This window comes from Dermacentor andersoni, chromosome 3, assembly GCF_023375885.2.
Source record: "Dermacentor andersoni chromosome 3, qqDerAnde1_hic_scaffold, whole genome shotgun sequence".
Lineage (NCBI taxonomy): Eukaryota > Metazoa > Arthropoda > Arachnida > Ixodida > Ixodidae > Dermacentor > Dermacentor andersoni.
This window is the reverse complement of record NC_092816.1, coordinates 99,521,882-99,648,740: the sequence shown is the minus strand read 5'-3', so window position 1 is coordinate 99,648,740 and position 126,859 is coordinate 99,521,882. Positions and strand designations below refer to the sequence as shown.

The 126,859-nt window shown below is 45.4% G+C and overlaps 3 protein-coding genes across 3 annotated transcripts; all 3 read right to left on the bottom strand.

Moving 5' to 3' along the window:
- Positions 1–9,104: 9,104 nt before the first annotated feature.
- LOC129387033 (uncharacterized) lies at positions 9,105–105,406 on the bottom strand. Its single transcript, XM_072286866.1, has 11 exons — positions 105,290–105,406; positions 96,711–97,524; positions 77,919–78,623; positions 63,671–63,788; positions 62,670–62,709; positions 61,492–62,164; positions 43,963–44,745; positions 41,497–41,764; positions 10,792–10,894; positions 9,433–10,186; positions 9,105–9,223 (listed from the first exon to the last, which is right to left on the bottom strand). Coding segments are annotated over exons 1-11 (4,377 nt in total). The 3' UTR covers positions 9,105–9,221.
- Positions 20,542–22,818, bottom strand: LOC129387354 (uncharacterized). Its single transcript, XM_055076284.2, has 3 exons — positions 22,228–22,818; positions 20,870–21,632; positions 20,542–20,660 (listed from the first exon to the last, which is right to left on the bottom strand). Coding segments are annotated over exons 1-3 (768 nt in total). The 5' UTR covers positions 22,231–22,818; the 3' UTR covers positions 20,542–20,658.
- Positions 105,407–111,658: 6,252 nt separating the features above from the next.
- LOC129387035 (uncharacterized) lies at positions 111,659–123,435 on the bottom strand. The gene is made up of 7 exons (XM_072286865.1): positions 123,386–123,435; positions 122,068–122,830; positions 116,687–116,730; positions 115,893–116,108; positions 113,438–113,530; positions 112,066–112,828; positions 111,659–111,783 (listed from the first exon to the last, which is right to left on the bottom strand). Coding segments are annotated over exons 1-7 (1,884 nt in total). The 5' UTR covers positions 123,389–123,435; the 3' UTR covers positions 111,659–111,781.
- Between the last annotated feature and the right edge of the window lie 3,424 nt (positions 123,436–126,859).

Sequence of the window (126,859 nt, the reverse complement as noted above, 5' to 3'; positions counted from 1 at the left end):
AAGTGGTCAGCAGGACCTGAATCGTAGGCTCCATAAAGGCTTTCAGTTGCGTTAAACTTACATAAAATGTGATCAAGGCAAGTGGAGGTATGACTTGTGATTCGCGTGGGACCAGTGACAAGATTACTGAACCCATACGAAGACAGTAAGTTTGAATATTCAGTGTGTCTGCTACTAAGAGTGTCAATATTCATGTCACCCACTATAACAGCTTTCTTATTATTTTCTGTCAGATGGATGAGAGCACATTCTAGGTCATTCAAAAACATGCTACAATCAGTATGCGGGGGACGGTATACAACACCAATGATGACATTGTTCAAATCTACAAAAAACATCTCCGAGTGTCCGCTAGTAGGTCTATTCAAAGAAGAATAAAGCCTGTACCCGAGTGAGTTTCTAATATAGAATCCCACTCCTCCTCCCCTGTTTGCAGCAATTCTAGGACAAGAGAGGAAAACGTAATTTGGAATGTTATAACTTTCGCCAGGCTTCAGCCAAGTTTCCGTGACGGCTATGGCGTCATACATGTTATTGTGCTGTGCCAACAGCGTAAGAAGAGCATCAAAATTTTTTCCTAAGCTTCTCACATTGCATTGAAGCAGTGAGTGTGGTTTATGTAATCTATGAAAGTTATCAACGGAAGAGGTCGTCAGCATATTGGCGATATTATGCCACACGGTCTAGGTCAACCTCCGTGAAGATGCGGAGGACATCGGAGTTTTCTGATTTCCTCATTAATATTCGTCCTCTCGATACCCAAGCATATTTCCAGTTGTGTTGCTTCTTTGCGGCAATCGCTTTTGCCAGTAAAAGTTTGTACTCAGTGCATAAGTGCTCATTTATAAACACTGGTGTACGTTCTGTCAGGCCAAAATCGGCTGCAGTAAGACGGGCTTTTTTTGCACATTGAAGCAAGTTGTCACGGGCGGCGCAGGTCTTGAATTTGATAATGATGTTAGATTGATTTTTGTTTTTAGTTGGAACACGTTTTTAGTTGCAATAAGCCTTGCGTCGATCGTACTTACTCACCTCCAGGTGGCACGCAGTGTTGCGCCAGTTAAAAGCGAACAAGAACGCCTGAAGAACGCTCATTGTGGCCGTGGAACGATTTTTGTACGAATAGAGCAGTGTTGCGCAGTGTTTGTAGGTGTCAAACGTACGCTGAAACATGGCATGCATCTTGCGCAACAAGGTCCCGCGTGACCTTTACAGCCGCTGTTACGTCCTGCTGAGCAGGTCACGACATTTATTATCCCGGCAATGTCATACTTATCATGAAATTGTGCAGTTGCTTTATTGCCTTTCGCGTTTTTGCTCCTCGAAGACACCATTTTCTCTACTCTCCGCGAATTCTTGCGTGCCTGGTTTGCAGTTTACGTAGTTATAGTACCGAGTTTCCGTTTCTTTTTTTTGTGACGTAAAGACAGAATAAGAAGCTTACACTGAAATGGTGATTCCGGGCAGCCACTAAAACCACACTCCTGCCGCGGAATAAACTGACACGCCACAGTTAAAAAGTGCAAGCCTCGCTCCCGATGCGGCCATAGTTACCGGCACAAACCCTCCGTCTGTCCCCATTCTCGCACACTACAGAACCGCCGACAGTCGTCACAGTGTTCTAGTGGGGTGCACACACAGAACTAATTCCAAAGAATCATGGATCCATTGAGCGCCCGTTCTGGGCCTATAAGTTTGAACTGTTTCATGCCGAATGGGTAACCGCTTTTTTCTTCCATTTAGGTATGTATCGGGTTCAGATACGTTTCAACGGTGTAGGTTCGGAGTCCGATAGGGTATGGGGTTTTCATTACCGCTTTCGGCTCGCTTAAAGTGCCTGGGGCAGGGGATCTTCCTGTGTAATTGATCTGATGCATTCTTATCACGTAACAATACGCTTTAATAAAAAAATTTCTTTTGGCAATGCAGCAGTAAATGCGATGGAAATGCTCTAGCGTTATGTCGAACCACTTCCATGTTTCGCATCCATGATTTGAGCCGCCTTCACCACACTGCAAATTGTTGTTTAGGAGGCCAATCGACACACCGGGCTCTTCGAGTCGCGAAGTGCAACTTACGCTGACTTACAGGCTGCACCGGAGCAGCCCACCGTCATTTGCGCCTCATATATATATATACATATATATATATATATATATATATATATATATATATATCAGCAGCAGCAGCAGAGTGGTTACGCCCACTGCAGGGCAATGGCCTCTCCCATACTTCTCCAACAACCCCGGTCATGTACTCACTGTGGCATTGTTGTCCCTGCCAACTTCTTAATCTCATCCGCCCACATAACTTTCTGCCGCCCCCTGCTACGCTTCCCTTCCCTTGGAATCCAATCAGTAACCCTTAATGCCCATCGGTTATCTTCCCTCCTCATTACATGTCCTGCCCATGCCCATTTCTTTTTCTTGACTTCAACTAAGATGTCATTAACTCACGTTTGTTCCCTCACCCAATCTGCTCTTTTCTTATCTCTTAACGTTACACCCATCATTCTTCTTTCGATAGCTTGTTACGTCGTCCTCAATTTAAGTAGAACCCTTTTCGTAAGCCTCCAGGTTTCTGCCCCTTAGGTGAGTACTGGTAAGACACAGCTAATACACACTTTTCTCTTGAGGGATAATGGCAACCTGCTGTTCATGATCTGAGAATGCCTGCCAAACGCACCCCAGCCCATTCTTATTCTTCTGATTATTTCCATCTCATGATCCGGATCCGCCGTCACTAACTGCCCTAAGTAGATGTATTCCCTTACCACTTCCAGTGCCTCGCTACCTATTGTAAATTGCTGTTCTCTTCCGAGACTGTTAAACATTACTTTAGTTTTCTGCAGATTAATTTGTAGACCCATTCTTCTGCTTTGCCTCTCCAGGTCAGTGAGCATGCATTGCAATTGGTCCCCTGAGTTACTAAGCAAGGCAATATCATCAGTGAATCTCAAGTTACTAAGGTATTCTCCATTAACTTTTGTCCCCAAGTCTTACCAATCCAGGTCGCTGAATACCTCCTGTAAACACGCTGTGAATAGCATATATATATATATATATATATATATATATATATATATATATATATATATATATATATATATATATATATGTATATATATATATATATATATATATATATATATATATATATATATATATATATATATATATATATATATATATATATATATATATATATATATATATGCACATACATGCGTTATGCGGAAGCACCCAGGTGCTTAGATTCAGGTGCACTTAAAGACCACCATGTGGCCGACATTTCGGGAGACCTCCACTACGACATGCCTATTAATCAGACAGTGGCTTTGACGCGTAAAAACTCGTAATCTATATATATATATATATATATATATATATACTATAAGGGGGTTTATTGCAGCTCGTACGAGGGATCGCAAGTAGCTCTTGATCGCGAGTCCTAGCCGTTCGCATCAGCAGCCCGAGCTCGGGTCTCGCGCCGCAGCGGTGGCAGTCCGCACAGCGCCACATGCATGTTACCCACTACAATTGCCCCCGCCGCGAAGAGGAGCCATCCTGGCGACCTAAGGTGATGACACGATAAGGGGGTCGTGGTACGGCTTCAGACGACTGACGTGAACCGTCTCGCGGCCACGGCGGCGTTTGTCCGAAGATGGCGTCACCGGTTCCACCACATAATTCACCGGCGATGTACACGCGACGATCCGGTACGGACCCTGATATTTTGGAGCAAGCTTTGGGCTAAGGCCTGGAGATTGGAAGGGCAGCTGAAGCCAGACGTGAGAGTCCACGGCGAAGGACTGTGTGGGCTGCCCGTTGTCGCGGCGATCTTTGTGGATACCTTGGGTATCCGACGTGAACGAGCGAGCCAGTTGGCGGCACTCTTCAGCATGGCGAGCAACTTCGGAAAGAGGGGTGAATTCAGAGGCATCCGGATGATATGGTAGTATGGTGTCGAGGGTAGTGGATGGTTCACGTCCATAAAGAAGGAAAAATGGGGAGAAGCCTGTGGTAGCCTGAACGGCGGTGTTATACGCGTACGTCACAAAAGGGAGGACATTGTCCCAATTGGAATGATCAGACGCAACATACATGGTGAGCATGTCACCCAGAGTGCGGTTGAACCGTTCCGTGAGACCGTTAGTCTGTGGGTGATACGCCGTAGTGGTGCGGTGAATAGTGCGGCAAGCGGCGAGTAGCTCATTAATAACTTCGGACAAGAAGACACGGCCTCGGTCGCTGAGCAGTTCTCGCGGTGCGCCATGCCGTAAGATGAAATGCCGTAACATGAATGCGGCGACGTCGCGAGCAGCAGCCGAAGCAAGTGCAGCGGTTTCGGCATATCTTGTGAGGTGGTCTACTGCAACAATTATCCAACGATTTCCTTTAGCAGTGGATGGAAGAGGCCCATATAGGTCAATGCCAATCCGATCAAAAGGACGTGCAGGACACGGCAAAGGTTGCAGAGGGCCAGTCGTATGAGGAGATGTCTTGCGTCGCTGACAGGCTACACATGACCGAATGTATTTGCGGACATAAGAATACATGCCGCGCCAGTAGTAGCGCTGACGGAGCCGCTCGTAGGTTTTCAGGACGCCAGCATGAGCTTGTTGGGGGTCGGCGTGGAAATACGTGCATATGTCGGAGCGCAAATGGCGAGGGATGACTAGCAGCCATTTGCGACCGTCCGGCTGATAGTTTCGGCGGTACAAGATGGCGTCCCGTAGCACGAAATGGGTGGCTTGGCGACGAAGGGCTCGAGGGCATGTAGCCTTTGAAGAACTGTGAAGAATGTCAATGAGAGACACAATCCACGGGTCTTTCCTTTGTTCAGACGGCATGTCAGTAACAGCAAGTGTAGCAACCGGGCACTCTACGGGTGAGGGTGGCGTTTCGTCGGATCTCATGGGTGATCGGGAGAGTGCATCGGCATCAGAATGTTGGCGCCCGGATCGATAGATGACGCGAATGTCAAATTCTTGGAGCCGAAGAGCCCAACGTCCAAGACGGCCTGACGGGTCTTTCAGTGACGCAAGCCAGCAGAGCGCGTGGTGGTCTGTCACAACATCGAACGGATGGCCATACAAGTAAGGGCGAAATTTGTTTAACGCCCAAACTATAGCCAAACATTATTTTTCTGTGACAGAATAATTGGTTTCTGCCTTCGTAAGGGCACGACTCGCATATGCAACCACATATTCCGGAAAGCCAGGCTTGCGTTGCGCAAGGACGGCTCCAAGACCAACGCCACTGGCGTCCGTATGAACTTCGGTCGGTGCAGTCGGGTCATAGTGGCGTAGAACAGGTGGTGAGGTAAGCAGACGACGCAAAGTGGTGAAGGCTTGGTCACATGCCGGAGTCCAATCGCGAAGGTCACCTGGGCCAGCCAGGAGCTTCGTCAGAGGAGCGATGATGCAGGCAAAATTGCGTACAAAGCGTCGAAAATACGAGCAAAGGCCGATAAAACTTCGGAGCTCTTTCAGTGTAGTCGGCCGCGGAAATTCTGCGACAGCACGAAGTTTGTCAGGGTCGGGAAGGACGCCGTCTTTGGAAACGACATGGCCAAGTATGGTCAGCTGTCGGGCGCCGAAGCGGCACTTTTTCAAGTTAAGTTGAAGGCCGGCGGTGGCAAGACAAGTAAGGACTTCGCGTAGACGAGAGAGGTGAGTGGTGAAATCAGGGGAGAAAACTACCACGTCGTCTAAATAACACAGGCACGTCTTCCATTTGAGGCCTCGCAGAATATTGTCCATCATTCTTTCGAATGTCGCGGGCGCATTGCAGAGGCCGAATGGCATTACTGTAAACTCATACAGGCCATCAGGCGTAATGAAAGCTGTTTTCGGGCGGTCGGATTCATCCACTGGCACTTGCCAATAGCCCGATCGCAAGTCCAAAGAAGAAAAGAATTCAGCACCATGTAGACAATCCAGGGCGTCATCTATGCGCGGTAGAGGATAGACATCTTTTCGTGTAATCTTGTTGAGGCGACGATAGTCCACACAGAAACGAATCGAGCCATTTTTTTTCTTAACGAGTACTACGGGCGATGACCAAGGGCTGCACGATGGCTTGATAACACCACGGTCAAGCATGTCTTCAACTTGCTCGGTGATGACACGACGCTCGGTGGATGATACGCGGTACGGACGCTGGCGTAATGGTGCGTGATGTCCCGTATCAATGTGGTGAGAGACGGTACTTGTGCGGCCTAACGATGCTTGGTTCCAGTCAAAAGACGCGTGAAACTCATTTAAAAGAGTAATTAGCCGCGCACGTTGTGTCGGCTCGAGGTCATCGGCAATGGAGCGACAAAAAACATCCGGTGGAACTCGGTTAGATGGCACATGGGGCGTCAGTGCTGTTACGTTGGCAGTATCGACGTCGTCGGCCATGGGGAAACGCACAATAGCGTCAGCGTCCACAGACTCGATGGTACCAATAGTCTCGCCACAGTGCAAAGCCAAAGTGTACGAATTTGGGTTAGAAATCAGTATTTCTGCAGCACCATGGTGAACCGTGAGGAGGGCGAAAGGCAACAATATAGGCTGGCGGCGAATGAAGACGGCAGCGGGTGGAAACATGACCGTCGCTTCGGCAAGCGATGCACATGAAAGAGGGACAAATACAGCACTGTGAGGAGGAAGGTCAGTATCTGAAGCTACACAGATCCTGCTAAGATCGTGAACTAGAAAGTCGCGAGATGGCAAATCGCACAGAACGGAGAACTGAACCTCAGCACGTGCACAGTCGATGACGGCATGATGGCGCGACAGAAAATCCCAACCGAGAATGACATCGTGGGAGCAACAAGTTAACACAAAGAAATCAATGGAATACAAAATGTCTCGAATCAGCACTCTGGCAGTGCACATAGCGACTGGCTGTACTTGTTGCGCACTGGCTGTTCTAAGCAATGGAATCGAAGGCTTCATGGTCACTTTCCGCAATGCACGACAAAGCTTCTCGCTAATCACGGATACAGCAGCACCTGTATCGACGAGCGCAAGGGATTTGATGCCATCAACGCACACTTCAATAACGTTAGCGGGGGAAAAACGAGGACTTTGATGTTCCGACGATGACGCAGTTCGTGCCTCAGGAACTGCGGAAATCAGTTTTCCGCCTCAGCAGTACTGGCACTGGGTCTACGACGCATGGGTGAGAGTGAGCGCCGACGAGGGGAAGGCGAGCGACGAGTGCCGTAGAGCTGTGACTGTGCTGTGTCATCAGCAGCGTAGACTTCTGGTGGTGGTCGTGAAGGCATACGGAAAGGTCGGAAGTCGGAGCTGGGTCGTCGCGGGGTGCCCACGAAGGCCGGCAAGCGCCGGCGGCAGAAGCGCACTACATGACCCGGGGTACCGCAGGCATAGCATATTGGGCGGTTGTCAGCAGTGCGCCAAGGATTTGGACCCTGCTGCTGTGCACTGAAAAAGGGATCCGCCGGCTGGCGAGGCGAAGGCGGAGGAGAGAACACCGGCGGGCGAGGCGCTGAAGGCGGAGGAGAGAACCCCTGTAGACGAGGCGCCCGCGCAACGGCTTCAGCATACGTCAGAGGCGCGGCCACGGGAGCCGGCTGACACGGAGGTGGAAGAGCTTCGGTCACTTGCTCTTGAATTATCTGTCGGAGCGCTGGAGTCAAACATTGAGAAGGCTTCTCCGTGGTCGGCAAAATCGAGAGCTGTCGTGCGACCTCCTCGCGCACAAATTCTTTTATTTGCGTCAGCAAAGTTGTGTGGTTGTCGCCAATAATTAATGCTGCTAGCGAATCTTCCGTAGGCGGTGGGCGCCGAGCTAAGATGCGTTGTTTCCGTAGCTCGTCAAAACTTTGGCACAAATTGATAACTTCGGCCACGGTACGCGGATCCTTCGCTAACAACATCTGAAAGGCGTCCTCATCAATGCCTTTCATAATGTGTTTTATCTTGTCCTGTTCTGACATTGACGGATTCACGCGCTTACACAGGTCAATGACATCTTCGATGTAACTTGTGAAAGTTTCACCGTGATGTTGCGCACGCCCCCGTAAGCGTTGTTCTGCGCGAAGCTTGCGCACAGCGGGGCGCCCGAACACTTCAGTGAAACTTGTTTTGAATGTGCTCCATGTTGCGAAATCGTGCTCGTGGTTTCGGAACCAGAGGTTCGCGACGCCGGTTAAGTAAAACAACACGTTGTGCAACTTGGTGACGTCGTCCCACTTGTTATGTTGGCTCACCCGTTCGTAAGATGACAACCAATCCTCCACGTCATGATCATCGGTGCCGCTAAAGATGGCAGGATCACGCTGGCGCAACACACCGGAAACGATGACCGCCGGAGACTGTGGTGCATGTTCCTGGGTGGTTTCGTCAGGCATGGTCGCAGCAGTCGGTAGCGTCCGGCTTCGGAGTTCCAGTTTCCGAGGTCTACCCCGCAGCTCCACCAAATATAAGGGGGTTTATTGCAGCTCGTACGAGGGATCGCAAGTAGCTCTTGATCGCGAGTCCTAGCCGTTCGCATCAGCAGCCCGAGCTCGGGTCTCGCGCCGCAGCGGTGGCAGTCCGCACAGCGCCACATGCATGTTACCCACTACAATACATATATTTTTTCAACTCTCCCACGTGACCGACGTATCCCCCGCGCTTGCTTATGGGCTACAGTGTTGGGCTTCTAAGCACGAAATCGTGCGATCGAATCCCCGCGATGGCGCCCCCTATTCGAAGGGGCTGAGAACACCCGTGTACTTCCATTTAGGATTACATTAAAGAACACCGGATGCTTCAAATTATTCTGGAGTCCCCCACTATGGTGCGCCTTATAATCAACTTGTGGTTTTGGAACGTAACATCCCACAATTCTGTTTTAGCGCGCCCGGATTTTAACACTTCTCAGAAGCACACTTTTCTCCACTGTCAAGCTCCTAATGCTTGCACATTGAACATTCGATGCAAATTGCTATACGTTCTAGGCTGTTGCCCTTGTACAAGCAATCGAGAAATCGCAATGCAGCTTCAACATACCGAAGCGATGATCAGTCCCTAAAACTGCGCATTGGCACCTGACATGTGCGGCAGCAGATATAGCTAAACATGGAAGCAAAAATGGGAAGCGAGATTGTATTATTGTGAAGCACATCTTTATTATACAATTGTGTCCGTGGTCGAAGAGGGCACAATACTGATGCAGATGTGTCCATCTTCTTTTTCTTCAAGCAACTTAGAGATGAATGGTTTCTGTCAGAATAAAAAAAATAAAGATATTGTTACATAAGTTACTTTGAGAGGAACAGATAGCGCTATGGCCTATCAATAAATTAAGAACAGCGCCGCGAAAGCACCTATTTTTTTCTCGACAAGACGCTGATATCAGTAACACAATGGAATTATAATAAATGCATACTTAAGTTCAAGTATCATTCAAAATAAAAAAAAAGTATACTCACACTTCTTCTTGCGGAGAAGGGCACCGTAGTGGTAGGGAGAACCAAGGCCGTAGCCGTAGTTCAGGCCATAGCCGAGCAGACCGTGACCGTAACCGTAGTGGCCAACACCATAGCCAAGGGTGTCAACACCGTAGTTGTAGACTGGGGCAGCGTGGTAACCGGCAACAACTGGGGCGGCGTGCGCGACAGTGGCGACAGCTGGGGCATGGTGGACGGCAGTGACAGCTGGGGCGGCGGCGTAGGTGGCCACGGCTGGAGCAGCGGCGTAGGTCGCGACTGGAGCGTGAGCCACGGTGGCGACAGCTGGGGCGTGGTAGGTGGTGGCTACCTTGGTCACGGCTGGAGCAGCAGCGTAAGTGGCGACAGCTGGAGCAGCAGCATAAGTGGCAACAGCCGGGGCGGCGTGGTAGGCGGCAACCCTGGTCACGGCTGGAGCAGCAGCGTAGGTGGCGACAGCTGGAGCAGCAGCATAAGTTGCAACAGCCGGGACGGCATGGTAGGCGGCAACCCTGGTCACGGCTGGAGCAGCGGCATAGGTGGCGACTGGAGCGTGGGCAACGGTAGTGACAGCTGGAGCAGCGTGGGCGACGGTGTGCACAGCTGGAGCGTAGCTGGCGTAGCCCAGACCGTAGCCGTATCCAAGACCACCATACGCGTGGCCGAGACCATAGCCAAGACCGCCATAGCCCAAGCCGTAGCCGGTGTAGCCAGCGAAAGCGCTGGTGGCAAGAGCCAAGAGGACGCAGGCACGGATCTGCAGCGTTGCCGGTATACCTGATCAGACTGTGCTTTTTCGTGGGGTTGTTCTTATCGGTCTGAAGACACAGCAATATAGCTTGCACATTTTGACGTATTGAAATGAAGCTTACGACAAGCGCTCTTCCTTTCATGGTCATTGTTATTTTGGTGTCCTGTTTTAACAGATCACTGTCATCAATTTCTGAAGCTTTGAATGACGCAGATAATAGTGTCATCTATTCTTTCTTATTGATGATATTTCTCCTGATTGTTATCAAGTTACAACCGAGAACTTGCTACATGCATCCAACATTCCAGCCTGAACAAATTTAAAATTCTATCACCTATTTCCTCGAGGATCTTACAACCTCCTGTATGCTTCAAAATAAAAAAAAAAGAACTTTAAGTTTAATATATACTGAAAGGCTTTTGCATCACAATTGATTACAAAGTAATGTGGACTAGCCAGGGATAAATCTGCCGCTTTGCTTCTGCAAATGGCTTAATTAATTAGAATGTTTCGGAAAAGAAAAAACTTCATTGAGAGCCCTTTCTTTTTCCGACTCAATGATTTCGTTGTTCCTTCGGCTATGGAGGTACCGGGAAGACAGGCTTACTTACCATGGTGACTTTAGAGCTGCCGTTGGGCCAACTGCTGAAAGTACTGAATTCGCGTGCTCTTTTATACGAGAAATTCTTCCTTGACGGTAACCCCCAACGGCAAAGTCAACAATAAAATGTATCAAAATCAAATAAAAAGAAAACGAAGACTCTGGAGTCATTTTGTTATTCCGCACGTCTCTGTAGAGGAGTAATACCGGACGTGGCATTGGCAGTGTACGCTGGCCGAAGTGTAACGAAAGACCGCGCCTTAACCTTGACGAGGACGCTTGTGAGAGTATATAGCGAAGAGTTGAAAAAAAGAAAAACAGGGTGCGATACTTGGTTCAGCACGGCGTAGCGTTACATTTAAGAGTTAGAAGTCATCATACGTCGTAGTGCGCAGGAAAGGGTAAGCCGTCCTCAAGCGGCACGTAGTAAGATTTGAAATGGAATAAAAAGAAATCGTAAATGTTCAATCGCATATCTTGGAATCTATGGCATGTGAGGCGGTAAATAAATTCGCGGCCACTAAGTTCGATGCATACTGTCACCTTGTTTTTAATCCTTGACACGTGTACTGGACTTGCACATGCACTGAATGATTCATGCATTGGTAATTAACAGCTCATAATCAAGCATTATCCCAATCATGATTGGCATTGCCTTCACGGGCATGAAAAATCGGATGCGCATAGCGGTTGGCTGCAGCTGATAGACGTTCCGTGGTATTTTTATGCCGCTAAAATTTAGCTCGAGCACCTTAAACCGGTGGAAAGTCGAAGGACTTTCTTTGAAAAAAAAAACGTAAATATTCCGTAGTGAACCTAAACGCAAGATAATGTTTTCATTTCGTTGCGATTTTCACGGTGGAGATTCGGGGTTTATGCGATTGTCTAGCATTGGCATATAAGGGATGAAATGCTACTGCCATATCATTTTGGATATATGGCAGGCTTTTAACGCATTTAATATTCCCACCCAAGTGTAGGGTCTCCCAGATTTTTGGAGAAATTAGCAAGTGTTGCTACATGTGTAATGCGCTCCTAATCTTGCGATGTGTCTTGCTGACAGTGTCCTTTTAGTGAGCTTTTACAATATGCCCGTTTTGAGTGTCATATAAAGACAATAATTTAATCCTGCAATACTCAAGATATCATACATGCAACACAGTTTTAATACCTCAAAATTCTGATTTTAGCACGAGAATGGTAATGCATACATTCGTGGCAGAAAATGTTTTATACGCTATAGAGAGTTTTCAGTTGTGAATATTTCACCAAACCAACCGTAAATGATTTATCACCGCACTAAACAAGTTAGAACTCAAATAATATTTAAATGTTATCGCACAACTGCACTCCACCACCAAAAATTTAAATAACCAAACACTTCTAACTTACCTTCTCGTGCAACTTTGTTTAGGAACTAAAGAGTTCAACACTCCCTCCCTCCTCGGCAACGTGCGTTACGAAAAATAATTATCTCGAAATGCTAACTTAAAAACATGAGATCGGTATTTGATATGCTTCATAGAATTTGAGCTTGCCTCTGCATGCTCAAAGTTAAGTTTTGGCAGTTGTGCGAATGATGTAAACGTGTAATACAAATCGAATACTCTTATTCAGTTTGTATTCCACTCGTGGATTCACTATTTGAAGTCCTTTATTATTCACTTCTATTCAACTACAAATGATAGCAACCTTCACTGCAGTCTTGATGGACACATACCGATGCAAAACGAGTGGTCGCTGTGAAGGGCCTGTGCTGTCTGAGGGATCGCTCAAAGCAACAAACCTCGGATTGAAAATTCCCAGCCATTCAAAAAGAAAGCTTCGTTCTTTGCTTCTTCTCGAATTGACATCCCTCATTTGGAGAGCGCAAATCCTTACCTGCTCACCCTTAGCATCCTTCAATTCCTTGGCGGTGTTGTAGTATCACACTTATCTCATTCAAATAAAGCACGTTATTACGTGCCTCTAATGGCTGCTCTTCCCTTGTTTGATTACTGTCATTTCCAGGGTGTACTAGATGATTCAAAGCTGCTTTATTATGGTGATGCTTGTACAGCACCCCATTGTCTAGTGATGAATGGCATAATACACTGATGTACTATGTGTCATAAATGAGCGTTATGCTTCCAAATCGAATTGTGAGCAAATATTGGTTCACTTGGTTGAAAAATTAGAAATACTGGGCTTTTCATTTCTTATTCGAAGACCGCTTTTTCTGAAATACCGTACTTGATTCGGTTTGTTAATTCTATAACTTTACATACCTAATATTATTTCCCGTGTGCACAGTTTGCGTCATAATGTTTATTAGTCACTATGGTCACAATTTAAAACAAAAAAAAAAGGCATTCGACAAAATATGGCAACCAGTGCTTGTCGATTTTTGATGCCGTGTTGATGCTTAAAGGAGACATATCAAGGGGGAGTGCAGCGTTTGTACAAATTACGATGATATATTTCATCTTTATTTGTGTGTGCAAGAAGGCGTATTCTTCCATAGGCTATAATGACGCATGATAGAAAACATGATGTTTTTCCCGTGATGACTGGCATATAACGTCCTTCAGTGCGATTATACTCGCATTAACAGCTGCGCTGCGAAACGAAATTTCTAACTTGATGAAAGCCTGTTCACTGAATAGTGTACTATGGCAAGATAGTAAATTGGGGCGATGAGCACAGGCTGTTATGTCGCGGTACCCCTTCTATGGTTTACTATACGCTCATTTCTGCATGCGCAACCTTTACTTTTAAATATAATCCCTCTAAGGCAGATATTCTTACTACAGGTGGAAGCGACGAATGGACTCAAAGAACAATATGGAGCAAGAGATTACAAAACGGTCTTCTCGATGCATACAAAAATAGCGCCTAAAAATGAATTTCACAACTGTCGTGCAACGTCGCTGCGGATACATCAATCGCACCGCATACAACAAGAAAACTTCAAGTGAAAGCCCGCGTTATCACATTAAGTATTTGCTAATACTCGCCGGCATTCACTCAGTGGCGCTTGGAAGGAGCGGTAGAGGAAATGTCGCAAACAGGGATGTAGGCGGGCCTGGTTTTCCGTAACCCGGATCGCTGAGTTCCCATTAGTAGCGTGTTTGGAATTTAGAAGCACACTTTCAGAGTTCGGATGGTCGCACCAGCACACATGCTTAAGATTTATTTGAGATTGGAGGCGTTTGTCTACTTAGCCAGGTTATTGCGACGCCCCGGTATAGCATAGGCCAACTACCACGTTTAAGCCACTTTGGCCTTGTGTGGAAGTGACCCTACGTATGGCGCCCAATTTCGGCCCACGAACCCCAGGACGTGATCGAAACAACCTCAGGTTATCTGATATGTATAAACTCTTTTTTTAAATGCGCCTCTATTTACGTTTAACAAGATACGCCTGGATGAAGGCATATTTGTTTTTGTATAAAGTTCTGCAGCAATAGCGTCGTGCGTGGCAAAAACTCGAATAAAGTTATATTCGTCGCTTAGAATACATGGCACCAGTGCAATATAAATATTGTAGGCAATAGAGTAAAACGTATTTATACATAGCTATTAGAGTGTGACTCAGGCTATTCCTTCTATACAAAACTGCTTGAGTCCTCCGCAAATATTGCACATATACTTCACTATCGAAGAGAAAAAAAAGGCCAATCTAGCAGTACTTGAAGAGCTCAAAAAGAAAAAAAATCTTTTTTGACAAAGAAGCATTTTGAAGCGAAAATAGCAGCGCACACAAAGGCGGACAAAAACTTCTCGCAGACATCTTCGTTTATTTAACGACCGCTTTAGCCAACGCACTCCTTGGGACGCTTAGTAAACGGCAATGCAGGCTGATAAAGCATGCCATTGAAATGCCTCGGATGTTTTCGCTGATGATGTGTATTGCTTTAGAACGAATGCCCGCAAATCTGGACACCGGTAACAAACAGGGAGATTTGGGAAGTAGCTCGCAGCCAACGCTTTTTTTTTTTTTACAACGGATCAGTTGCAGTCTAGTTGGTAGGCATTTATAGTACCCGTGTCCGTTAGCAAAAATGTGGGCCGATCCCGTCGGTAGTGCAGGGCCAGGACCATTGGCTCGTACAGGCTGATAAAGCATGCCATTGAAATGCCTCGGATGTTATCGCTGATGATGTGTATTGCTGTAGAACAAATCCCCACAAATCTGGACACTAACAAACAGGGAGATTTGGGAAGTAGCTCGCTGCCATCGCTTTTTTTTTTTACAACGGAGCAGTTGCAGTCTAGTTGGTAGGCATTTATAGTACCCGTGTCCGTTAGCAAAAATGTGGGCCGATCCCGTCGGCAGTGCGGGCCAGGACCATTAGCTCGTACCCACGTCAGACAGAGGCTTCAAGCAGTCGGCAAAGGCAAGCGAAGAGTGCATACACTCTGTGGAATCACGCATACAACGTACAGAACAGCACGCATCTCAACGAAGAACAAGCACGAACTAAGCATCCGAAGCACGTTCTCGGCGATAAAGCGCTCCTGGTAACAATGCGAAGCACGTATCACTGCCAGCATACATTTCCCGGTGAAGAGAAGTGTTGCGCAAGCAAAGTGGTAGCAGGAGCGTTGCCTTTAGTATACAACCAAGCAAATAATGAGCGCTTTGTCTGTTCAATATATATAATGGCGGCGCCTCCTCAAACAGTACTTTACGATGGCTGAAAATAGCTTCTGCACAGGCAATATCCGAAGACGTATAAGATATCGTAAGAGCACCCAACAGCAGCTTCAGCAGTTATAACACGTGGCGGCGTTGGGCTGGCCGACGACAATTTTACCCATGAGCATATAGATATACATTCGCCATGAGATCAGTCACGCCTATTCTGCAAATCTGGTCACGAGGGATCTTTGGCCTGTGAGCTACTTCAGAAACTGCATTTTACCGTGCCCGCACTGGCTAATGCCAATGCTACTGTTAGGCCTTGTAGGAACATCGCCAACGATGGTCCAGATATCCATCTATGCCGATAATACCTGCAGCTGGACGTTGGGCGTGACACGTCCGCCGCTAGGAGCGTGGCTGCAGAAGGTGGTCACCCAAACGTCTTCTTACCTGCATATGAAAGGCCTAGCGCTATCATCAAAAAAGTGCTGATTGGTCCCATTTACACGCAGAACAATGAAACCATATATTATCTGCATTAGCGGATAATTAATTGCTTACGAAGTAAAGCACCGTTTGCTTGGAGCCCTCAAAGACCGCGATTTGTGTTGGCCGCCACATATTTCACACACCAAGAAGAGGTTGACTGCAATAGCCGTTGTATTCAAATTAGTAGGCGGGAAGTCTGTCGTTGCATCTGTGCAATAGATACCACATCTATACCATGCATTATTTATGACGTTCCTAAGACATAGCCTCTCCGTGCTGGGAATCACCAGTAAAACGAACCTTCGCGCACACAAGAGTGTACAAGCCCAGGTATTTCTGATGTGCCTCAGCCTCCCTAAGTGTGCATCCACAGCAGGCACAATCCCCATAGCGCGTGACCACCCTTATGAACCGACATTGCAGTCGACGCTTTAAGAGTGCACATTCGACCTATATGAAGCATACGCATTCACCATTTGGCTTGCCTGCCAAGAAATAGGCCGCATAACAGTTTTAGCCGCCTCTTGACTACTCACAGAGCATCGCTACCATTCAATTACGTCCCAGTAGCATGGCCTTCATTGGCACTGTGGTCTGCTCTAAGGCGTCCCGATATCGCCTCGAAATGTTATGAACTTCCCTGTGAGATACCATAAATTGATTCTTTCCTGATCTCGTTTTCCCTTCTTGAGTAGTTACTTATGACAGGTTTCTTTTCCATTGACGCAACCCATGAGATTATGTTAGCCTCTCTGACTTTACGCTTGACGTTCTTTGACGCACACAATTTTGAAAACCGCCCCATTCGGGAAGCCAGAATTCTTCTACGGCCCCGGTCCCAGCTTACGCTGGCACGAGCTGCTTTAAAAATGCTAGTGCTATTTTTAAAATTAACGGGACTCGTTGAGAAACTATGAAATGGGAGAACTGATGCGTTTCATTCCGTATATTATTTTTTATTCTTCTCTTGTTTTGTTAGCTTTTCTGCCCTTACCCCATCCCCCTGGCCGTAGGAGCCGATCGGACACTTGTTCTGCTTAACCTCTCTGCATTTTACCTCTTGTTTTCCTTCCTTCCTTCCTAGAGTCGTGGTCTCAGGGACAGCGCCAATTTATTTCTTATTTCTTTAATGACAACTCCATATTTCGAGCCTGCAGAAAACGAAGAACACAGCATTTGGCATTTCAGTCAGTTTGCTGCTTTTTATTAGAAGCAGGGGAGGACACTGATGCTTCTGAATAATGGGCGCTAACGATTTGCAATAAACCTTGCGTCGATCCTACTTACGCACCTCCAAGTGGCACGCAGTGTTGCGCCAGCTAAAAGCGAACAGGAAAGCCTTAAGAGCGCTCATTGTGGCCGTGGAATGATGTTTGATTTCGTTTCTGTCTTTGTGACGTAAAAAGAATAAGAAGCTTACACTGAAATGGTGATTCTAAGGAGCCACAATAGCAACACTTCGGCCGTGGAATAAACTAGCGTGCCACATTTATAAAGTGCAAGCCTCGCTCCTGATGTGGCCATAGTTACCCACACAAACCCTCCGTCTGTCCCTATTCTCGCACACAACAGAACCACCGACTTTCGTCACAATGTTCTAGTGGGGTGCACTGACACAACTAATTTTAAAGAATCGTGGATCTACTGAGCGCCCGTTCTTGGCGTATAAGTTTGAAGTGTTTCATGCCGAATGGACAACCGCTTTTTTCTTCAATTTAGGTATGTATCGGGTTCAGGTACGTTTCAACAGTGTAGGTTCGGAGTCCGATAGGGTATAAGGTTTTCATTACCGCTTTCGGCTCGCTTAGACTGCCTGAGGCAGGGGTTTCTCCTGTTAATTGTTCTTATGCAATGTTATCACATAACAATACGCTTTAATAAGAAAATTCTTTTGGCAATTCAGCAGTAAATGCGATGGAAACGCTCTAGCGTTACGTCGAACGACTTCCATGTTTCGCAGCCATGATTTAAGCCGCCTTCACCACATTGCAATGTGTTCAGGAGACCAATCGAGACATCGGGATATATAATATATATATATATATATATATATATATATATATAAATATATATATATATATATATATATATATTATTACGATATCATCGAGTGATGCTCAAAGGACGAATCGCCACGAGAACGACGATGAAGTGGGTCTGTGCCCTTGGCGCGGGCGAGTATCGGCCTGCGGTCTGGCTCCAGTGTAAATAGCCTGTTTATAGCCTCTTTAATCTGTGTCTTTCCACACGTAACATTCTGGTGGAGGTGCTGGGTAGCCGCGTGATGTGATGTGTGATACGGCGGCTCTTAGCTTCTTCAAGGCGGCGGCATTCTTTGATGATGGCGTCGATAGTCGAGACGTGGCCGAAAACAAGCAAATTGAAAGCATCGTCGGCGAAGCCTTTAGCACATGCAACACTTTATCTGCTTCAGACATCGTATCGTCAGCTTTGCGGCAGAGAGCCAAGACGTCGAGGATGTATGAAACGTACGGCTCTGTAGATGTCTGAACACGAGACGCAAGAACCTTTCTCGCGGCAGCGTTGCGCCCAATGGGGTCGCCGAACAGTTCCCTACGCTTTTAATTGAAACTGTCCCAACTGTTTATGTCGTCGTCATGCGTTTGGTGCCCCACGCGTGGGGTGCCGCCGAGATAAAAGATGACATTGGCGAGAATGAGCGTTGGATCCCACCTGTTATTAGCACTGGCGTGTTCATAGAGCTTGATCCATTCGTCAACGTCCTCTCCCTTCAGGCTAGAGAACACACGAGGGTCGCGATGTTGGGCAACCGTGATGATTGGAGCAGTCGGACAAGCCGAAGCCGTTGCAGAGGCGGTCTCGTCAAAGGGAGGCATGGTGACAAGCTCGATGTACCGACCGCTCCGGAGTTCCGTGGTGAGGACGAGTTCCTACTAGTCATACCTAAACACCTCCGCCCAACCGTTCTACAAGAGCTTCATGACGCACCAACGGCGGGACACCTCGGCGTATCTCGAACCTATGACCGTGTACGTCGCCGTGTTTTCTGGCTGGCCCTTGCCCGTTGCGTACGACGTTACGTGGCCGCTTGTGAACTTTGCCAACGACGCAAGAAGCCTTCCCAGCCCCCCGCTAGTTACCTGCAGCCGCTCGACATCCCTGCCGAGCCCTTCCATCGTGTCGGCTTAGACCTTCTTGGCCCATTTCCGGAACCTACATCAGGAAACAAGTGGGTTGCCATCGCGGCGGACTACGCGAGCCGCTACGCCGTAACCCGCGCTCTTCCGACCAGTTGCGCAATTGATGTTGCGGACTTCCTCCTGCATGATATCATTTTGATTCATGGTGCTCCGCGTCAATTGCTAACAGACCGTGGCCGTGCGTTCTTAGCCAAAGTCATTGACGACATCATGCGAGCCTGTTCAATACAGCATAAGTTTACCACCTCCTACCACTCTGAAACGAACGGCCTCACTGAGCGTTTGAACCAAACCCTTACAGACATGCTATCTAAATACGTTTCAGATGACCACCGTGACTAGGACCAGGCTCTACCTTACATTACATATGCGCATAACTCTTCTCGTCTCGAAACTGCTGGCTTTTCGCCTTTTTACTTCTTGTATGGCCGTGAAGCGACGCTACCACTGGACACTGGGCTTCCGTCCACCACAGATTCATCTAGCGCTCATGCCCGTGATGCTATCGTCCATGATGACCATGCTCGCCAACTTGCGCGCACTCGTCTGCAAGTCTGTCTAGGCAAACAAAAGCAACGCTACGAGCTCCGTCACCGTGATGTCCATTTTCTGCCCAGCACCCTCGTGTTGCTTTGGTCACCATCGCGTAAAGTTGGCCTTTTTGAAAAATTGCTTTCCTGCTACACAGGCCCATATCGCGTGCTTCGTCAAGTAACCGATGTCGCCTACAAAATCGCTCTAGTCACGCCCACTACGTCCTCCGCTGTGACAACCAGTGACATTGTCCACGTCGCCCGACTCAAACCCTACAACTCTCCATGCGCCTGGAATATTTAACAGCACCGTGACGGCGCTTTTGCCGATGGGGGGTAGTATTACGACATCATCGAGCGATGATCAAGGGACGAGCCACCGCGAGAACGACGAAGTGGGTCTGTGCCCTTGGCGCGGGCGAGTGTCGGCCTGACGGTCTGGCGCCAGTCTAAATACTCTGTATATAGCCTCTTTCATCTGTGTTTTCCCACACGAAACAATATATATATATATATATATATATATATATATTGTTACGTGTGGGAAAACAACTGTGTGCTTACATTTAGGGGCGCGTTAAAGAACACCGCATGATCCAAATTATTCTGGAGTCCCCACTACGGCGCGCCTTATAATCAAATTGCGGTTTTGGAACGTAAAATCCCACCATTCTATTTTAGCGCGCCCGGATTTTTACACTTCTCACAAGCACACTTTTTTCCACTTTCAAGCTCCTAATGCTTGCACATTGCACATTGGATGCAAATTTCTATACGTTCTAGGCGATTGCTCTTGTACAAGCAACCGAGAAATCGCAATGCAGGTTCAACATACCGAAGCGATGATCAGTCCCTAAAACTGCGCAATGGCACCTGACATGCGCGGCAGCAGATATAGCTAAACATGGAAGAAAAAATAGGAAGCGAGATTGTATTGTTGTGAAGCACAGCTTTATTATACAATTGTGTCCGTGGTCGAAGAGGGCACAAGTCTGATGCAGATGTGTCCATCTTCTTTTTCTTCAAACAACTTAGAGATGAATGGTTTCTGCCAGAATAAAAAAAGGAACATATTGTTAGGTAAATATAATTTTTAGGGGTACAGATAGCGCTAAGGGCTATCAATAAATTAAGAACAGCATCGCGAAAACACCTATTTTTCCTCGACAAGACACTGATATCAGTAACACAATGGAATTATAATCAATGCATTCTTAAGTTCAAGTACCATTCGAAATAAAAGAAATGTATACTCACACTTCTTCTTGCGGAGAAGGGCACCGTAGTGGACGGGAGAGCCAAGGCCGTAGCCGTAGTTCAGGCCGTAGCCGAGGAGACCGTGACCGTAGCCGTAGTGGCCAACACCGTAGCCGAGAGTGCCAACACCGTAGTTGTACACTGGGGCGGCGTGATAGCCGGCAACAACTGGGGCAGCATGAGCGACAGTGGCTACAGCTGGGGCGTGGTGAACAGCAGTGACAGCTGGGGCAGCGGCGTAGGTAGCCACGGCTGGAGCAGCAGCGTAAGTGGCGACTGGAGCGTGAGCCACGGTGGCGACAGCTGGGGCGTGGTAGGTGGTAGCAACCTTGGTCACCGCTGGAGCAGCAGCGTAGGTGGCGAAAGCTGGAGCAGCGGCATAAGTGGCAACAGCCGGGGCGGCGTGGTAGGCGGCGACCTTGGTCACGGCTGGAGCAGCAGCGTAGGTGGCGATAGCTGGAGCAGCGGCATAAGTGGCAACAGCAGGGGCGGCGTGGTAGGCGGCAACCCTGGTCACGGCGGGAGCAGCGGCATAGGTGGCGACTGGGGCGTGGGCAACGGTAGTGACAGCTGGAGCAGCGTGGGCAACGGTGTGCACAGCCGGAGCGTAGCTGGCGTAGCCGAGACCGTAGCCGGTGTATCCAAGACCACCGTAGGCGTGGCCGAGACCATAGCCGTATCCAAGACCGCCGTAGCCAAGACCGTAGCCGGTGTATCCAGCGAAAGCGCTGGTGGCAAGAGCCAAGAGGACGCAGGCACGGATCTGCAGCGTTGTTTGTTAATCTGATTAGGCTGCGCTCTTTTGTGGGAATTTTCCTATCATGTTCAAGACAAGCAATGCAACTTGCATTTTTTGACTCTCTTCAAGCAGTATATTCATACAGTTCTTCCTTTCATGTTCATTGCGATTTTCTGCTGTCGTTTAAGACAAGACTTTCTCCCATTTCTGGCATTCAAACGCGAGCAGATAAGATGTTAGTGTTTTATGAATTTTCTTTGAAGTTGTTTCTTGTGAAGGTTATCAAGGTACAACAAGAAACTCGCTAGATGTCACCAAATTGTCAAGAAATTGAAACCTTTACGGCATATTTCCCATAGCATACTACCACAACCTACTGTACGCTACAAAATAAAAGAAAGCCTTCAGATGAAAATAGGATCAGATGTTTTTACATCCTCATTATTTACCAGGTTGATGGTAAATATTGAAGGATAAGTCAGTGCCCTTACATGGGCACATGCATTCATAAATTAGAATATTCTGCGTAAAAGAAACTATACTGACAGCTCTTTTTCGCTGATTATATGATCACAAGGTTTCTTAGGCTACGGAGGGACATGGAGCACAGGCGACTTACCATGGTGACTTTGTAGCTGCTGTTGGGCCAACTGCTGAATGTGTGGGATGTGGTGCACCCTTTTATACCAAAAATTCTTCCTTGACTCTATGCCCTTAGGGGAAACTGAACAGCCAACTGTAGCAACCAAATAAAGAAATCAGAGGCTGAAGTAATTTTGTTATTCCGCATGTATCAGTAAGCGAGTAAAACCCGAAGAGGCATTGACGGTATACGCTAGCTGAACTTTAATGAAGGGCCGCGCAGTAACCTTGACGAGGACGCTAGTACGAGTATTCAGAGAAAAGCTGAAAAAAAAAGAAAAATATGATACCTGCTGCAGCGCTACCACCCCTATAGTGATGTGCCAAAAATAAGAAAAGGCAGTTGTGTGGGGAAGAGCAAGCCGGTATGGTGGGGCACGTAGTAAGTGTTGAAATGTAATAAAAATCGAGGGGGCAGAATCGCACATGTCGGAATCTATGACACGTGAAATGTTCGATAAATTCTCGACAACTAAATGCGACCCATACGATCATCTTCATTTTAGTCCTCGACACGTGCAATGTCACTCAATCTAATGTACACACAGCGTACTGTCCACGGAATGGTTCTTGAAAGCTCATAATTCAGGATTATCAGAATACTAGTTCGCAGTGCCGGCATAAAAGGTGGGCGAGTATCGTCGTTTCGTGGGATCTTTCTCTCCTGAAAATTATGCCTGAGCAGTTTGATTGTGTTGGAAAGTCGAAACACTTTCATTAAAAATGTTGATACTTCTTTGTAAACCTGACGCCAGATCATGCTCTCATTTCAAAGGAACGTGTGCAGTGCAACCGGCCACCGAGGGTCGCCAGGTTTTACAGAGAAATTCAGCAGTTATTCTGCCGGGCGTCATGCGCTCATAATTTGTTGAGGTGTCTTGTTGATTCTGGTATTTTAGTGTGTCCTAATAGCGCCTCTGTCCAGCTTGTCATTGACAGGTTATGAGACATCCCTGTAATATTCAACGAATAATATTTGCGAGACAGTCTTGATGCCAAGAAATTGTAATGTTGGCAGGTGAAACACAGCGCATAGCCTCTAGTAACGTTTTCGTTATATACTGTAGACAGTTATCAGTTGTGAATAACTCAACCACGCAAATTAAAAATATTTATTACCTCGCGGTCATCATTATAACTAAAATATTATTTATTTGCTTTTGTCCAACAAAAAGAGGTAAACAGATGGTTCTTATTTAACTTTCTGTAGGACCGGGATTAAGAAATACGGGGTTAACCACCAATGTTTGTTACGCAGTATAGTTCACTGTGAACGACAAGCGAAAGGCGTGATATCGGTATTCGCCATTTCACAGACAATGACGGCAGTATGCGAAATTTCTTCAGCGTGCGAATATCCAAAACTTGTAACAATATTCGAAATATACGCTCTTTGATTGGTATTGAATTCGAGGATTCAATGCCTGATTTTGCGTAATATTCAATTTTTCTACAGTCTTCTACGTAGCAAATTTGATGCCTGATTAATGCCTGATTTTGCGTAATATTCAATTTTTCTAGTCTTCTACGTAGCAAATTTGATGTAACTGTTTACTTGTAACCTACTACATTTTTATGCGCAAGCACTAAAGGCCCCATTGAGCGAGAATCCATCGTAGTCGGCGTGGCCGAAAGGTGGTACCAAAAATGGCCGACGGAGCACAGAGTAAAAGCACGTCAAAAGATGTTCGGATTGAGGTCATACTTCGGCTGCAGCTTCCTTCAGGTAACCTAAATAATGGCCTTTAAGAGAAATTTGGTCAATTTTCGATTTTTCCATTATCCATAAATTTCGAAAATTTGGTCATTTGCTCACTACAGTGATCTTAGTACGTGCATCATTGCACATGTCACTTTGCAGCCAGCTGGCAGACTAAAGGTGTGGTCTAGTGCACATCGTTGGGCACGTGCGGCGCAACCACTGAGGAGGAGCTGGCGTCACATGATGACTGTATAACATGAACACGTTCAAGGCGTTCTAAGGTCTACCAACGCTTTAATGCTTTCGCATTCCCACACGTAAGCAGTCTTATGTGTCGCTGCCAAATCTTTTTTTGTAGTCTTGTAGTATAAAAATTACATTATTTACTTAATAATACTCCATGTATTTCACTTACTTAATTAATAATGAACTGCACGAAATTAGTTACATTACTGATAAGACAAGCTGTAAGAGCTGATTCAATATTAGGAGCCTGACTTTGGTGGGAAGTATAGTAGAATGCCCGAGATCATGTCACCCTGCAGCCTCGCTGGTGCGCACGTTGAGCAAAGCAAACGTGGGAGCAAAATATTTTCTCCTCGTGTTAACCCCTCATCAGATATTGACCGGCGAACAGAGCCGGTACTGATGTGTTTCAATAGCGACGACCATGCACTCAGGCCGTTAATGCTGAAGGGTCGCATGCGTAAAATTCCCACAGCCTTTCGCTGGCTTAACCGGTAGCGCACTCAAGTACAAACAATGAAGCGCTATGATTCACAGAGGACGCAGAGGCTGAGTAAGGGAAATCTAGGGAACAAAATGTATTTACCCTACAGCACCACCCTATCCCCAAACGTGAACATCCAGTGAAGTTTCTTTCTTGCTGCTGATGTATCCACGACAAAAACGAGGGAACCTTACCAATCAAAGATTTGAAAAGCCATTGTTAGTACAGATAAGCAATGTAAGAAGGGCGGCATAAGACGCACTGATTGTGCCAGGCCAGCTCGTTCTGACTACGGTATCTGTGAAATGCTATAAGATGTTCTAACTAAAGTAAGGTAAAAGTATTTGACTGCCTTTCAATTGTTCCTCAAATATTTTTGTTGGGCAGTATTTGTATTTGCAATCAATTGTAGTTATGAATGACATAATTGAATTTGCGATAGGTTATTTTCTCTTCTCTAACGTGTGCAAATCTGAATACAAGAGATAACCTTCATTATAGCATTGATCGAGAGAGGAGGATGAAAGGGAAGCAGTCGTTGTGCAGGGGCGCTAGGGTCTGAAAGGTCGCCGAGAGCGTCTCAGTTCTGCTCAGCAATTTCCGGTTATGCAATGAGACTGGTTCGCTCTTAGTTTATTTACAAATTTGCTGCTTCGAGTTAGCCAAACTCAAGCATGCTACCCTCTGCATCTTTGCATTCCTTTCTGGTGCTGAAGTAGCACGCTTAACTCCTTCAAAAGAATGGAACTCTTCAGATGCATTTGATGACATGCTGCTCCCTTGTTTCATAACTGTCATTGTGAGGCTCTGAAGTGAAATTATTGAGTTTTACGTTCCAAAATCACGATGTGATTAACGTGCATCCCGTAGTGGGGAACTGCGGAATAACTTGGACATTCCGGCGGTCTTTAACCCGCACCCGGTGCACGGTACACGGGCTTTGTTGTATTTCGCCCCCATCGAAATGCGGCCGCCACGGCCACGATTTGCAACCGCGCCTTTGGGCTTAGCAGCGCCACGTCAAAACCAATACGACACCACGGCAGGTCGTTGTTAGGTTGTTCTAGATAATTCAAAGCTCTTGCTTCTCATTGTTAAGGACTTCGGTTTGCCCCGCATCTAGTGGCGAACGGCATTACATGCATGTATAGCGTCTTGTAACTAAGTTCTTTTTCTTTATAATGGAAGCTGTGCAAAAGTTGTATTTTACATTATTGAAAAGAAAGCTATAAATATTTGGTATGCGATTGCTTATTGAAAGGGCGTACCTTTCTTCAAGTATCGTGTTGAGTCGGTTTCTAAATTCCATTATTTCTACACCAATATTATTTTTTGCCGCTTGCAAACTTTGCCTCTTGATCGATATTTGTCGCTGTTTCTTTCAGTGATTGCAAGAACCAGTGAAAATGACAAAATATGAAGCTAAGTGCCTCTCAACTTGCGATGCTAGAATGATGCTTCAACGTAGCACATTTAGGGACGAGGGTGATGTGTTTTAGTATTCACGGTAATACATATAAAGCTTTTGTTTCGCAAGAATGACTACTGGGCTTTTACCTATAACCTAAATGAAGCAGGAGAATGAGCAGCATATGTTATTCCCGTTTCTGCAGCCATATCTTATGCAGGTTGTTCTAAGGTAAAGAGGCTTGTTGCCTGAGTTAAGGTAGGTCCACTTTTACTAACACACACACACACACACACACACACACACACACGCACACACACACACACGCACGCACGCACGCACGCACACACGCACACACGCGCACACGCACACGCACACACGCACACACACACGCACACACACGCACACACACACACAAACGCACACACACGCGCACACACGCACACACACGCGCACACACGCACACACACACGCACACGCACGCACGCACGCACGCACACACCCACGCACGCACGCACGCACGCACGCACAAGAACCATCCTTAGTAAGCCCGTGTTTTCCTGATTGCTAGACTGAATAGAACTTTCTCTGTCGCAAAACATACGTTGGAAATTTCCATGTGCTTTATTTGCGCGAAAAATTTAACGCCACGCTTAGTATTCCTTTAACCTGTCTTGGCGGTGTAATGGCTTAGGTGTTTCGCTCCAAAGTTCGGTTTGCACGGTATACTCTTTTCCGCATGACATTGGGATGCCATAAGCCACACCTCTGGAGTACTTAACGCAGCGTTTCTCATGCGTGGTAGGGCCACCCACTTTGTTTTCAAAATAAACTTGTGGACAAATCTTTGAAAGCATATTGGGGGCAGAAAAGCTAGCGACACACCATGACTTGTGACAAGGTGAAACATATAGTAAACCTTCCGCGCTATAAATATTTTTGAGTAACGCTTGTCATGGTGTGCATTGTCTTTCTGTTGCGGTAATTTGTCTCATCAGCAATGCAAGACCAACTGGCCCAACATTTAATTCTTCGTAAACCTAACCAACAAAACTATCACAGTGAAAGATACCAATGTGGCAAATGCGAGTTCGATGGAGACTACGCACGCCACGGAACGAAAGAGCAAACTACGAGGGCGGGTGACGAGGGAAAGTACGGGCTATTAGGAGACAAGGAGAAGGAGATGCTGGACGCGCAGGCAATATCGCTACATTTAGTTTTAAGGAGGAGTTTTTTAGCTGAGCCGACCCAGCTCTTCTCCGTCGCGAACCCAGGCACATTGCGATATCTGGCGGAAGACGCCGCAATTAAGTCAGACGGCACTCGACGGCACTCGACGGCACCAAGGCAATGGGCGACATCCATAAAGCATCCCTATCCGGCCCCATTGAGGCATTATACTCCTGTGTATTCATGTCCTTAGTTGCTGACTATTTCTACGTGTTCTCGACAAGGACAGCATTGATTCGATACCATTTTAATGTTAATCCATCTACATGTCACCTAACTGACTGTTTATTCATGGAAGTGGTTACGCGATACCAAGATTTCAGATGCGCCAACCGCGCGCCTGCTGTCGATGACAATGCCACCAATTCATTACAAGCCCACAACGCTGTTGCGAAAATAGTCGCGTATATACAAATTTCTTATTCTTTGTTTTTCGTTTTCTTTTCATTCCGAGGTAGGGGATTGACCTATATTCCTACTCGATCGGTATTCAGGTTTCTACAGTATCTTAAGCTTACTACGAAACAGGGTAGTATTTGGTTAAAAGCTGCGTCAGGGCCCCTAAGCAGGGCCCAGTTACACTTACATAAAAGCAGGCAGAAAGTGTGGAACAATCTTACAAATTAATCTCAGAAACGACACGAGCATGAAATTAAAGAACAAACACGAAGTCCTAGCAAGACATGACTTGCGAGCTATTTAACAACCGTAGCTACGTAAAGGCCATCACTGAAATCATTTCATACATGAAATGAAGATAAATTCACTGCAGGGGTTGTAGCTATGTTAATTCAGGATTTGTGGGAACTTCTGAGCAGTCTATGAATTAGGTTAGAATTCATCTTGCTTACTGATTAGATATAATTAGGCAAAACAAAACAATACCACACGCTTCCTGATGTGGCTCCTGAAACATAAGAGCTCGCTTTGGCCACTCATAAACTTACGGAGCTTCTCATTCTCTAAGGAATCGATACCACTATTTGTTGGAAGGCTTTGCTAGGATTCATAGAGTGCTCCTACACTCGAGGAGAACTTTTTGTGGCTATGAGGGAGAAGCTACGGGCGCGTGCCTGCTGTACATGTGTTAAAGCGCAAAGTAGTCCGGTAGCGTTTGACAGTTCTTTTGGTGGCTCGGAAGAGACGCGGAATCGACGCAGCTTCCACTTACGACGGTTTCGCGTTTCTCCAGAAGCGGAAAGGAAAAGCCGCAAAATAAGGGTCACCTTTACACTCAGTGGTGTGCTTTGTCTTATTTCACTGTTGCTGATAAAGTGCTTTATGTTTTGCTAATGTAGAGTAAAACGCGGGACACTTTTACGAAACGTTCTTACTTGTGCGCGCTTTGCCTCCGTAGGTTTTCCTTCTTATACCCCTGTAAAGCGGGCAAGTTAAGTGCACTTACGGGGAGTGCACTTCGGGACCTTGAGTCACACTTTAGGCAACGCGCTTCTTAACGGGAAAACAGAGTGCACTCGCAGTAAAAAAAAAAATGGCGACGGTCTAAGAGCGCGTTTTTTAAATATGTAAATTAACAAGAGAAAGCTGCTAAAAAGCGATTGTTTTAAGTAGAATTATAAATAAAACAAACTTCATCTATTTGTCTCAACAAAATACGACGATGTCTTTATTATAAGTGTGTTGCAAGTCAATGCTGGCCAAGACGAATGCCTAGCCAATCCAAAACAACATGGCGGCGTTCGGCGAGGCGGCAGTTGATCCTGCTAGAACAGAATATGAGCGAGTTCTAGGCTATTATCTGTGCGCGAGAGCCCGGCGTCAACGGCAAGAACAACAACTAGACGATGACTTTGAAGACGCAGAAGCAACTTTCAGGTACTTGGAGCATCAGCTCATGGCGAACAATTTCGCCATCCTGACTGTCCTGGCAGAGTATTATCCTTCCACCCATCGGGAACGGAAGCGCTATGTGAGGAGTGACACATGGTTTGAGGACACTTTACCCAACCTAAGCGAATTTCATTTCAGACAAGCGCTACGTGTGTCTCTCTCCACCTTTCGGTACATAGTGGAATCGTGCCGCCCGGTCCTTGAGCGGCAAACCACCAACATGATGACGCCGATCTCTGTGCAAAAACGTGTCGCAGTGGGGCTATACCCCTTGTGCTCTAGCGCCGAGGACAGAACGATTGCCCACCTCTTTGGAATAGGTCGCTCCACTGTGAATGTTCTACATCAAGAATTCTTTGTCGCCGTGGTGGACCTGCTTGAAGGGGAATGGTTACAAATGATACATCCCAACAAAATGAGTGCCCACATGCGTGAATTCTACGCCTTCACAGGCTTTCCGCAAGCCATCGGTGCCTTGGATGGCTGCCACTTTCCTGTCTCGCCGCCGAAAGAGCATGCCACGGACTATTATAACTACAAAGGCTGGTAGGTCCCTTCGCCTCTGGCAGACTAAATTTTGCAATTAGCGCGACATCATTATGACGTAGAAATGAATGGCAGTTTTCTTCACAGTTAAGGGTTCATGCGGGATTCTATAGGGGATGATATATACCTATCGGGCATTGTATATGTAAAGATGCAAAAGTTGCCTACTACCTAGCAGCATGCATGCTTAATAGTATGAACGTGTTTATGATGGAATATTAAGAGCCATGGCAGATGACGTGTGTGTAACTCAATACTGCACATGTATCTGCACCGTTTCTGACAGATATACAATTTGCATAATTTGTAACACTATGTGCCTCCTGTTGTATATGTGCATTTATATGTGCCAGTTTAAAATGTTCCCTGTTGAATGCTTTCAGTATAAATATTGCTCGCAGGAGTCATCCTAATAATATTCTGTTTTACTTTATGCAGCAAATTACAGTCAACACACTTGTCTGCAGTGCTGAAGCAGTGAGCTTCAGTTCAGAGAAATTTAACTGCTAGCTTGGCTACAGTACAATCACTGGAGTGCAAGTCACATGGCAGTTTGTATGCCTGTGCACCTTCAATGCTGATTGCCTGCTTAAAAATTGCAATTCCTGAAGGCAACAGGGAGTCATTTCAGTGCTCTAGACAACTGTGGTGAAGACTACTTCCATGCGTATCTTCATAGCAATTGCTGATGAACCCACATTTGCTTTCCCACACAGGTACAGCATCATACTCCTGGCAGTAGTGGATCACAAATACCATTTTCGGTATATAAACGTTGGAAGTCCCGGAAGGTGTCATGATGCCAGTGTTTATGGCCGATCGAAGCTGCATACGCTAATCGAGAATGGGACCTTCAGCTCTCCCATGGCAATGATAGAAGGCACCAGTGTTCCACCGATTCTTTTGTGTGATCAGGCATTTCCCTTGTCACCGAACCTGCAAAAGCCATTTCCAAATGCTCAGCCTGGAAGCCGTGAAGCAGTGTTCAACTACAATCTTTCAAAGACTTGGAGGATTGTCGAGAATGGTTTCGGGAGGCTAAAGGCACGCTTTCGCTTTGTGATGAAGAGGATGGATTGCCGGCTGAACAAGGCCAAACTGGCTATTCGAGCTGCTTGTGTACTTCACAAAATCTGTGAGGCAATGAAAGACAGTGTAGAGCCCCAGTGGGAAAGTGAGGCACGTGCATTGGACTTGTATGCACAGCCATCACGCAACACAGGAGAGTGCAGTGGGGGAGGGCAAGAGGTAAGGCACGCCCTAGCAAGTTATTTTTGGAAAGAGGCCCAGCACGCGCCATGACTGAGTGCAATAGGAACCAAGCTGAAGCGAAGCAGGCATTTGTGACTGTGTCACTATGTTTTTTTTAAAGACAACTACTACATCTTGCTGTTCGACTAATGTGGCAGTTTTGGTGTGACATGACTTGAAAAATAAAGCCCAACCCAAGGCACAGACAGAGGACAGTAAAAAAGGATACGAGGATGTCAACGAGAGCAGAGCTCCGTCTTTACCTGGAAAACGAACTGTAGCGCAACAGAATGGCAACTCGCAGTGAGAGCGCTCGTGCAGCGTGTCTGCATTCTATTGTCTTGTTCTCCGCTGGGCTAGTTTGCTTTTCAGACCATCAACCAACAAGCTTCAAAAGCCATGTTGCCATTATCTGGCTAAAAAATATTTAAAATGTACATTTGAGTTGTCACGCCAATAAAAAAAGGACTGCAAGGGCACACACCATGCTTGGCATCAATTATTTATTCATACATTTTTTGCATTATTTCTAGTAGCTTGTCTTCCCGAGCTTCGCTCCGCTTCAGGATCTCGAGCCGCCCCCTTTGTATTGCCACAGTCTCGGTTCTGTGGCGCTCTAGTGAGCAGCGCAGTTGACGCTGCTCCTCCAACAATTCTGAAAGCAGTCTTGTGGGAGGAGCCAGCCTTTTTTTCTTTGCAGCTGTTGCTGTAGGGGCCGCAGGTTCCTCTTCAGTGCCAGAATCCAGTGGTGAGGCTTCCACCTCGTGACACTCTGAGCTTCGCTCAGAAAGTGAGTCAGTAGGTGTGTCTGGGGGCTGGCCCACTCCACCGCGCACCATGCCATTGAACAGCTGAAGAAAAAATAAAAACATTGTTGTGTGCAAAAAAAAAATGCAAGCATAAACAAACATCTGCAAACAAAATATGTGCTCATGGAGTGATGGCTTCTGCTATTCTGCTGACAATAAATGTAGCATTTCTCATTTTACTCAGTGTTCCTAGTTCATCCATATTTATAATGTTTTCAAACATGCATAAGAGCATGAACCAACTTGCCAAACCCTGAATTTTGAGCCAACAAAATATATGTTGCACTGAATGTGAATGCGACAGCCAGTGCATCGTACTATACCAACTCGACTGGCTGACACCTGCACCAGTTACTACCGAACGATGTTACGGTGAATACCTCCTCTGGAGAGGTGCCATCAATGGCACTACATCCACTTTCCTCCATGAGGGTGGAATCATTGGCTGGCAGCGATCCAAGGAACCGGTGGATGTCCCAGTAAAACTTCCATTGGATTCCGCCAGACCCGGTCTTCGTTCCTGTCCTGGTCAGTAGCCTGAAATAGAATTTTTCAAAATGACGCCATAGTTTGCTGCAATGCACAAACGCAATACTTTCTTTGTAGTTAGGGGAAATGAAGCAGACCGAAAATGTTAATTCTGTGGCGTAACTGCTGCGACAACAAGCAATTTTTGACTCGCCGCTTTGGCTTTCGGCTGCTGAGCCACAATCGAATCCCGTCAGTTACTCCTGCTTTTATATGGCGAACTGCAAAAACGTGCGAGCGCTGTACAACGCCATTGAACGTTAGGGAACCCCAGGTGGTCAAAATTAATCCGGGAATGTTCACAATGCCTTCTTTAGTGGCCCACGTGCAGCTTTGGGACAAACACAAATGCCAACAAAAGAGTCCGACATAACAAGAGACGACGAATACATGAAATAATTCAGCTGCCTCAAGTAAAACAGATGTACAATGACGCTGTTAAGTAGAATATAAATCAGCTTTTACCTGTATTTGTTGCTCATGTTCTGGATCTCTTTCTTTACTTCCTTCGTGCTTTTCACGATTCCCACTGCACGGAGCAGTTCAGAGATGGCCATATACACCTTCAGATTTCTTTTGGCACCGCGCAGATCTGGCAACACATCTTCCCATATATTAATCAGCGCACGCGTCTCCTCGTCTGTCCAAGTCGTGCGCTCTTTGCTTTGGCAGCTCTCCTCATTTTGAGCTGCCATATTCGACGCAATTAACGCACAATTTCAAGGGACAGGCGACGGCGAGCTTCCATGAGCAGTCACGCAAAGCGGCGCAAAGACGGCGAGTTCGCTTTGTAGCTGCACAGCAAAATACCACGCACACGGCTCAAAGGACGACCGGCGTGGTCCGCACGCTTTCACACCTACATAAACACGAACTGAATGAACATGGCGGCGCCGCAGTGCCGCATCATTCGGGCGTCGTTAGTTGCGTACATGATAAATTCGTTGCTTTATTGTGCGGTTTCGTTTCTCGCTAAACACAAATTATATTGTTAAAAGCTGTTTAATAACTGAAATGAACATCTGTGTCCTTTTTCTATGCATTACATTTTGCGTCGTTGAAAGCGTTGGCGGCGAGGCTAGGCACTCCTTCAAACGGTTGGCGGCGAAGCTACGCACTCGGCCAGTAAAGTGCATTCCGTGAACGTAATCCGACTTGAGTGGACTCATCTGAGAGTACACTCCGCTGCGACGTTAAGATTTGGGAAAGTGCACTTAAAAACCGAGTGCACTCGCCGTAAGTGCACTTAACTTGCCCGCTTGACAGGGGTATTAGCCACAGAAAGCTGTTCGCGTGTATAGGAAGGAATGATCAAAAGTGTCTGTAAATGCGCATACTGAAAGACGCTACAAAAGCAATACTGAATTTCGAAGAGGAAATATCACCACACGCCCGTCTCCATCAGAGAGGACCGTATAACAAGCGCCGTGCATGAAACTGGCTGTCGCCCCTTTTTTCCCCTTTATCTTGCTATCCGATCAGATGACTCTGCCGAGAACGACAAACGTCGCGAAACTTCGAGCCGCTGGAGCTCTATGCGAACAATTTGCGGGTAACGTTTTCTGGGCACCGGAGGTGTTCCCTTTTGTTGTCTGAAATCTGCAATCATTTATGCTTCTCAAGTAAGCTAACTCGCTGTTCTTTTCAGCGCTTTCGATCAAGATACTGTGCCCTCACGAAATAAGGTGCGTCTTGGGACTGTTCCGACTGCAGTTGTTGAAGGATAGCGTGAGGCGTTACACTGCGTTCGCTTAAAAAGGAAAAAAAAGAACATCACAGAATAAATTTTGCCTCACTCACAAGTATACTACAAGCTTCAGCCATCTGGTAAAAAAAAACTTGAAAAGCACGAATGTGGCAAACAGTGAATAAAGAAATCAGAAAGTGGCAACTTTCCGAAACAGAAAGAACTGTGTTCCTTGTGTGTTCCTCTAGGAACAAGCAGCGAAAAAAAAAAACTAATTCAAATTTTATTGTTCCCACCTGCATCATCACGGGTTAGGGCTGAATGCCGCCGGATCCACAGCATAGTTTTTCACTATACATCTACTTTGTCAGTAATACTGCGTCTTGCTTATTTAATAAAATCAATAAAATTTACCAGGGGCTGAAACGCTTGTTTACGGACGTTGAAATAAGGCAATATTGTAGTTGTGAGCCTAAAGTACCGGCTATACTGTTGCAGGGCACTTTACGTGATTTAATATAAACGCGTGTTAATCGTTTAAAAAAACCTATTCCATGCGTCACACGTCTTTCCAAAACAGAGGCAGCAGCGATGGATAAGTTCAAAGAACAACGGTTGCAGAATAGTTTACAAAGCGGCCTCCTCTATGGATAAGGAGCGCATAAAGATAGATTTTGCATTTGACGTAAGAAGTTGGTATACTGATTCCCCCATGCACCGTCGCATATGCACTAAGAAACCTTCCCGTGAAAACCCACTTTTATTCAGATTAGCATTCTTTCAGAACACAACGTGCTCTTTCAAGGGTCCGGCCATCTATAGGCCGTATAACGTAAATCTATATCAGTCAGACTTCATTAAATCTCCTGTAGCCAAAGTTACCTAAGTATCTGGAGGTGACCCTGAGCGCCTTTTGAAAAGTCCTATCAACCACTCTCCTGGTTTACACGAGGACACTACAGTTTAATTTGAAATCAAATAGCATTTCCAACTTCGAAATGTTTTTCTAATGTAAGTTGCTGGCAAGAGGGCGAGATGTCACACAAGTGGGGAGGGCATTGCTGGGCTTGAGCTAACGCAGTGGAAATAGATAACCGGATTAGGAAGGAGGCGCCGGGTTCTGCGATTTGTTCACTTCACCGTGCTTAGCTTGGCGTTGCTGGTCGAAATTGCGGTGGCGTGCAATGTACTTATTTTGGTGTGTTAAGTTAGCTGAATTCTTGGTCAATGTCTTCTCAGACAAAGAATTATGAGAAAGCAGCTTTCGTGAGCGACCTTTCGTTAACAGACATGTAGCGGTTAGATATCGCAGTGTCTGGCTTCTTGGTTGCTAAAGCTGGTGACTATACGCGTGAACTTTTCGAAGGTAAGCAGCACAAAAGAAAAAAGAATAACGTTGCCATAGTAGGTAAAAATAAAAAAAAATATAGTCTGATGTATGAATTTATGATTAGATCCACGTTATTTACGAGACCCCTCTTCTTACGTGTCACTGGACGAAAATAAAAAAAAAAAACTTTCGGGTCTTGTGTGATAATGCCAAAATATATAAGGATGAGGCCTGCCATAGTTGGCGACTCAGGATTGTTTTTACCACCTGCTGCTCTTTGCGGTGCACCTAATGCACGTTACGTGATGGTATGTGCATTCTTCCCCCTTATGAGGAATGCGGCCGCCGCGGCCGGATTGAAACCGTGACCTCGACATGCGCAGTGCAACGCCATGACCACGAGGCTACCGCTGGGACCGCATAACTAGATATGCCATCAGCAAGGCACATCGGTGATTTATGAAATGTCTACAGGAACGGCACTGCACGCGACAGGCATTTCAAGAAAGTGAAATTCCTAACTATCGTTATACATCGTTATTGACATGGAATTGTTGCGGGAAAACAAATGACTCCTGCGTTTATCAAACGTAAATATTAGCCAGATATCTGCCTGGCTGGGCTCAACTGAATTAAAGAGAAGGAAAGCTCGAACAAAAATTTATCTTAGAATCGCCGACGTTAAGAAGCCCGTCCGGCTCCTTCTTCAGGGGTGAGATCGCGTTAGGCGTAACATGCTTAAACGCGTTTCTGGCGCTTTGACAGGCGCGCTGACACTTTTCCTATACCTAGAGTGTAAACGGTGGCAAGTGTTCGTTACGTATGATTGATGACATCAGGTGTCTTCTGTATGTGCCACAGTGCAGTGCTGTGGCAGAACACTGCCAGCTTTTTGATCAACGGTTTAGCCCCAACGGTGCTGTCGTCTTGGAGAGACAAAAACCGCCGGTGTCGGCTCCTTCTGAAATCCCGGCACATCCAGATGATGCCGGGTAATGCTATTTATACCGTTTACGATCAAGGTGTATGAAAAGTGTCTGCGTGCATATCAAAACGCAAAACAAAAAGAAAGTCGAAGTTTCGTCTGAAAGGCGAAGCGTGGATTGCGATAGCAAATTAGTAGACAGCTATACGAAGTAAGGATAGTAGTTTGATCGGTGGTATATACATGTAAACATTCGCCTACTAACTAAATTAACAAGCATGGTGTTACGCGCGTACAAGCAAACATGAACACATCTCACTCGATGACTAGGGCAATTCTTTGTCAGAACACTGTAGTGAGGAAGCGCGGCAGCAGCAGCGAGCGAATTGACCTTCGTGCTGCCTGTCGCGTCAGCGCGAACTGAGTAAGCGTCGATGACACAGGGCACACAAAGCCTTGAGCCCACAGCGCACCCACACTCTTAAAACAAATACAACCTTTGGTACTTATCTTGTCCCACAACAATAATCGTCATCTGTCTTGCCCGCGTTTCATTTCATTAACGCTGCGAGCCCGGTACTAAGCAGTCACGAACTGCTTGCGCGTTATCAGTGTGATACAGCATTCTCGACAGGAAAGTAGGGAGCGCCGAGTTAAAAAAAAATTGAAGTAAGGCAGATGACGATTATTGTTGTGGGAAAAATATACACCCCTAAGGGTGCAACCGTTCTAAGAGAGTATGCTGTATTTATCGCAGTTCACTTTCACGATAGGGCACACGTAGCCGCGCCATACGCAGTGGCCGCCGAAGTAGAACCTGGCCCCCCTCCTTCCACTCCGCCCTGGGGCCAAACGCGCGATGGAAGACGGCACGCTACCTACCCGCTTTCATCCCTTGCGCGCACTATATTGAACCACCATCATCGCGTCACTCTCGCACGCATAGCATACGGCGCGCATCGACGATCTTATTGCCATTGGACTATATACGGAGCATCACGGCGATGGCCACGGTATAAATCCACCTGGAGTGTCCACATAGTTGCTATCGTAATAAAACGCATAAGAGCACTGGTATGGCTCACGCCATCTCACCCCAGAAGAAAGAGCCGGTCGGTCTCAGGAGCGTCCAAATTTTAAAGTAAAATTTGGTTGAACTTTTCTTCCTCTTGAATTGACTTGGATTTATACAATAATATAGCGTTGAGACTCAGCCTGTTGCTACTCGGCATATATTATTGAGTTCATCAATATTGATTATTAGAAGGCCATATTAGCAAGTTGTCGATATGATTCACAAAAAGCTGGCGGAATGAAGACATGCATTGATAACAAGACCTCCTTATAGTAAATGACAAATCAGGCAAGTAATATTTGGCAAAAGAACTCACCTAAACTCGACGCTTTCTTAATAAACACTGACGTTTATGTCCACGTGGTATTGTAGTTATTAAGAACCTTGAGAATCCACTAGGAAAGTTCAGCAAAGCATACCTTACTGATGATCTATAAAATGTATGTTCGGCCCATATTAGAATTCGGCTGCGTGATATTTTCCAGTGGCCCCGCCTACAAAATTAAACCTCTCATACTTGTAGAAAGAGAAGCTCTACGGTCATGCCTTGGGCTACCTAGATTTGTTGCCAAAGCTGTTTTATATCAGGAAGCTCATATACCCACTCTAGATTGCAGATTCCGCATACTTACGGTTCAGACATATTTAAATATTTATGACTATTTAAAAAGATGAACACAATATGCTTTTATCACTGAACCTGCTGAGTTTTTCCAAGTATCGTGGTCGATATTCCACAGTCCTCAGATAGTATTCGTACAAACACAGTTACAAAAATTGGACGTTTCCATACGCCAAGTTTACCATTCAAATGATGCTTTCACAGACCTCAAAAGTGAGTTCGAGGACATATTTCCTAATCGTGCTAAACTATTACCAAGGCGAGATTTAATTAATATCTTACACGGCCACCTACACCAGCTAACCACTGACAGCGTAATACCTACTGACGCTTCTCTTTGCAAGGAGAAGGCAGGAATGGTGATCTTCTCTGAATCTCTTCAATGGTCCTACCGCCTTCGCCTTCCCGACTTCACACATATATTTCAGGCAGAATTATTGGCGATTATATTAGCATTACGAAAACTTCCCCAAAAAGACCCATTAGCTGTTATCGTGACCGACTCGCCATCTCTATGCACAGCACTGACTGCATCTTTGAATTCAGCAATTCAAAGAACATTTCGTTCGATGGTACCTCCGTACTTACGAAAAGTATGTTTGCTTTGGGTATCGGGACATCATGGGTTGCACTTGAATGAAATGGCCGATTCACTTGCACGAGCATCCATGAACGGCCCTATTATATCTGTTTTGCCGACATCAGCTTCTGTCACCGCGGCTACGTACAGAAATTTCGCTAGATCTCAAAATTCTGCAATATCCATGCTAACACCGTGTTCTGAATTCCACCATCTTGGCTTCCCATGGAATATTAATTGGTGTCCTTCAGGGCAATTGGAAGTATCTTTTACAAAATTGAGATGTCGTATACCTCCTCTAAATTTTTACTTACACCAGGTCTGGTTTCGCTATGTACCCTCTATCTTCATTTTGCAGTGCACCTGAAACTATCGAACATTACTTTCTCTCATGCTGCCGCTTTCTAAGACAAAGAAAAATATTAGAATACTCATTTACTAAACTTGGCCTATCGCTAACCTCGCCAAGCATTCTTTCTTTTGGGGCGACCTCACTGGGATCCAGCCACAGGGATGCTTTTCTTGCAGTTTACAATTTTATTAGAGAGACAAAAAGAGTACCTTGCTGATTTTCTACAATTATCCATAGTTTCTATTCTTTCATTTCTTTACGTCAAATTATTTTATCAAAATTCTTAATAATATTTTCATTGCAAGTCTAAATAACAGTTCTATCGTCCCACGCTCCACTTTTCAAATCTAGTTTTTCAATGCTTCTAACCTTACGGAAAACCGCCTGCTTCTTGGCCAATCCCCCATAGTGGGTACGTGCCACTGTCTGGGACTCAAGACAAGACAAGACACTTGGCGCAAGGTTCGGGCAGCCAGTCTCTTCATTATTCTACCGAGTGAGAGACCCACCACCAGGCCCCAGAACGGTGATGATGAGTATGTACAGGTGAGAATATGAAGCATATAAATGATGCTCACAAGATATATATATATATATGTGTATGTATATATATATATATATATATATATATATATATACGTGTGAAGGGGGGGTCTGCCGGAATCCGATAGTTAACAGGCACTTGTAGGTTGAGGACGCACATATAAAAAAACAGAACGATGCTTTATTTCCTACGATTCGGACACATGAAATGGTAAGGCCTTGTGCTTAATTGCGAACATGAAATAATGGGCCCCTTTACTCGCTTATGCACTACCAAGACACATTGCTACTGTAAGGAGCTTGCACTCGCGACAAATCAACAGTACACGTCAAAAAAAAAAAATTGCGTGACGGGATGGTTGTAACACGTTCGCAGGGCAACACTATGTACAGAAAGAAAGGGTTTACTGGAAAGACGGCACGTAGTAAAAGATATAAATAAAAGAAATGGAAAAAATTCACGAAGAGATGGTCGTAACAAATTCTTATGGCAACATTATATAGAATAAAAACATGGTTTTCAGAAAAGAGGAGATATGCTTGAAAAAAAAAGGAAGAAACAACCATGAAAGAAGAAAATTATTGCTGTTAGGTGACTGCGCCCGTCATGAATCATCGGTACACATCTGAAACGTGGTAAAAATACGGCATGGTTGTAACAGCAGGTGCGCACAACAAGAAATGTCGCAAAGGCAGGGTTTACGAAAGAGCACTGCAAAAAATGTTTATATACAAGTTTTGACAAAGGTGTGACAAAACTAATTCATGAGTATCACTAATCCTAGGTTAAATACAATGAAATGACACATCAGCTAGCTGAAATTTGTTCGGGGTGAATCGCGCGCGTGTGTGTCGGGTGTGCGAGCAGCTATTGTGGCGACGTGGCATAAACGATGGGATGACAAATGAGCTCTTTAGTCGGAAGGCAACCAGTGTGCGATTCTCTATTGTGACGGTGAAGAAAAAATGTTTTCCCCTTTTTCCAAACATGAATGAGTGGCATCGCCCGGCGGGAGAACCTGAACTAAACGCATGGTGGGGGCCATGTTACCTTCACCTTAATTCCAAAAGCTACGGCACCAAATTTATGGATTAGAAGTTATTCACGAACCTCCCTTTTGTGGTGCGATTTGAAACCAGATTCAAGCATGGTGGCGGTTAGCTTGTCAACAGAGTAGCGGTGAATAGTGGCAGGTTTGGATAGCGGAAGATTACGGCATGTGATCTATGATGTTAAAACTCAATCTAAAGACTGTTTACGTTTTTCCAGCGTACCGTAGCTTGCACACTGAGCATTCTAGCATACAGATAACAGTCGAAGTTGCTTTATACCTTAAGGCTAAAATTTGATGCGGTGATCATGACACTTGGCGAAGTCGTCATGTGAGCGTAAACATTGCACGGTGACTCGTTGAGGGATTACATCCTATGTAATAGGTCATCTTTTAGAAGACGTCAGTGTATCGCGTAAATATTTGGAATGTCGGTAAAGTGCATGTGCTGGCTCAGGAAACACGTCTCTGAGGCAATTACTCTGTATGAGTGTCTTATGACATTCTTTAAGGCTGTCATTACCGTTTAGAATTGGTGCATTGTGGGTTAAAACTAAATTATTATGCCTTCGTTGCTCAACCCGCTTATCCACTCTGACTAGCGTACTGCACCCTACTGGATCAGCTGGTTTAATCGCGTCATTTACAATTAGGAACAGGTACTTCTGCATTATCAGGGTATCGCGAAGTCTATCGCAGTAGTTTATAATACCGGAATGTTGTGAACAAGTGCCGTGATGAACAAGAACAAACGAAGTGCTTGACTACAGGGTATGCTGGTTTTGCAGTGCTTAACATGGCTTCTTTGAAATCGAAGGTACCGGTGAGCGTCAGTGAGTTTCCTATAATGCGTAGTAGTTAGTCTGTTACCACAGAGGGATACCGTGACGTTATGCAAACAGATAGATGAGCATGAGCATGAGTATGAGTGCCAGAGTGGGGTTCTTGTGCTGCTCTTCGGCCCTGAGCAGCCGCGGATACATGGCGGTTGGGCCCGTCTCCCAAGTATTGCCGTAGTATACATCGCCCAAGTTGTCTGCTGCTGACGCCGCTCCTGTCGACGCTGCTGCTGCGGCAGCTTCGTCCACTGTTTTCGAGGTCTTGGTGCGGACTCGCTATGGATGGCGATGTACGCCGAGAAGGAGCTCAAATCGGAGTCGAGTGACTGATGCCATTGAGGAATTGACTTTCTGCCGCCCTTGCTGAACCATTGGTTCTCGGCCGCGTTCTTCAACGACGACGAGCCGCAGCTCACGCTCGGGGATGTAGGGGCCGCACAGGCATAAGCAGCTGGCCGAAAGCAGCAATCAGAGCTGCACTCCATTAAGGCCAGGACAATTGCCTGGCGCCTTTGAAGTTGTCCCACGCCTTGGCGGCACCACAAAGTCGTTTCGCTACAACCAGCCATTTTTTTTGGTCTGGCCAAACACGACAATCTACCAAGGCATTGATATTGACAACTCCAAAGATGCCGTCATCTTGAACTCCGCGAAACGCCTATAGTTCCACGAAAGCCGGCTGCTGGAAGCCGCAACGCCTCATCTCCGCTAGACTACCAGTCATGCTGCTCGAGGACCTAGGGGCGGTGTCCACTGACAGTCCGGTCGTAGTAGTAGTCACGGTAGCAGGTTCTATCACACGAGGAGCATTGATGGGATACCTTACTGGCTTTGAGGTTGAAGTAATGCCTGTAAAGAGATCCTAGCCAAAGGAAGCGCGCCCGAGATACCCAGGCAGTACGCAACCGGGGAGAGATGCGAATGAGCTCGTCATAAACTACAGCTTTTGTGTCAACTTCACGACGGCTTCGACGAGATCACGGGTAGAGACCTGCCCTAGAATACCGAGGAGACGTGGATGCCGTCCCGGGACGGTGAGGTGGGTGCTTGCGACGATGGTTGGGAGGCCTGCTCCACAACCGAGGCAGCATGTACGGCGTTCGTGGACAGGAGGGACCCGGCACGTCGAAGAACCACGAGGACACATTTAAGGCTGGAACGCCTTAGGGAACGTTCGTTGGAGGCGGATATTTCTACACCGGATTAAGATCCGTTGACTTCGTGGTTGTATTGCAATGAAGAGAACAGAGATAGCATCCGTTCCTTGTGCAGGCCTGTCTATTGTCTGCCTCGTCGTCCTCTCCTTGCGCTCGCTTTTCGAGCGCCCTAGGACAAGTGCACTTCGTCTTCGCAGTATTTATATATATATATATTACATATTTACATACACATTTAATTTTTTTCACAACAGGTTTCAAATAACGTCTGTCTATCGCATCTCATTTTCCTCTAAAACCTCGTCAATCCGGCCCTGGCATTGTTGCACACACATTCAACACAGGTGTTGAAATGAATGGGATGCGAAGCTTTGCTTATTGCTCATGCCTATTTGATGTAATGAGAAAACTGGTTTGGTTTCGTTTCTATTAAAGACTTTTATGTAGGCACCGTTGAGGGGCATGTTGATTCTGGAGCATTCACCATAAACGAGCACACACACATAATTTCAAACGCCTTGTGTGTTTACTTTTATATCTTATATTGCGTGTTCGCTTTTCGCTTTTCTCTACCGACAAGCTTTTGTCGAGCCTTCAATTTCACCCACTGGCAAATAGTCAGTGGCTGCATCAAAGGAAATCAAGTAAAAAGTAGAATATTGTATCCGTTATTGCCATAACAATAACACATCGGTGTAGTTTAGAAAAGTGGTTGATCCGACATTATAGACAGAGGCTTTGTCTAGGAAATTATTTTTTCTGACCCAGAGCAGTCCAGGGAATGCTTGGTCAGCATACAACACTTATTAAAACCAATTTGCTTGTACTTTCAATGGGCACTTCGAAGCAATTATTGACGCCCGCCATATCAAGTTGGCAGTAAATAGCCAGATATTGACAAATTGCAACGGGGGGGGGGGGGGGGGGCATAACCGAAGAAGTTATCACTTTCAAAGAAATCGGCAACAAACGGGATACCTCTGAGACAGCTCCATCTCAACAAGAAAGCAATGGCGCCTAGTAAACGCTCAACATATTGACGTAAACGTCAGTCTCTAAACCACCACCTTGAAGGCTTATGTTTCAGTTCATATAGCGAAACATGCAATGACAGAATGGCAGGCTAAATGGTATCGTTGTGATGAACAACTTTATTTTTCCATCAAGGAGACGCTTCGAACTTGTCTTCTTCTTCAAGTATGTTACCGTTGAACAGTTTCTGTAAAAAAAAAAAGTAATGATATTGTCAGTCCAGAGTTATAACAACAATCACACCATCATAAAAAGCCTTTAGCGTCCTATTCTGCATATTTTCTTCAGTGAAACGAACACAATATAGCTGTGCCTAAAAATAAGAACAAGTACATTCCTTCTTTCAGCAGAGCCGATCCAGCTTTTTAGTCATTAAAAGAGGCTGTCATTACTAACACAATGAAATTGGTAAAGCGTTTTACACTAATCTACCAGTTGCGTAAGCGAAATGTATACTCACACTTCTTCTTGCGGAGAAGGGCACCGTAGTGGAAGGGAGAGCCAAGGCCGTAGCCGTAGTTGAGGCCGTATCCGAGGAGACCATGACCGTAACCGTAGTGGCCAGCCCCGTAGCCGAGAGTACCAACACCGTAGTTGTACACAGGGGCGGCGTGGTAGCCGGCAACAACTGGAGCGGCATGGGCGACAGTGGCCACTGCCGGGGCGTGGTGGACGGCAGTGACAGCTGGGGCAGCGGCGTAGGTAGCCACGGCTGGAGCAGCAGCGTAAGCGGCGACTGGAGCGTGAGCCACGGTGGTGACAGCTGGTGCGTGGTAGGTGGTAGCAACCTTGGTCACGGCTGGAGCAGCAGCGTAGGTGGCGACAGCTGGAGCAGTGGCATAAGTGGCAACAGCCGGGGCGGCGTGGTAGGCGGCAACTCTGGTAACGGCTGGAGCAGCGGCATAGGTGGCGACTGGAGCGTGGGCAACGGTAGTGACAGCTGGAGCAGCGTGGGCGACGGTGTGCACAGCTGGAGCATAGCCGGCGTAGCCCAGACCGTAGCCGTATCCAAGACCACCGTACGCGTGGCCGAGACCATAGCCGTATCCATGACCGCCGTATCCAAGACCAGCGTATCCGAGACCGGCGTAACCGAGACCGTAGCCGGTATATCCAGCGAAAGCGCTGGTGGCAAGAGCCAAGAGGACGCAGGCACGGATCTGCGGTGTTGCGGGTATATATCTGATCAAGCAGCGCTCCCTTGTGAGCTTTTTCTTATGACTCTGGAGATACGTAAATGCAGCTTAAGCTATTTTGGCGTTCTTCAGTGATTGTTACAAGAAGATGTATTTATACCATATCCAGTGATATTTCCTAATTATCCTTTCACAGACACTTTCATGAAGTGCTACTGCAGATAATATAGTGGTTATTGATCTATTACTACTGAAGTTACTATTACCGTGAAAATTATCTAGATGGCGTAATAGTTCTGCTGAAATTCGCACGGTGGAGAGTAGTAATTGATAAAGGGAAACTGAGACATCCGCCCAATGGGTAGCCCTTGCTGCAAAGGAAACCATAGTTCAAGTTTTTTGTCAACTGCGAGGCTTTTCTCTCGATGAACCCGTATGGATTTCTTGTGTGGCAATTGCTACGATTGGGTGGACGTCTCATTTTCCCTTTATTAATTACTTCTCTACACCGTGCGGGTTTCCGCAGAACTACTCACGTCTTTGCTTCGAGTTGTTTTTAAGTTCGGCTTCGCCCTACCATCTGGCAGCCGCCTGGTTAGCTGAGATGGTAGAGTGGCTACTCCGGAAAGGTGGTGGTCCCAATTACGAGTCCCGGGTAAGGACGAATTTTTCTTCAACTGCGAGGCTTTCTTCCCGAGAAACCCGTATGGGTTTCCTTTGTAGAAATTGCCGCGATTGAGTGAATGTCTCATTTTCCCTTCATTGCGTTCTTCTGAATGAACCACAAAAATTTCAGCTGGTGTGCCTCAAGAGAGTTTGAAGCAATTTAAATATATATAAAATAGTTCTTCGAACATCCTGCAACCTGCTGTACTGCACAATATAAGACAACTTGCCTCTTTAACTTGCAGATACGTTTTACGTCATAACTACTTGTCGAATGATGTTGACAATTCAAAAAATAAATAGCCATGTCGGGTGCTTGTGTAAAAGCGGTCATAAATTAGAATGTTCTGCAATTACTAATACGGCATTTTTAGCATGTTTTAATGACGCAATTATCGGAAGCTTTCTTTGCGTTTGAAGGAATAAGGAGGATAGGCTTGCTTACCATGGTGACTTTAGAGCTGCTGTTGAGCCAACTGCTGAATCTGTGCAGTTCGTGTGCCCTTTTATACAAAAAGTCTTCCTTCACGGTCTCCTTCAAGGTTAAAATAACGAACGAAATTGACCAAAAAATAGATTCTAAAACCGTTTTGTTATTCCGCGTGGCTCCGTAAAAGAAGCAAAACAGGAGTTACCTGTGACGGTGGGCATTGGCCAAACCGTAATAAAGCACTGCGCCTTAGCCTTGAGAGGACGCTTATGAGAGATCTCAAAAAAGATATGGGAAAAAAAAAATCCTGGTGAGCTGCTGAGCGCAGCGTAGCCCTGCAATGAGGTGTCACGTAGCATCGCTTGCTGTAATGCGAGAGGAGAGTAAGGCGTCATTGTGGAGCACGTATTACGAGTTCTAATCGGCGAAAACAGGATCGTGAACAGCCACTTGCCCATGACGGAATCCAATGTATGCGAAGCGGGTAAATCAATCCTCTACACCAAAGTTCAATGCGCAGCTTTGTCTGGATTTCTTATCTAATTACGCGTGTAATGTCACACAATTTTTATGAAATTGCAGTGCACTCTTAACTGGATTGGTTATAACAGCCAATTATTCAAAATTGCGATCAGTTATATGTAGCGTTGTGCTATTGCGCATTGGAATGGGGGAAGCGTGGGGGATGGTTACAAGTGACTAATGTTTCGTGCGATATTCCTGGCCCTAAAATTATGCGTGAGCACTTTTGAACGTCGAGATAGTTGACGCATTTTTAAAGATGTCAAAAGTCCTTAATGAACGCCAACGATAGATAATGATCTCGTCCCAAAACAAATTGCATGGTGGTGCTATGGGTGGCACGTCATGAAAGAGCAGTGTTGACATATGCGGGTGTGGTGGTTTTGTTAATCTTAACCATGTAACGTATGAAAAGCAGCAGCAATTTTATTCAGCAATCATGTCAAGTTTGCAAAGTACTTCACGCGTTCTCACGGCAGTCGATGCTCACCCGGCATTTTGGAGATTTTTCGCAATGACTTTGCTTGGTGTGATGCGGTGCTAGTTTGGTGGGGTGCGTTACTGGTGCTACATTTGTACTTAGTCCTGGCAGTGCTACCGTTGTGCACGTGAAGTAAACCTGTAATATTGAATCCGTCGTATATGAAGCGCTGTTATCGTACTCTGCAATTTTTACTTGGGCATAGTAAATCTAATGCCTATCCTATAAAAGCACTTGTTATACGCTGTAGAGTCCTCCCCCAGCTCTCCTTAATTAAAGTTAAATTAAATTACGGGGTTTTACGTGCCAAAACCACTTTCTGATTATGAGGCACGCCGTAGTTGAGGGCTCCGGAAATTTCGACCACAAGGGGTTGTTTAACGTGCACCTAAATCTAAGTACACGGGTGTTTTCGCATTTCGCCTCCATTGAAATGCGGCCGCCGTGTCCGGGATTCGATCCCGCGACCTCGTGCTGAGCAGCCCAACACCATAGCCACAGAGCAACCACGGCGGGTACTCCTTATTTAAAAAAATAAATAACGTGCTGCTTAAGGAATATCAGGAATAATGTTTGATTGCGCTTTGAACAGTTAGAACACGTTTCTGTTCTAACTGTTCCCGTTTGTGAACACGGAAATGTGTTTATAAATTCAGTGCCTGTCACAGGAAATATTTCACTGCGAGTTTTAGTGGAGATGCGTTAGACTGGTATAACACATGTCACAGCGATTGACTTCTGCGTGTGAACACATATCTTAATTTGGGTGTGCCAATAAGCGAATCTTCTGGTAACAATCGAACTCTATTTGCTAATTTATTTGCATTCACTTCGAGGATTCGCTATGGGAAGTCATTTATTCGCTTTCATTCGACTGCAATGGACAACAGCCTTCACTCGACCGACTAAGACAGACCAATGTAAGTGGAATGGTGGTTGTGCACCTGGTCTGTTGCCAGAGCGTTCGCCAAGGCAGCTCACTGCTGTTCCATAAATTCTAGTCGTTCAGAAAAATTACAACTTATAATACAAAAAAATTACAATTTACAATATACAACAAATTACAATTAAGTGCTGCAAAGCTTTTTCTTTTAAGCGGACAGTGGATTAATATTATATTTACTTTGTTTAGGAATGAAAAAAAAATTGATATTTCATTTCTTTTTCAAAAGCCATTTCGTTCTATTCTCGTATCTGGTTTGGTTAGCAAATTCTATTATTTGTACACCCTGTCATTGCTGGTTAGTACATGTTTCTTTGTGATATGTATTTCTCACTGATTTTTCACTCTAGACAAGAACCCATACGTTCGCAAAAATATCGCACCAAATGCACATCGACTTGTCCTGCTTAGATGATGTTCGAAAGTGACAAATGCATGGAAGCAAATCAGGGTTTGTAGCAATTAGGATAATATATGTAAACGTTTTTGCGCAGGAACGCGTACAGCGCTTTTCCCTTACAGACAAAATGACGCAAGACAGGAAGCAGCGTACAATGTTATCATTCTATACTCAGCTAAATCATCTTCAGGCTGTCCTACAAATAAATGACGTCCATTGCCTCAATTATATTGGCTCTTTTTCTAACAGAAGAAAATTGTCCTTCTTAGATGACTACCCGTAGCCATAGATTGCCATTATCGCCCCAAGAAGTCCTGATATAGTTGTCGGGGACTTAAAGCGCCCATTGGAAAGTTCAATAGTTTGCATTTGCCAAAAAGCTTGAAGGCGAAGCCTTCTATTCCTATGATGAGGTGCTTAGTTTCAGTAACATGAAGCCGTCATTCAAAAGTTGCATGAAAAATGAAGAGTGTGACAGGACACTGAAGTATAGCAACGCGTTTTCCTTAGCTTTCCCATTGTGGTCACAGCAAGGGTGGTCTTGTAATGAGTTAAAGCTTCCGACAGTCTCGCTCAACCGCAAACAATAAACTAAAGTACCGCCACAGTGACATCTTTGGTACAGTAAATGTAAATGCAGTCAGGTATAGAGGGATAATATTCCCTCATATTTCAAGATACCTGTTGATGTCTCTTCGAAGTGTAGGTGCTGTTGCGCTCTTTAGGAAGCGTGCTTTTCACAGTGTCCTGGTTTTATATGAGAAATAATTGAAGCTTTCATTGAAACTTTCTGCGAGTTTCGATGTAATACTGTAAGCTTTCAAGCGCGTTCTTCAATGTTCAAATACTTAATAACGGAATAATGAGACATCTGCCCAGTCGTAGCAATTGTTACAAAGGAAACCCATACGGTTTTATCTAAAGAAAAGACTTGCAGTTGTAGAAAAGTTCGTCCTGGCCCGGGACACGAACCCGGAACCCCCGCTTTTCCGGGGCAGCCACTCTACCATCTCAGCTAACTAGGCGGCTAGCAGATGGCGGGCGAAGTCGAATTTATGGACAATACGAAGCAATGGTAAGAGTTTCACGTAATAGTTCGGCGGAAACCCGCAAGGTGGACGGAAGTAATTAATAAAGCAGAAATGAGACATCCAGCCAATCTTAGAGATTCCTACAAAGGAGGCCTATAAGGGTTCCTCGAAAGGAAAGCCTCGCAGTGGAAGAAAAATTCGTTCCCTTCACCTTGCGGGTTTCTGCTGAGTTATTGCGTCTTACTTCAACGACAAATGTAATCAATCACAATCCTCAACTAATATAATTGGCTTTACATATGCACGCGAACAACACCTCAGGCATTTGCGAGCTATAGCGTTAGATTTCATAACATCATTACACATTATGCCATGAGTTCTCCTAAAATGTTCATTCAAAGGAGGTTAAAATCTAGAGTAACAGAAACAGCCTTATGTAAAAGAGAAAATTGCGACGCTTTCTTATAGGCACAATGCAGGACGCGCCTACAAGTAGGCACTCCTGAAGAAGAATAAAAGCAACAAGTTCTCTTATCAACATGATTATGGTTTTTTATCGCTTGTCTTAAAAGCACGTGACGTCACTTTTTATTCACATACCCAAACTATAACTTCAACTAACTCGATAGTTATTAGTACTACTTGCATAGTCATATAGATATGCATTTTCAATAAATGACGTTAAAAACGTAGCATATCATGACCCCCTTACATTACTAGAGGGTAAAAATAAAACGCATTGCTTTTACTTATTCTTCATGTGTGTATGCATTTAACGTTTTTTAGAAATATTGTATGACACGGAAGAGCTCAACCACTATTCACAGTCATTACGACATGAAGCTTGCCTGTTTTGGCGGTGGAGATATCATGGGTTGATGAAGCTTTGCTTCAAGTTTGCAGCATTCCTTATAAAGCAACTCGTATTTGATGTCCTCATCAAATATCTCAGTGCATTTGACCGCGCAAGTTCTCATATATGGTGCATATTGAGATAAATTGATACGTTAATTTAAGAAGCAGCTGCATTAAGATGGACAATGGCGTGAAAGGGATACCCATAGCTCATAAGGTTGATAATAGAATCTGCATGCCGTCATGCCGTCCTCATCCTGCCGTTTCCATAGGATCGCCTAGCCGGTACGGTGCTTTATTGCGACTTTGCACGTGCACGACCTGCGTGAGTTGCCCGCACGACAAATTTGCACCGTGTTTATTTTGCAAAAGTATCAGAAATATTCCGTAACTAGAAATTAAATTTATTCAGTTTGTCCAGAACTGATTTCGCGTCTGGTAGTACCGTCTCCTTGCTGCCTTAAGTCGCCTTCTTATTCTCCCTTCCTCCACCCTTGTACGGAAACTGCGAGCGAAGTGGCGAGGTCTGCTAATCATTCGTTTGGTGACTGCATCGGTGCTATGTATTCTCTGTCTCCTTGCCCTATTTCCTCTCAACCATTCTGTCTACCTCCATTCTGGAATGTTGCATGTTAGCACTGTAGTGAACATGAATACTCGGGACCAAAGGAACATCGACAGTTCTCCGGGGAGGCGTTAGCTCGAGATTTCCGGGACTGCTCTTCCCGAAATGCTGCCAGCGCCCTCCCTACGAAGCAAAGTGAGGGGACATGACCGCTGGTATGAGACGAGCAGTCTGCTGACGGCGGCATAAACTTCTAGAAGAACGAAAGGCAGCGGGGAACATTTGCGACGAAGGAAAATGGCAGATGGCCTAAAACGGGCGCTTGCATCAGCAACTATGTTGCATGACACCGGGGCAAGGGCAGAGGAGTGCGGTGGAATCGCAGTGTCTTCAGCAACAAATACATTATCATCAGCGGCATAAGAGTCAAAAAGCGGGGCATCGCAAAGCGTTTGAAATTACACTTCAGCCCGAGAACAATCGATAACGACTTGATTAGCGGAAATAAAGTACCAGCCCAAATAAGGATCGTTGGAACAAGAATACAGCACCGAAAATTCGATGACGTAGAGGAGGCCGTTAACCACAACGCGAGCACTGCACATAGCCACAGGCATGTGCAATTCGTGCTGCCACCACCTAGTCGGTGGTGGCAGTACGAATTGATACGCTTGAAAGTAGCATCGCAAGGGCAAAGCTTGACACTAATAAGTGAAATTGCCGCGCGAATGTCGACGACGGTGAATGCAGCGATGCCGTCCAGATATACGTCAATAACATCACTCGGAGACGGGAGAGGTGTTGGTGTTTTCGTGGGTGATGCAGTTCCTGCCTCTCGAATAGCGGCGATTAGTTTTCAGGTTCCGGTGTAGAGGGACGCGACGACGCATCGGCAAAAGCAAGCGGCCTCGAGGCGTTGGCGAACGGTGGTCGACAAGAGGGCGGTCGTCGAAGTATGAAGAGATCTGGCCGGGATTACGAGGTGTAGAGCACGACGGGCACGGGGGAGCATATGGATCAGGGTCGAAGCTACGGCTCTAAGGTGGTGCGCGTCGATGGCCAAATCGGGTGGCATGACCAGGTAGACCACAGGGGAAACATATTGGCACTTTCTTCCAGATTCCCTTGTGTGGCTTTGGGTTCCAACTAGCCCTGCCGGCGTTTCATGCAAGCTTGTCGACAAATGTCAAAGACCCTAACGTGTTGTAGCGCAAGACATCGCCTGTGAACTATATCGTGGAGCCTGTCACGCCACCTATGGACCAGTGCTGTCATGGTCGTCAAACCGTTCACGCGCAGCGCCTGAAGCCCTATTACGGCCCGCTGGTACTATGTTCACCATGAGTCGCCAGAATGGCTCCCTTTCCGGTGGGTGCTGATTGTATTGATGAGGAACGCTCGGCGCTGTAGCCCGATCGCCCGTTCTCAGGGACGGCGCATGCTCGAGATTGCTAGGACTACTCTGGCCTAAACACTGCCAAGGCTGCCAGTTGTTCTCGCGTTTTGTACCTTGCTCACTGTAGAGTGCAAAGCTAAGCGCTGATTTTTCTGCAATGCTTTTCCAGAATGGTCACGGATAATTACAGCCGTCAAATGGGTATTGTGGCGACGCCCAAGGAGCTCCAGAGAGCAGTATAGCAACGCGATGGAAAGGTTCAATCAAGTTTCTCGCGTCGAATGTTCTCTCTGCCATGCCCCTGCCAAGTATATGCACGCTCTGAACCATCTGCCGACTCGGCGTGAAAGGCAGCGGCAGCGGCAGCAGCGGCAGCAGCGGCAGCAGCAGTGGTAGAGTCCAAGAAAGAGGCAAAGGAAGCTTCGCCTTGAAAAGCTGTTGCCTGGATAAAATCCCACTACAGTACTTGAGCTGTGGGAGGATTTGTAACAGAGATATTCAGATAAACTTTGACCACCTGCAGATTCTTTAACAGCGGTAGCATACACCGAAATGTTAATTATTCGCTTTGGTGGTTTGATTCGTTAGATTTAACGTCGCATTGTAACACTGCGGCTATATGAGGCGCCTTACTGTTGAGCTACGAAATAATGTGGACTAGGTGTATTTCTTTTACATGCCACAACAAGTTCATGAGCGTTGTCTGATTTATTTCCCATGGAAATGTGGCCCCCATAGTAGAGAGTTCAATGTACGTCCTTGTGCTGAACAGCATAACGATATAACTGGTCCACTCTGCCGAGTGGTTCCACTCCTGAAACACCAATTACAAAATTTATTGAAGACGGCCTAACACTGGTCATCTAGCTCATTGGTGGTAACGGTCTTGCTGCTGCGGGCACAATCGAAAAACGCGAAGTACTCTCATTGGTCATTAAGTATGAGTATTTCCCACGGTAAAGTCGGGTTATGTTCCATTGCAAATTTCAGGCGCAATGAGAGAGCCTGATATAAGTGAACTGCAGTGAACTGTTTTTTCGAAATGTTATCTACTACGAGGAAGACTAAAATGTATGCAGCGTCGTTACAGTATGCTCTGTTGTTTTTTCAACAGGACTGTTTCAGCGCTGCAGGCACCGAATTTGTTATAGGATAGTGCTCGTATGCTGTAGCAAGCCGCATAAGCGCGACGTAGGCAGCCTTGTACAATATTACGTCACATTCATAAATTGCATCGTGGGGAATATTTTCCTGCGTTAGCATTCTTAATATACTTCACGAACTTTGCGGAGGCCAATCATCTTGTATGTATGTGTGTGTGTGTGTATGTATGTATGTATGTATGTATGTATGTATGTATGTATGTATGTATGTATGTATGTATGTATGTATGTATGTATGTATGTATGTATGTATGTATGAATCCCAATGTTTTCCCTCCTTTCTCAGTGACTGGGTGGTCTATCGTCTAATAGGCAGCGCATCACGCGGCTGTGCTGAGGGAACAGTGTTCGAAGCCAACCGTCGCAAGAACTTGTGCCACTGAGTATGTGGCGATGTGTATCTATGTTGCGCTCTTCAACGAACATCTTTCACGCCGCCATCGGTCCCTGTATATGTGCGAGTGAGTAGGCACCACTTTTTAATTGAACTTTTTAACGCCTGCTTGCAGCACGGGGTATGTGCCACTCCGTCTGTGCTTGTCACCAATGAACCCCTTTGATGCCAACTTGGGCCGCCGTCTAGATGCCAGCAGACTTGAATCACTCTTCAATGCGCCTCTTTGACTCGAAACTCGTGTAACTTACGACGCGCCACTTGCGCTGTGTCGCTCTAGATTGACAAATGAATATCCTTTAAATTTCTCCAGTGCTGGGCGGTACGGAACGGACGTCAAATGCCTTCCTTAAGGGCATCATCAGAAGCCAACAAACAAAGACACCAAGGACAACACAGTGGAAATTTCTTGTATTTACTAATTTAATTTATGAAATAATAAATTATTGGCAATGAAAGGGGATGAAAAAACAACTTGCCGCAGGTGGAGACGATCCCCCGTCTTCGCATTACACGTTCCTCCTCCTTAAGGATAGCAACGCGCAGCGTTCACAGGCTGTGCCACAATTGCACTGGGCATGAGCCGTTCTTCAATCAAATTGTCACCATCTTGTGTCACCGAGCATATGCCACTGGAATTGCGGCAACGGGAGGGGAACAATCCTTAGCGTTCCCACGCGCCACCACGCTATGCATTTAGGAGGCCATTGACAGGCTTCGTGGTGGCGCAGTTACATGATAGCAAGAGTTATTAGCAAAATAGAGCCTCGCTTCAGTACATGCCTCGTGCATAATTCGTTTCGACGGTGACAACACCTTAGGACTTTGTATTTATTCAATCCAAAACGCACTACCATCCACAGTCAGTGCGAGATAGGTCCTGCTAAATTTTTGTATATCAGATGCAAGATTGTGCAAGAGATAGCGCAAGAAAAATGAACTAAACGCATCAGTTACACTGTGCTCTAAGATGTAGTTCCGACGTATTACTCGCAAATCTTATTATGTCAGAGCTTGTTTGCTAATTATTGCTTATACTATAAAGAAGGACAAAAAAGTACTATAGGGTCTAGTAACGTCTGCTGCCGGGCTAGTTGGTACATGGCTTTCAGAAATGATTTTAAGCGCAAGAAGTAGGACAATCAATTGCGATTGTAGTATTTCTATAGCATTTCTGAAATAATATAGGATCGTAACATGGTTCGTAATGTAATAAAATTTGTTTCTTATGGTTCATGTCCCAATGCTTAGGACCTAATAGCGTCTGCGACATCGCTTTCTTCAAAAACTTGGTTTATGAGCAATGGAACACCGTAAATAGACTATGCACCTGCCGGATTTTATTTTCAGGCTGCACTGAAATTGACATACCAACTGAAAATGAGCGACTTAATTGGAGAAATGGGACCACGCGCCCGTTGCCTTATCCTGTGTAACGAAGAAGAGAAGTTCCGCAAAGTTCGCTATCGCGCATTAGTCTTTCTTTTGCCACGTGTATTTGGGGCCACTTCTCCTTTCCTTTGCAATTCAAAAGAAAGCAATGCACGTGGCGAAACTTCAGGTCACTTGAATTATGTATGGGCAATGTGCCCGTTCCTATTTCTACTTCGGCTGCGCCCTCCTCTTCTGGCTGAGCTCCAATGATCTATACTTTTCGAGTTCACTCATTCGGTATTTCGCGATGCCTCTGAGGTCTCGGGTCAGTTACTTCGCAAAGCAACGTGCCACTGGCACTGTTTCGGCTGTACCTGACGGAGGATACTTTAAAACTTTACAGTGTCTTTAGTGTAAGTGCTGGGAGATGTCAGAGTAGATTTTACCTTCATGAAGCGTCTACATCCAGCGCTAGTAGTGAAAGAAAAGCCTTTCAAACGGCGAACGCGCCAAAAAAAAAAAAAAAAAAAACTGAAAGAAAGAATGAAGTTTCAGTGGTATAAAGAAAACAAGAAGCCATAGCCTCATTAACGACTCTATTTGTCAGATATGAAGCCAAATGCAACTTGAAACTTTTCGTCCTCGTCATCGTGTATAAATGCTATAATGTCGCATTATGTACACAATAGCTTTCCGCATAAACATACCTTTCGAAGCATATGCAGTATGATAAGCAAAAAGGAATAAGGAAACAGAAATAAAACCCGCTCCTTGTTGAGCCTTGTGTCTTTAAGGCACACTATAGCAAGAAAGTAACTATATAGAGTAAGCAAATGCCAGTAAGTAAATACTTCTTGACAGATTTTAGTGTAGCAGTGCGCTTTTTCCTTTCATGTGTATGCGCCCTAGCATAGACAACGTTATGTTTTTTCTAAAGGTAATGCAAATGCTAACGGTATTTCCAGAACTGACACAAAAACAACGAAAAAGCTGAAGTAACAAAAGCGGATGAAAAAATACGAATTTGCTGTGCGTGGGTACCGGACAAAGAGGCAGTCAAAAATATATGTATATGATTGCTGGAGGTCATATTGAAGAATAGCAATAAGAGGAGGAGGCTTCACGTGCGAAGAGACAAAGACCAGGGAGAGAAGTTGAATCATAGGAATGGTGGAGAGGTAAGTTGTAGTAACTTCTAGGATAAAGGATTAGGGGCAGACAAAAAGAGAAAGAAGGGATATGAGCTGATGAAATAACACAGCGAGTTGCTAGCAATCACTTCAATGTGTGGTACACAAACCGAGGTCATGCTACATAGTAAGTTCAGTGTCGCTGACTTATGCAGTGGCCCTACCGGCACATTTACCGGAATGCCTTTGAGTCCTTCGTATCCGGAGATCGGATAATGAACACTTGAATTTGCTTCTCTTGTGCATAACATTTCAGTTGCGGAGGAGATTGAAAGTGGTCGAGGTCATCGCATTGCCGGAGCCACTGCCATAACGCGATGATTACGTCTATCATGGCATATGTTTGTCTCAAATTTGGTTAAATATACATCTGCGCCACGGGTTAGCCCTCAAGGAAGAGGGTCGCTCTGGATCAGGGATCGTCACAAGGATGTTATCTTGCGCGTAGGGAGATGTCAGGTTCACCGCGAATGGTCTTTAGTCAAGCCCATCAAGACACATATAGTAACGAAATTTCACGGGAAATTAAGCTTTCTATATTGCCTGAATCGTGAGATCACCGCATTTGATCAGTGGTGCTTGAGTGGAGCAATATACGTGGTTACGTAGCCATGATTCCCGCGTATCATATTGGGCACCAAAAAGATGGTAGACATGTCGTTGGAAAGTCTTCGGGAAAAGTTCACAAACACAGGGCCAGAATGTACACCAGAAGCGCAGTGCACTTGTGTTGTCTAATCTTGTGCCACCACTTCGCGCTTTTCTTAAGTTTTATCGTTAATGTGCGCCAACAAGCTACATTTTCAATCTCCTTATTTGAGGCGCTGTTGGAGGTGAGAGACACGCTTTCCAGGTTTGTACGGTGTGAGAAATGCAGGTCGACTGGGATGGTAGCGCCCGCCTGCAGGTTTACCTATAATTTAACATGGGGGCCGCCACCTCGGATAGCTCAAAGTAGATGTGCGGAGAAACAGTTTCGCAATTTTAGCACATTCTGAATGAGTAATTGGAAGGCTTCTCCGCCTGTAGGTCGTAGCCCTCCTTTCGGTGCTATATGCCTCTTTTGCGAGCAAGCCATAAAGTCATGGTGTTCATCTGACGATGTCGGTTCTGCCGGGCGTTCCTCTTTTCATTTTGCGCTTGAGTTTCGCCAAAGCTAAATCGTCAAGTAAGCAGGCACTAAGAATGTGGCTAAAATATCTTACCCAGGAACAGAGTTCTTTGAGACAGGAATTACTAAGACGTTCTTTTGGCTTTGTTTACTTGCCTTATCTTCCTTTATTTCTCTAAATTGTGAAGCAATCCTGCTGTCCTAAACTATTTTTGCGAGCAGGATTATGGAAATGGGGACAATAACTTGGTTATTATATACCATTGGAACACTAAGTCACAAAGCCGTCTTGACGCCAGAAAGACAATGTTTAGGCAAATCATTCTTCGAAGATTTATTCCTACGCTGCCTCACTCGCCATCGCTGCAGCTTCCACATAAACAACAGCTACAGTTTTCTCCAGTAATATTTGCTGGAAACTATATTATTGTAAGGTCTCCATGGACGGGGGGGGGGGGGGTGAAACCGGCGGTGCGTTTGAGTGCAAACATGAAGCGAAATGAACGCAACCCCGCGCTCCGCAAAATCAGTCGTTATAGTGGAGTCAGGCCTGCGTTATGCATCCTAGTGCTGCCGTGAGCGGTGTCTGTGGTCTGAGTGGAACGGACAGTGAATTTCAAGCTACAAACACTGATCGTCTAGCAACGGTCTCATCTAGTTCTCCATGGCGGTTCGATGCCTGCAATGCTCACGGCGGCGCTCCTCATCATGTCGGCCTTGGAAACGCCCTGCATCAAGGGAATGGCACCCGGTGACTTAAGTACGTGAACAGACTGTTTCAATTGCTACGACTTGAGCGGCAAAAAATCAATGCTGCCGCGTATGTCCCAGAGCTGTTTTCGCTGACAGTCTTCTCATGAGTCGAAGACTGCGCGATTTCCGCCGGCGTAAGCACAAGCTGATCCTCGCCCTCAATGTATTTCTTATTAGATCTTGTTAGATCTTTCTTGTTAGATCTTGCACCATCTTGTTAGCCTAAAAAAAGTGAAAACAGTTCGGATGATCAAACTTTGCTATTTATTTATTGTTACAATAAGCAGGCACCATTTGTCTTCTTTAGTAGCGTTCGACCATAAAAATTGTTAATTGCGGAATGAAGGAAACGCGTGCGAAGCATGTCATAAATACACGTCTGGAGAACAACTCTTATGTTGCGACATTTAGGGCCCTATAAAGCAAAACTACTCCAATTTCTTTTGATTACAAACTCCTGACGTCGGATGTGCATAACCAACAAAGGAAGCGTCACGCGATGACCGGCAGCGTTGTCTGAACAGCCCAATCAAACGTTCATCTCGTTTACATGAGGTCACTTTGACAAAGCCGCATCCACAAATTCCGTAGACGGCTTCATCTTGAAAGCCGCGAAACGCTGGTATTTCCATGAAAGCCGGCTGCTGGAATTCGCCTATGCCTCATATCCTCTAGTCTACTAGTCAATCTGCCCGAAGACCCAGGGGCGGTGTCCACCGACAGCAGTCGCTCACGGCAGCCGATTCAACCACCAAAGAAGCATTGATGGCATACCTTGTTGGATTGGAGGTTCAACTGATACCCATTAACTGATACCCATTACGTTATCAAATCAAGAAAATACCATTCACGCGTACTAACTACGGACGTCAGGATATAAACTATCAAATACCAAGGCTACTAAACATTGTTGAGCAAAAAATTGATTTCTGTGCGCCAAATTTTAAGCAATGTATAAAAAACCTACTCATACACTATCAAATTATTTACACATAAATTGCTCTCGCATTAAATTGTTTTTTATGCACTATATATGTATTCCTTCATCTGCGCGGTAATGTGATTGCACAAACAAAAATTGAAGCAGAAATGTCTATCACATAGTCATTGTATAATGTACACATTATCTTGTTTATTTGTATTTTCTACATCATACTTGCTTGTTTCTTGTTATATTTGCTTTTTAGTACATGGAATCATCATGTAAGCCGAACGCACTTAGGAGCAAGAGCCCCTGTCAGGCCAATTGGCCTTTAGCTCTTGCTTCCTCTTTCTGTAGTGAAGAAAGGAAATAAACTTCAAACTTCAAACTTCAAACTATAGTGCCTGTGAAGAGATCTTAGCCAAGGGAAGAGCGAATGGTGTTTCCAGGCAGGACGCAACCGCGGACGGATGCGAAGGCGCTCGTTATAACCTAGAGCTGTTGTGTAATCTTGACGATGTCTTGTACGAGATCACGGGTACAGACCTGCCGAGCCACCGAGGAGGCGTGGACACCGTCCCGGGATGGTGCGGTGGGTGCTTGCGATGGTGGTAGGCAGGGCGGCTCCATAACTGAGGAAGCGTGTACGGCGTTACTATGCAGGAGGGACCCACGCGCCGAAGAACTGCGAGGGCACAATTAAGCCTGGAACGCCTCAGGGCAGGTTCGCTGTAGATGGAGACGTCTACAACGGATTAAGATACACTGACTCCGTGGTTCTCGTCTGCGCCATTGTAATGAAGAGAACAGGGACAACATTCGTTCCTTGGGCAGGCTGTTCTATTCTCTTGCTCGTCGCCTTCTCTTCGCGCTCTTTGTCCGAGCGCCGTAAGCAAAGTGCGCTTCGCCTTCACAATACATATATTGCATATTTACATAACATCTGACTTTTTTGGAGCGAATCTGTATACCTCTATCCTCCACAGAAACTTTCGGGCCGCAAGCAAAAAACTCCCCATACGTGCGCCGATCCCGGAGACAGTGAAATGCCAGTCCGACACACGGTGGAGGTGAAGCAGGCATTAAGCACTCCCCATACGTGGGCCGATGGCAAATATAGTGCAATACAGGGCCGACCTGCGGCGGAAGTGAAGCTGGCGTTAAGCACTCCCCATACCTTGTCTGATCCCGAAGATAGCGCAATGCCGGGCCGACCCGCGGAGGAGGTGAAGCAGGCGTTAAGCACTCCCCATGCGTAGGCGGATCCCGAATATAGTGCAATGACGGCCGACCCGCGGCGGAGGTGCAGTTGGTCATTAAGGGGCCCACATACACAGCTTCGTTGGTCATCCTCTTCACGGAATGGAAGAGCCCTAAATTTTTTTCGCAACACTTTTCAAACAGTGCCTTTGTCTTCTTTATTTTTTTGTCGCATCTCATTTTTATCTGGGACCTCGTCAATCCAGCACCGTCTTTCATGCACACACACATTCAACGCACGTGTTCGAATGAATTGGAAGCGATGCTTTCCTTATTGCTGCTGCCTATTTGTCGCAATGCAAAAACTGGTTTGGTTTCGTTTTGATTGAAGAGTTTAATGTAGGCACCGATGTGGAACATGCTCATTCTGGATCATTGACCAAAAACTAGCGCGCACACACAACTTCAAACGTCTTGTGTGTTTTGTTTATTTTAGATTTCGTAGTTTGTGTTCGCTATTGTTTGCCGTGATGACTCTCGAGGAGGCAAGCTTTTGTCAACCCCTCGATTTAACGCACTGCCAAATACTCAATGGCTACCACCAAAGGAAATTAAGTAAATAAAGGAAAATTATATCTGTAATTGCTATTACAATAACAAATTGGTGTAGTGTAGAAATGCAGCTGATCCGACATTGCAGACAGCGGCTTTGTCTAGGAAGGTATGTTTTTTTGTTGCAGAACAGAACGGGGAATGCTTGGTCAGCGTACGAGAGTTATAAAAGCCAATTGGCTGGTACTTTCAATGGGTGCTTGGAAACACTTACTGACACCCGCTATATCAAGTTGGCAGTAAATAGACAAATATTGGTAAACCGTAACATCGGGACAAGAGCCAATGAATGTTACCGCTTGAAAAGAAATCGGTACCAAATGGGTAACTTCTAAGCCAGTTCCACCCTGACAAGAAAGAAACGGAGCCCAGTAAATGCTGAACATATTGACGTAAACGTGAGCCCCTAAAACAGTACATCGTTGGCTTGTGCTTTAGTTCATATAGCGAAACATGGAATAAAGGAATGGCAGGCGAATTGGTATCGTTGTGATAAACAACTTTATTTTTCCATCAAGAAGACGCCTTGAACTTGTCTTGTTTTTCAAATATGTTACAGTTCGATGGTTTCTGCAAAAATAGAAAAAAAAGAAAGATATTGTTAGTACACAGTAATAAGAAGAACACCCCATCATTAAAGCCGTTGGCATATTATGTTGCATATTTTCTTAGGTTAAACGAGTGCTATATACCCATCCCTCAAAATAAAAACAGGTGCGCCGCTTTTTTTGGTACTGCCAATGCAGCTTTTTAGTCTTTTAAAGAGGCTCGTATTACTAGCGCAATGAAATTGACTTACCGTTTTACACTTATCTACCAGCTGAGTAAGCAAAATGTATACTCACACTTCTTCTTGCGGAGAAGGGCACCGTAGTGGAAGGGAGAGCCAAGGCCGTAGCCGTAGTTGAGTCCGTAGCCGAGGAGGCCGTGACCGTAACCGTAGTGGCCAGCACCGTAGCCGAGAGTGCCAACACCGTAGTTGTACACTGGGGCGGCGTGGTAGCCGGCAACAACTGGTGCAGCATGAGCGACAGTGGCAACAGCTGGGGCGTGGTGAACAGCAGTGACAGCTGGGGCAGTGGCGTAGGTAGCCAAGGCTGGAGCAGCAGCGTAAGCGGCGACTGGAGCATGAGCCACGGTGGCGACAGCTGGGGCGTGGTAGGTGGTAGCAACCTTGGTTACGGCTGGAGCAGCAGCGTAGGTGGCGATAGCTGGAGCAGCAGCATAAGTGGCAACAGCAGGTGCGGCGTGGTAGGCGGCAACCCTGGTCACGGCTGGAGCAGTGGCATAGGTGGCGACTGGGGCGTGGGCAACGGTAGTGACAGCTGGAGCAGCGTGGGCGACGGTGTGCACAGCTGGAGCGTAGCTTGCGTAGCCGAGACCGTAGCCGGGGTATCCAAGACCACCGTAGGCGTGGCCGAGACCATAGCCGTATCCAAGACCACCGTAGCCGAGACCGTAGCCGGTATATCCAGCGAAAGCGCTGGTAGCAAGAGCCAAGAAGACGCAGGCACGGATCTGCGTAGTTACGGGTATATCTTACCAGGCTGCGCTCAATCCTGAGGGTGTTCTTATTACTCTGCATATTTCCAGCCTTTTGACGTTCTTGAGTGAGTGTTACAGGAAGATATAATTATTCCATATCCAGTGATATTTCCTAAGTCTCTATTTAAATATACTTTCATTAAGGTCTACTGCAGGTAATATAGTTGCTATTGATTTTTTTCCTACGTAAGATAATATTTCCCGGGCAAATTATGTAGATGACATGATAGATCTGCGGGAATCCGCATGGCGGAGAGTACTAATCAATAAACGGAAAATGAGGCATCCAACCAATCATAGCAGTTAATGCAAAGGAAACCCGTGCTTCAACTATTTTGTCAACTGCGAGGCTTTTCTTTGGAGAAGCTCATACGAGTTTTATTTGTGAACTAATACTGCATTGCTTGCATCTTTTGATGATGCAAATATCGGAAGGTTTCTTTGAGTTTAGAGGAATCAAAACGACAGGCTTGCTTACCATGGTGACTTTAGAGCTGCTGTTGAGCCAACTGCTGAATCTGTGCAGTCGATTTCCCCTTTTATACAAAAAGTCTTCCTTCATGGTCCCCTCCAAGGTGAAAATACAGAATAAACGTGAAGAAATAAATAGATTCTAAGGCCTTTTTGTTATTCTGCATGGCTCCGCAAAGGAGCAAAACCGGAGTTACGTCTGACGGTGGGCACGGGCCAAACTGTAATAAAGCACTGCGCCTCAACCTTGACGAGGAGGCTAATGAGAGACCTCAAAAAAGATATGGGAAAAAAACAAATCCTGGGGAGCTGCTGAGCGCGGCGTAGCCCTGCAATTAGGGATCACGTAGCATCGAATGCTGTAGTGCGAGAGGAGAGTAAGGTGTCATTGTGCAGCACGTATTACGAGTTCTAATCGACGAAAACAGAATCCTGAAGAGCCACCTGCGCATGATGGAATCCAATGTATGTGAAGCGGGTAAATCAATCCTCTACAGGAAAGTTCAATGCGAACCTTTCTCTTTATTTTTTCATCTGATGCCGCGTGTAATTTCACACATTATTTATGAAAATGCACTACACTGTTAACTGGATGGGTGATAACAGCTAATCATTCAAAATTGTAACCAATATATATTTCGTATTATGGTATTACGCATAGGAATTCGGAATGCGTGGGGTATGGTTGCAAGTGATTAACGTTTCGCGCGATATTGCTAGCCTTAAAATTATGCTTGAACACTTTTGAAATTCAGAAAGACGACGCATGTTTTTAAAGATGTCAATAGTCCCTATTTAAGCTCAATGATAGATAATGCTCTCATTCGAAAACTTATTGCACCCTGGTGCTATGGGCCTGGATTTCATGAAAGGGCTCTGCTGACACATGCGGGTGTTGTGATTTTGTCAAGCTTAAGCATGTAACGTATGAAAAGCAGCAGCATTCTAATTCAGCAGCCATGTCAAGTATGCAATGTATTTCACGTTCTCGCCGCAGTCGATGCTCACCCGACATTCTGGTGAGATTTCGCAAAGTGTGATGCGCTTCTAGTTTTGTGGGATGCCTTATTGGCGCTGTGTTTCTGCTTATCCTTCGCAGTGCTACTGTCTCGCATGTCATGTAGCCCTGTAATATAAAATCCATCGTATATGAAACGCTGTTATTATACTTTGAAATTCTTACATGGGCAAGGAAAACCTAATGCTTATCCTATAAAAGCTTTTGTTATACGTTTTAGAGAATCCTCTCCCGCCCTTCCTTCATGAAAAAGGAAATAACGTGCTGCTTAAGGAATACTGGAAATAATGTTTCATCCCGCTTTGAACAATTAGAAGACGTTGATATAACGCTGCTTTTTGTGGAAATGTGTTTATGAATTTAATGCCTGCTACAGGAAATATTTCACCGTGACTTTTAATGGAGAGGTGTTAGATGGGTGTAACACATGTCACAGAGATTGACTTCTGCGTGTGAACACATATGTATTGGTGCGTATGCCAATAAGCGAATATTCTAATACAAATAGAATATATTTGCTAATTTTTTTGCGTTCCCTTCGAGGATTCGTAATGAGAAGTCATTTATTATTAGCTTTTATTCTAGTACAATGGACACAATCATTCACTCGACAGACGAAGACAGACCGATGCAAGGGCCGTCGTGCAGCTGCTGTGTTGCCAAAGCGTTTGGCAAGGCCGCTAATGGTGCTACATAAATTACAGTCGCTCAATAAAAATGAAAATTTTCGCCCACGTAAACATTGGCTACCTCAATTTGCCACAAAGCAATGTATTACCTGGTCAGCCCATTAGCTTTGCATCGCTTGGCTGTGCTGTAGCATCACACTTATCTCTTTCAGGGCAAAAAATTTTTGACGTGCATCTAATGGCATGCTGTCTATTTGTTTCATGACTGATTTTCAGGGTGTTTTTTCTCGTCTCCAAGTTCGTCACTTGCTTGCTTGTCCATGGCAAACTGCATTATACGTACCTGTATAAAGTGCTGTAAAGCTGAATTTTAAGTGGACCCTAAGCAAATATTATATTTTAATTTGTTTAATAATAAAAAAAGAAGATTCGATGTTTCATTCCCTTTTCAAAGGCCACCCTTCTCTATTATCGTATCCTGTTTGGTTAGCAAATTCTATTATTCAAACACTGCGTCATTGCTTGTTAGCACATGTTTCTTCGTGATATGCATTTCTCACTGAATTTTCACTCTAGATAATAACCCAGGCGTTCTCCAAATTATCGCGCCAAATGCCTATAGACTCAGCCTGTTTAGATGATGCTCGAAAGTGACAAATGCATAGAAGGAAATCAGTGTTTGCACCGGTTAGGGTACTATATTTAAACGTTTTCGCGCAAGAATGCGTACAGCGTTTTCACCTTACAGGCAAAATGACGCAGAACAGGAAATAGCGTTCAATGTTATACTTCTCTACACGGATAAATGGTCTTCAGGTTGTTCTGCAAATAAATAACGTCCCTTGCCTCAACTATATTGGCTCTATTAGTAACAGAAGAAAATTGTCCTTCTGAGGTGACTATTCGTAGCCATAGATAGCCATTATGGTCCCAAAAGCTCCTGATATATTTGTCGGTGATTTAAAGCGCAAATTGGAAAGTTTGATAGTTTGCATTTGCCGAAAAGCTTGAAGGCAAAACCTTTTATTTCTTTGATTAGGTATTCAGTTTCGCAACCATAGAGCCGTCATTTAAAAGTTGAATTAAAAGAAAGAGTGTGACGGCACACTGAACTGTAACAACACTTTTCCTAAGCTCTCCCATTTTTGTCAGAGCAACTATGAGTATGGTCAGGGTGCGGCATTATTCGATTCGGCGAAGCACCCGTCAACGGGTGCCAAAAGGTCGTAAGAATAGGAACCGGCGAGCAAGACGGGTATTGCCAGCCACTCGGGCAAGCGGCCGAAAGAACTTGAAGGCCTGTTTAGAGATTATTGTCTTTTTGACGTTGGTGCGACCAGGAAACCCTGACGGCTTTTTGTAGGAACCCCTATGTATTACCTGCCCTCGCGCGTGCATTGAGAAGCTTGCTAAGAAGGCAAGGGTGCGAACACTCCCAAATATGTGGTGTTTGTGTGCAATCCTGCGTCCACGAATTGCTGACAGTGTTTCTGTGCCGACCGCGCCGTATGGCCGGCAGCCGTCGTTTCTCCTGTGTTTGTGAAGGAACAATAGATGCCGGCCATGGACTCTACGTTGTGCGTATGTGGTGCAAACACCCGTTCCCTCGCCCCTAATTAAATGGGGTGTGGCCAAGACCTTTGGAGGAGCCGGGATACAATTGGATGAACTGGATGGGACCGTCACCAATATGCGCGATTCTCCAACACAGGGAACTGGAAGAAGGAGAAGTAATAGAAACGCCATATTTAGACCAAGATAAGCAGTCTAGAAGCTGAGCCTACAACTACTGAGAAGCGTCAAGGAGCTAGCGCCATCCAGTATCGCCTGGGCCGCCTAGCCGCGTCTGAACTGCGAGTTACTAGTTGACGTAAGAAACGACAAAGGAACGCCTTCAACGAAGTTCACGGTAGTTCCCCTCAAGTTAGCTCAACCTGCTCGAAGGAAGACGTCAGACCTAGACTCCCGAAAAAACTCAGCCCAGCAATCGCATCCACCGCAACGAGATCGGCTTGCCAGCGTTCTTCGGGAAAGTTCTACCGTCGACACCACGCTCCATGGCCTTGCTACTGCTGCCCGGCCATGCGTGCGCGATTATATGTTTTCTTTTGAACTCTGTTTAGTTGACCTCAGTTAAGTGTGTTTTGTGTAGTGTAAATTTCTATGTCCACTGTTAACTGTTCGTTGTACTTCTTTTCTCTTCATCATTGATCTAGATTAAGTGTATGTGTGTTAGCGTCTTTGTTTTTTTGTGTGTTTTGTTTAAATTGTGTGTTGTTGTCAGTCAATAAATATTTTTTTTTGTTTCTTTCTTCCGAATTTCACACCTTCGCTGTGTTCGCTTGAGTGCAGAACGACCGAACGGCTTGTATACCCCGTCGACGACTTCGCGCCGACGGCGAACGGATGACAAGCCGTGACCGTCATGTAATGAGTTAATACTTTGAAAAGTCTCGTCTCAACCGCAAACAATAAACTAAAGTACCGCCACAGTGACAACTTTGGTACAGTCAATAGAAATGCAGTCCGGTATACAGTGGTACTATTCCCTCATACTTCAAGACACCTGTTGATCTCTCTTCGAGGGGTTCGTGCTCTTGCGCTCAGTAGCAAGCATGCTTTTGAAAGTGCCCTGGTTTTAGATAATTTAACCTTTCATTTAACTAATACATGAGTCCCCAAGATACATAATTCCTATTGCCTAATGCACATGACGAACGGTGTACTGCATCTGTGTTCTCTGTCGTACAGTTGACATTCTTGGTGCCATGGGATGAAATTGATGCACACAGGCTTCATGTCACGGGTGTGCGAAAAGAGTCTCCATGAAAACAGTGGCGAAATAAATACATGGAAAGCCTAAAAATACCTGTGCATACTAGGTTAATATATGCATAAGAAGTATTTAAATACTTTCTGCGACTTTCGATGTATTACTGTAACCTTTCGATGCATTCTTCGGTGTTTACTTCAAAGACAAATGTAATCAATGACAATCCTCAACTACTATAATTGACTTTACTTATGCATGTGAACTACACTTGAGGCATTTACGAGCTATACCGTTAGATTTCGTAACAGTAATACATATTATGCAATGAGTTCTCCTAAAATGTTCCTTCCAAGGAGGTTAAAGTCTAGAGTAACAGAAAGAGCCTTACCTAAAAGAGAAAATTTCGACGCTTTATTATAGGCGCAGCGCAGGACACGCCTAGAAGTAGGCCCCCCTAAAAAAGAAAAAAAGCAACAAAAACTCTTGTCATCATGATTATGGTTTTATGGTCGATTGTCTTACAAGCAAGTGCTGTCATTAAAAAGAAATCTTTTTTCACACACCTATAGGACAACTTCAACTAACTTGATAGTTATTAGCACTGCTTGCATAATCGTATGCCGATGTATGTTCAGTAAATTGGGTTAAAAACATAGAATGTCACGATCACCTTAGATTACTACATTGTGAAATTAAAAGGTATTTCTTTTTCCTTATTCTTCATGTTTGTATGCGTTTGACGATTTTTCATAAATCTTACATGACACGGAAGAGGTGAAACAATATTCATAGTCATTACACATGAAGCTTGTCTGTATTGACGGTGGAGATACCGTTGGTGGATGAAGCTATGCCTCTGGTTTGTAGCATTCATTATAAAGCAACTCGACTCCTATTTTACGTCCTCACTAAATATCTCAGTGCGTTTGACTGCCTAGATTCTCCCGTATGGTGCATACTGAGACGGACTGATGCGTGACGTTAGGAAGCAGCTGCATTAAGATGGCAAATGGCGTGAAAGGCATAGAGTGAATCGCTATAGTTGATAATACAAGCAGCATGCCGTTCTCATCCTGCCGTTTCCGCAGGATCGCCTTTTCCCTACGGTACTTTAATGTGGCTTTGCCCGTGCACACCCCGCGTGAGTTGCCCGCATCACACATTTGGGCGGTGTTCATTTTTCAGCAGTAGCAGAGACGTACCGTACGTGGAATTCAAATTTATTCAGTTTGTCCAGAACTGATGTCGCGTCTAGTAATACCGTCTGCTTGCCGTCTTACGCCACCTTTTTGATTCTCCCTTCCTCCGCTCTTGTACGGAATCAGCAAGCGAGGCGGCCTGGTCTGCTACTCACTCATTCGACCACTGCATCGGTGTTATGCATTCTCTGTCTCCTCGACCTAGTTCCTCTCTACATTTCCATCTACCTCCATTCTGGAATGTTGCACGTTAGTACCGTAGTGAAGAGGAATGCTCGGCGTGTTAGCGGCATCGCGAGTTCTCCGGGGAGGCGTCAGCTCTAGATTTCCGGGGCTGCTCTACCTGAAACCCTGTCAGCGCCCTCCCAACGAAGCAAAGTGAGCGAACATGATAGCTGGCATGAGACGAGCAGTCTGCTGACGCCGGCGTGAACTTCTAGAAGAGCGAAAGGCAGCGGCGCAAATTTGTTACGAACGAAAATGGCAGATGGCATAAAACGGGCGCTTGCATCTGCAACTATGTTGCATGACACCGGGGCAAGGACAGAGGAGTGCGGTGGAATCGCATTGTCTTCGGCAACAAATACTTTATGTTGAGCGGCACAAGGGACAAGAAGCGGGGTATTGCAAAGCGTCTGAAATTTCACTTCGGCACGAGAACAATCGATGACGGTTTTATTATCGGAAAGAATGTCCCACGCCCGAATAAGAGTGTGGGAACAGTAATAGAGCACGAAACTTTTGACGGCGTAGACGAGGCCGTTAATCCCAAGGCGAGCACTGCACATAGCCCACACGTGTGAGGCGCTGGGCACTGGCAACACGAATGCATACGTCCTACAGTAGCGTCGTAAGTATTCTGAGCAAAGCTTGACACCTGAAACTGCGGTACGATTGTCGATGAGACCGAGTGCAGCGATTCCGCCGAGATATACGTCAATAACACTAGTCAGAGACAGGAGAGGCTTTGGTGTTGTCGTGGGTGACGGAGTTACTGCCCCTGGAATTGCGGCGATTAGTTTGCCGATTCCGGTGTACAGGGACGCGACCAGGCATGGGCGAAAGCAAGCGGCGTCGAAGCGATATCGAACGGCGGTCAACAGGAGAGTGGTGGTCGGAGTATGAAGACATCTGGCGGGGGTTACGAGATGCAGAGGACGACGGGCGCGGGGAAGCATATGGATCAGGGTCGAAGCTACGACTGTAAGGTGATGTGCGGCGATGGCATAATCCCGCGACGTGACCCAGGCGAAACAAATTGGCACTTTCTTCCGGATTTCCTTGTGTGGCTTTCGGTTCCAGAAGCTCCTGCTGGCGTCTCATCCACGCTTTTCTTCAAATGTCACAGACCCTGCTGTGTTGTAGCGCAGACATCGCCTATGAACAACTATATCGTGGAGCCTGTGGTCTGTGCTTGTCGCCAATGAACCCTTTTGATGCCAACTTGGGTCACCACGTATGTGCCAGCAGGTGTGAAACGCTCTCCGATGAGTGTTTTTAACGACAAACTCGCGTAATGGCGTACGCAACACTGGAGCTGTTCCGCTCTAAACTTACAAATAAATACGCTTTAAATATCTCCAGTGCAGGGCGGAATGGACCGGACGTCACATGGCTTCCTTAAAAACAGCAACCCGAAGCGCTCACACGCTGCGCCACAATTGCACTCGGCATGAGCCGTTCTTCAATCAACTTGTCACCAACTTCGGTCACCGAGCTTGTGCCACAGGATGTGCGGCAAAGGGAGAGGAACAATTCTTAGCGTTCCCACGCTCTACCATGCCGTGGATTTCGGAGGCCATAGACAGGCTTCGTGGTGGCGCCACTACATGACAGCAAGTGTTTTTAGTCAAGCGCAAAAGAGTCTCGTTGCAGTAAGTGCAGCATGAATAATTCGTTTTGACGGTGACAATACCTTCGGTCTCTATATTTATTCAATGCGAAACGCACTACCGTCGACAGCCATAGTGAGATGGGCTGTGCTAAATTTTTGTATATCAGAAACAAAATTATGCAAGAGATAGCTAAAAAAAAGATGAACTAAACGCATCATTTCAACTGTGCTCTAAGATGTAGTTTTGACGTATTACTCGCAAATTTTATGTAAGCACTTGTTTGCTAATTATTGCTTATACTATAAAGAAGGACGGAAAAGTACTATAGGGTCTAGTAACGTCTGCTGCCGGGCTAGTTGGCACATGGGTTTTAGAAAAGGTTTTACGCACAAAAATGAGGACAATAAGTTGCGAGTGTATTGTTTCTATAGTATTTCTGAAATACTCTATGGCCCTAACAAGGTTCGTGAAGTATACGCGAATAACAATAATTAATTAAAATTATGTTTCTGATTGTTTATGTCCTAATCTTTAGGATCTAATTGCGTCCGCGGCTTCGCTTTCTTTAAAAACTTGGTTTATGTGAGATGGAAAACCCGACATACAATAGGCACCTGCCGGGTTTTATTTTCCGGCTGCAGCGAAATTGACAGAGCAAGGGAAAATGAGCGATTTATTTGGAGAAAAAGAACCACGCGCCAATTGCATTATTCTGAGTAACAGAGAAGAGAAGAGAAGCTCCACAAATTTCGCTATCCTGCGTTTGTTTTTCTGTTGCCATGTGAATTTGGCGCCACTTCTCATTTCTTTTTTTTTCTTAGCAATTTGGAGGAGAGCAACACGCGTTGCGAAACTTCGTGTCACTTGAATTATGTATGGGCAATGTGCCCATCCTTATTTTGTTTTCTACTTCAGGTGCGCCCTTCTCTTCTGGCCAAGCTCCATACTTTATGAGTTCACTCATTTGGTATTCCTTACGATGCCTCTGGGGTCTCAGGTAAGTGACTTCGCAAAGCGATGTGCCCCTGGCGCTCTTTTGGCTCTACCTGTGGGAGCAATTAACAGTATGTTTAGTGCAAATGCAGGGTGATTTTAATGTAGATTTCACTTACTCAAGCGTCTACATTCAGCGCTACCAGTGAAAGACGAGCCTTTTAAACGGTGGACACGGTAAAAAAGAAGTGAAAGAAAAATAAAGTTCTAACGGTATAAAGAAAACAAAAAAGTAATGGCTTCATCAACGACTCTATACGTGAAAGTAGAAACCAAACGTAACTTTTAACTTTTCATCCTCGTCATCGCGCCTAAATGCTGTAATGTCGCCTAATCGACACCATTGCTTTCTCCATAAACATAACATTGGAAACATACGCCGTGTGCTAAGCAAAAAGGAACAATAAAACAGAAACAGAACCTGCTTTTGTTGAGTCTTGTGTTTAAGAGGCACACTATAGCTGGAGAGTAACTGAGTAGAGCAAGCAAATACCAGTAAGTTAATATTTGTAGGCAGATTTTACTGTAGCAGTGCACTTTTACTGCTTGCATGTGTATCAGTCCTAGTTTAGCCATCGTTCTGTTCTTTAAAGGTAATGCAGAAACTAACGCTATTTCAAAAACTGACACAAGAACGACGAAAGGGCTCAAGTAGCAAATGCTGAAGAAAACATACATGTTTCTTCCGTCCTGTGTGTGGGTACAGGACAGAAAGGCAGACAAAATATTTTTCAATGATTGCTGGAGGTCTCATCGAGGAATAGCAATAAGACGAGGCGGCTTCACGTGTGAAGAGACAAAGACGAGGGAGAAAAGTTTAAGCATAGGAACGGTAGAAAGGTAAGCCACAGTAACTTCTGGGATAAGCAGTTAGGGGCACATAGAAGAGAGAAAGAACTGAGATGAGCTGATGAAATACAAAGTGAGTTGCTAGCAATCAATTCAATGTATGGTACACAAACGGGGGTCATGCTACATAGTAAATTCATTGTCGCGGACTTAGACAGTGGCCTGAGCAGCGCATTTGCGGAAATGGCTTTAAATCCTTTGCATTCTCAGAGCGGATAATGTACACTTGCCTTTAATTCTTTTGCTCATAGCGTTTCAGTTGCGGAGGATATGGAAATTGGTCTACGTCATTGCATTGCTGTCGTCACTGCCATAAGGCGATGACAACGTCTATAATGGCGTATACTCATCTTAAAGTGGGTAAATATACATCTGCGCCACGGGCTAACCCTCCGGAAAGAGGGTCGCTCGTGATCAGGGATCGCCACAACGATGTTATCACGCGGCTACGGAGATCTTGAATTCAACGTGAATCGTCGGTAGTGAAGCCCATCGACTCAGATATAGTAACGACATTTCACGGGAAATATAACTTTCTATATTGTCTCAATTGTCAGACAACCAAATTTGGCCAGTGGCACTTGAGTGGACTTATATGCGTGGTTACGTAGCCACGCTTCCCGCGTATCCTATTGGGCCCCAAAAAGCATGCTCGACATGCCGTTAGAGAGTTGTCGAGAAAGGTTCACAAACATAAGTCAAGAATATACATCAGAAGCGCAGTGGACTTGTGTTGTCTAATTTTGTACCGCCGCTTCACGCTCTTCTTAAGTGTTCTCGTTAACATGCACGAATACGCTAGACTAGAGGCGCTGCTCTAGGTGAGAGACGCATCTTTCGAGTTTGTACTGTATGAGCAAAGCACGTCGACCTTGGTGAAGGCGCCACCGTCCCGGTGGCGCCTTCCTGCAGTTTTACCTATCACTTACAATGGGGGCTGCCACCTCGTATAGCTCAAACTAGATGTGCAGAGAAGAGCTATTGTAACTTTTGCACATTCTCGATTAGTAATTAGATGGGTTGGTCCACCTGTAGGTAGTAGCATTCCTTTTGCTGCTATATGTCTCTTTTGCGAGCAAGGCATAATGTCATTGTATTCATCTGAAAATGTGGGTTCTGCCGGGCGTTCCGCTGTTCATTGGGTACTTGAGTTTCACCAAAGCTAAGTCGTTATGTAGGCAGCCATTAAGAATGTGGCTAAAACAATCTTACCCTCGAGCAGAGCTCTTTGAGACAGCGATTATAAAGACGTTCTTGTGGCTTTGTTTACTGCGCCTTTATTTTCCTTTATTTCTCTAAATTGTGAAGCAATACTTCTCCCCGAAACTGTTTATGGTAGTAGGAATACAGAAATATGCACAATAACTTGGTTATTATATATCATTGGCTCACTAAGTCAAAAAGCCGTCTTGAGGCCAAAGGGACCACGTTTAGGCAAATCATTGTCTGAACCGTTATTTCCTACGCTGGCTCACCCGCGGTCGCTGCAGCTTCCGCATAAACAACAGCTTGAGTTTTCTGCAGTAAATTTTGATGGACACTATATTATTCTAAGGTCTCCATAGACGGGGGTATGAGACGGGCTGTGCGTTTGACTGCTAGAATGACGAAGCGAAATGAACGTAACCCAGCGCTTCGCAGAATCAATCTTCACAGTTGAGTCAGGCCAGCGTTTTTCCTTCTAGTGCTGCCGTGAGCGGCGTCTGTTGTCTGAGGCGAACGGACAGTTCCCTTCAAACTACAAGCCTTGATGGCTTTCCATCAACCTCATCTAGTTCTCCAGAGCGGTACGGTGCCTGAAACGCCCACGGCGCCGCTCCTCATCATGTCAGCCTTGGAAACGCCCTGCATCATGGGAATGGAACCCGCTGGCTTTAGTACGTGAACAGACTGTTTCAATTCCTACGACATGAGCCGGGAAAAAATCGCTGCTGCCGTGAATGCCGCAGAGTGGTTTTCGCTCACAGTCTTCTCATGCGTCGAAGACCACGCTATCTTCGGCGGCTCAAGCACAAGACGATCCTCCGCCCTCATTGTATTCACGCACCTTATTGTTAGCATAAAGAAAAGTGAAAGCCGGTCACATGATTTGTTCACATGAATAAGTTTGTTATTTATTTATAGCTACCATAAGCCTCATAATTTTATGTTCTTTAGTAGCGTCGAACTGCAAATATTGCTAATTGCGGATTGGAGGAAACGCGGGCACCACACTTAATAAATAGACAATGGCAGAAAACTATTATTTTGCGCATTTAGCGCCCTATGAAGCAAAAGTATTCCAATTTTTTTTACTGCGATCTCCTGACGTCTAGTGCACATAGCCAACAACGCAAGGATCACGTGGTGACCCGCAGCGTTGTTTGAACAGCCCAATCAAACGTTCCCTCATTTAAACGAGCTCACTTAGAGAAATCTGCATCCACAAATTTGTCAAAAGCTGCATCACTATGAGCGTTCATGATTGATGAGGTGCCGTCGTCTTGGGGAATGTTAGAATAAAGAGAGGCAACATCTATTGTAACCAGAAACGAGCCATAGGGGATGTCAAGGTTAAAGATATCGGCTAAGACGTAGGAAGTTCCCTTTAGATAAGAAGGAAAAGTAGAAGCAATATCACCTTAATCAGGCTATTGACATAGCTCGAAAGCGGCTCGGTGGCAGATCCAGCGCCTGACAGAATAGAGCGACCGCGGTTATTAGTCGTGTATTTTTTCCGTTGTAAATAAAACCTTCCGGAGACTGGACTGAGAGCGGCTAACGAGTGCGTTGCTTGTCGGAGAGTTGACCATCTTTGATGCTGTTGGAGACAATTATAAAATGTTCAGTTGGATTTTAGCAAGCCGCTTGTAGAATGTGCCATCAGTTAATTGCCTGCAATTGCTTCGGACAAATTTGCTATATATATATATATATATATATATATATATATATATATATATATATATATATATATATATGCTCTCTGTGCGAGCACCCTGGGCCAAGTGAACTTCATCCGGACACTCGGCCACGCTGCATGTTTTCGCTGCTGCTTTCAGCCCCACAACATAGAATGCTGGCCGTTTGTCCAAGGATGGAAGTCGTCATTGGAAAGCCGCCCAGCACTCAACAAGCTGCTCTGGCAGGCGTCATTGGTTGTTGCTCATTGGTCGCAGATGTCGCCGCCGATTATCGCACCGTAATTTCGCACGCAATCCCGCTCAACAAGCAGCGGCTTTTCTGAGCCGTAGCGTGCTTCTTTGCATGTTGCTGCTGCTGCAACCTAGTGAGGTGTACAGGGCTCTGGGCCATTCGGGTCAAATCCTGGACCGGATATCGCTGCTTGATGTGGTAGTCGTACGCCGTCTGAAAGATGCGCTGCTGGCGGACCGTCTTGCCGGGAACGGTACACCCCCCCATCCCCCACCCCCAAACGGCAGTGGTGGCGTGAACCGGAGTGGGGTTCTTGAGCTGCTCTTCGGCCTTGAGCAGCCGCAGAGAAATGACGGCTGGGCCCACGTCTCAAAGGTCGCAGTACTCTACGTCACCCGCGTTGTCATCGCATGCCTCTACTGACAATGCCACTCCTGCCGACGCCGCTGCTGCCGCCGCTTCAGCCGCTGTTTTGCCGGCCTTGCTGCGGGGTTCCCTATTGTTGACGATGTACGCCGACACGAAGCTCAAAGGAGAGGGAGTGACTGATGCGGTTTAGAGCTCGACTTGCTGCCGACTTGTTGCTGAACCATTGGTTCTCGGCCGCGTTCTTCGACGACAGCGAGCCGCAGCTCATGCTTGGAAATGTAGGGCCGCGCAGGCATAAGGAGCTGGCCGGAAGCAGCAATCAGAGCGGCACTCCATTAGGCCACTGAACGCTGCTTGACGCCTTCGAAGTTGTCCGATGCCTTGGCGGCATCAGAATTTCGTTTTGCAGCAACCAGCCATCTTTTGTGGCCAGACCAAGCATAAAAATCTCCAAGGCATTGATATTGACAACCCAAAAGATGGCGTCATATTGAAAGCAGCGAAACGCCAGTATTTCCACGAAAGCTGGCTGTTGGAAGTCGCAGCGCCTCATCTACGCCAGGCTACCAGTCAAGCTGCCCGAGGACACAGGGGCGTTTTCCGCGACAGTGCGGTCGTTGTAGCAGTCACGGCAGCCGGTTTTATCACCAAAGAATCATTGCTGGCATACCTTGGTGATTTGGAGTTTGAAGTAGTGCCTGCGAAGAGATCTTAGACAAGGTAAGAGCGAATGGTCTTCCCAGGCAGGATGCAACCACGGACGGAGGCGAAGGCGCTCGTGATAACCTGGAGCTGTTATGTGAGGTGTGGATGCCGGCCGGGGATGGTGCGCTGGGTGCTTGCGACGGTGGTAGGGAGGCTGGCTCTATAACCGAGGGAGCGTGTATGTCGTTCCTGGGGAGGAGGGACCCAGCACGTCGTAGAACCGCGAGGACAAACTTCAGATCAGAACGCCTTTGGGCAGGTTCGCATTGGACGGGGATGGCTACACCGGATTGAGATCCAATGACTCCGTGGTTTTCGACTGCACCATGGTAATGAGAACAGAGACAGCATGCATTCCTTCGGGAGGCTTTTCTATTCTCTTCCTCGTTGTCTGCTGCTCGCGCTCGCTCTGCGAGTGCCCTAGGCCGAATGCACTTCGCCTTCAGAATATATGTATTGCATAGTTAAATACACATCTAATTTTTCTCACAACAGTTTTCATGTAATGTCTCCGTCGTTTTCTCCTTTTCTTTTCTTGCATCTAATTTTCTTCTGAGACCTCGTCAATACGGCCCCGTTGTTATTGCACACACATTCAATGCACGTGTTGAAATGAATTGGAAGCGATGCTTTGCTTATTGCTGATGCTATTGTATTGAATGGAAAAACAGGTTTTGTTTCGTTTCGATAGAAAGGTTTAATGTAGGCACCATTGTAGGTCATGTCCATTCTGGCGCATTGACCAAAACCGAGCACACGCACGAACTTGAAACTCCTTGTGTTTTTTTTAAATCCTAAATTGTGTGGTGGGTGTTCGCTTTTGTTTACCATGATGACTCTCGACGAGACCAGCTTTTGTGAAGCCCTCGATTTCAATCACTGGCAAATAATCAGTCGCTACATCAAAGGAAATGAAGTAAATATGAAAATACTTTATCTGTAATTGCCATTACAATAACATATTGGTGTAGTTTAGAAATGCGGTTGATCCGACATTATATACAGAGGCTTTGTCTAGGAAGTTGCGTTTTCTGACGCACAACAGAACGGGGAATGCTTGGTCAACATACGAGGGTTATAAAAGCCAATTTTCTGGTACTTTCAATGGGCGCTCGGAAACAGTTATTAACAACCGCCACATCAAGTTGGCAGTAAATGGACAGATATTCGCAAACCGTAACATGAGGGGATGAAGCAAAGAAAGTCATCAGTTTAAAAGAATTCGGTACCAAATGGAATACCTTTGAGCCAGTTCCACTTTACAAGAACACAATGGAGCCTAGTAAATGCTCAACATAGTGAAATAAACACCAACCCCTAAAACAGCACTTTGAAGGCTTGTGCTTCAGTTTGTAGAGCGAAACATGTAATGAAAGAGTGGCAGGCGAAATGTTAAGTTGGTGATGAAAAACTTTATTTTTCCATCAAGGAGAGGCCTTGAAGTTGTCTTGTTTTTCAAATAAGTTACAGTTGAATAGTTCCTGCAAAAAGTCAAAAAAATAAATTGTTAGCCCACAGTAACAACCAAATACCGCATCATTAAAAGCCTTTAGCATCATACCCTGCATATTTATTTCGGTGAAACGAACACAATATAGTTATCCTTGAAAATAAAAACAGGTGCACCCCTTCTTTCTGCCCAGCCAATGCAGCTCTTTAGTCTTTTAAAGAGGCTGTCATTACTAACCCAATGAAATTGATTTAACATTTTACACTTATCTACCAGCTGAGTAAGCAAAATGAATACTCACACTTCTTCTTGCGGAGAAGGGCACCGTAGTGGAAGGGAGAGCCAAGGCCGTAGCCGTAGTTGAGGCCGTAGCCGAGGAGACCGTGACCATAACCGTAGTGACCAGCACCGTAGCCGAGAGTGCCAACACCGTAGTTGTACACTGGGGAGGCGTGGTATCCGGAAACAACTGGAGCGGCATGAGCGACAGTCGCCACAGCCGGGGCGTGGTGAACGGCAGTGACAGCTGGGGCAGCCGCGTAGGTAGCCACGGCTGGAGCAGCAGCGTAAGCGGCGATTGGAGCGTGAGCCACGGTGGCGACAGCTGGGGCGTGGTAGGTGGTAGCAACCTTGGTCACGGCTGGAGCAGTAGCGTAGGTGGCGATAGCTGGAGCAGCGGCATAAGTGGCAACGGCAGGGGCGGTGTGGTAGGCGGCAACCCTGGTCACGGCTGGAGCAGTGGCATAGGTGGCGACTGGGGCGTGGGCAACGGTAGCGACAGCTGGGGCAGCATGGGCGACGGTGTGCACAGCTGGAGCATAGGCGGCGTAGCCGAGACCATAGCCATATCCAAGACCACCGTAGGCGTGACTGAGGCCATAGCCGTAACCAAGACCGCTGTGGCCGAGACCGCCGTAGCCGAGACCGTAGCCGGTGTATCCAGCGAAAGCGCTGGTGGCAAGAGCCAAGAGGACGCAGGCACGGATCTGCAGTTTTGGGGGTACAACTTATCAGGTTTCGCTCAATCGTGAAGTTTTTCTTATGACTTTGGAGATAGAGAAAAGCAGCTTCAGCTTTTTTGACATTTGAGTGAACGCTACAAGGTCTATTTCATCCATAGTGATATTTTTTAATTCTGTATAGACTTTGGTCAGTTGCTACTGCAGGTAATCTAGTTGTTATTGATTTTTTGCTACTCAAGTTATAATTTACCCTTGAAAGTTATTTAGATGACATAATAGTTATGTGGAAATGCGGAAGGTGGAGAGTAATAAAAAATAATAAGAAAATAAGAAATCCACCCAATCGTAGCAGTTACTACAAAGGAAACCAGTACTTGAACTTTTTCAACTGCGAAGCTGTTCTTTCGAGGAACCCGTACGGGTTTTCTTTTTAGCAATTGCCACGATTGGGTGTATGTATCATTTTAAATTTATCAATTACTTCTAAACACCTTGCGGGTTTCCGCTGAATCATTACGTCAAACTCTTGTTTTTGCTTCGAGATGTTTGTAAGTTCGACTTCGCCCTCCCATCTGGTAGCCGCCTGGCTAGTTGAGAAGGTAGAGCGACTGCTCCAGAAAGGCGATGGACTCTGGTTTAAGTCCAGGACCAAGACGAATTTTCCTTCACTTGCGAGACTTTGCTTGCGCGGAACCCGCATGGGTTTGCTTTGTAGCAATTTCCGCGATTGGGTGAATGTCTCATTTTCCCTTTAATATGTTGTTCTAGATTGAATCACTATAGTTGCAGCAAGTGTTCATCATACGAGTCTGACGCATTTTAAAACTGTGTCAAATAGTTTTTCGAGCATCCTGCAACATGCTGTACTGCAAAATGAAACCAAACTTGCCTGTTTACCAAGAGATGTTGACAATTCAAAAATTATTCAGCCCATCGTGTGTAAAAACGGTTATGAATGTGAATATTCTGCGTTATTAATACTGCATTTCTTGCATCTTTTAATGCCGGAATTATGAGAACCTTTCTTTGGCTTTAGAGGAATCAGAAGGAGAGGCTTGCTTACCATGGGGTCTTTAGAGTTACTGTTGAGCCAACTGCTGAATCTGTGCCGTTCGTGTGCCCTTTTATACAAAAAATACTTCCTTGACAATATCCTCCAAGGTGAAAATATAGAGCAAAATTGATCAAAAAATTTATTCTATAGCCGTTTTGCTATTCCGCATGGCTCCTTAAAGGAGCAGAACTGGAGTTACCTCTGACGGTGGGCACAGACCGAAGTGTAATAAACAGCGCGCCTTATCCTTGACGAGGACGCTAATGATACATTTCAGAGAAGGTAAAGAAAAACAAGAAATTCTAGACTGCTGCTGACAGCAGCACAGCCCTGCAATGAGGTGTCACGTAGCATCGCATGCTGTGATGCGAGAGGAGAGCAAGCCGTCATTGTGAAGCACGTATTACGAGTTCTAATCGACGAAAACAGAATCGTGAAGAGCCACTTGCACATGAAGGAATCCAATATATGCGTAGCAGGTAAAAAATACTCTACAACAAAATTCAACGCGCACCTTTGTCTTTATTTTTCATCTAGTGACGCGTGTAATGTGACACAATTTTTATGAAAATTCACTGCACTGTTAGCTGGGTTAGTTATAACCGCTAATTATTCAAAATTGTGATGAATTATACTTCGCATTGTGTTGTGCATTGGAATCAAGAAAGCGTGGGGGATTGTTGCGAGTGATGAATGTTTCGTTCGATAATTCTAGCCGTAGAACTATGCTTGACACTTTCAAACGTTCAGGAAGTCGACGCATGTTTTTTAAAGACGTCGATAGTCCTTAATGAACATCAATGATAGATAATGCTATCATTTCAACACCATTTGCACCGTGCTGCTATGGGTCTGCACTTCGTCAAAGAGCTATGTTTATGCATGCGGGCGTTGTGCTTTTGTCAAGCTTAAGCATGTAACGTATGAAAAGCAGCAGCATTCTAATTCAGCAGCCATGTCAGGCTTGCAAAGTTTCTCACGTTCTCACGGCACTCGATGCCCACACGGCATTCTGGAAAGCTTTCGAAATGACTTTGCTGGGTGTGATGTCCTGCTAGTTTTGCGGGGTGCGTTATTGGTGCTCCATGTTTACTTAGCCCTCACTGTGCTACCCACTCGCATGTCATGTAGACCTGTAATAGCGAATACATCGTACATGAAATGCTGTTATCATACCTTGAAATTTTTGTTGAGCAAAGAAAACCTAATGTATATATTATAAAATCCTTTGTTATACGCTTTAGGGAGTCATCCCCCCTCCTAAAAAAAATACCCTGCTGCTGAAGGCACACCGGAAATAATGTTTCATTGCGCTCTGAACGGTTCGAAGACGTTGATCTAACTCTGCTTCGTCTGGAAGTGTGTTTATAAATTCAGTGCCTGTTACAGGAAATATTTCACCGTGAGTTTTAATGAAGAGGCGTTATATTGGTATAACACATGTCACAGGGATTGACTTCTGCCTGTGAACACATTAATTTGTGGGTGTGCCAATAAGCGAATCTTCTAGTACAAATCGAATTCCTTTTTCTAATTCATTGGCCTTCGATTCGAGGATTCCCTATGGGAAGTGATTTATCATTCGCTTTTATTCGAGTACAATGGACAACAACCTTCAATCGACCGACGACGACAGACCGATGCAACTGGAACGGTGGTTGCGCATCTGCTCTGTTGTCAGAGCGTTCGGTAAGGCAGCTAAGTGGTGCTACATAAATTGTAGTCGTTCAACGAAAATGACAATTTTCGCCTACTTAACGATTACCTACCTCAATTTAGACATATCAATTTATTACCTGGTCAGCCCATTAGCTTTGTGTCGCTTGGCTTTGCTGTTGCGCCACACTTATCTCCTTTAGGCAAAGCAGTTTTTGACGAACTTTTAATTGCATGCTGCTTATTTCTTTCATCACTGTCATTTGAGGGTGCCCTAGATAATTCAATAGTGTTTCTCCTCTCGAAGCTGGTAACTTGCTCGGATGTCCACTTGCTCGGATGTCTATGGCAAACTGCATTATAAATACATGTATAAAGGGCTGGAAGGCTGTAATTCCTGTTTTTATAGTGACCCGGAGAAAATATTAAATTTTAGTTTCTTTAATGTTACTAAAAAGTTTTCGGTATTTCATTTCTTTTTCAACGGGAACCTTTTTATAGTACCGTATTCAATTTGGTTAGCAAATTAAATTATTTATATACCCCGTCATTGCTGGTTAGCACATGTTTCTTTGTGATATACATTTCTCAAGGATTTTCACTCTAGACATGAATCCAGACGTTCGCCAATATATCGCGCCATATGCCCAACCACTTGCCCAGTTTAGATGATGCCCGAAAGTGACAAATACATAGAAGAAAATTAGGGTTTGTACCAATTAGGGTAATGTCGTCAAATGTTTTTTTTTTTTTTGTGTGCAAGAACGCGTACAGCGTTTTTCTCTTATCAGGAAAATGACGGAAGACAGGAAGCAGTGTAGATTGTCATCATTCTGTACTCGGCTAAATCATCTTCAAGTTGTTCTACAAATAAATAACGTCCGTTGCCTTAATTATATTGGCTGTATTTCTAGCAGAAGAAAATTGTCCTTCTTAGGTGACTATTCGTAGCCATAGATTGCCACTATGGTCCCAGAAAGTCCTGGTATAGTTGTCGGTGATTTAAAGCTCAAACTGGGAAGTTCAATAGTTTCCATTTGCCGAAAAGCTTGAAGGCGAAGCTTTTTATTCGTAAGATTAGGTAATCAGTTTCACAACCATGAAGCCGTCATTCAAAAGTTGAAATAAAAGTAGAGTGTGACAAAGCGCTGAAATATGGCAACAAGTTTTCCTAAGCTCTCCCATTTTTGTCACAGCAAGGATGGTCATGTAATGAGTTAAAACATCGATAAGTCTCCTCTCAACCGCTAACAATAAACTAAAGTACGGCCGCAGTGACAGTTCTGATACAGCCAATAGAAATGCAGTCAGGCATACAGTGATAATATTCCCTGTTGATCTCTCTTTGAAGTGTTCGTGCTGTTCCTCTCTTTAGCAAGCATGCTTTTCAGAGTGCCCTGGTTTTAGATGAGCAATAATATGGCCCTACATTTAGCTAATAAACGAGACCGCAAGATACATGATTCCGCTGAAATAATGCACAAGGTGAAGGGTGTACTGTACGTGTGTTATCTGAGGTACAGCTCACATGTTTGGTGCCACGGGATAAAATTGATTGATACATGCTCCATGTGATGGGTGTGCGAAGAGAATCTCCATGGAAACAGTGGAGAAAAAAGTACATGGAAAGCCTAATCATAGCTGTGTGTACTAGGTTAATAATTGTACAGAAATATTTACATACTTTCAGCGACTATCGATGCAATACTGTAAGCTTTCAACTGCATTTTTCAATGTTTTCTTCAAAGACAAATGTAATCAATGACAATCCTCAACTAATATAATTGCCTTTGCTTATGCATGTGAACAGCACCTAAGCATTTATGACCTATACCCTTAGATTTCCTAACAGTATTAAGTATTATGCAATGAGTTCTCCTAAAAAGTTCATTTCAAGGAGCTTAACATCTAGAGCAACAGAAACAGCTTTATCCAACACAGAAAACTCCGATGCTTTTTATAAACACAATGCAGGACTCGCCTACAAGTAGGCAACCATGAAGGAGAAAAAAGTAACGAGTTTTCTTATCAGCATGAATATGGTTTTCTAATCGATTGTCTTAAGAGCACGTGATGCCATTTAAAATAAATATTTTTTCACACGCCCATACAACTTCAACTAACATGACAGTTATTAGCCCTGCTTGCATAATCCTATGCATACACATTTTCCATAAATTGCCTTAAAAACGTTGCATATCATGATAGCCTAACATTACTATATTGTAAAATTAAGAGGTATTTTTACTTATTTGTCATGCTTGTATGCGTTTAACGTTATTTATAAATGTTGTATGACGTGGAGGAGCTCAGCTGCTATTCACAGTTATTACGACATGAAGCGTGTCTGTGTTGTTGGTGGAGATATTATTGGTCGATAAACCTATGCCTCAAGTTTTAATCCATCATAGAGCAATTAGGTATTTATGTTCTCCTGAAATATTGCAGTGCATTTGGCTGCGAGAATTCTCATATATGGTGCACATTGAGACGGATTTATGCGTGAATTTAGGAAGCAGCTGGAATAAGATGGCGAATGGCGTGAAAGGGATAGACAGAACTGGCGGGCTTGATTGTACAATGAGCATGCCGTCCTCATCCTGTCGTTTCCGTCGGGTCTCCTAGACGCTACGGTGATTTATTGCCGCTTTGCGCGTGCTCGCCCTGCGTGAGTGGCGCGCATGACAAATTTCGACTGTGTTTATTTTTCAGAAGTAGCAGAAACGTACCGTATGTCGAACTTAAATTTATTCAGTTTGTCGAGAACTGATGTCGCTTCTAGTAGTACCGTCTCCCTGTCGTCTTACAAGGCCTTTTTTATTTTACCTTCCTCCAGCCTTGTACGGAATCTGCAAGCGAAGGGGCAAGCTAGGTCTGCTACTCACTCATTTGATGACTGCAGCAGTGCCGTGCATTCGCTGTCTCCTCGCCCTAATTCCTCTCTACCATTCTATCTACCTCCGCTCGGGATTGTTGCATGTTAGTACTGTAGTGAAGAGGAATGCCCGGTGCCGCATCCTCATCTGCTCGAGATTTCTGCTCGGGAGTTTCGGAAGTCGTGGAGTCCCGGCAATCCGAGAGTCCCGGAAATCTCGAGCAGACTGTCGAGCAGTCTCTTGAGATTTCCGCTCGAGAGTCTGCTCGAGATTTCTGGGGCTGCCCTGCCAGAAAATGTGCTAGCGCACTCCCCAAAGTGAGGTGACATGGCAATTGACTGGAGACGAGCAGTCTGCTGAAGCCGGCATGAGCTTCTAGAAAAATGAATGAAGCGGGTGACATTTGCGACGAACGAAAATGGCAGATGGCGTGAAAAGGCCGCTTGTATCAGCAACCATGTTGCATGACAACGGGGCAAGAACAGAGGAGTGCGGTGGAATTGCAATGAATTCGGCAACAAATAATTGATCTTCGGCGGCACGAGCTCCAAGAAGGAGGGCATCACAAAGCGTATGAAATCACACTTCAGCACGAGAACAATCCATAACGGCCTTATTAGTGGAAAGAAAGCCCCAGCCCAAATTAAGAGCGTGTGAACAAGAATACAGCACCAAAAATTTGAAGACGTAGAGGAGGCCATTAATAACAACGCGAGCACTGCACATAGCCACAAGCGTGACGCCGTCGGCGCTGGCAGCACAAAGAGATACGTTTGACAGTGGTGTCGTAACTGTTCTGAGCCAACGGCAAGGCTTGGCACTATTAAGTGAAACTGCGGTGCGAGTGTCGACAAGGCCAAATGCAGCGATGCCGTCCAAATATAGGTAAATAACATCTGTAGGAGGCGCAAGAGGCGTTGGTGTTTTCTTAGGTGACGCAGCTCCTGCATGTGGAACTGTGGCGATTAGTTTTCCTGTTGGTGTAGAGGAACGCGATGGCGCATCTGCGAAAGCAAGCAGCGTCGATGCGGTGGCGATCGGTGGTCAACAACAGGGCGGTGGTTGGAGTATAAAGACATCTGGCCGGGGCTACGAGATGTAGAGGACGACGGACACGAGGAAGCATATGGATAAGGTTCGAAGCTAAGGCGATAAGGTGGAGCTCGGACGGCAAAACCGCGCGACGTGACCAGGAAGACCACAGGCGAAACATATTGAAACTTTCTTCCAGATTCCATTGTGTGGCCTTGGGTTCCAGCTGTTCCTTCCGGCGTCTCGTGCAAGCTTGCCTACAAATGTCAAAGACCTTACCGGTACACCGGTTTATAGCGCAGACATCGCCTGTAAATTATATCGTGGAGCCTGTTACACCAGATATGGACCAATGCTGTCGCGGTCGTGAAACCGCCCACGCACAGCGCCGGAAGCCATATCACGATTCACTGGCACTATGTTCACCATGAGTCGCCAGGATGGCTCCTGTTACGATGGGGGGTGATTGTATTGACGATGAATGCTAGGTGCTGTAGCCCCATCGCCAATTCTCCGGGGCGGCGCCAGCTCGAGATTGCCAGGTCTACACTGGCTGGAACACGGCCAACGATGCAAGCTGTTCTTGTGTCCTGTACCTTGCTCGCTGTTGAGTGCAAAGGTAAGCGCTGCAATTTCTGCAATCCTTTTCCAGAATAGTCACGGATAATTACAGCCGTCAAACGGGTATTGTGGCGACGCCCAAGGAGCTCCAGAGAGCACTATAGACACACGATGGAAAGGCGCAATCAAGTTACTCGCGTCGAATTTCCTCTCTGTCATGCCCCTGCCAAGTATATGCACGCTCAGAACAATCTCCCGACTCGGCGTGAAAGACAGCGACAGCGGCAGCAGCGTCAGCAGCAGTGGTAGAGTTCAAGAAAGCTCTTCATATCATTGCTTTGAAGTGGTAGAGCTCAACAGCTCTTCAAAGCGATGCTTTGAAGAGCTGTTGCGTGCATATAAATCCCACTGCAGTACTTGAACTGTGGGAAGATCCGTAACAGAGATCTTCAGATAAACTTTGACCCCTTGGAGGTCCTTTAACAGCTGTAGCATACGTCGAAATGTTAATTATTTGCTTTGGTGAATTGATTCGTGGGTTTAGCGTCGCACTGGAACACTGCGGCAATATGAGGTGCCCTACTGTTGAGCTACGAAATAATTTGGACGATGTGTATTTCTTTTACATGCCATAAGAAGTTTACGAGCGTTGTCTGATCTATTTCCCATCGAAATATGGCCGTCATAGTATGTAGTTGAACCTACGTCCATGTGCTGCACAGTATAACGATATAACAACTAGTCCACTCCACAAGCACCAATTAAAAAAATTGAACGCAGAGGCCCTAACAGCGGGGAACTAGCTCATTGGTATTAACAATCTTGCTGATGCGTGCACAATCGAAAAACGTGAAGTACCACTCATTCGTCTTTAAGTGTGAGTATTTTCGACGGTAAAGGTGGGTTATGTTCCATTGCGACATCTCACGTGGAAGGAGAAGCCCTGAAATAAACAATGCTATTTGTAGTGAACTTTTTTCGAAATGTTATCTACTACTATGAAGACTAAAACATATGCAGCGTCGTTAAAATATGCTTTGTTGCATATTCGCCAGGACTGTTTTTTCGTTATTCATTCCTAATGTACTTAACGCACTTTGTGGAGGCCAAATGTATGTATGTATGTATGTATCTATGTATGTATGTATGTATGTATGTATGTATGTATGTATGTATGTATGTATGTATGTATGTATGTATGTATGTATGTATGTATGTATGCATGTATGTATGTATGTATGTATGTATGTATGTATGTATGCATGTATGTATGTATCTCATTGCTTTCCCGGCTTCCTCAGTGAGTCGGTCGTCCATGGTCTAATAGGCAGCGCCTCGCGCGACTGTGCTGAGGAAACAGTGTTCGAAACCAACCGTCGCAAGAACTGATGCTCCAGAGTATGTGGCAATGCGTATATATGTGCCACTCTTCAACGAACCGCTTTCACGCCGTCATCCGTTGCCGTATATGATGGTGTGGGTAGGCACCACTTTTTAACGAAACTTTTTAACGCCTGCTTGCAGCACTGGGTATGTTCCATTCGGCCTGTGTTGTCGCCAATGAACCCCTTTGATGCCAACATGGGTCGCCATGTATGTTTCAGCAGGCGTGAACCGCTCTTCAATGAGCATCTTTGACTCAAAACTCGTGTAACTTACGACGTGCCTCTGGAGCTGTGCCGTTCTAAATTGACAAATGAATATGCTTTAAATTTCGCCAGTGCTGGGCGGTATGGGACGGACGTCAAATGGCTTCACTTAAGGGCATCATGAGAAGCCAACAACCAAGGACAAGGACAACACAGTGGAAATTTCTTTCATTTACTAATTTAATTATTGAAATAATAAATTATAGGCAACGAAAGGGGAGGAAAAATAACACGCCGCAGGTGGAGATGATCCCACGTCTTCGCATTACGCGTTCCTCCTCCTTGAGGACAGCAACCCGAAGCGTTCACAGGCTGTGCCACAATTGCACTGGGCAGGAGCCGTTCTTCAATCAACTTGTCATCATCTTGTGTCACCGAGCATGTGCCACAGGAATTGCGGCAACGGGAGGGCAACAATTCTTAACATTCCCACGGACCGCCACGCCGTGCATTTTGGAGGTCACAGATAGGCTTACTGGTCGCGCCACTACATGATTGCGAGTGTCCTTAGGGAAGCGCAAAAGTGGCTCGTTGCAGTACATGCCTCATGCATAATTCGTTTCGACGATGACAGTACCTTCGGACTTTGTATTTATTCAATGAAAAGCGCACTACCGTCCACAGTTGTCGTTAGATGGGCTCTGCTAATTTTTTCGTCTATAAAAAACAAGATTATGCAAGAGATAGCGCAAGAAAAAGGAACTAAAAGCATCATTTACACTCTGCTCTAAGATGTAGCTCTGACGTAATACTGGCAAATGTTATTATATAAGAGCTTGTTTGCTAATGATTGCTTATACTATAAAGAAGGACAAAGAAATCCTTTAGGGTCTAGTAACGTCTGCTGCCGGGCTAGTTGGTACATGACATTTAGAAATGGTCTTAAGCGCGAAATAAATAACAATCAATTGCGAGTGTAGGATTTCAATAGTATTTCTGTAATGCTATAGGATCCAACATCAGGTTGTAACCTTTTGCACCTGATTGCGTCCGCCCCATTTCGCTTTCTTTAAAAACTCGGTCGTTGCAAAATGAAACACCCTACATAGACTATGCCTGATTTTATTTTTAGGCTGCATCGAAATTGACAGAACAACGGAAAAAGAGCGATTTAATTGGAGAAGAAGAACCACGCACCCGTCACATTATTCTTCGTAACAGAGAAGCGAGGAGAAGCTCCGCGAAAGTTCGCTATCGCGCATTAGTCTTTATTTTGCTATGCGTATTTTGCACCACAGCGTTTTTTTTTTTTTTTTTTTTTTTGCAATGGGGAAGAGAGCAATAGACGTTGCGAAACTTCGTGTCACTTGAATTATGTCTCGGCAATGTCCCCGTTGGTATTTATCTTCTACTTCAGGTGTGCGCTTCTCTTCTGGCTGAGCTCCAATCACTATACTTTTCGAGTTCACTCATTCGGTATTCTCTTCGATGCTTCTGGGGTCTCGGCTCAATGACTTCGCAAAGCAAACGTGCTCCAGGCGCTGTTTCGACTCTACCTGTAGGAGGATATCTTAACAATTTATAGGGTATTCAGTGCAAATGCAGGGCGATTTAAGCTTAAATTTTACCTTAATTAACCGTCTACATTCAGCTCTATACTACTGAAAGAAGAGCCTCATAAACGGCTAACGCGGCAAAAAACAAAGTGAAAGGAAAAATAAAGTTCTAGCGGTATAAAGAAAAGAAAAAGTAATAGCTTCATCAACAACTCTATTTATGAAAGACGAAAGCAAATGCAACTTTTAACTTTTCATCCTCGTCATCGCGCCTAAATTGGAAGCATTGATTTAGCCATAAACATTACTTTCGAAGCGTACGCAGTATGCTAAGCGAGCAAAAAAAAATGAAAGAGAACTAGAATCTGTTTCTTGTTGAGTCTTGTGTCTAAAAGGTGTACTAAAGCAAGATGGTAACAATAAATAGAGTGAGCGAAATGACAAAGCACCCATGTACTTAGATTTAGGCGAACGTTTAAGAACCCCAGGTGGTCCAAATTTCCGGAGTCCCCCACTACGGCGTGCCTCAATATCAGAAAGTGCTTTTGGCGCGTAAAACCCCATACTTTATTAAATAGAGTAAGCAAGTACCAGTAAGTAAATACTTGTAGACAGATTTTATTGTAGCAGTGAACTTTTACTGATTCCACGTGTATGCGGCCTAGTATAGCCAACGTTCTGTTTTTCTAAAGGTTATGCAAATGCTAACGGTATTTACAACACTGACGCAAAAGCAACGAAAGGGCTCAAGTAACAGAAGCGGATGAAAAAAATAAATGTTTTGTCCTTCCTGTGTGTGGGTACAGGACAGAGAGGCACACAAAAATGTATTTAAATGATTGCTAGAGGTCTCATTGAGGAATAGCAATAAGAGGAGGAGACTTCACGTGCGGAGAGGCAAACACCAGGGAGAAAAGTTTAATTATAAGAACGCTGGAGAGGTAAGGCGCAATAACTTCTGGGATAAAGAGTTATGGCCACATAGACAAGAGAAAGAAGGAAGATGAGTTGATGAAATAACACAGTGAGTTGGTAGCAATCAATTCAGTGTGTTGTGCACAAACCGAGGTCATGATACTTAGTAGGTCTAGGGTCGCTGACTTAGCCAGTGGCCTGACCGGTACATTTACCAGAATGCCTTTAAGTCCTTCGCATTCGCAGATCGGACAATGAAAACTTAGATTTGCTTCTCTTATGCATAGCATTTCAGTTGCGGAGGAGATTGAAAGCGGACGAGGTCAATTCATTGCCGTCGCCACTGCCATAACACGATGATAACGTCTATCCTGGCGTATGCTTGTCTTAAATTTCGTGAAATATACATCTGCGCCACGGGCTAGCCCTCTGGGTACAGGGTCGTTCTTGATCAGGGATCGCCACAAGGATGTTATCAGGCGCGTAGGGAGATGTCGGATTCACCAGGAATCGACAGTATTCAAGCCAATCGACACATAGAGTAACGAAATTTCACGGGAAATGAAACTTTCTATATTGCCTCAATTGTGAAAACCCCGCATTTGTTCAGTGGCACTTGAGTGGAGCGATATGCGTGATTACGTAGCCATGATTCGCGGGTATCCTACTGGGCCCCAGAAAAGATGCTCCACATGCCGTTAGAAAGTTTTTCAGTAAAGTTCACAAACACAGGGCAAAAATATACGTTACTATCAGCCAGTGCTCTTGTGTTTTCTATTTTTTTGCCGCCACTTCGCGCTGTACCTAAGTGTTCTCGTTAATATACACCAACAAGCTATACTTTCTATCTTGCCATTACAGGCGCTGTTCGAGGTGACAGACCCGCTTTTCGAGTTTGTAAGTTGTGAGGAATGCAGGTCCACCCGGATGGTAGTCCTTGCCTGCAGGTTTACCATTCATTTTTAATGGTGGCTGCCACCTCGGATTGCTCAAAGGAGAGGTGCAGAAAGGGCCTCTGCTATTTTTTTACATCTTCTTGATTTGCTATTGGAAGGTTCGGTGCGCCTGTAGATAATGGCAATCATTTCGCTGCTATATGTCTCTTTTGCGAGCAAGGCATACAGTCATGGTGTTTATTTGAAATTGTGGGCTCCGCCTGGAATTCCGTTGTTCGTGTTGTACTTGAGTTTCGCCAATGCTAAGGGATCATGTACACAGCCGCCACGAATGGGGCTAAAGAAATCGTACCCTGGAGCAGAGCTCTTTGAGACAGCGATTAAAAGATGTTATTGTGGCTTTGATTACTGTGCCTTTATCGCCCTTTGTTGCTCTAAATTTTGAAGAAATCCTGCTCTACTAAACGGTTTATGGGAGTAGAATTATGAAATTATCTAATATAACTTGGTTATTATATATTATTGGCTCACCAAGTCACAAAGCCGTCTTGATGCCCGAAGGACCATGCTTAGGCAAATCATTGTACAAACCTTTATTCCTACGTTGGCTCAACCGTCGTTGCTGCAGCTTCTTCATAAACTACAGCTAGCGATTTCTCCACTAATGTTTAGTGGAAACTATATTATTAAAAGGACTCCATAGACTTGTGACGAAGAGGAATGAACGCAACGCAGCGCTCCGAAGAATCAGTCTTTATATTGGAGTCAGGCCAGCGTTCTGCCTTCTAATGCTGCCATGAGTGGTGTCTGTGGTCTGAGGCAAACGGACAGTACACTTCTAGCTACAAATGTTGATGGTTTTCCAACCGTCTCATCTAGTTCTCCATAGCGGTCTCATGCCCTAGGTAGCGCTTCTCATCATCTCGGCCTTGGAAACGCCCTGCATCAAGGCAGTGAAAAGCCAGTGACTTTAGTACGTGAAGAGACTGTTTCAATTGCTACGACTTGAGCGAGAAAAAATCGCTCCGGCCGCGTGTGTCACAGAGCCGTTTTCGCTTACAGTCTTCTCATGCGTCGAAGACCGCACGATCTCCGCCGGCTCAAGCACAAGCCGATCCTCCGCCCTCAATGTATTCACGCACCCTATTGTTAGCATAAAAGAAAAGTGAAAATCGGTCACACGATCAACGGTCGTTATTCATTTAATGTTACAATAAGCAATATCATTTGTGGTTTTAGTAGCGTTCAACCGTAAATATTGCTAATTGCGGAATGAAAGAAATATGGGCGGAACTCGTCATAAAGAGATGTCGGCAGAAAAACTCTCATTTTGCGACACTTAAGGCCCTCTAAAATAAAACTATTCCAATTTCTTTTTATTGCAAACTCCACACGTCGAATGTACACAATCAACAACGCAAGCATCACGCGGTGGCCCGCAGCGTTGTCTGAACATCCCTATGAAACACTCACCTCGTTTATAGGAGGTCACTTTGACAAATCTGTATCGACAGATTTTATCAAGCGTTGAGTCATTGTCAGCGTTAATGACTGATGAGGTGCCGTCGTCGTTGGGAATGTTAGTTAAAAGGGAGAAGACATTCAGTGTACCCAGGAACGAGCCATAGGCGATGTTAAGTTTAATAATATCGGCTGGGAAGTGGGAAGTGCCCTTTAGACAAGAAGGAAAAGTAGAAAGAATATCCCTTAATCAAGCTTTTGACATAACTCGAGAGTGGCTCGGTGACAGATTCAACGCATGACACAACAGTGCGACAGGGGTTATTAGTCGTGTGTATTTTGGGTTGTAAGTAAAACCTTGCTACGACTGAACTGTGAGGCACTAATGAGTGCATTGCTTTTTCGGCGAGTTTACCATCTCTTTTGAATTCCCTGATGATGTTAGAGACGGTTCTTTTATAGTGACAGTAGGAGTTTATCAAGCCGCTTGTCAAGTTTATCAAGCCCAAGGAACTTCTGTTTTCAGTCCTCATTTCATTACATTATATATATATATATATATATATATATATATATATATATATATATATATATATATATATATATATATATATATATATATATATATATAGAATGTAATGAAAAGAGGACTGAAAACAGAAGTTCCTTGGGCAGGCTCTTCTTTTCTCGCCCCGTCGTCTTCTCGTCCTGTTCCCTGTGCGAGGGCCCTTGGTCAAGTTAGATTTGTTTTCCCACTGCATGTTTTCGGTGCTGCTTTCAGCCACACCAAGCATGCAGGCCGCATGTCCAGGGATTGTAGTCATCACATGAAAGCCGTCCAGCGCTCAAAAAGCTCCTATGGTGGGTGGCATTATCTCTAGCGCACTGGTCGCAGGTCTCGCCGAAGATTATCCCGCCGCAATTGGGCACGTGCGACAAGAGATACCGCCCAATAAGCAGTCGATTTGCTCAGCCGTAGCGTGCTTCTTGGTAGCGAGGGCGGAACTCCTGCCGGTAGCTGCGTGGGTGATTGCAGTGCTGGCCGAGATCTATGGTCGGAGACTTGCGGAGGCTTGTCCCCATTGCTGCCCTCAATCCTTCGCAAGTACGATAAGCATTCGTAGTCGCTTTCTGGTCTCGAATGCGAGCTAGGGCTTTGAGTATGTGTAAGCTGTGGTCTTGCAGCAGGATACCGCTTGTCGTTGTACGAGACCCGCCGCTCAGCATTGCCTTCCTGCTATTGCTCCCCTGGTGCTGTGGTGTCATCAGGCATCGGGCGTCCTGCAGAGAAGGTTGTCTTGTGGTGTCACCCTGGCTACATGTACTAACTGACACTCCCGATAACGACGAAGGTAGCGGGTAGAGGGAGCCTGCATGCGGCTGCTGCTGCAACCCAGCGAGGTGTACACGGCTCTGGGCCATTCGGGCCAAATCCTGGTCCAGATCTCGCAGCTTGACGCGCGCGTCGAAGGCCGTCTGATAGATACACCGCGGCCAGAATATCTCGCTGGTGGAGGGCGCACCGCCCTCTGCTTGCGGCAGTGTTGGTGTACATCGGAGTGGCATTCTTGTGCTGCTCTCCAGCCCTGAGCAGCCGCAGAGATATGGTGGCTGCGCCAGTTTCCCAAGGGTCGCAGTACTAAACATAGCCCGCATTGCCACCGCATGCCTCTTCTGCCGACGCTACTCCTGCCGACGCCGCTGTTGCAGCAGCTTCGTCTCCCGTTTCGGAGGCCTTGCTGCTGGGTCCGCTATGGGTGGCGATATACGCTGACGCTGAGCTCAAATCGGAGACCAATGACTAACGCAAATGAGCGCTCGATTTGCTGCCACTGGTGCTGAACCATTGCTTCTCGGCCGCGTTCTTCAACGACGACGAGTCGCAGCTCATGGTCGGGGATGTAGGGGCCGCGCAGGCATAAGGTGTGGTGGGAAGCGGCAATCAGAGCTGCACTCCATTTAGGCGAGGACCGCTGCTTGACGCCTTCGAAGTTGTCCCACGCCTTGGTGGCACCACAAAATGCTGGTGTTAACAGCGCAAAATGGAGATCAGACAAGAGACGAGAAGACGACACCACAAGCGGTATTTTTTTCAAACATCTTCCACCATGGCTATCAGAGGGTGCATGCCCTCCAAGGAGGGCAATCACTTGCGTCGGAAGAATCTTCACACGGGCGCAGAACGACATTGTTCTCTCTCGGCAGACAGCGTTGGCAATGAGGGCAATGAGGGCTGAGAAGTCGAGAGTGAAACATTGAAAAGGGCCCGAGGTACTAGAGAGGTATTGCGCTATAATACTAATGTATTTCGCTAGAACAGCGCTTGTGGTGTCGTCTTCTCGTCTCATGTCTCGTCTACGTTTTGCGCTGTTAACACCAGGGTGGAAAACCAACAAGCCCAAGCTGCGTTTCAAGCGACATACACCAAAAAGTCAAAAAGTAGTTTTGCTGCAACAAGCCATCTTTTGTGGTCTTGCCAAGCATGACATTCTCCCAGGGCATCGTTATTGACAACCGAAAAGATGGCGTTATCTTGAAAGCGGCGAAACGCCGATATTTTCACGAATACCGGCTGCTGGAAGTCGCAGCGCCTCATCTCCGTCAGACTACCAGTCAAGCTGCCCAAGGACCCATGGGTGGTGTCCATTGACAGCGCGGCCATTGTAATTGTCACAGCAGCCAGTTCTACCGCCAATGAAGCGTTGATGCATACCTTGGTGGCTCTAAGGTTGAAGTAGTGCCCGTGAAGAGATCCTAGCCTAGGGAAGCGCTCAGGGCGTCCTCAGACAGGACGCAACCACGGACGGATGCGAAGGCGCTCGTCCTAACCTAGAGATATTCTGTCAACATTACGATGGTTTGGACGAGAAACCTGCCCTAGAGCCGCCGAGGATGCGTGGATGCCGTCCCCAGACGAGGCACGGGGTGCTTGCGACGGTGGTAGGGAGGCCGGCTCCATAACTGAGGAAGTGCGCACGTGGTTTCTTAGCAGGAGGGACTCAGCACGTAGAAGAACCTCGAGGGCACATTTAAGGCTGGAACACCTTAAGGCAGATTCACTGTAGATGGAGACGTCTACACTGAATTAAGATCCGTTGAATCCATGGTTCTCGCCTACGCCATTGTAATGAAAACTACAGAGACTGCACCTGTTCCTTGGGCAGGCTCTTCTCTTCCTCGTCGTCTTCTGCTCGCGCTCGCTGTGCAAGTGCCCTAGGCAAAGTGCACTTCTTCGCAATATATATATATATATATTGCGTCTTCACATACACATCTTTTTTACATCAGTTGCCAAAAAAAGTATCTCTATTCTTTTCTTGCATCTGATCTTCCTCCGAGACTTCGACAATCCGGCCCCGTCGTTATTGCACATGCGTTCAATGGACGTGTTGCAATGGATGGGAAGCGAAGCTCTGTTTATTGCTGACGCCTATAGGATGCAATGGAAAATTGAGTTCCGTTTCGATTCGATTGAAGAGTTTAATGTAGGCGCCGTTGTGGGACAAGTCAATTCTGGATCATTGACCAAAAACGAGCACACACACACAACTTTAAACGTCCTGTGTGTTTTCTTTTAATACTTAAATTGCGTAGTCGGTTTGTTTACCATGATAACTCTCGAGGAGAGAATTTTTGTTAAGCCCTCAAATTCTACCAATGGCAAATACTCAGTGGTTACATCGAAGGAAACAAAGTAAATAAGAGAATACTTTATCTGTAATTACCACTGCAAGAACACATCGGTGTAGTTTACAAATGCGTTGGATCCGACATTGTAAACAGTGGCTTTCTCTAGGAAGTTGTTTTTTGTGACGCAGAGGGGAACGGAGCATGCTTGGTCACCATACAAAGGTTATAAAACCTAATTTGCTGCTACGTTGAAGGGGCGCTTAGAAGCACTTAAACACATCCGCTATATTAAGTTGGCAGTAAATGGCCGGATATTTGCAAACCGCTACGTGGTGGGAAGGGCCCAAGAAAGCTGTCACTTTAAAAGAAATCGGTACCAAATGGGCTTCCTCGGAGACAGTTCCTCCTGTACAATAAAGCAACGGAGCCTAGTAAACGCTCAACATATTGAGTAAACGTCAGTCCCTCAAACAGCACCTTCCATGCTTGCGCTTCAGTTCATATAGCGAAACATGCAATCAAATAAGGGAAGGCGAAACGGTATCGTTGTGATGAACAAGTTTATTTTTCCATCAAGGAGGCGCCTTGAACTTGTCTTCTTTTTCAAATAAGTTACATTTGAATGGTTTCTGCAAAAATCAAAAGAAGAGAAAAGATATTGTTAGTCCGCAGTATTAACAAAAATCATCCCATCATTAAAAGTCTTTTGCATATATTCTGCATGTTTTCTTGGGTGAAACAAACACAATACAGCTATCCTTGAAAATGAAACAGGTGCACCACTTCTTTCAGCACAGCCAATGCAGCTTTTTAGTCTTCAAAAGAGGCTGTCATTACTAACGCAACGAAATTCATATATCGTTTTACACTAAACTACCAGCTGAGCAAGCAAAATGTATACTCACACTTCTTCTTGCGGAGAAGGGCACCGTAGTGGAAGGGAGAGCCAAGGCCGTAGCCGTAGTTCAGGCCATAGCCGAGGAGACCGTGACCGTAACCGTAGTGGCCAGCACCGTAGCCGAGAGTGCCAACGCCGTAGTTGTACACTGGGGAGGCGTGGTAGCCGGCAACAACTGGAGCGGCATGGGCGACAGTGGCCACAGCCGGGGCGTGGTGAACGGCAGTTACAGCTGGGGCAGCGGCGTAAGTAGCCACGGCTGGAGCAGCAGCGTAAGTGGCGACTGGAGCGTGAGCCACGGCGGTGACAGCTGGGGCGTGGTAGGTGGTAGCAACCTTGGTCACGGCTGGAGCAGCAGTGTAGGTGGCGACAGCTGGAGCAGCGGCGTAAGTGGCAACAGCTGGGGCGGCATGGTAGGCGGCAACCCTGGTCACGGCTGGAGCAACGGCATAGGAGGCGACTGGGGCGTGGGCAACGGTAGCGACAGCTGGAGCAGCGTGGGCGACGGTGTGCACTGCTGGAGCATAGCCGGCGTAGCCGAGACCGTAACCATATCCAAGACCACCGTAGGCGTGGCCGAGACCATAGCCGTATCCGAGACCAGTGTATCCAAGACCACCGTATCCGAGACCACCGTAGCCGATACCGTAGCCGGTATATCCAGCGAAAGCGCTGGTGGCAAGAGCCAAGAGGACGCAGGCACGGATCTGCGGTGTTGCGTGTATATATCCTGTCAAGCTGAGCTCAATTGTGAGGTTGTTCTTATGACTCTTGCAATACACAAACGCAGATTCAGCTTTTTTGATGTTCTTGACTGAATGCTACAAGATGAAATATTTCTTTCATATCTACTGATATTTTCTAATTCTATATTTAAAAATACTTTCATGAAGTGCTACTGCAGACAATATAGTTGTTATTGATGTGTTGCTGTTGAAGTTATTATTTCCTGTAAAGTTATCTAGATGACCTAATAGTCCTTCGGAATCCCGCATGGTGGAGAGAGGTAATTAATAAAGGGAAAAGGAGACATCCAGCCGATCGTAGCAGTTGCTGCAAAGGAAACCTATAGTTCAACATTTTGGTCAACGTGAATCGCAGAACTTTCAGTAAGTGTCCATCTTATGACTCTGAAGCATTTTCAAACTTATCACATAGTTGTTCGAACATCCTGCAACCTTCTGCACCGCAGAGTATAAGCAAACCTGCCCGTTTACCTTGCAGGTACGTTTTTACGTCATAACTAGTTACCAAGCGATGTTGAGAATTCAAAATGTAATCAGCCATGTACCCTACTTCTGTAACAGCGGTTATAAATTGGAATATGCCCTGCATTACTAATGCTGCATAGCTTGCATCTTTCAATGATGCAATTATCGGAAGGTTTGTTTAGTTTTACAGGAATCAGAAGGACAGGCTTCCTAACCATGGGGACTTTAGAGCTGCTGTTGAGCCAACTGCTGAATCTGTGCAGTCCGTGTCCTCTTTTATACAAAAAATCTTCCTTCACGGTCTCCACCAATGTGAAAATACAAAACAAAATGGATAAAAAAATAGAGCCTAGACCCATTTTGCTATTCCGTATGTATTTGTAAAGAAGCAAAACCGGAGTTACGTCTGACAGTGGGCATTGGCCAAACAGTAGTAAAGCACCGCGCCTTTACCTTGAAAGGATGCTAATGAGAGATCTCAAAAAAGATATGGGAAAAAGTATCCTGGAGAGCTTGTGAGGGCGGCGCAGCCCCGCAGTGAAGGGTCACGTAGCATCGAATGTTGTAATGCGAGAGCAGAGTAAGACGTCATTGTGAAGCACGTATTACGAGTTCTAATTGACGAAAACAGAATTGGGAAGAGCCACTTGCACAAGGTGGAATCCATGTAATGCGAAGCGGCTAAATAAATCCTCCATAGAGGAAAATTGAATGCCGCCACTTAGTCTTGATTTTTTATCTAGTGGCGTGTGTGTAATGTCACGTAATTTTTCATGAAAATACACTGCACTGGTAACTCGATGGTTAATGACAGCTTATTATTCAAAATTGTGAATATAATTCGCATTCCGTTATTGTGCATAGGAATGTTTGTACTCAACCTGTTGGTTGAAACCTAAAAATATACAATGTTTTAGTGCAAATGCAGCGCGATTACAGTGTAGATTTTACCTTACTCAAGCGTCTACATTCAGCGCTACAAGTGAAAAAAGAGCCTTTTAATCGGTGGACACGGGAAGAAAGTGAAAGAAAAAATAAAGTTCTAACGGTATAAAGAAAACAAAAAAGTCATAGCTTCATGAACGGCTCTATTCGTCAAAGAAGAAACCAAATGCAACTTTTAACTTGTTATCCTCGTTATCGCGACAAAATCCTATAATGCCGCCTAATTGACACCTTAGCTCTCACCATAAACATAACTTTCGAAGCATATGCAGTATGCTAAGCGAAAAGGAATAATAAAACAGAAATAGAACATTGTATAGTCCTGTGTCTGAGAGGCACACTATAGCATGAAAATAACTCAATAGACTAAGCAAATAGCAGTAAGTAAATTCTGATAAACAGACTTTGCTGTAGCAGTGCACTTCTTGCTTTCATGTGTATACACTCTAGTATGGCCAACTTTCTGTTTTTCTAAGGGTAATGAGAATGCTAACGTTATTTCTAAAATTGACACAAAAACGACGGAAAGGATCAAATAACAAAAGCGGATGAAAAAATACACGTTTGCTCCGCCTCATCGGTACCGGACAAAGACTCAAACAAAAATATATTTATAAGATGGCTGGAGGGCTGATTGTGGAATAGCAATAACAGGAGGAGGCTTCACGCGTGAACCGACAAAGACCAGGGAGAAAAGTTTAATGATAAGAACGGTGGAGACGTAAGCCGAAGTAACATCTGGGATAAATATTTAAGGGTGGATAGAAAAGAGAAAGAAGAAAGATGAGCTGATAAATTAACAGAGTGAGTGACGCAATCAATTCAGTGTACGGTACACAAACCGGCCTCATGCTACACAGAAAGTTCAGTGTCGCTGACTTAGCCAGTGGCCCGACCGGTAGATTTACTGGAATGCCTTTAAGTCCTTCGCATTCGCAGGACGCGTATAAAGAACACTTGGCTTTACTTCTCTTGCGCAGATCATTTCAGTTGCGGAGGAGATGGAAAGTGCTCAAGGTCATTGCATTGCCATCGCCACTGCCATGAGGCGATGACAATCTCTATCATGGCGTATGCTCGCCTTAAATTGGGTAAATATATATCTGCGCCACAGGCTAGCCCTCTGGGAAGGGGGTCGTTCCGGATGAGAGATCGCCAGAAGGATGTTACCACGCGCGTAGGGAGTTGTCAGATTCACCGCGAAGCATCTGTAGTCAAGCCCATCGACACACATACAGTAACGAAATGTCACGAGAAATCGAACTTTCTATATTGTCTCAATGGTCAGACCCCCGAATTTGTTCAGTGGCGCTTGAGTGGAGAAATAGGCGTGATTACGTAGCCATGCTTCGCGGGTATCCTACTGGGTCTTTAAAAACATGCTCGGCATGCTGTTAGAGAGTTTTTGAGAAAAGTTCGCAAACCCTGAGCAAGTATATGCATCACTAGAGCAGTGCACTTGTGTTGTGTAATCTTGTGCCGTCGCTTCCCGCTGTTCTTAAGTGTTCTCGTTAATGTGCACCAACAAGCTATACTTTCAATCATCCAATTAGAGGTGCTGTTGGAGGTTGGAGACGTGCTTTTCGAGTTTGTCCGGTGTGAGGAATGAAGGTCGACCGTGATTGTAGCTGCTGCCTGCAGGTTTACATATCAACACAATGGGGGCTGGCACCTCGGAAAACTCAAACTAGATGTGCATGGGAGCGCTCTCGCTACTTTTGCACATTCTCGCTTAGAAATTGGAAAGTTTGGTCCACCTGTAGGTAGTAGCCCTCCTTTCGCTGCTATACGACTTTTTACGAGCAAGGCGTAAAGTCGTGGTGTTCATTTGAAATTGTGGGTTCTGTCGGGCTTACGCTGTTCATTTCGTACTTCAGTTTCATCGGAGCAAACGGCCCTAATAATGCGGCTAAAGAAATCTTACCCTGGCGCAGATTTCTAGCAGGCAGCGATTACAATGTTCACTACATTGCATAAAATTTTAATGTGAGGTCTCGCACACTAACAGCAGTTAGATTGGGAGTGAAACCAATGAGAGGAAAACAGCATTGGGAAGTCAGTCAGAGGTCAAGGACATGTAAATATTTCTTGGATGATTGTAGAATGCGTTAGGTACCAAATGTATTCATGGCGTAAGAAAGACGAAAACTTCATGGAACACGAAATTTGAAATAAACGAAGTAAAGCATTTGCAAAAGAAACAAAATTTAGACAACTTCTTGGGTTCCCTCCAACTATTTAAACAGTTTTCGGAATAGGAGCTATTGAAAAGGGGCTCTGAATTCAACAAAAGGCATGATGGATCGCAACATTCAATGGGCCAGTCGTAAAAGACCTAAATTTATTATTTAATTATTTATAATTGAAACGGTGAGGCGCAATGGCGACGTTGGTGCCGCCGGTGTTACGACACGCTATCGACAATGCGTGCAACATTTGTGTGTGAAGGGGTAGAAGCATAGAATTTCAGACAATAATTGCTCGAGGAATCTCTGGCGCTGCGATGGTTCAGCTTCCATACGGGAATGATGCTTAGTATGTGGATTTGTGTGATATTCGGTCTTGCGGATTGAGACGTGTTTGTGACTGCTTACTGCGCCTTTATCTTCCTGATTTCTTCACATTGTGAAGCAATACTTCTCCCCTAAACTGTTTATGGCAGTAGAATTATGGGCATATTCACAATAACGTGCTTACTATATATATTTGGCTCACCAAGTCACAAAGCCGTCTGGACGCCCGAAGGACCATGCTTAGGCAAATCATTGTACAAATCTTTATTCCTACTCTGGCTCAACCGCCGTCGCTGCAGCTTCCGCATGCACTAAAGCTAGAGATATCTCCAGTAATTTTTGCGGGAAACAATATTAATATAAGGTCCCCATAGACGGGGGGTGCAAGACGGGCAGTGCGTGTAACTGCAAAAATGACGAAGCGGAATGAACGCAACCCAGCGTTCCGGGGCATAATCAGTGTTTACAGTGGAGTCATGCCAACGCTCTCCCTCCTAGTGCTGCCATGAGCGGTGTCTGTGGTCTGAGTGGAATGGACAGTACACTTCACGCTACAAACCCTGATGGTTTTCCAACGGCCTCATCTAATTTGCCATAGTGGTTCGATGCCTGCAACGCCCATGATTGCGCTCCCCATCAAGTCAGCCTTGGAAACGCCCTGCATCAAGGAAATGGAACCCGGTGACTTTAGCACGTGAACTGACTGTTTGAATTGGTACGAATTGAGCGCGGAAATAAATTGCTGCTGCTGCGAATGCCGCAGAGCGGTTTTCACTGGCAGTCGTATCACGCGTCGAAGACTGCGCGATCTCGGCCGGCGCAGGCACAACGTGATCCTCTGCCCAAAATGTGTTCACGCACTCTATTGTTAGCATAAGATAAAAATGAAAAGCGGTCACATGATCACGAGCAATATAATGTAAGTCTATTCCAAACTTCTTTATTCCAATTCTGCAATCAGCCCTCCGCGATTGGTCAAAAACTGTTTTCAACCACCCCTACTTCGCCTGTCTGTCCCGCGATGTCACGAAAACCGTAATAGCTCCCCACCTGATAAAACGTGAACACACTGATTATGCATGATTGGAAAGAACAAAGAAATATAGTTATTTCTCATTCGACGCCTTTTAGCCGTTAGACATTGGCTATTGGTCAAAATATTTAGGGATGCACCCACTTCACCTGCCTGTTACGCGGCGTCACAATACCGCGCGAACTGACCAGGTCAATGTGACGTGAACGCGTTAAAGATGCTATAATATGCCCGACAAAACTGAATTTTATTCTGAATAGCCGCAGGCTGTCCCCTTCCGAAAGGAATAAAAGATGGCTGCCACCGATCGCACAGGCACTGGCTACTCGCACTTGCCGGAGTGCGTGGGTTTATCTGCGTACAATAAAGCTTTTTGTGTGGTCGTGTAACGTTTTTGATTACTTTCGGCATGTTTACGACCTCGTTCTGCGAACTCTTCGTTGCTGAGGATTCGGATTAGCGGCATTCTTAGCCTTCCGTTTCAGGCCATCGCGATTTTCAACCAGCCACCGCAAGCTAAGTAAGGAACAGCGGACATATCGCAGACGCCGGCGCCCCTCTGTTCGTCCGGTTATCGATTTCCAGTGCACTGGCTCGGCCCCATCGAATCCCTCTCCATTGAGCGTGCTGCTCGCCTCTTTTCAGCCAATTAGATAAGATAAGCCACTCAATGTAGGCAATGTTATTCGTTTTTCAAGCAAAGAAAAGTGACTTGCTATAAACCATGGGAGCGCTTGATTGGACTCTTCAGGCAACCCTGCGGGTCACCGCCCGATACATGCGTCGGCCGTTAGTGAAATTTGACGTCAGGAGATTGCAGTACAAACATATTGGAATAGTTTTACGTTACAGGGCTCCTAGGTTTGTTGTTTATATAATGCTACTATAAGCAGCATCATTCCTGGTCTTTAGTAGCGTGCAACCGTAAATATTGCAAATTGCGGAATAGAAGAAACGCGGGCGCACACGTCATAACTAGGCGTCGGCAGAAAAACTCTTATTTTGCGACATTTAGGGCCCTATGAAATAAAGCTATTCCAATTTATTTTTATTTCAGACTCCTGACGTCCGATGTACATAAACGCAAGCAGCACGCGGTAACCCCCCGCGTTGTCTGAACCGCCCAATCGAACGTTCTCCTCGTTTATAACAGGTCGGTTGTCTTTGCTTTCAAAACGAATAACATTGCCTATATAGAACAATTTTTCTTATCTAATCGGTTTACAAAAGGTGACGAGTACGCTAAAGTGAAGATGGTTTGGATGGGGCCAAGCCAGCCCAGTGAAAATAGATAACAAGATCCAGAAGGTGGCGCCGACGTCTGCAATAGGTCCGCTTCCCCTTACTTAGCTTGGGGTGGCTGGTCGAAAACCGCGGTGGCGTGCAACGGAAGGTTACGAAGGATACTAAAACGGATACTCAGCAGAGAAGAGATGGCAGAGCAATGTTGTACACGTACCGAAAGGGCTCGATACATTTATACGGTCACGCAATAACAGTCATTATGTGCCAATATATGTATGCTCGCCGACACGTGCGAGTAGCCAGTGCCTGAGCGTTCGACGAGCAGCCATCTTCTATTCCTTTTGGAATAGAGCAGTCTGTGGCTATCCAGAAAAAAAAATCTGTTTTGTTTTGCATATTAATGCATCCTTAACGCATACATGTCACTTGAACGCGGTGAGTTTTCGCGGTTTTATGACGTCGCGTGACAGACAGGCGAAGTGGGTGCAGCCCGAGAGCTTTTGCCCAATAGCAGAGGGCTAACGGCGAAATTGTGCTGAATTAGAAATAGTCAGTAATCTTTTGTTTGGTCTAAGCACGCGTACTCAGCATATCTGCGTCATATCAGACGGAGAGCTATCGTGGTCTTCGTGACATCGCGTGACTGACAGGCGAAGTGCAGGTCGTCCGAAAATTTTTTGACCAATCGTGGAGGCTGATTGCAGAATCGGAATACAAAAGTTTGGAAGAGCTTTACGTTATAGTGGCCTGAATCTAGCCTCGCCTAAAATCACGCCGATCGCTTGCGACTCTTCAACGGTACGATCGACTTGGAGGAACTCAGTCATGGTGGCGAGAAGCCGAGGCGGCAGCACTGGTGGTCGTGCAGCGTAAGAGAAGATAATGCCAGCAAGCGGTCTACTGTCGAATAGATCGCCGCTTTGGCGCTATGGCTGTCACCCTATGAATATTCGACGTCGAATTTCCGCTCGTGGCCTTAGATGTTTGCCTGTAAGAATAAGAAGCAGGGCATTAAGAACAGACGCAAATATGAAAATGAACTCTGCAAGAAAGATGACCAGAACGCTGCCGCGGGAGCGCCACGTGCTCCGATCCGAGACGGGTGGCATTTACTGAGGTGCCCAGTAAATGCATACCTTTACAAAATGCTCGCACATTATTTAACCATTCTAAAGCATATACAGCAAATTAGTTTTCGGCTATCACTTTAAAGTTCAGTGGTTGGTGAGTGCAGGTATTCTGAGTGGCTACACTCTCGTCACACTAATAAAAACAAAGTGTCGAGGAAATTATTGTGTTAATTTTGGTATATCATGAACGTCACGTAACAGGCAGTTCAGAATCACAGTCAGAAGAACACATATAGGAATGCACATTCAGGCAACACAAGGAAGATTCAAACGGTTCATTTGGTGCCGTTTGCATTCTCTTGTATTGTCCTCAACTTTTACGAGGTAATGTAGGCTTGTCAATTCACAGAACGTTATGTGGCTGTCAGTACTATCGTTGAAAAGTCACAGGCAACGAAGTGGAGTGAACCGATTGTTTTTTAACGCAGAAATCAACTCAAGTATGCTGCTTGGATTTAGATTGCCGAAGCTTAGCTGTGCTGAAACGTGTGTATTCCATTCGGCGTTGCCTCGCTGAGCAGCATCTTCTGGAGTTGCCCAGATGATTTCCCGCCCGCCGACCTCGTCTCGGCACCCCCAACCAAGGAACAATGAGAGGCCTTTTTCTCCAACACCGGCCGAGACATCCTGACGCGGGTCGTGGCACGAGCTGAAGACGTCATCGAGAAGCACAGCCTGGCAGCTACGTAGCTTAGCCTCCCTTACCTCTTAGTGTTTCGATTAACAAATTTGTTACTCACTCAGTCAGCGTTCGCGATAACTGTCTTTATTTCACCAAATGGGTAAAGCATTGTCCTCCAATCTCTACTTCCTTGATAAGGCCGGCATCGGCAGGCATTTTGGAAACAGGTGACTGAATGATCGCTCTCGAGCACTTGCAGCACATGGTATTCCTGATAAATCTTCGGGCTATACAAAACTGGTTACGTAAATATATTTACCAAATAACTAGTAACTAGGAATACTAAATTATTTTAATCCAGCAAGTAAAAAAATTGGTCCTCGAGATTGTCAGGCATGTTCACAGTTAATAACACAAAATGCGTTCAAACAGAGGTGTCACTGCTAAACATATCACCATCCGCACGAATAAATTAAGCATCGTTCTAGCAGCTTGCTTGACCGGAACAACGGCTCCCATGAAGTCACACTCAGGGCGAAGGCAATATGTTTGGCGTTTTAGAGGTTGATTCGTTATTGATTTTTTCTTGAAGATGCATAGAAGTTTTCTAAACAAACTGCGATACTGTGAGCACAGCAGAATCCGCGTCACAACAGCAACCTACTGCCATTCCATCAGAAAGCAGCCATAAAATGATGATGATAATAATTTATTCGCGTCCCCTTTGAAGCAGGCCGGTAAAAAATGGTCCCCTATCGTGCTTGAGCTAATCAGGCATGCTATACATGCTATTCAGTTTAGCATTTTCACCACGTCATCTTAGTTGTTTTCATCTTCCTTAAAACTTCGATTTCTACATTGTGCCGTTACCTAGGCTTGTAATGGGTTTGGTCCTACTAATCACTTCCCTGCATTTTTCCCCAATACTCTCAACGCATATTGCTTACTAGCACTGCTCACCAGTTCATGCTTCCATCCACTTTAAATACCAGCGCTTCGGCAAGGTGTGCGTTGCCTACGTGCATTATTTAGTGAATATATTCGCCTTCTATTGTAATGAGCTGAGTTCTCTCGGGATTTCAGCTGAAGCAGACCCATGCGTAATTCCGTTGCGAACATTTGCGCCAGTGTGAAGAAGAAGCCATGGTGGCGCCTCTTATCATCGTCGTGAATTACTGTTGCACCCCGAGCTGCGCGCTTCCCGATGCGATTTTCCCACCTTCCCATCTAGCCACCATAACTCCAGGGGAGCGGCGACGGTTGCGGCATTCGCATAGCGACAGCGATCTGTGGGTCGCTGAATGAAAATTGCACCCTGTGAAACGGTCGTATGTTTGGAAACATGTAGCACAAGCTGAGATTACGATTACGAAGAATAAAAGAAGCGTACTGCTTATTTTGCACCTGTATGCATCATATCGCTATTTTAAGGCGTCATTCACTACGTAAAACGCTTTCCTCATGAGCATGCCATATCGACAGTCCAAAGAAATTTGGCATCACAGATATAACATCACAGATATAACGTCACAAATATGGTTTCATTATCTTTTTGTACACGAATGCTATCTGAGTATCCAATATCAGAAATTCAAAGCAGAAGTTTTTTCAACCGGACTGCAGGCTCTATAGGTAGAAGACATTTTTTTCGTAGCAGGTTCACGTTAGCTGACAAAAGATCAGTTTCAGAAAAGAATGGCAGTTTGTACTAAACAGCGAAGCATTCAACACAATATCAAGGTTTAACACAACGTTTAAGCGGCTGTCATGGTATTTATTCATACAGTTTCCTAAAAAATTGTATGATTGTAAAGCGCACAAAGTTATTCTACTCTCGTCATTACTGCCATAAGGCAACATTGCCTGTCATGGAGCATCCCTCTCTTGAATTACTTAAATGGACCTGTTTCCCATGAATTAGTCCTCTGGGGACAGGATCGTCTCAATGGCGACTCGCAGCTTGGATGCTTTCACGTTTTTAGTGACAGATGTCCTATTCGCCGCCAAGTGTCGCTATAATGGTATCGCAACACAGATAATAACGACATTTCACGTGAAATTCCAATTTATATAGTATGCCAATGCTCAGACACCCACCTTTGGATTAGTGGAGAGAGCCATATGGAAAGAGCCATTATCAGTTGCGCTTGCACAGAGCCATATGAGAAGTTATGTTGGTTGGCTTTGTCGCACATCTAACTTGTCGCGAGAAAGATGACTGAACTCCCATTAGAGAATATTTGCGAACAGAGTAAAAAAATATGGGACCACGATAAGATGACGTCATAGCGCTCTTCACTCTTCTTGTTAGTCTGTTCGTTTAATAACTGCGCACTACTTGGACTGTCTGATCTTGTCCCGCCCTTTCCCACTGGCTCTAATTATTTGCTAAATATGTACCAACAAGCTGCGTTTTGAGCCCGCCAATTAAAAGTGCTGTTTTGAAGCCAGTATAGCGCAAAGAAACACGGACAAAGGAGATGACAGGAGACTATGAGCTCTAACTCTCAACTGGTTTATTGGGTCGCCCGAGAAAAACATCAAAGCTTAGATATACAAAGTGTAGCGCATGCGTACACTTTCTTCCCGGCAAAGAAAAAGAAAATTCAGGAAAGGCATGTCTGGCTACCAAATAGGCCGATCGACGTGTCGCTGACGGAATCCGTGCCTCTTTTTCTAAAATGATAAAAGTGCTGCTGAGGTGAGTGCTAAAACTGCCACTGGAGGTGGAGTCCCACTCTTCGAGTTTCTAAGGCGTGAGGAACGCCGGGCGATCGCCATGGAGCACCGATCCGCACGTGAATCATTCATGCAATGCCTGTGCTGGGTTATCCACGTCAGCTAGATAAAGCTAGATGCGTGGCATAGCGAATTCGCGGATTTCGCGTTTTCTTGATTAGCCTTGCTAAGTTTATGCCCTTGGGCAAGTAGCGGTACCCGTCCTGCTGCAATATCTCGTTTTGATGAGACAAAGTTCCCCTCGTCAGAGCGCTCTAAATAATGTTGTCGCCTCGGCAAACAGCATTCTACAACCAGAGCGTATAGAACGGCACACAAGCGTAACCTAAGACATACGGTATATCGTACCAGTGTAAAAAAAACACGAGGAATTATTGATGTGCGGTGCTCTGCTCGACGCTAGTAATAATACTAGTCGGAATAGAAACAACAACAATCTTATTTTTTGTGAAATCTCATACAAACCTGAAGCCTTCCACGGCCTCCCTGGAACACAGATATTTCTCCAATGTGCTCGTGAGATCACATGTGGTATGGGCCCATTCTCAAGTGAAGTCCCCCTGTCGCCCGTAATTCCAGTGGTCACGGAGAACATCTTGAATCAGATTATGAACAAAAACGAACACTAGGGAAAGACGTGCATTAAGTGCAAAGAGAGAGACAGATATTTATTATGACAGATAAACAGACAAGTCAACCTGAAGTATTACATTCTAACCCACTAGTCTCTCTTGGCGAAGAATAAATCGGTGAACAAAGGAAGCAGAACGGCGAGATGATGATGACATCAAACAAATAGCATGAATACAGATATTGACAGTTGCTTGTAAACGCCTATCACAATAGTATATCTATAGTTAAATGCCGCCTTTGAAAAAAGCCTACAGTGGCCTTATTACCTTACAGCAGAAGTTATATGACAATGGGGCTAAAAGAAAGCGTTTAGATAGTGGCTGGCTGTTGACAGTCGGCAAATCCCCCATTGATTGTCCTTCTGGAAAGTACAACGGACACCCACAGCGCGCGTTGTCCATAGTCAACGGCACGGTGCAGTTCTCACAGTTCGGGCTGCCCGCATCGCCAATAAGATGGTGATAGAATTGTGTGAAGGTCGCTGTGATTCATAGTTTGTGTAAAATACTTGCTTTTGTTCTTTGCATTTTTTGTGGTATCCTCAATCGAAGCTTGGGATGAAGTGAATGAAGGCGCCGATGATGGTGTACTGGCTAAGACCAGTAACTTACCTTACCTATGCGCCTATTCTCGATTAGCATACCGTTGGGATCTGCTCTGTTGATGGGACTGTAATACAATCTGAATTGGTGAGAGCCAATTTTACTTCTGTGTAGGCGAGCACATTTCCATCAACACCGCTGTGTGCAGGAACCAGCTATTATGTTATGCAGGAAGCAGGAATAAACGGAAAGACAGGGAGATTAGCAGTTCTCAAACCGGCTGGCTACCCTGTTATGTTATGCGTTGCCCATATTGTAAGTCGGACAGTTGAGCTTCAGCCACTGCTTAAGCAGGTTCTATGGTCCTGGTCTTGTCATATTGTCAAGAATCTGTAATGCTCGTTTAGCATCACAAAAATGGCCCATGTTTGATTTGGTTGCTCAGAGATGCAACGAACGGTTTCCTTATGGTTCAAAACAGTTTAATGTTGGGGTAGTTGGTATTTTGACATGGGAACGGTATGGAAATACAGCGCAACGGTATGGCACAACAGAAAGGAAGACGAATGCAGGCGGAAACTAAAAAGCGATTTTAATTTGTTAGTTTGCGCCTGCGTTAGCCTTCCTTTCGTTTGCGCCGTACCACGGCTCTGTATTTCAAGATGGCCCTCATTTCTCCATGGCAGCAGCCGCCGAATCCATAGACTTTTTCTCGCCGTCGAGTTTTTTATTTCCACGAATCCACTAAGGTCGGACAGCAGAGGCAGAGTATAGGGCACTTAGGACGTCCACCCATCGGTGTAAACATGCACTGTATAACCTTATGCTTCAGAGAGGCTTGACAGCGCTAGTGGCCTCATACCACATGAGTGTGTTTTTATTTCTTGCTGAGGCCAGTAGTAGAGATGCAGTAGTGGCCTTGAGAATAACGACTGAATGAATTGTAGTTTTATTCTAGGGTTTTACGTGCCAAAACGGTGATATCGTTATGAGGCACGCCGTGGTGGGGGACTTCGGATGAGGTTGGGCACCAGGGTATGTTGAACGTGCGTCCAATGTTCGGGACACGGGCGTCTTCGCATTTCGCCACCATCGGAGTGCGGCCACCGCGGCCCGGATTCGATCTCGCGACCTCGTGCTTGCCAGCGCAACACCATAGCCGCTAAGCCACTGAGGGCGGTGAGAACAAACTTGCTGGTGAGAGTAAACCTTCGCTGGAGCAAGACAAACATGAATGAATTGTTATAACCAGCGATAGCCCGTGAGGAAACGCAGTCTGGGCGCATGTAACAGACCGCCGTCAACTGTTCGCAGGTATATACGATGAGGCTCACATCAACGGTATACCTCAATAGGATAGACCCCTTCTTCCGCGATTCTGTCTTTACTTTACGTGCCGTATGGCACAACTAAGCACACCCTTAAAGCCCCCGCTCAGTGACTTTCTAGGTAAGGTAGGCAGGAAGGTCCAACTTCCTTAAGTACTGGTGAGCTATATCACGTTTCATTAACTAATAGCGCCTGGTACAGCTGGAGCAGAAATCGCTAAGACAGATGCATTTCAGTCTTTACACCTATTTAAGAACACGCATGAGGCAGGGGATGTTTTTCTTACACATCGTCACATGTTTGGACGAAGAAATATCATGGCCGATAATTATAGGAATGAATCTGCAGTAGTTGGTGCATGATAATACGGCACCGTCAAAAGCAGTCGAGTACAAGATCATCGGCTTGAGAATAAAAGCAAGCAACAGAAATTTTGTATTTGCCACTTCCTAACCATGATGGAGGAAGTACTTCGACTTAGCAGCAACAGCACACTGTATAATCAAGCGTGGTTGTGAGCATCATATTCTGGAAGCCAAAACGCAGATGTTATCGTTAACGTACACACTAATGCTGGCAGTTCCCAGTGACTATTCGGGTAGTTAAAATAATGATTTATGATAAAGCGCAGGGCTGAGTATGCCACTTTTCGGAACATAAATGTTTATTTTTTTTCATTGGAACTACTGAAACCATTACTCACTATTTGTGTGCGGCAAATTTAGTGCTACGACAAAATCGTTAATGGAATGAGGATCGCCATTCTATGTGTGAAATGGTTGAGCGATACGTGGTCAAAGAAGTCATGCTGCCTCAAACCATTATGCCCTAAACTAAAGAAAATACTTTTGTGTCATGGTAATACAAGGTGGTTGTGCTGCCAAACAAAGAACGCGAAACAACTTCACGCTTAGCATTCCCAGCCAGAGGCTATATGCAAAACTGCACCTTGCAAGCATACTTGTGCTACCCCTCGCATGGTGAAACGAACGGGAACAGAATTACAAGCGAGATTGTGCTTGTTGTGCAGACGAACTTTATTTTTTGCTTGCACCCATTATGGCTGGAGGTGCAAGAGAGAATTTGATGACTGTAACTTCTCTTCTTGTTCTTCAGATAAGTTGCAGGTGGATGGTCTCTACAAAGAGAAAAAAGAAAAGAAAATCTAGTTAGGAACCGCTATGACATAACTCACACAAATATTCCCGTTCCATGACTATCCTGTCTTTCGTCTTATTTTATTCTCACCTGGTGCCGTTATTGTCTACGATAGAAATTCAGGTTTACGCACTAAGTATATGTCAACAATAAAACGCTCCTATGTCTAACCAACGCTGGCCCTTCTGGGGCAATGAAGTAAACGAGAACGGACTTTATAAAACCAATATACTTAAAAACAATAACTAAATTATCTACTCACACTTCTTCTTGCGGAGGAGGGCACCGTAGTGGTAGGGAGAGCCAAGACCATAACCGTAGTTCAGGCCGTAGCCAAGGAGACCATGACCGTAGCCGTAGTGGCCAACGCCGTAACCAAGGGTTCCGACACCGTAGTTGTAGACTGGAGCGGCGTGGTAGGCAGCGACAGCTGGAGCAGCGTGGGCAACAGTGGCCACTGCTGGGGCGTGGTGGACGGTGGTGGTGGCAACAGCTGGAGCAGCAGCGTAGGTGGCCACGGCTGGGGCGGCCACAGCGTAGCTGGCGACTGGAGCGTGAGCCACGGTGGCAACAGCTGGGGCGTGGTAGGTGGTAGCAACCTTGGTCACAGCTGGAGCAGCAGCGTAGGTTGCGACAGCGGGAGCAGCGGCATAAGTGGCAACAGCTGGGGCGGCGTGGTAGGCGGCAACTGGAGCAGCAGCATAGGTGGCAACCGCTGGAGCAGCGGCGTAAGTGGCGACTGGGGCGCGGTAGGTGGTAGCAACCCTGGTCACGGCTGGAGCAGCGGCAACAACACGAGCAGCAGCGTAAGTGGCGACTGGAGCGTGGGCGACGGTGGCGACGGCTGGGGCAGCGTGAGCGACAGTGTGCACAGCTGGAGCGTAGCCGGCGTAGCCGAGACCATAGCCGTATCCGAGACCACCGTAGCCGTAGCCAAGACCGTAGCCATGGCCGTAACCGAGGCCATAACCGGCGTAGCCAGCGAAAGCGCTGGTGGCAAGAGCCAAGAGGACGCAGGCACGGATCTGGAAATTCATGGGCATTTTTTGTTGAGGGTGCTGTCTTTTGTGAGGATAACGTATCCCTGATAAAGGGTAAATTAGACATCAGACTTGTACACTATTACGTCATTACTTATCCCTGCATAACCTTGTCTAGTGGAGGTATGAAGCGCACTCTTATATATTTGATATAATAAAAATCGGGTAAAGGTACAAGGCACATATGATTTTCGAAGAGTGTCTCTTCTAAAGCTCTAGCCCAATCGATTAAAAACACTGTGGTCATATAACCTTAAGACTGGTGGTTCGCATATTTTGAACATCTCGAAAAAACAGGGGACAGATGTGCAACGTTTGCCTGGAACCACTAAAGACTTTAATGCGCTTTTCAACCGATATCCTGATGTTTATTGCGCACGAAAATCGAAGACAAGGTTCCCGCTCAACATTTTCTCAACTACATTTTCGTTATGCTATAAGACATGCTAGCTATGAAGCAAGGAATCAGCCATCGGCTTTTCGCGTGTATCTTGCACATTTGCTCAAAAAATTTGTGAGCAGCTTCTCTATACTCAAGCGATAATCGCAAGATGTGCTTCGTTATTCAAGAATCTGAAGAACAGGCTTTCTCACCATGGTGACTTCAGAGCTGCTGTAGAGCCAACTGCTGAAAGAGCTCTGTTCGCGCGGTCTTTTATACGAAAAGTTCTTCCTGCACGGCACCTTCTGGTGGAAAATTGCACAAAATGCAGCATAGGGGGAAAAAGCAAAACCAGTTTGGAATGATTTTGTTATTCCGCCCGTCTCCTTAAAGGCATAAAACCCGAGTACGCTGAGAATGTGCACATTGGCCGAACTGTTATGAAGCATCACACCTTGCCTTCGGCGAGGACGCTAGTGAAAGATCTCAAATAATTGATCAATAAAAAAAAATGATTGAGACGTGCTGTAATGCTAGGCCACGCTACAGCTGAGGGACAGGAGCATAAAGGCAGTAATGATCGCGAAAGGGTGACCGAGGTTCGTTTTTTACGTCGTAAGGGTTTCAGTAAAAAAAAATGAAATGGCATATCCGAGATACTGCGGAGAGAGATAAATTATTATGTAAGGAACGCCACGATATCGCCACGATGTTAGCTTCACGAGATAGAGACCATGTGCTTGGAGAACAAGACGTGAATGCGAAAGCTGCGACAGCCAAAGCTGGCAGCACGCTTGCCCGAGATCCATTTGTACCCGGACGACATCTCTCACACTGATGCGCGCTTTGGTGTGAATCCAAGGGGTTGGATAACCAGTAATGCGTGAAGCTTTCAAATAATTCGATCGAAGCTGCTTCGTAGTGCGCAGGTGCTGACGCTCAGCGAGACGTGCACATCAGCGAGAAATCACCACGATTCACTTAAGCAGCAGCCAGGCTTCTTCGTGTGGTGAAACGACTATTGAAAAAAAAAAAACTCACGTCGTTGTAATAATCCCAAAACGCTATGAACTGACGCTGTGTGTCTTATGTATCTTACGGCTTGAATTTTGTACCCAAAGGAAAGGTTAAATTGAGAAAGTCATTTGTGTCGTGTATATTACTGTGTTGGAAACCAACATTTTTGTGATCCTCCCTTAGCTGGTAGATTGGTAGAGGCAAGAAATAGTTTGTCAGAAACTTAACCTTTGCTTTCAATAAGAAGAAAAGATATTCTATAAAAAAATTACATTGATTTGATCATGCCCTGTAGAGAGAGAATAATTGAATATTTAAGTGTTCACACGCCCAATACGTGGCTTTCTAAGTTTGTGCGCACTTCGCAGCCGAGGAGAAAAAATGCGTTGGTTTGTGGTAGCTCGCACTCGTACAATGTGCTATACAGTAAGTTAGCTTGCTCAAGTATGTTAAGGTACACAGTTTCTAAAAAAACAGGTGCAATGTTGCCTTTCTTTGTTAGATTACAAGTAATTCTTTTAGCACATCTTGAGAAACTCCTTCACTTTACAACATTTGGTCCGACGATGTTGGTGATGGGAAACAAAGGAAATTCTTTGTTCTACTAAAATTCGGCCTCGGGAAAGCATAGAATTCTGACGTTAAGTAAATGTATTGTAGACGTAGATGTAGTTCATACATTTGTTATGCCCCCGAGGCACACAAGAACATGGGCACTACAGTTGCAAGCAGTAAGTGCTATGCAGTCGGCATCAGTGTCGTACCGCTCAATTCTCGACTTGTGCGGAGGGGGGCGCTGCAAGCCCTTTCACGACCATGGCAATCCATGTATATATATACATATATATATATATATATATATATATATATATATATATATATATATATATATATATATATATATATATGTATGTATATCTTCTAAAACTGTCATAACAGTGTGTGAGCCTGCCGATGCCCTGCCACGAAACAAGCAATGCAATAGATTTGATACGAAGTTCAACCCCTAGCATTGCGCAAGATGTATAACTCATAGCTAGGCAGTTACCCAGGCAGTAGAGCTGCAAAGGTACTATCTTGGCCCAATCCTCGAAGAAATTGGTACCAATCTTCAACCAATGTTGGCATATTCGCAAAGTGGAACACAATCCAATGCTGGCCCAGAGTTAAAGCCAAGATTGGACCAACGTTATGCCAATTCCGCAGCAACTATGCTGCCAGCATAGGACCAGTGTTTAGCCATATCATTGCCATTATTAATGTCAGCTTTGAGCCAATGCAGAAGCCATTGTGCTGCCAGTGTAGGACTAGTGCTGAGCCATATCGATGCCATTAATAATGCAAGCTTTGAGTCAATGCTCGGTGTATGACGAATATTGTAGATACGCTTGCTCTAGAGTAGACAGCCATTCTTAATGCAAACCTTCTGCTAGGAATTGTTCCCATACCGTTTTCCTCAATAGCAGCTAGGAAAGGTTGACAAAAATATATTATGTCAAGAAGTAGAAGTTCACTATATTTACAAATTATAATAAAAGAATACTGAAATTCACTTTTGTGACAGTTTATTTGGGAATAAATTTGCACAAACAGGCATTTTCCGTGGACCTAGACGGGTGACGCTCGGTTATGTACACACAGTTTATTTACACGCAGTGCCCTCAGGATAGGAATTGGGCAAGGTGCCGAGGCTGGTGGGCTGGCCAAGGGTTTCAGGGCAGGGAGCTGGCGTGTAGGCAGGTTGGTCAGGGCTTGGATGACAGCGTGCTGTTCAGGCGCCCGGGGACCACGATAGCGCGGTGGTTTCAGTGAATTTGCTACCACATCCCATAGCGACTTCCCCATTACTTGGAGGAGATGCCTGCACTGTAAAATAAAATGAAATATCAGAAATGTTGGTATGAGAAATGCATGTAACAGTGTTCTCATTTGAAAAATCGCCATATCGCAAGCATATAAGTTTGAGCAGAGAGTTCATAATGGTGTATCAAGAAATTTTCTTGCAAAATACTTGTCAGGTAGCACTCTTAAATATTTCAACATATCTAGCTTATTTCGTAGAAGGTGTAACAGAATATTTAGAACACAAACTTGAAATGCGCAGGAACCGTCCGCCTTGTTTACACCCAACACCTAGCCAGCGTAGCACTTTATAATTAAAAAATTGCACCAAGACCTGCTACAGCAGAAAAAGCCTAGTTTCAGATAGTGTAGACACAATGCAGCCTTCGTGCGAAATTTTTCATGTGAAAGCCGAGGAGTTCCGTGAGGAAACACAAGGAAAATAGACATTTATTATACGAAAAGAACGAAAGACTGCCAGCCTTAAATGACGCTTGATCTAGAACAGTGAGAAGAAGCGCAGTTCCTCGGTATGACTAGCAGGATCAGGCAGCGCGCATGGCTTGATAAAATCAAATACCTGGAATTTGGGTGAAATTCACGAACAGAGATTTGCACGTGTTCTTCTCCGGGCACCATTCAAAGGCTGCAATAAAAAGAGCTATGTAATTACAGGCACTCTACATTAGCCAGGGCTAATTCAGTAATATATTAACCAATTACTTGGGTCGGCAGCAGTTTATAACATTCATCCCATAACTTAACAAAAGAATTGTCGATTCGGCTCACAGCGTTTCTGCTCAGTGAAGGTTGATTGGTTTATACGAGCAATCTATCAGCACCTAAATTTTCGCAGACAAGAACTGAATAAAATAAGATACATATTTCAGTGATTATTTCGGTTGTGTGCTAATTTACAGCGATAGCAGCATTTAGCACCTGTGAAGACCATCATTCCATTTTAAATTGCCTGCTTATTCCTCAAATAACAGCGTTCCGCCACTACAGGGAACTCGACAACCATCTAACAGGTATGTGAAACTGTATTCATTTAAATAAAGCGTACTCAAAAATATGTATTTTCACATTTGAAATGTAATCACTACACATAAAAACTGTTTTAAATTTCTAGTCAACCTAAATTTATAATGCGCACATGAATGTCCCAAGCTTATAGCAGGCAAACGCGATATAACGTTCCAATCGCTCCCACACATTCTTTAGGCAGTCCAAAATCAATGCAGTGCTGAGCATGAATGGAAAAAAAATTCAACGTTAAAGATGCAGCGAAAGCATGAGAAATGTTAAAACTTCAATGGTGATGTACACACAAATCGTGGAATTAAAAAGCGACAAGAAAAAGCGTTGAGCAGCTGGATATAATTTTGAACGCAAAGGTATCCTGGAATTTAGCCCTTTGAAACAACCTTGCTTGTAAAACACACAACTTAGTACGTCGTTTCCTAATTCACTTCGTCTGGTTCCTTATAAAACTTATAACATGCGCAAAACAAATGCACTCACCATTGTAAGATACATGATTCTGTGTATCCGAGCTCATCCCACATAAAAGATGGTGGCCACCAGGGCAGACTTTATTCTACTTGTTGTCCGCCTATAATAATTCTAACACTCATAAAAATTGGTCACCACATTGCTGCCTATTTCAAGCTATAGGCTTTTAAGTGGGAATGACCGCAAGCGAGCATTTTGTCGCTGACTAGAATGGACAAAACTGCAAGCACTCAGGTGGTGTTTCACCCAGTCGGTGCTCGCTATGCATAGAAGGAAAGGGTGAAAGGAAAGAGTGAATGAAGGAAACGGCGTGAACGCCACACTTTCCCCCGCTGGACCTAGCCGACCGCGTTCTTGAGGCAGCAGCGACGGAGGGAGACAAGGTAGACACTAGTGACGCCGCCGCAGCGTTCCGCCTTGCCGGCGAGAGCAGTCCATTAGACACAGAAGCTTGTAGCTGTCTGAGCGCTTGATTGATAGCATTGACCAGGCTCACGTGTGTGCGTGGGGGAGAGGCAAGTTGGGACTGAAGGACCCAAAGTTAGGCCGAAAAAAAAAAAATACGGAATGCGCCGTGCCAAAGATAGGCAAAGACGAGAGGGTGTTGACACGGACAAACACAAACTTTAAACTAATTTTCTTTCTGTCAGGCGCATTCATACAAGGAGCTTACTACACATGCATGAACAAACAAATCTATTGGAATAGGAGCGTGGTGATTATGCCACCGCAACATGCCATGTATGCTAAACAAACAAACAAAAGTTTCACTATAACATATGGGCTCCATCTCGATGAAATATAAAACGGTTCCATCGCCTCTTTGGCACTGAAATTAGAGATTCCCCTCAGATTCCTAATCCTCCAAAGCCGCGAAGCATACATGCAAAATATGCAATGCGCAGGCAAATGCGCAATACCATTGTTTCTTATGCAAAGCTCATGTTCCCATGCACGATCAAAAAAACAGGTGCTAGTTTGCCCGTTACGCGACTTCCCCTGCTTGCTACGTTTTGCATAGGCTGTTCTGTTTAGGGGGCGCATTTCGATGAAGGCGAAGTGAAAAACGGCCTGTACTATGCATGGACGTAAAATGTAAAAACCACAGATGGTTAGAACAAATTACCCACCACCACCCCCCTATGACGCGCCTCATAATCTCATTGTAGTTTTGGCACTCAAAATTCCATATTTTAAGTTTGTAATGACATTTGTAAGCGTCACTTAAGTTTAACACGTTTGCTTACTTCAATCCTTGTGTTATTCCAAGAAAGCCAGCTTAGTAACACATGCTGAAAAATCCATGCGAAGGACGGTCCAATATTTCCTGCCTTTTTGAATGGCCCTGCGAATATTGTTTGTTGAATGTGCAAACAGGGCCAGCCTTGGATCTCTATCACAGTGGTACAGCTAATATTCGATTCACGCTGTTTATCTTAGGCCATCATTGGGCAAGCAATCAGAATTTCACAGCCAATATTGGAACCACGCTGTTAACTTTAGGCCATCACTGGGCCAGGAACTGCCTATACGTATCGAACGTTGGCTCGAGCTGACGTTCGATACGTCAGCCCGGGCCAACGAAGGACAACAGAAAGAAAGACGAACAAAGGCGCAAACTAACAACTTCAAAATCACTTGTTAATTTGCGCCTGCGTTCGTCTGCCTTTCTTTTGTGCCGTCCCACTGCTCTGTATTTCAAAATGGTTCTGATTTCTTTTATGGCAGCAGGCGCCGAATCCATTGACTTTTGGCTCGCGGTCGAGTTTTTAATTTCCACGAATCGACTAAGCTCGGACACACGAGGCAGCGTGTAGGGCCCATAGGACGTCCACCCATTCGTGTAAACATGCACAGTAGAAGCACAGGCTTCACAGAGGTTCGATAGCGCTAGTGACCTCATACCACATGAGTGTATTTTTATTTCTCGCTGAGACGAGTAGTAGAGTTGCAGTAATGGTCTTTAGAACACCGACTGAATGAATTGAAATTTCATTTTAGGGTTTTACGTGCCAAAACGGCGATTTGATTACGAGGCACGCCGTGGCGGGGGAATTCGGATAAAGCTGGGCCACCAGGGTATTTTAAACGCTCCCTCAATGCGTGGAACACGGGAATCTGCGCATTTCACCTCCATCTCAGTGCGGCCATGGCGGCCCGGATTCGATCTCGCGACCTGGTGCTTGCCAGCGCAACACCATAGCCGCTAAACCACCAAGGCAGGTGAGAACAAACATGTTGGTGTGTCTGAAGCCTTAGCTGGGGCAAGACAAGGAGGAATGAATGGCTCTAGCGAGCGATAGCCCATGAGAAAACGCAGTCTGCGCGCATGTAACAGAGCGCCGTCAACGAATCGCAGGCATATACTATAAGGTTCAAGGGAACGGTATACTTCAATAGGATAGATGCCTTCTTCCGCGATTCTGTCTTCATATAGATGCCATGTGGTACAACTAGACCTATCCATAACGCTTCGGCTCGGTTATTTTCTAATTTACGTAGGTAGGAAGGTCCCACTTCCTTAAATACTGGTTGGCTATATCACATGTGATAACGCCGGATACTTCGAAATTAGCGGAGACCTTGACGTCAGGTATAACCAAACGATAACATGGGCCCCGGAAACGAGGGTGTTGCTGGGAACCTCCATGCAGATGAGACGGCTCGAGGTTTCACTAATTGCCGAGCTGCCCATGGCAACATAGTGGAAGATCCGACACCCATCGATCCAAGTTATAAAGCGATCTTGCAACACTACAGGGAATTCAGACGGCTCTACTCAGGCCCGCATAGGAACCTTTCAGCCGTGGACTTATCGACGTTACGCAGGCTCCTAATGGACATATACATAAACCTACATAAATTGCACATATACTACGCAACAGCATACAAAGACATATGCCCGTGGTTTGGGAGCACACCAACACTCTACCACATAACATAGGAGTGCACAGCTTACACAGAAGAACAAGAATATAATAATACGAGAGCGAGGTGGGAGGCATTGCTATCCAGCTCCGCCCTCGGGGATCACCTCAGGGTCGTCCGGAGGGCAGAAATGATGGCGAGGGCCAGCGGTGCCTTGGAACAGGGGCCAGACGACACGGCATTACACCATTTTAGGGGCAATGAAGTTCTTTCTACCAATAAAGTTTTGTTCTTCTTCTTACCCACCCTAGAGGGCATTTAGGGCTATTGTGAAACAAATAAATAAATAAATTAACAAATAGTTCCGGATTCATCTGGAACAGAGATCATCCTGGCGAATTCATTTAAGCCTTTATACCTATTTATGAACACGCACGAAGCGGGGAATTTTTCCTTACACATCGTCACCTGTTTTGACGAAGAAAGGTCATGGACGATGAGAACAGGAATGAATCTGCTGTCATTGACTCATGATAACACGCCACCGTCGAAAGCAGTCGGATACAAGATCATCGGCTTGTGAATGAAAGCAAGTTTTAGAAATTTTGTATTTGCCACTTGCTATCCGCGGTGGCGTAAGAACTTCGACATAGCAGCAGCAGAACATTGTACAATCGAACGTGCCTGTGAACGTCATATTGTAGAAAACAAAACGCAAATGTCATCGTCATACGTACACACTAATGCTGGCAGTTCCCAGTGACTATTCGGGTATTTAAAATAATGATTTATGATAAAGTGTATGGCTCATTACGCCACTGTTCGGAACATAAATGATTTTTCATTGGAGCTACTGAAAGCATTACTCGCTATTTGTGTGCGGCAAATTGAATGCTACAACACTATCGTTAATGAAAAGAGGGTAGTCCTGCTATGTGTGAAATGGCTAAGGGATACGTGGCCAAACAAGTCATGCTGCCTCAAACCATTGTGCCATAAACTAAAGAAAAAAATACTTTAGGGCCGTGGTAGTACAAGGTGGTTGTGCTGCCAAAAAAAAAAAAAAAAAGAAAGAACGCGAGAGAACTTCACGCTTAGCATTCCTAGCCAGATGTTAGATACAAACCTGCGCCTTGCAAGCATACTTGTGCATCCGCTCATATGGTGAAATGAAAGGCAAGGGAATTGAAAGCGAGATTTTGCTTGTGGTGCGGACGAACTTTATTTTTTGCTTGCATCCATTATGGCAGGAGGTGCAAGAGTGAAGTTGATGACTATAACTTCTCTTCCTGTTCTTCAGAAAAGTTGCTGTTGGATGGTCTCTAGAAAGAGCAAAAGGAAAAGAAAATCCAGTTAGGAATCGCTATGACATAAATCATACAAATGTTCAAGTTCGATGGTTTCCCTGTCTTCTAATTTATTCTCACCTGGTGACATAATTGTCTACGATGAAAATTCAGGTTTATGCATTAAGTAGACGCCAACAATACAACGCTACTGTGTCTAACCAACGCTGGCCCTTCCGGGGCAACGAAGTAAAGGAGAACGGACTACATTAAAACGAATATACTTAAAAACAATCAATAAATTATCTACTCACACTTCTTCTTGCGGAGGAGGGCACCGTAGTGGTAGGGAGAGCCAAGACCATAGCCGTAGTTCAGACCGTAGCCGAGGAGACCATGACCGTAGCCGTAGTGGCCAACGCCGTAACCAAGGGTTCCGACACCGTAGTTGTAGACTGGAGCGGCGTGGTAGGCAGCGACAGCTGGAGCAGCGTGGGCAACAGTGGCCACTGCTGGGGCGTGGTGGACGGTGGTGGTGGCAACAGCTGGAGCAGCAGCGTAGGTGGCCACGGCTGGGGCGGCCACAGCGTAGCTGGCGACTGGAGCGTGAGCCACGGTGGCAACAGCTGGGGCGTGGTAGGTGGTAGCAACCTTGGTCACAGCTGGAGCAGCAGCGTAGGTTGCGACAGCGGGAGCAGCGGCATAAGTGGCAACAGCTGGGGCGGCGTGGTAGGCGGCAACTGGAGCAGCAGCATAGGTGGCAACCGCTGGAGCAGCGGCGTAAGTGGCGACTGGGGCGCGGTAGGTGGTAGCAACCCTGGTCACGGCTGGAGCAGCGGCGACAACACGAGCAGCAGCGTAAGTGGCGACTGGAGCGTGGGCGACGGTGGCGACGGCTGGGGCAGCGTGAGCGACAGTGTGCACAGCTGGAGCGTAGCCGGCGTAGCCGAGACCATAGCCGTATCCGAGACCACCGTAGCCGTAGCCAAGACCGTAGCCATGGCCGTAACCGAGGCCATAACCGGCGTAGCCAGCGAAAGCGCTGGTGGCAAGAGCCAAGAGGACGCAGGCACGGATCTGGAAATTCATGGGCATTTTTTGTTGAGGGTGCTGTCTTTTGTGAGGATTACTTAACGCTGCATAACGTTGTCTAGTATAGGTATGATGCGCACTCTTGTATATTTGATATAAGAAAAAGCGAGATATAAGTACAAGGCACATATGACTTTCGAAGAATGTATCTTCTAAAGCTCTAGCCAAATCGATTAAAAACATTGTGGTCATAAGCTTTAAGGCTGGTGTTCCGCATATTTTGAATAATTCGAAAAAGCAGGGTACAGATGTGCAACGTTTGCCTGGAACCACTTAAGGCTCTAATGTGCTTTTCAAGCTATATCCTGATGTGCACGAAAATCGAAGACAAGGTTCCCGCTCAGCTTTCCCTCAGCTACATTTTCGTTATATTATAAGACATTCTAGCTATTGAAGCAAGGAATCAACCATCAGCTTTTCGCGTGTATATTTTCATAATGCACTTTTGCTCGAAAAATTTATGAGCTGCTTCTCTATACTCAGGCGATAATCGCAAGCTGTGCTTCGCAATTCAAGAATCTGGAGAAAAGGCTTTCTCACCATGGTGACTTCAGAATTGCTGTTGAGCCAACTGCTGAATGAGCTCTGTTCGCGTGGTCTTTTATACGAAAAGTTGTTCCTGCACGGCGCCTTCTGGTGGAAAACTGCACAAAATGCAGCATAGGGGGAAAAAGCAAAACCAGTTTCGAATGATTTTGTTATTCCGCCCGTCTCCTTAAAGGCATAAAACCCGAGTACGCTGAGAATGTGCACATTGGCCAACTGTTGTGAAGCATCACACCTTGCCTTCGGCGAGGACGCTAGTGAAAGATCTTAAAGAATTGATAAATAAAAAGAATGATTGAGACGTGCTGTTATGCTAGACCACGCTACAGCTGAGGGACAGGAAGCATCAAGGCAGTAATGATCGCGAAAGGGTGACCGAGGATCGTGTTTTGCGTCGTAAGATTTCAAGTAAAAAAAAATGAGAGGGCAGATGCGAGATACTCAGAGAGAAAGAAATCACTATTTAAGGAATGCCACGATATCGCCACGATGTAGCTTGACGAGATAGAGACCATGTGCTTGGAGAACAAGACATGAATGCGAAAGATGCGACAGCCAAAGCTGGCAGCACGCGTGCCCGAGATCCATTTGTACCAGGACGACATTTCTCACACTGATGCGCGCTTCGGTGTGAATCCGAGTGGAAAAATAACCAGTCGTGCATGAAGCTTTCAGAGAATTCGATCTAAACAGCTCCTGTAGTGCGCAGGTGCTGACACTCAGCGAGACGTGCACATCAGCGAGAAATCACAACGATTCACTTAAGCAGCAGCCAGGCTTCTTCGTGCGCTGAAATTAATATAGAAAAAAAAACTCACGTCGTTGTAATAATCCCAACACTCTATGAACAGACGCTGTAAGCCTTACTTATCGCTTTTACGGTTTGAATTTTGTACCGAAAGGAAAGGTTAAATACGGAAAGTCATTTGAGTCGTGTATATCACTGTTTTCAAAACCAACATTTTTGTGATCCTTCCTTAGCTTGTAGAGTGGTTGAGGCAAGAAATAGTTTGTCAGAAACTTAACGTTTGCTTTAAACTAAGAAGAAAAAATATTCTATCAAAAAAAAATACATTGATTTCATCACACCCAATAGAGAAAGAATAATTGAATATTTAAGTGATCACATGCCCAATACGTGGCTTCTGTAAGTTCGCGCGCACTTCGTGGCCGAGGAGAAAAAGTGGGTTGGTTTTCTTCTAGCTCGCACTCGTACAATGTGCCATACAGTAAGTTAGCTTGCTCAAGTATGTTAAGGCGCATAGTTTCTACAAAAACGATTGCATTGTAGCCTTTTTTTGCCAGATTATAAGTAAATATTTTAGCACATTATTAGAAACTCCTTCACTTTCCGCATTTTGTGTGACGATGTCGGTGATGGCAAACAAAGAAAATTCTTCGTCCAAACAAAATTCAGACTCGGGAAAGCATAGCATTCTGACATCAAGTAAATTTATTGCAGATGTAGATCGAGTTCCTACATTTGTTTTGCCGCCGAGGGACACAAAAATATGGGCCCTACTGTTTCTAGGACTAAGTGCTATGCAGTCGGCATCAGTATCGTACCAATTAGTTCTGGAGTTGTGTAGAGGTTGCGCTGCAAGCCCTGTCACGACGCCGGCTCTCCCTATATATATATATATATATATATATATATATATATATATAAAACAAGAAATGCCATAGATTTCATACGAAGTTCAGCTCATAGCATTGTGCAGAATGTAGAGCTCCTAGCTAACGTAAATGCCAGTGATCACAAGTGATGTCTAAGACTGATCTGAGCCTGTAAAGAGAAACACCTATATTAGTTAAGAGAAAACAGGGTAACCTAAAGACGCAGTATCGTGAAGAGCATTGACTGGGCTAGGTGTGAGCCTGATTACTGACAATGGCTGGCACCCACAAAAAATATATGCTGAATTACATCAGGAAAATTCATTCTTTGGGATTTTTGGAAGTTACCGCAGGCAGATCACGAGACTAGAAAAAGGTCCCGTGTCATAACTTCCAATAATCATGAATCACCAACTGGGCTACAATCACACTCTACTTGGAAAATGAAGATCGCGTAGAGGTAATCAGTGAAACCACATCTCAACTAATTTAAAAACCAGCAGTTGAAGTTGGAGGTAAGGGACCAAAGCCACAATTAGGTAAGCTGTCGCAAATAACAAAGGGCCTCGAGAAAGGACAATGCATGAAAGCAACTCAAGAGATCAGATAGAATTCGCTGAATAGCCAAATTTCATAAACAAGAAAGTGATATTCCAAAATGTAACGTCCACAAAATTGAGGACACAGTTTGAACTGGGTGTCGCAATAAACCATTGAGCAGGAAACTTGGGATAAGAAAGAGCAACATTTATGCAGTAAAATATTGTTACTTGCTATTCCCGCGCACTGAAGCACACATCCTGCCGAGCATAGAAGAATACGCCAGAAAGACGGTGAAGATAACGATCAGATTAGCGCTTGTGTTGCTGTTCTGCCATCAAGCCAGCAGCTCTTTGTATATATTTTGTAAATATAGTTTCCCGTCCCTTTCGGCTACTCTCATCCCCATGACATTTTGGTGGGAAGTGCGGGGTACCCACATAGTACAACGGAGCTCCGCAGCAGTCGACGTTTGGCTTTCTCCACGATGGCGGAAGAGGGGCCGCACCCACCGATGCGACTACAACGACAATGATCGTCATGGCCCAGGTAAGAGACCCAGGCACATTCTGCGGGACTGAAAACGTCAGAATCGACTATAATATGTTGAAAAACATAATATTTTACCTCAAAGGAACAGCGAAGGTGTGGTTTTATAATAACGAAGACGAAATTGGGAACAGGGATGCTTGCAAGAAAAAGATGCGTTCCCTGTTCGGCAAGTCTGCAGGTAGAAATACAGCAGCAAAGAAGGAACTGGTATCTCATACGCAGACAGCGACAGAGTCATACCTGACTTATATACAGGACGAGCTCACCCTTTGCCACAAAGCCAACGACGGCATGACGTAGTCTGAGAAAGATGACCATGTGTTAAAGGGCATAGCAGATGATGCCTTCAATCTGGTAATCTGTAAAGACTGCGACACCGTCGATGCCATCATCCAAAACTGCAAGCACTTTGAGACCGCCAAAAGTCGACGCCTATTCTGCTCTTATTGACTGTGGACCCGGCTTGCTTTAGCTGGACCTACCGTGCTACCATGACGCTCCTACTGCACGCCAACCACGCTGGTGCTCAGTGAATGACGTTTCTACCTCCTCAAGCCGTTATATATGTGAATTTGCGGTCTTTTTCTCCCATTCCCGATAGCGATTACATCTTGATCCCAATCGTTGACGTCTCATTCGCCAAAAACGTCGCTCTTCCTCACACCCTTATTAGAGTTAGGGGCAATCGAACGTCTCTACCCATATAAAACTTTATCTGGTGCACGCAACTTATCCTAGGTGGCATGACTCTCGCCTACA

Excerpts from the sequence above, each read along its gene's own strand:
- LOC129387035 (XM_072286865.1), bottom strand. Across the intron at positions 116,731-122,067 it reads CCTCCTCCGCAAGAAGAAGT|CCTTTGAATGGTGCCCGGAG; the intron begins GTGAGTAGATAA and ends TTTTTATTGCAG. Across the intron at positions 116,109-116,686 it reads ACACGTGCAAATCTCTGTTC|TGCAGGCATCTCCTCCAAGT; the intron begins GTGAATTTCACC and ends TTTATTTTACAG.
- LOC129387033 (XM_072286866.1), bottom strand. The coding sequence starts at position 105,406 with ATGTCTCGGCCGGTGTTGGAGAAAAAGGCCTCTCATTGTTCCTTGGTT. Across the intron at positions 97,525-105,289 it reads AGAAGATGCTGCTCAGCGAG|CATTCAGTCAAGAACATCAA; the intron begins GCAACGCCGAAT and ends TTCATCTTGTAG. Across the intron at positions 10,187-10,791 it reads GCAGCTCTAAAGTCACCATG|ATCCGTGCCTGCGTCCTCTT; the intron begins GTAAGTAAGCCT and ends GCAACGCTGCAG.